The sequence below is a fragment of the Protopterus annectens genome, chromosome 1.part1 (genome assembly GCF_019279795.1).
Source record: "Protopterus annectens isolate FY-2018-M chromosome 1.part1, PAN1.0, whole genome shotgun sequence".
In the NCBI taxonomy this organism is placed as follows: Eukaryota; Metazoa; Chordata; order Ceratodontiformes; family Protopteridae; genus Protopterus; species Protopterus annectens.
The window spans coordinates 878,379,201-878,523,379 of record NC_056726.1 but is presented as its reverse complement, the minus strand read 5'-3'; positions in this window follow the sequence as shown (position 1 = coordinate 878,523,379).

Here is a 144,179-nt window from a genome sequence, read left to right as displayed (position 1 = left end):
AACTTCGAAAGTTCACAGAATAATAGTATGTACATTAGCATGAAATGTTGTGAAGGATGTGGGGTAGTCCCCAAGTATTACAGAGGTCCGTACATTTTTACTGTAACAAACCTTCACATATGTTTACTGTACTACTGCATACCTGTAGTTAATTCATAGTTAATTCATGTGCAAAATAATAATCCTCGTATGAATGAATACAGGAAATAGTCAAATGTGAATGGGAACACCACTCACCATGGATTATGTATTGTAACCACCCCCACTCATATTATGTATTGCCAACATTATAAGTTGCTGACAGGTGCCCAAACACCTGTGTCTGTAAACACAGGTAAACAATGTAAATGGGAACACCACTCACCGTGGATTATGTATTGTAACCACCCCCACCCATATTATGTATTGCCAACAGTATAAGCTGCTGACAGGTGCTCAAACACCTGTGTCTGTAAACACAGATAAAATGTTTAAAAATGGACAAACTCTGTCCATGTGCTTTGTCTGACATTTGAACATGGTCAGGGCAGTTCCATTCACCAGGCGGACAAGCCTAAATCCAGATCACCACATGAACACCCTGACAATTAAAGACTTGTATGTGTCAGGACTATAAGCCTTGGGGTTCTGAATATCCCTGTAGTGATTAAATATGCAGCTTGGGTCCAGAGCAGTAGGGAATAGGGAATGTGTGATATGTAGTACCGCATTTTTCCCAGCAGGAGAATGGATGCCTGTGTCGTAAGTGAAGCGGTGAGGCATATGTTAATGTAGCTATGTACTATGGGTATGCATATAAATGAGTCAGAACACCAAAAGTATAGTGGTTACAGCATCCGGCCAATGTGAATGCAGTCCCGGTTCAACTATGACTACAGCACATATAATGTTAAAGTGTAATGAATGCGTCTGTGCTGTACAGACATTTAAATATGTAAAGGTGAACGTGTGTTTCACATATGTCCGTTAACCGGATTACAGATAATTTACTGGTACTGTCACAAGTAATAAAGCCCACGTGAGCACAAAGACGTAGTAAACATATATAACCCACAATAAGGATATGCATGTGCGCCTGCGCGTAACCCACAATAAGGAAATGCAAGTGCGCCTGTGCGTGTGTGATCCGCTCACAGCATAGTAAATGAATGCTGTTTCCCCCACATTAGATATACATGGCTCAAACCTGTTAACCCTGTAAAGTATGAAACCGGACAAAGGCATGCAAACTACCAGTACAAATAGGGACAAACCCCAGATATGTGCCAGAACAAACATAGAAAGTGGATAGAATAACGGGTGTGTCAGTAGCATGGATTCTCTGTAGGGTATGCAGTCATAACCTGAACTGCTTGCCAGTATTTCCCACCGTAAGTCTTAAATGAAATGCCACTACATTGCCAGATAGACACAAGTTTATGTAAAACACACCGAAAATAAAGAGGCAACTAGCTGTACACTCTGCGACAATCTGTACAGTGGAAAGGTATGGTATGGATATAGATATATGTGTATACACATAATCCACAGACGTAAACCAAATCAAATTATGAAATGAGGATTGTACATGTATATATGTATATACAACAAACATATGTCCCATAGATATGACATATGTACATAAATAGGCCACGTTATAGCTAATATGGGTAGACAAACAGACATGCACGAAAGGTGAATAAACCGCTGCCTTCCAAACCATTGGCCAGAAAGTGACAGTCCAGCAAGTTCTACACTTTAAACATGCATATAGGTGTCCATTGCAGGACCCCAAAAATTGATCCATACGTAGTGTCAACCGACATTGATGCAAAATAAGTGACCTCAGCAAATACGATATAGCTGTACATGCAACAGTAGCAGGTGCAAGGGTAATGACACATGTGTCGATAGAATGTATGATGCACGAACTGATATCCGGAGAGTGGGGAGTGCATATATGTGTCTCCACACTTCAGTACCGCTCACATTAAACATGTGTAATGGGTACTGTGGAGGGTTGTCAGGTATGGGAATCATGGGTATGCAGAAATGGGCCTATGTGTTGTTTGGCAGAGATTTCATAGGCCCGCCCCGTGGGAGTGATGTGCGTATAGCACACGCCTATATTCTCAATAATGGGGCAAACCATCCACTGGATATTGCGTAAACCATTTTGGGAATATGTAGGGCCCTACATCAGTTTCATGTAGGCGATTATCATGGATGGACATGCGTACGACCAAGATGGTAACCATAACTGGCAAACTGTCAGAATAAGACAGCTGCACTAAGGCATAGTACATGAAATACAAATAGGAACTATATTAGATTTACCCCAGACAAAGTCAGAACACTGATAGAATACCGGCGTAGCCAGGAATATGAATGTTATGAGTGTTACTAATCATGTAATAGAAATGTCAGTCACTATTATCTAACCGCACAGTTCGTAATGCCTTGCCAGCAATTTACCAGAAAGGCACATTACTATGACAAATGTAACAAGGGCAAAGGTCAAACGTCAGGGCGTTTACCCATAATGTGTACAGGTTAGGGGTATGAAGGTAGCCTGTCCAAAATACTTGTACAGAACTAGTGATACTAGGTGGACAGGTGAGAAGAAAGACATCAGGACAAATGACAAAACATGTACAAGTCATACGCATGTACTCCGACAAATGTGAATGACAACGCATGCCCTGTGAATGTTAATGTGGAAGGTTAATAGACTCAAAAGAAATGTGTCCCTCAGGGTGTCATGCAGTGTCACCGTAACAATGTCCAGTCCCCCATACTCGTACGTGAGCTCTGCCACTGACGGAAAGCGCAAATACCGGCATACACATATGGTACATGATAGACTAATTAGTGTGGATAAGCAGCTGTTGGCCTGTGTGAGGAATACAACCCTCTGGGTGGGTGTGTCCTGCAATATAAATGTAATGGCATGTGGCCTGTGATGCCGCCATACAGTGTGTGTATTGGTGTCAGAAAGTTGATATCTTGCATCAGACACATACTCCGCAACTGTACAGATTTACGCAGAATGTGCAGAGTTCAGCCTCATATGTTTGGTGTGTTCCACGTAACATCAGTACCAGTCTGGCACATTCCTGATAAATAAAGTCATGAAATAATAACAAGCGTGTGTTTAAGACACCAAATCCGTCAGAAAATTCATATTAATGCAAAACCTATTAGTGTGTCAACTATCTACGTTTGTAAGAGCAACATGTCAATACTGCCCCTATGTGTCCCACTATCAGATAAGGCTTTGTCCAGATGTTTTCTCTAGGAGGTGGAGTGGTATGATCAGAAACAGATACATGTGTGAGGAAACAGCATTATCGACTGCAAGATAACGCAGAAGGTATGAAATGCGCTGCAGTAGAACGTTCAGTACTGTCCACAGGTATGTGCTGACATGTCAAATGACACAGCAGTCTACATGAAGTACCTATAGGGCTGTCACCTTTACAAATGATGATAGTGGGACATACCCACAGCCATGCACACAGCACAGATAGACATGCACACAGCAAAACTAGGCCATGATACATGAAGCCTCCGGCGTGTATGAGTACAGTGAGAGTACAGCAAGGATAGATGTCTGCCAAGATATACAGCAAACACCTGTAAGGGCGCGTAACACCGCCCATAACATGGACGTTGCATGGACAATGTTGGGATTTGCAACATACCCCATTGGTATGTGAAAGCTATGCAAATATGCGATACATGAAACAGAAGCTGTCCATGCAAGAGCAGAGTTATGGGCAGAAAATATATATATAAATATATATATATATATATATTTATATATATATATAAATATAATATATATATATATATATATATATATATATATATATATATACATATATATATATATATATATATATATATATATATATATATATAAAGAGAGAGAGAGATACAGACATACACACACACACACACACACACACACACACACACACACACACACACACGTGGCAGGGTTGTGAGCAGAACACGAACGTAACCACTGTACCACACAACAGCATTACGCAGTGACAGAACAGGCAACCATGAGTAGGAGATCACGGAAATCACACAGGCATACGTCTAGCCTGTAGACAGCGGCATCAAAGGCAAAGACGCCGCACAGATGTTATGCTGAGTGAATACTGTAAAAGCAATGTACTGTTGTCATGCAGCTGGAAACACACACACACTTGGCAGAGCTGGTAATCGAACTTACACATAACTACCCTATCACACTACAGCATGACTCATTTACAGAACGCGCTACCAAGATTACTAAACACAGCAGACCCACAGCATTCTACTAGGTGCATGTCAACATCCGCACAGGCACAGACGTCAGCGGGATATATCTGTGGTGCGAAGCGTCTAAAAGCATAACCTGAGTCCCCAGGCAGATGGGATCATGCACTCACAAACACACACACACACACTTGGCAGGCCTGGGAATCGAACTTACACCTAACTACCCTAGCACACTACAGCATGACGCATGTACAGAATGCGCTACCGAGATGACTAAACACAGCAGACACACAGGCATTCTTCTAGGTGCGTGTCTACATCCGCAAAGGCAAAGACGTCAGCAGGATATATCTGTGGTGCGAAGCATCTAAAAGCATAACCTGAGTCCCCAGGCGGAAGGGAGCATGCACACACACACACACACACACACACACACACACTTGGCAGGCCTGGGAATTGAACTTACACTTAACTACCCTATCACACTATAGCATGATGCATGTACAGAATGCGCTACCGAGATTACTAAACACAGCAGACACACAGGCATTCATCTAGGTGCGTGTCAACATCCCCAAAGGCAAAGACGTCAGCAGGATATATCTGTGGTGCGTAGCATCTAAAAGCACAATCTGAGTCCCCAGGCGGACGGGAGCATGCACACACACACACACACACACACACACTTGGCACGCCTGGGAATTGAACTTACACCTAACTACCCTATCACACTACAGCATGATGCATGTACAGAACGCGCTACCAAGATTACTATACACAGCACACACACAGGCATTCTTCTAGGTGCGTGTCAACATCCACAAAGGCAAAGATGTCAGCAGGATATATCTGTGGTGCGAAGCATCTAAAAGCATAACCTGAGTCCCCAGGTGGAAGGGAGCATGCACACACACACACACACACACACACACACACACACACACACACACACACACACACACTTGGCAGGCCTGGGAATTGAACTTACACTTAACTACCCTATCACACTACAGCATGATGCATGTACAGAATGCGCTACCGAGATTACTAAACACAGCAGACACACAGGCATTCATCTAGGTGCGTGTCAACATCCCCAAAGGCAAAGACGTCAGCAGGATATATCTGTGGTGCGAAGCATCTAAAAGCACAATCTGAGTCCCCAGGCAGACGGGAGCATGCACACACACACACACACACACACTTGGCAGGCCTGGGAATTGAACTTACACCTAACTACCCTATCACACTACAGCATGATGCATGTACAGAACGCGCTACCAAGATTACTATACACAGCACACACACAGGCATTCTTCTAGGTGCGTGTCAACATCCACAAAGGCAAAGATGTCAGCAGGATATATCTGTGGTGCGAAGCGTCTAAAAGCATAACCTGAGTCCCCAGTTGGACGGGAGCATGCACACACACAATTGACATGCCTGGGAATCGAACTTACACCTAACTGCCCTATCACACTACAGATGACGCATGTACAGAACGCGCTACTGAGATGACTAAACACAGCAGACACACAGGCATTCTTCTAGGTGCGTGTCAACATCCGCAAAGGCAAAGACGTCAGCAGAATATATCTGTGGTGCGAAGCATCTAAAAGCATAACCTGCGTCCCTAGTCGGACGGGAGCATGCACAAACACACACACACACACACACACACACACACACACACACACACACACACAAACTTGGCAGGCCTGGGAATCGAACTTACACCTAACTACCCTATCACACTACAGCATGACGAATGTACAAAATGCACTACCGAGATTACTAAACACAGCAGACACACAGGCATTCATCTAGGTGCGTGTCAACATCCGCAAAGGCAAAGACATCAGCAAGATATATCTGTGGTGCGAAGCATCTAAAAGCATAACCTGAGTCCCCAGGCGGACGGGAGCATGCACACACACACACTTGGCAGGCCTGGAAATTGAACTTACACCTAACTACCCTATCACACTACAGCATGACACATGTACAGAACGTGCTACCGAGATTACTAAACACAGAAGACACGCAGGCATTCTTCTAGGTGCGTGTCAACATCCACAAAGGCAAAGACGTCAGCAGAATATATCTGTGGTGCGAAGCGTCTAAAAGCATAACCTGAGTCCCCAGGTGGACGGGAGCATGCACACACACACTTGGCAGGGCTGGGAATCGAACTTACACCTCACTACCCTATCACACTACAGCATGATGCATGTATAGAATGCGCTACCGAGATGACTAAACACAGCAGACACACAGGCATTCTTCTAGGTGCGTGCCAACATCCGCAAAGGCAAAGACGTCAGCAGGATATATCTGTGGTGCGAAGCATCTAAAAGCATAACCTGAGTCCCCAGGTGGATGAGAGCATGCACACACACACACTTGGCAGGCCTGGGAATCGAACTTACACTTAACTACCCTAGCACACTACAGCATGACGCATTTACAGAACGTGCTACCGAGATTACTAAACACAGCAGACACACAGGTATTCATCTCGGTGCGTGTCAACATTCGCAAAGGCAAAGACGTCAGCAGGATATATCTGTGGTGCGAAGCATCTAAAAGCATAATCTGAGTCCCCAGGCGGATGGGAGCATGCACACACACACTTGGCAGGCCTGGGAATTGAACTTACACCTAGCTACCCTATTACACTACAGCATGATGCATGTACAGAACGCGCTACTAAGATTACTAAACACAGCACACACACAGGCATTCTTCTAGGTGCGTGTCAACATCCGCAAAGGCAAAGACGTCAACAGGATATATCTGTGGTGCGAAGCATCTAAAAGCATAACCTGAGTCCCCAGGCGGACGGGAGCATGCACACACACACTTGGCGGGCCTGGGAATTGAACTTACACCTAACTACCCTATCACACTACAGCATGACGCATGTACAGAATGCGCTACCGAGATGACTAAACATAGCAGGCACACAGGCATTCTTCTAGGTGCATGTCAACATCCGCAAAGGCAAAGACGTCAGCAGAATATATCTGTGGTGCGAAGCATCTAAAAGCATAACCTGAGTCCCTAGGCGGATGGGAGTATGCACACACACACACACACGCACACACACTTGGCCGGCCTGGGAATCGAACTTACACCTAACTACCCTATCACACTACAGCATGACAAATGTACAAAATGCACTACCGAGATTACTAAACACAGCAGACACACAGGCATTCATCTAGGTGCGTGTCAACATCCGCAAAGAAAAAGACATCAGCAGGATATATCTGTGGTGCGAAGCATCTAAAAGCATAACCTGAGTTCCCAGGTGGACGGGAGCATGCACACACACACACTTGGCAGGCCTGGGAATCGAACTTACACCTAACTACCCTATCGCACTACAGCATGACGCATGTACAGAACGCGCTACTGAGATTACTAAACACAGAAGACACGCAGGCATTCTTCTAGGTGCGTGTCAACATCCACAAAGGCAAAGACGTCAGCAGAATATATCTGTGGTGTGAAGCGTCTAAAAGCATAACCTGAGTCCCCAGGTGGACGGGAGAATGCACACACACACACACACACACACACACACACACACACACACACACACACACACACACACACACACTTGGTAGGCCTGGAAATCGAACTTACACCTAACTACCCTATCACACTACAGCATGACGCATTTACAGAATGCACTACTGAGATTACTGAACACAGCACTCCCAGAGGCATACTTCTAGGTGGGTGACATCATCTGCAAAGTCAAAGACGCCGATAGGGAACGTATGTGTTGTGAGGCATCTAAAAGCATTACTGTGTCCCCAGGCAGCTGGAAACACAAACACACACTTGGCAGGACCAGGAGTTGAACATACACCTAACTACCATATGACACTACAGCATTACGCATTTACAGAACGCGCTACCAAGATTACTGAACACAGCACTCCCAGAGGCATGCCTCTAGGTGGGTGACATCATCCACAAAGGCAAAGACGCCGATAGGGAATGTATGTGTTGTGAGGCATCTAAAAGCATTATTGTGTCCCCAGGCAGCTGGAAACACACACACACACACACACACACACACACACACACACACACACACACACACTTGGCAGGACCGGGAGTTGAACATACACCTAACTACCTTATCACACTACAGCATTACGCATTTACAGAACGCGCTACCAAGATTACTGAACACAGCACTCCCAGAGGCATACTTCTAGGTGGGTGACATCATCCGCAAAGGCGAAGACGCCGATAGGGAATGTATGCGTTGTGAGGCATCTAAAAGCATTACTGTGTCCCCAGACAGCTGGAAACACACACACTTGGCAGGGCCGGGATTTGAACATACACCTAACTACTTTATCACACTACAGCATTATGCATTTACAGAACGTGCTACCGAGATTACTAAACACAGCACTCCCAGAGGCATACTTCTAGGTGGTTGACATCATCCGCAAAGGCAAAGATGCTGATAGGGAATGTTTAGAGAGTGAGCAGTCTGAAAGCATATTACTGTCCCAAGGTAGACGTAGACAAACACGGCAGTGCTGTCATCGGGCCAACTAAATATCTACGGAGCACTACAACAATTAATAGATACGGGATGCACCACAGACAGTACACCCTTCAAGACAGCAACCAGTGTGTTCAATGTAGGCATCCATCGTGACATTGAAAATGGACATCTGTTGCCTGGATGACCACCATGGCTATACAGGATGTCAATGGCCATGCCCACATGCTTAGTATCACACGTCTGTTTGGAATGTACTGTGTGTCCATCTACACAATGGCGTACTGGGCATGCTCACACACTTAGCAGTTGCAAAGGGCCATCTTGCATGCGCACGGATTCTAATCACGGAAGGGCGCAGTTTGGAATGTACTGTGTTTCCATCTACACAATGGCATACTGGGCATGCTCACACACATAGCAGTTGCAAAGGGCCATCTTGCATGCACACAGAGTCTAATCACGGAAGGGCGCAGTGTGGAATGTACTGTGTGTCCATCTACACAATGGCATACTGGGCATGCTCAGTCTAATCACGGAAGGGCATGTGTCCATCTACACAACAGCGTACTGGGCATGCTCACACACTTAGCAGTTGCAAAGGGCCATCTTACATGCACATGGAGCCTAATCACGGAAGGGCGCAGTGTGGAATGTACTGTGTGTCCAGCTACACAACGGCGTACTGGGCATGCTCACAAACTTAGCAGTTGCAAAGGGCCATCTTGCATGCACATGGAGTCTAATCACGGAAGGGCATGTGTCCATCTACACAACGGCGTACTGGGCATGCTCACTCACATAGCAGTTGCAAAGGGCCATCTTGCATGCACACGGAGTCTAATCATGGAAGGGCGCAGTGTGGAATGTATTGTGTGTCCATCTACACAACGGCGTACTGGGCATGCTCACACAGTTAGCAGTTGTAAAGGGCCATCTTGCATGCACACGGAGTCTAATCACGGAAGGGTGCAGTGTGGAATGTACCGTGTGTCCATCTACACAACTGCGTACATGGACTGTACTGTGTGTCCATCTACACAACAGCATACTGGGCATGCTCACACACTTAGCAGTTGTAAAGGGCCATCTTGCATGCACACGGAGTCTAATCACGGAAGGGCGCAGTGTGGAATGTACCGTGTGTCCATCTACACAACTGCATACATGGACTGTACTGTGTGTCCATCTACACAACAGCATACTGGGCATGCTCACACACAGCTGTTGCAAAGGGCCGTTTTGCATGCAGATGGAGTGTAAACACGGAAGGTCTCAGATTGGACTGTACCATGTGTCCATCTACACAACTGTGTACATGGACTGTACTGTGTGTCCATCTACACAACAGCATACTGGGCATGCTCACACACTTAGCTGTTGCAAAGGCCTGTCGTGTATGCAGATGGAGTGTACACACAGAAGGGCACAGTACAGAATGGCACAGTAAGGTATAACTGTCCTCACGCACAGGGCGGTCACACATGCAGTGACCTGTACACACACAGCTGCCATCACAGCTGCCACAGGTGCAGGTCAAACACGTACACACTGCAGTGTACACTGTAGCTGTCAAGTCAGCACCATGTCGTCGGTGCAGCACTACACAGCCTTACAGTACCACAACACCATGTGACCCATGACCACTGGGCTGTACAAAGGTGTACACCAGCTGTGCAGAGTACACATGTACCAACAGGGATCCAACAGGTGTTATGCATTGCAATGATACCAGTATACATGAACAGGTCGGCTGAAGACATACCACGGCCCTTACACAGCCTTGACACCTGACTGTTGCTGTACACCAATGAACACACGTCTGGAAATGTCATACATGTGATTGTGTGGATGTGTGCATGGACTGCACACACAACACATACATACATAGCCTTTGATGTACCTCGTGCATAACAGTGGTCTAATCAATGCTACACATGCAAATGGAAGGTGGGCCCATGTCTGTTGAATGCTCCCACTACAGGGGGGTAGCAATGTTGACCGGGACACATACCCTTGTACTGGTCGCCTGTGACACCCGTGATATCATACCACAGTCCATGTGTTATGTATGTCAACACACATGCCCAACAATAGCAATGCATACAAACATGGCAACAGGAGACACATGTGACACATGTACTGTGCATGCAGCAACCATGCATGTGCAGTGGCCGATGTCCGTAACATAGTTGCACCTACCTACGACATGCAGTCACAATGCAGACCCATCATTGACACCTGTATACGGTGACATACAAACAGCACGTATGGTGGGATGTGTGAACATAATGTGGTGAACCATGTGTGTAGATGTATGTGTGCAGGGGGTGGCTCACAGTTGTGTCACACACCATCCTATCTTGCCATGTGCAAACAGTACGCTATGTCGCTGTTACGTGACGGTGCTGACATAATGCATACACAGCGGTCAGGTGTTACCAACTATATGTTACATGGCACCTGTAACACCTACAACCTCCTGTGTGCATATAGCAGCACATTTGCCAGATATAGCGTTGGTACACATAATGCAATCAATACCACTGCATGTCTATCAAACGTGTCATCATATGGCAGGTGTATCATTCCCAGCACTGCCATGTGTGTCCAAATGTGTGACCAGAGATGCCACATATCGCAGGGAATATGTCCCAGTTGGTAAACATCCCTGTACACCGTTGTAGAGATCTGTACATACGTCAGTGTGGGAAGCATGACGTCGGCCAGTGTGGTGCATCACACACGTCGGCTGTCCATATACACATGTGTGGTCACCACAGTGTGTGTGTGTCTGTATGTATGTCTGGTGCTTGGTGTGAGGGTGTATGCTAATATACGGTGAGAAATGATCACTAACCCCACGTGGTGACTAACCCGTAATGGTGATGCATTGCACTACCCTGTTGATGCCATAGGTCCCAGCCATACTGGCTACCTGTGCATGTTCCTTCTCTGTGACACATCATGTGGGTGCATAGTACTGTGAGGGTGATGACCACATAGGCAAGGGTCCCCACCTGCACACTATGGGGTGTGCGTTATAGTGGTGTACACCCCGTGAATGCGGCCATGTCCCCATACTGTTACAGGGTCCTACTGCTGCACAGTGTGGCCTCCAGCTACCAAGTGACACCTCACATCATCATTGGCCAGACCGCTGTGTACAACCCCTGCACCATGTCACCATACCTGTAATGTGTCCTGCTATGGATGTCACATCTCTGTCCAGTGTAGCCTGTGGCACTGACCACATGCGTCAGATGCAGTATATGTGCGGACATCTGTGTCATGTTGGTGTTTCCAACAGTCAGGTTGAGGGTACATGTAGTATGCTGATATTGCCAGACGTGCCTGTGAGTAATCCACAGTTACACGTGGGGGACTGCAAACACTGCTACCTGTAGGCACATGCAAGTACACCATAGGAGGGAACCAGGGTATCACAACCAACATGGTGCTACAGATGTAACCGAGACACATACCGTGAACACATCATAATGCATGCTGCACCTGCACTACATGGTATGACCGGTGCATGTCATCAGTACACAACCTATGTCACATACACATCTCTCAGTATTCACACACAACCACTGCAACATACACATCCCTCACTATGCATACACAGGTAATTTTACCTACACCTCTCACTATGCTGTTCACCCTGTGCATCAGAATATTTGTGCATAACCCTGCACCGATGGTGTGGATGACAGGGATGCGGCACAGGCTTCATCATATGCACAGGGTGATATGTTTGCCAGGGGCATAGGCTGCACCAATGGATAACATCATGTGTGTGTGTAAGGGCCGGTGAGTTGATTGGACATGTCTGTTCAGAATGCATGTGGATGTTGTGGAGCCCTACAGTTGTGTTTGCTGTGTTCGTGTATGTGTGTACACAGTTCTGCCATTTGTGAGGCCTACACGGGGTATAATTGACAGCCCCAGATTGTACAGAGCAGGTTGTACAGCTCACTGTGTCCGTCCACGGCCACATGACGTGTGCCTGCCTGAGGTTGCACGGGCACTACCAGGTGGAGGTACAGAGTGGCTACTGTCCGACGACACATGTCCGCTGGAACCGTGTCCCCACTGAGAATGTCCAGGGCCACATCCACGTGGCCTGCTGTGTCCTGGTGTTGACAGCGCAGCACCAGCTGCACTGCTACTGCTACCGGCACTATGGGAGCGGGCATGTGAGGTGGCATGCTCACGTCGACCTACACTAGGTAGTGTTGCTGGCTTACGTCCACATGGCCTACGCCTCACTCCTACCAGATGTTCCAGCACAAACAGCTCCCGCTCGTGGATTGCCATGCCTTGGTCAAGGATTCCGACCATTTCACCTAATCACCTATCCAGAACATTAGCAATCTGCTGTTGAGCATTTCCCAATGCCTGTATGTTGTCATTTAGGGTTTGGATAGCAGCCCTCTGCAGCCTCTGCCCTTCTCTGTTCTGCCATTCAGCACGTGCCTGTGCCGCCATTACAGTCTGGAACATGTGTCTGGTGATACCAGCTGCTGCACTCTGTCCTGCAGGTGCATGTCTGCCAGAGGTCCTCCAACGAGCCGCACCGGCCTCATGCCTGTGTGGCACATCTGCAGTCATTACACTGACACCATGGTGTGTAGACACACCTTCTGTACCCACCACACATTCCTGTTCCACGCTAACAGATGCTGACTGTCCTTCCTCTTTGGCCACTGGTGATGCGGTATGTGTTGGTAGCAGAACTGTGTGCGGGGAAGAGGGGGACATAGCTGGGATGGTAACCATTGGCACAGATTCAGCCCCTGACAACCCTGCCTGTACCTCATGCATATGTTCATCACCGCTAGTATCTGTGGGGACACTAACATCAGATGGACCGCAGGAGGGTAACGCACCTACATCACCTGTGAATGCAAAGAAATACTGTAAAGTAAAATAGACACAGACACACACACACACACACACACACACACACACACACACACACACAAACACAGACACACACAGACACACACAGACACACACACACACAAACACAGACACACACACACACACACAAACACAGACACACACACACACACACACACACACACACAAACACAGATACACACACACACAAACACAGACACACACACTCAAACACAGACACACACACACACAAACACAGACACACACAGACACACCATGCATGTGACTTGTCAGATGGCATGCAGCATGCCTGCGATACAGCAGAGGGCATGCAGCTCAGACATTAATAGTGTTAGTAAGCATACCTCCCTGGGGTGCACACTATAGCAAGCAGGTGTCATACCAGTAGCCATGCAGTTCACACAATCATGGTAGTATGCATGCATCCCCGTGATACACCATGTGGCCCAGAACAGGATAACAGTACACATAGCTGACGTGACCTTGACATGTAATCTGCTGACATGTGCATAAACATTCATACATCTGACACAATGGTGTCCTGACACATGTACAGCATCGTAATGGGCTTCACATTGCAGTGTTGTGTGTATGCCCTACAGATAGAATGCATGTTTAGCAAATGTGCATGAGCATGGGAGGGTAGTGTGAGCCGTCTACATTGCTATACAGTGTGAAGTACAGACACTGTGCCTCTGCATGGCATCATGAGGCATCTATGTTGCTGTAGAATGCATAATATGTACACATTGCATAGCCATAACTGCAACACAGTCGTGATGTTCAACAGATCGTATATGGTAGACTTCAGTGACACCTCCAGTAGCTGTGCACAGGCATTTAGGTTGTCCAGTGTACCACATCAACTGTATAATCGGTCAACTAAGGCTATAATTGGACCATGTGTGGACAATGTGCAACAGGGTGTATACACATCCCATGTACTGTGTGGCTACATGTCTCTGGCCATCCCCCATGGCCATGTGTGCACATGTGTTGGCCAATTGTGTGTGATGGCCATCTATCTCACATGTCTGTGTTGTCCCATATGACATACACCCATAGATGTCAGATATATCACACTCCACAGGGCTATGCAGACAACGGGTAGTATGTTTGGTATGTGGGATATAGGTCATGTGATAGTGTGACAATATTGCAGACAGAACACTACATGTCTGGGACATGTCAGGTGGCACATCACAATGTGTGCACCCAATGCAGGGGCATATGACACAATGGTGACACCTGTGGGCTGCCCATATCACAGCTCACTGTGTGGTACTCTGTGTGTACCACACATGTTGTTCCAATGCATACTACATATGCCTCCATTGTAGAACACCTCCACCGTTGTATGCACGGTTGACCACACATGTCACAATGACAAGTACTATGGTTTCAAGACGGTGTATCATTACGTTTGTATATATTGCATGGGTGGCCTGTGTGAATGAAGGGTGGTGCGACCTGCATATCATGACTGGAACAAACATCAGGTGTGCAAGTGTTAACTGGCCACATGGCAAATAGATCTACACTGTAACATGCCTGATACTGATGACAGTCTCACCTGCAACAGACTCATGTCTGTGCGGCACGCCAGAGGTACCTGTATAGGGGTGACACACCAGTATGAACATTATCCATGACTGTATGACAGCCACAGGTTGCACTGTGCATGTGAACACATTCACCTGTGCATATAGTATGCACATGTGTGCATACACAATGTAGCATACTGTAGTATGCAGCATGTGTGTCCACATACCTTGCATATGTTGTTACTTTACATAATGTACAGTGACACATGCAACTACATGGGATATAATAGCCATATGTGTAGTACTGACTTACCAGGCAACTCCGGGCTCATTGGTTGGGAGACACCCACCTCCACGATGGCAGCTAGTGTTTCTGGATGCTGTTCCCTGAGTGTCCCCAGACTGGCCAGTAGCTCCTCGGTGTGTGTGAGTGGGGGCTGGGTTGGTGGCCCACCACCTGTTCCACCTTGTTCCCTGGCAATTGCAGTGGCATGCTGTTTTGCATGTCATATCAAGTCCGTGCACTGTCTGCGCACCTGCTGGTAGGTGTGGTTATGGCCACCCACATCGTTCACTCTCCTGCATAGATCCTGCCACAGGTCATCCCGCTGCTGGGCATACTATGGCACATGGCTGAGCAACAAGTCATAGTTGTCATAGAGCTGTGGGATGAGGACATCATCCTCCTGGTGGGTGTATGCTGGGAGGCATGTACAGGGCATTATCTGTAAGACATAATGATGGTGACAGGTCACAGTTTCAGAGATGTACAGAGATACTGCTGCACATACATTTCTATGACATCTACTACATCTGCACAGTTATCTTTGCAAAGCATCATGACACTGACACGACTGACGTGTTTGTGTCACACACATGTCACACCCATTATGCATTGGATATCATCACCATATATGTGAGTCACCTCATTACAGTGTGCATACTCCATGTAAATGCTGTCTTGCTGTGGGCATGTCTATTTGCCTGCACTTGTGTTCTTACCTATCTGCACATGCCTGGATGTGTCCACGGTACTGCTGTTGACCTGGATGCTGTGTATATGTCACATATCAACACAGACACAGCCGTAATGGACTTGAGCAGTGACAATGCACACATACGCATGGACACTTGTACATGCATGTGTTTTGCCATATACATCTACACAGCACTGTACAACTGTTCAACATCCTGCCACGGATCTCCTGTATTGCACATGTGATAGACATGGGACAATGGCTAGTCAGACGACATTCGCAGGGATGGTTATCAACCATAGCATGTGCGGGCATGGTTTCCAAGCTGTAACAGACAGCCATTATGCCACCGCAAGGTGCATCAGTGCCACATTACTGATCCAGTCAGTTGATAGTACATCTACCATGTGTCCATCACACCATGTATGACTGGGATGACATGTGCAGCTTTGATGGACAGGGTTGCATGGTATGGAGGGAGTATGTCACATATATGGCACAGGGATCTGTCCAGCCTGTGGCGATCCTAGTATTAGGACGGTGGCTGTCCATGACATATGTCATATAGATCAGGATATGGACATGTAGCATGTCCATCATCATGGTGTAGCAAATGTCTTTCTGCAAGGTAGACAGCATGCTGCATAGTGGAGGTGAGGATTGTGAAGGCTGGTATCGCACATCCGTGCATAGCCATTACCCCTTAAAGGTGGTATGTGATCCAATATTAGTCACCACAGTGCTGTATATGCATGTCTAGTGATCTCCGTGCTCATGGATGGCACCCTGACATGGGTACCTCATATGACTACCTAAGGGGCCTGGAGATGTCACCATGTCAGGGGGTGCACTGCACAGCACCATTCCTTACACAGTGTCCATAATGTTGACCACAGCCTAGGTAGTAGTTTATGGGTACAGGGATGTTCACCTAGCGGTGACAATGCTGGCATCATCCATCAGAAAGTGCACATATGTCACACACCTCACCCACACAGCCCATTCTGCATGTTGTTCACAACACTGACAAAGCTATACTGATAGGTCATGGCCATTCACAGCCTTACATACACAGATGCCTAACATTTGTCTGTGTGGTATGGGCTACAATGAGGGTGGGGTACAACACATTAACCCTGTTCTACTGTAGCTGGCACTGGTGTGATGTGCACATGTCACTCTTGCACCTTTTGTAGTTGTGAGTCTGTCAACAGGCCACTGGTGGAACACTCCTGTGACATGCAAAGGTATTTGTAATCAAATATCCGTGCTGTCTTGTACATCTGTACTGCTAACATCTACAGTGCTAATGGTTCATGGACATGCACACCATACTCAGCAGGGTTATAGTGCGGTGCCACCCATAATGACTGTCATCACCACTTGTGGGTTGATATTATCCAACACCCTATCTGTATTGTATGGTCATGCTAGGCACTTGTTCAGAACGTGTGAGCATGTCATGAGCTACTGATTACTATAGCACCCATTCCACACCATTTCCCACAGGTACACTGGCTGTCCTACACTTCACAGCTTGCTTATGGTACAACAGCCGTTGTACACATGTAACGCACATATCCTGTGGGACATGGTTGTATATACAGGCATGTCCAACTGTCACATACCAGTGCTACTGCCTGTCTATATGAGGGATATGTCGTACATGTGGCAATAGAGCAATTGTCTCATGTACACATTCAATGCTCACCTCCCAACATACGACACTACAGCCTGTGGGGGATGCACTTCTGCAGCCATGCTGGGGGCATAGATCTCAAGTGTACCTCATTACGAGGAACGTACCTCATTTGGGGTTCTAAAAGGTGCATGTTCCTCAAGGTTCCACATTGAAATGGTCTGTCACACATTCATTGTTGGAAATTGTTTACCTGCTAGCCATGGCTAACTAGACGGGAATCATATTACTTCATTAGAATATCTTTTTTATACGTAAAACCAGTCTATTTTAGCCATCACATGCCCTTCCTAGTTGAAGCTGTTAGTAAGCCAGTTGTAATTGTTCCACGTTTTGCCCATTTGTCACACAGTATGAGGGCTAATGTTCCTCATTATGGGGACAGGAGGTTGACAGCTATGGCTGGGGGTAATGCTGTCACCAACCCTGACTGCACCTGACAGTCATTTGGGGATGTGTAACATTCGCAACACACCCCACCCATCACATAGTCTCACATGATCTAAACCACTGGCCACACCTATGAGGACAACTTGTGCAGTACGTCTCCATACTCACTGTAGGCACCAGAGGTAGCCCCCATCATGGACAACATCACCAGCTTATAGCCCACAGACTCATGTGTGCCCATCACCTACAGCCAATAGGGAGTTATAACATTCACAACACACCAGTCATAGATGACTCTGTAGGGAGTCATACTGCAGTTCCACACAGCAGGCTACACAAGGCGATAGTCGCTTACATCTAGCTGTCGGGTAATTTCTTCTGCAACATAACCTATGCACCCATGCCACACCTCACCAGGTACGATGTGACTGTCATTCTCCATGTTAGTGTGACTGCCCTGTGATGCCACTTCACAGACTACGTGTGCAGGGACATGCAATAGCTCATCAGTCTTATAGCCCTGAGGGTGTGGGCCAAGCCCTGGGGAGCATTTTGCATTCGTCTGGACACAATACCACTGTACAACGACCGACTGTGTCACTTCAACAGTTGCCTATGCTCCTATTGTCATTCCACAGGCATCTGGTATCTGTCCGCTTTGACTTGACCTGGTCAAACACAATGCTGTGGCACAGATGACTTGCTCCTGTCAGCCCTGGGAGTACAGCTCACATGTAAGGCTCTTGCTGCTTCTATACTGCCTGTCTTGCACAGTTTGCAATAACTGTCACCGGCAGGACGGGAACTGGCAGGCACGACATGGGGTCATGTGACACAATGCTTGCATCTTTCTCTGTGACACACGCAGGCAAGGCACACCTTATAATGCACCACTCAAACATCTCTGCAGTGACTGGGACCTGCCTCTAGGCTTTGCAGAGCACACCTGCAATGACAGGTTATAGACAAACCATACCTTTCAGGCACATACCTGGACCGGCACACCCACAGCTGAGGGGTTCCCATATCCCACTATGTTTTGCACACATCCTGGCAAGTTACTTAGCACAATGCATCAGAGGTGCTACACGTGAAACTAACTGTGTCTGACACCGCTATACACATTGTAACAAGCTACAGAGTCAACATCATACCCCACGGTTAACATACCTTCTTTGTTGGTATATTGGACAGTGGGCCTCAGACAGCTACTACTGATGTGTGACTGACATTACCCCACACTTCACTGGGATAGCCACCCATGTACCGACACATCCATGAGTCATAACCTCCGCTCTGCTGGATCAACCCATACACACCACCTTCAAGACCTACATTAACCTTGGCATGAACACTACCGCCATGTGACTGGTGTTACACACCTGGGGTTATCCCCTCATTGGTGGATTCCGAACATATGCTAATCAGCCTTGTTAGCCACATCCCGGCACCACACCCATCACAGCATACACAGTACATGAGCACTACAACACCTACTACAGACGTCTGCTGAGAGCGGTTGTTAACGTCATGACACCTGTGCAGATGGACAATGCACATACAAATGCTGACACATACCCCAGTGCACTTCATTAGCATGTACACAACTGCATGGATCATGCTATTCGACACAGAGCCATGATGGTACACACCAGATAACAGATGCCACTCTGGTGGTCATGTTCCATGGACATATGATGTAAAACAACAGGTGTAGGCTGTTGCACAGTGGTGTACATTCCCATGTGTGGGGTGGCTCACTGGTCAGCCGTGGTGGGGCCACAGGGTGCCTCATCACATACTCCAAGACTAGCTACATAAACATGACTGCCACACATTCCGGGGTGTACCACCAGGCATTATGGTGGTATGTCAGTAGTCGATGGCAACACCCACATCTGCTGTTACATACAACAGTCACTCAGGAACATTACAGACCCAGGTGATGTTGGCAACATGCTGGAGGATGGATTCAATGCTGACATTACACCCTCTCACTCACTACAGGGCCACAATCCATGCATGAACATTGTGGTGTCCCTGTGGTCACACCTACACAGTACTGACCTGCACTCTATATGTCCTGGGACACTGGCCCCATGTCACTTTCCAACATCCCAGGCTGTGATGTCCACCAACCTCTGAATCACATGTCTCCCCACTAGGCCACCATATTCAGTAATAGCCTTGTTTCAGACATTGTAGCCCCTGAATGGCACACAGCAGCATTTATCACACTACACACAGGTGGCACCACAATGCATGAGTGGGACTATAGTCCTACACACCTGACTGGACTGTTCTGCATGGCTATGGGGCGCATCATCAAGGACGTCATTCACAGATACATTGTTGGGCTCCCGTCCTTTGCTGCCGCCCGGGTTGGGCTTGTTAGGGCCAGAGCATGGCCCCTACACATCGTGGACTCCTTTCATACAGTTACCAGGGCAGTTGCTGATGGTACAGGAGTCCACACATCCTACATTGTCCTCTCATTGCCTTTCAGCACCATTCCCCATTCTGGTATTGACAACATACACATCCACCTGCACATCATACCCTGTGTCTCAGGATGTTATGCTATGTGGCTCATGGACAGGACACACAGTGAGGCCAGCATACCATAGTACCTACTACATGTCAGGTACATTTGGCATACCACAGTCCTCAGTCATAGGGCCCCTCATGTTCAGTATATGCTTCCCTGCAGAGCAGGCTAGCACAGGGGACTTTCCCTGCCTAGCTTTCAAACCCCTGCATATAAAGTGCCATGATTGCTTCACCAGCTGATACTGACTCCATCCATACGGGTGTTGCTGTGACAGATACATAATATGACTATCATGGCATCAAGCTGCATGACACAGGGTGCATGCACATCACCTTTGCATTACACCATTCACCCACTGACTATCACATGGATGGTAGTCCCCTACATACATATCACATTGTACATGTTTGCAGTACACACATATGTCGCACCCACTCCTGTGGTTACCGTATTGCCACTGTGGCGTGGATATCCTTCTATGTGGCCACACCTATCTGTACTGGGTGTGTAGCTGGTACATAGGCACCCATTGTACCTCTGAACTCATGACATCCACACACATTCAAGGGTACACCACCCCATTTAGGGTGTACCTTACACAACAGCTACAGCTTTACATGCCACAACATTAACACTCCATGACATTTACTGAGCTCCGACAGTTTAAATATGCGGCTGCACTACGGACACCACATGTGTACACATTTGCATACTACATACTCAGGGGTGACCTCTGCTGATCAGACAGGGCCCATGTCCACAACATTATTAATGGATATACTCCTCATACGCAACATAAGCAGAGGCCACTGTGAGCAACATGCTCATGGATATGTGCACACACGCCACAATGTGTGGGATGTGCTTGTGGGTTACATTCCCAAACCGGACACTCACCATGCTTTGGAACATAGGTCCTATGTACATCACGCAGGGACACTCAGTAGCACTGTTCATGTGATACCTCCCTTGGTGGTTGGGAGACACATGTAGGCCTGGGATCACTGCAGTGGCTGTACTGTGCAGAGGTGCAGGTGACACCTGGCTCTGCTGTTCACAGGACACTACCCTAGAGAGGTGCCACTAGTGTGAACACTGTAATTGTGCTTACACATGGACTTGCCAGACTGCATAGTACCCCACTATGCACCTGTGAAGCTATTACATGTCCTTTGTGCATGGTTACTTGGTAGCCCTTCCATTTAGATTAGCTATCATGCTATTACAATGTCCCATGCCTACAAGCCATATGTATCCTGTTATTGTACATACCAATGGACGATACCTGTGGTATGCATGATATGCCTGTTATGCTGTGTAGAATATCTGTCATATCTACCTATAATGCTATACATTACACATATTTCACATAGTATCCCATAATGCAAAGCATACTTGCACAGCAGGACCACCTTAGATATGTCATTAACGTTATATGCCCATACACATGCGTGCTGTGGCAGTATATCAACATATACTATCCCCTGCTATGGCACGTCCTTGTTGGACATACCCTACCACTGACGGCGGGTTGTATGGAATTGTTCTGTTTAGCACCCTCATGTAGCATCCCTTGTGGAGTCTGTGCTGTGTACCTTGTGTCCCACTGCTGGACGCACAGTTTCTACAAGCGTTAGTATGCTCAGCAAGACATCACTACATAAATACCTTTCCCCACTTTATGCATTGCGGACACGTTTAATTAATGCAAACCAGGCTATACATACAGTACAACTAATTAATACAGATCATGCTTTACATAACCTTACATATTGGGCATTCTACATACCTTGTTGTCGTTACGGCATTTCGATTCTATCTCTCTCACAGTGTTTCAACTGGTATTCGGTATGAGCATACGGTTTGAATGTCTGGCAAGTCATCCTTATATACGTCGATACCTGTAACATGTGGATTCATCCCACCAATTGGTGTTCCTGAGTGACTAATTACTTGCATATCAGCTGTGCAGCTACTCCATTCACCAATTACGTGGCATCAGTGGGGTATAATTGGATTCTCCACTTGGGCGTTGCCTATTTGCCCTACCTTCGGGGAGATGGTCTGTATTGTGTTTTGTTATGTGTACCTGCAACTGCTATGCATGGAGACAAGTATACTTTGGATTCATGTCCCCCGTGAATTGTGTGTGACAGGTAGAGTATTTGGTTCAACATGTGGGTGTACCTGTCATCCCAATGTCTGATAACGGAGTATTGCAAACAAAACCTGTAACATGGCTGTTTGTTCCATTATACAATGCCTGCAATTTTTCATGACGCCTTTAATTGTGTCTCTCACATGGTATGTTGAGGGTTCTGCAGATGTAATTGACTGACTGGATGTTTGTGCTGCTATTACAGTCTGTATTGCTTTAGTTTCTAGTGTGGGGGATGTCGGTGGGTGTACGTAGCATATACAGGTTTGTGGGCTTTGCATTTCTACATAATCCGTATATATGTGTGTGGGCTCCGTCCCTAATTAGAGAGCTAACAGTTAGTAGACTTATGTTACGGGATTGTACGTTGGGCCATTGTTAAGTGGTTTCTATATCGTCTGCAGGTGAGCTTGCTACTTGTATACCTCCGTAATTGCAGCGGTATATCAAGGGATATGTGTAAGTGACAGCTATCCCTTGTATTTCTGTCCCAGATATTTGCAGTCATTGTGGTTGTGTTGGTAAAAGATCCTGTTTGCCATGGGTTCCCACCTTTTCATATGGTCATTGTTGGACACTTGCGGGACACACAGCGTTGTTTACAGGCCTACACGTAGCCACGGTCAGTACACATGTTAGCACATACTTTTATCCTCAATACATACCTATTGTTGTGTGACTTTGGCTACTTATCATATTGCATGTAACATTTACGTTTCTTACACACAGGCATAACTATTAAATACGACTGTTACATTATATATGGGACATATTTATGTCCTACCATCTCGGACATTTGCCCTTTGTACTGTTTTATGTCAGGACACACCTGCCCAGGGTGGGGCTGTCCCTCCTACTGTGGGACAGGTAGTAACTGTATGCCTACGGCTAGCTATACCCACACCTACCGTACTGATCTGCCTTTGACTTGGCACTAACAAACACATGTTGCGGACACACACACATATTACAGTCACACAGAGACGCACACGACACCCTCAACGCACACTTACACAGACTACGGCCCTCACAGACACAGTTGAACACAGTACCTACAAGGACCGCAACACCGGCAGCGTTGACTCACTGTCCCTTCATATCATCATACTATTACTCACGGCTGAACTGTTCCGGTAATGTGTTCTATCGGTCTTTCAGCCTCGTGGTTACGCATGTCGGTATGTTACACATTCCATGGTTGGCAGTATCCTATTTATTTGTACCTCCAAGGTGTTATGGATGTCGTTGAACTATCTATTATATTTGCAGATATCGCTGAATCCATCTATATCACCATATATCACTCTATTGCCCTTTCTATCTGTATTATATATATGCATATGTGTACACATATATATATATATATATATATATATATATATATATATATATATGTATATAGATATATATATATATATATATATATATATATATATATATATATATATATATATATATATATATATATATATATATATATATATATATATATATATATATATATATATATATATATATATATATATATATATATATATATATATATATATATATATATATATATACATATATATATATATATATATATATAAATATATATATATCTGGCGGGGAACGTGACAGGCACACAGCACCACCATATGCTGTAAGGCTCATGTACTGTTCAGGTGTTGGCATTCCGTGTTCCACTGGCTGTTGTGTTTACAATGTTTGAGGGCTGCCTATGTAGGAGTTGCACATTGGGCCACCTATACATTACAATTTACAGGTGGTCATGTTTGTGTGGCATCCATTTTACTGTGTGTTCAGGTGGAGAGGTGTCAGTCCGTAGGTGCCTACACTGTCAGAGTATGTGCTATATGTTCCCTCTTTGCCAAGGCGTAGGCATATTGGGCACGCCTCTGTCTGCCTACTGGGGCTGGCACAGTGTGTTCATGTTCTGAATCACTCTGTGCCTGTAATGGCCTTGGCAATTGCGGTGGGCTAAGAGGGCCTTCACCATTTTGTCCCTGCTGCAGCTGCTTCCGCAGGATCATATTATGTAGCATGGCACATACTATGACGATGTGGGCACACGTGCTTGGAAAGTACTGCAAGGCTCCACCAGATGTATCCAAGCACCAGAACCGTGATTTCAGCATCCTGAACACACGCTCTATGATGATTCTGGTTTGTGCGTGTGCCTCATTATGGCGTTCTTGCATGGGTGTGTGTGCATTTCTGATGGCAGTCATCATCCATGGCTCCAGTGCATAGCCAGCATCCCCCACAAGATGGCCATGTGGGATATCCCCCCTGACAAATACCTGATACAGCTGTGAGGCATGCCAGATATGGGAGTCATGGTAGCTTCCAGGGCTGCCAGCACACACATCCATGATAATGCCCTGGGCATTGCACATGACCTGGCAGTTGATGGAGTGGAATCCCTTGTGGTTTATGTAGCGCCTACCATGCTCAGTGGGTGGTGACTTGATTTGTATGTGCGTGCAGTCTATCACACCCAGTACCTCCGGGTAGTGTGCCACATGGTGGAAGTGGAGCATATTGCTGGCCAACTCCTCCTGAGTTCTGGGGAAGTATATCTGCTCATTGGCATGTGGTAACATGGCATCCAGGAACTGGTGTAGTACTCTGGATGCTGATGCCTGTGAGATACCCATTATATCTCCAGTTGGCCTTTGAAAGGTACCTGTGGCCAGTATTCGCAGGCTTACACATACCTTCCTGTCCACTGGGATGGGTTCCCCTCTGTTGTTTCTGGTTCTCAGGCGTGGCCGGCACAGCTCCACTATTTGCTGTAAGATGTCCCTGTCCACCCTGTAATGCTCTACTATCTCCAGGTCATGTAGCCCCTGGTAGGTTACCCCTGGTCTGAACACTCTCCTTCTCCTCCGAGGCCTGGGTTGGTTGTCGGCATCATCCTCCACAACACCGTCAGTCTCTAACACATGCTGATGAATCACAGCTATGGCAGCTCCCAACATGTACATTTTAAAAGTTCCCCGTGTGTTTACACCTATGGTGCAGTGTTTGGGAATACACAGGTGTGTGTCAGGTGCTTTCACACTTTATACTATTGTGTTGTGAACACCGATGATGTCATAGAGTGTGTATGTACGATCGTAGCTACAGGGTATCTTATGTGTTTTACTGCCGGAACTACTTTTGCGGTGCCTTTGGTGTTGAATTATATTTGCCTGCCGTGGATTACCTCTTGACCTTCCCTTTACATTTCTGCACGTTGCACCTACCATTTTCTGGTGTGCATCCTGCAGCCTACTTTCATTTGTACTTTCCTGGACCTGGCGTATCTTGCGTTATGTGTGCTACTGCCGGTCTGCTGTCGGTTTGCTTTGCTCTGCTGTGTCAGGTCTCCTATCTTTGCAGTCCAATACCTCCCCTCCTTTCTTTGCATTCCAATGCCTCCCCTATCCTTTTTTGCTTGTTTCTACAAGCAGACTTGTCAGCTGCCGTCGACTGGCCTTCGTGGGTTGATTGGTGTTGATTGCTCATTAGTACTCCAATTACCCTACTTCCGCATTTCCTTCTTTTCTTCCCCTGACCTTCCTGTTTTTGCTATTGTTTGTGGCGCGTGTGTACGATTACTGGGTTTCGGGCATGTTTTCATCCCCATACACATGCGCTTTTGGGCACCATGTGTGCTCTCAGCTAAATGATTCTATACCTTCCTCCCCACCCCTGTCCTGCAGCTTTGCTTAGAAACGGACAGGCCAGATTTGCATTGCTCCAATGTGCTTACTGCTACGGTGGCACACCCCTCTGCTGATGTCATGTATCTCCTCTGAGCCACTCCTCAGTGTTATACCGCTGCACCGTATGGTACAACCTTCATCCGGCGGGACATTTGTGATTCAGTATTATCTGCCTCATTTGCATGGCATTGACTACTAATTCATAGTTACCGCTCCAAACACTATCGCAGGCCCTTAGCAGCCCTTGCACCTTGGTTGTGGTGTTCCATGCCTACCATTGTGTATTATGCTGTAAACCTGGTTTCTATTACGTTGCGATTTTATGACATTTTTATATTATTTCCTTATGTTACAGCTTCTGCACACATGCCCTGCAGTTGTGCTGTGCATTACTGTGGACATGACATTAAATGTTGTTATTTACGTGTTGTGCATCTTTTCTTATGCCATTGGCTGTGTATTTCGCCATTGGCATATGTTAACGTTGTGATACCTGGGTCTGGCCCTCTTCCATAGCTCCGATGTTCTGTTTGGGAAAATGTAAACCGTGTTTTTTGGTTTACATTCCTGTGGGCTTATGCTACGCCTGCACCACTTCATGAATCGCTATATGCCTTCATTTGCATGGTGTGACACTGCACATGGGGTGATTAGCATACCTAAGCCAGGGGCTGCGCAGTTCTGGCATACGCCGGTAGTGCACATGGAATTGGATCGTACCTGAATCGCTCGACGGCCATATTTGGCGTTATACCGCCTACGCTATGCCTGCGCCTGGCGCAAGCTTCATGAATCCCGGGGTAAGTTTTATATTTCATTTGATAAGTGTGAAGCATTTTTCTTGTTTTCCTGTCCAACTGATCAAGTACCTTTTGGGTCTGGTTAATTACCCCAAACTGTGAGTTAGAACAGAAAGAGAAAACCAGTTTATAGCTTGGACTTTGTTCCTAGATGTTGTGACTGTTTTCAATATTAATTTTAGTCTTCTAAAATATTCCTTAGTGAGTTTTGTTCACATTTGTTCATGTTTTTTATTGATCCTTCTTCAATACCCAAATATTTATACACTCCTTCCCGCTCATATTTCTTTATATGACATTCCTGTCCGAGACTGATATTTTCTTGGTGCTACAGCTTTCCTGGTTTAAATGTTGCTTTGGCACATTTATTAAGGCCAAATGGCATTCTTTTGTCATCTGAGAATGTTCTGATCACTTCCAGTTGTGCTTTCAGCTCCTTATCTGATGAACTATACAGTTTTAAATCATCCAAAAAAAGAAGATAAGTATTTCCACTTTGTTGTTGTCTGAGAGCCAAATTGTAGCCATGACCTAAACTGTTAAGTAGACAACTTAGTGGGTTAAGGTAAGACAAAAGAGCAGCAGTGACAAGCAGTCACCCTGGAATATCCCCCTTTGATTTTTTATCCCTGGGATAATAATTTTTCCTTTAGCATGGCTTAACTGCAAAGTGGTTTGTCACTGCCTCATAGTCACTGTAATCTAATTGATAAATGTAAGGTGTATCATATATCTGTTAGCACTTCTTTATCCATGAATACGGAATGCTATCAAATTATTTTTTTGTAATCTGCCCATGCCATACATAGATTCTTCCCATTTTACAATTCTCCATTATAATTATATTTAACAACAAATGATTCTTTGTTCCATATGACTTTAATTACCCTTTATTCTATTGCCATGCTTGAGGTTTCTTCTAAATGAGTATAAACTCTGTCATCATCAGTTGCAGTATATAGCTTATACATAGCTGGAAACCAAGTTATTGGTCTATGGTTTACTCATAAGGAGGAGTGTCATTTTTCCTATTTTTATCAAGTTGGTGTCTGTTTGGGGGTATGCATATAAGTAGCTCTTACTCAGGGCTAAATCTTTATGTAAGGAAATTAGCCAGGGATTACGTACTGCATCTGGGCCTGTGGTTTTCCATTTAGGAACTTTTCATAATTTTATTTCAGTTTCTCTGGTTGTTACTTCATCCCACTTCATATCCTGTACATTTGAACTTATTACTCTTTATTTTACTTCTTTTTGTTATGTTCCACAGGGTCTTTAAAGATATTACTCCAAAATGTGTCTATTTCTTCTTGTTTTGTTGATGTTTCTATTCGTTTTACTTTCTTTCTCAGTTCTCTATAAAACTTATTTGGGCCATCAATGAATGGCTTATTTTGTACTTTTCCTTTGTATTTATCTGCAAATCTGCTAAGTTGTATTCTGCCTGTACTGATATCCATTGTTTATTATTTGCAATAGTGTATGATAGATCCTGGTCTGTTCTAGTACTGTGTATTGCTTTTATCACATCTATCTCAGTAATTTCGATGATCTATTCTCTCTTCTGTACTCTTATATCAGTGACTCTTCTTGTCTTAATTTTGTTATGGTTTTCTCTATTTGATACTTCCATGATGGCATTTGATTTCTTCCCTTCCTTATACTTACTGCCCTGTGTTTTTGTGGTAAGGCTTCATCTGTTATTAATTCAGCTACAAAGTAATATACCTTATTAACTTTTGTTATATCATATGAGTTTCATTTAATAGTCTTGATTATCGTGTTCATTTGTCTTATCAGACTTCTAACATGGATCTTATTGTCTTTTTGTACACTGTTTCTTTCAATGAGCTTAATATGTCTGTCTGTCTCTATTAAATCAAGCAACTCTTCCTTTAGATATTTTCCTACAAAACTGGGGGAACATTTTTTATTTTCCATTTCCTGTGAGCATTCTACAGAAAGTTCCAGAACATCTTATTATGACATATTATCTTAGCTGCATCTTGCGTCATCCATTGCTCTTTCATATTGGAATTGGCCTATCACTCAACAGCATTGACTACGTCAGTGTTGCCACCATTTCCTGTTCCTTCCCTTGCTGTGCAACTCCAGCTGACCTTTTGAACTGTTTTCCTACTGGAGGCTCCACAGTATCTTCATGTGGCAAGTGATCAGATGCTTCTTCGTCCACCTGTTTCTCATTAATTTGGAGACTCATTGATCTATCATGCTATGACGTTAGCAGAGTTGCATTTTCTACACTAAATCCTTCACTTTGCAGTTAATCCAAAACTTCAGTTTCTATTTCTTTAACTTTTCCATTGCTAATCCTCTTTTCTACTTCCCACTTTTTTTTTTTGTAAATTTTCCATATTGGGATGTCTGTATTTCTCTTCAAATATCTTTGATGCTGTTTTTGTTTTTTTTTTTTTTTGTATTGATTGTTTTTGCTTTCTCATTTGCATAACTATTGCAACATATTAAATCTCTTTCTTTTCCATCTCCATATTTCTTCTTCAGATGTCTCCTGCTCCACCTGTTTCTCCTTTCTTTTGGAACTCATTGTTCCATCATGCTGTGACAATAAATCCTTCATTTTGCAGGTATTCCATAACATCATCTTTTATCTGTTTAACTTCTATTTTACTAATCTTCTGTTTTATGTTCCCCCTTTGTGATCTTATTTTTTTATTGTGAAATGTTCATTATCTGGGTGTCTTTGCCTGTATTCTTCTTCAAATATCTTTGGAGCTGCTTTTTTGTATTAATTAGTTTGTCTTTCTCCTTTCTATAAATATTGCACCATATCAGATCTCTCTTTGTTTCTCATGTCCACGATTCTTTTTCATAATTTTCAAAAAATCTCACGGTTTTGCTCTTTATATTTCTTACACTTCCTCAGTTGCTTCTTTTTCTAAATGTCCCAAAGTTTCTTGCTCTGTATAATGTTATGGGCAGTTAAGGCAAAATGGCATTAGGGAGAGTTAAAGATGTTTCTGATGCACTGCTTCATTAATCTATCTACAGCATTACATCAGTTTTAGCACAATAAAAAATGAGGTCACCAGAGTTCCTTTTACGAAAAGTAGCACAGGAATTGCAATAGAAAAGAGGAAAATGGTTTATATTGCTAGAAAATTAATTTTATTTATGTATTTTTTTTGTTTATTTATTTATTTATTTATATTTCTTTACCAGGGTAGTGTACTGATAAAACACGTGCAACACATAGCTCACAAAGCCAGTGTGCCGAACAGTCACAGCCCTTAAGGCTAAACAACACACCTGATACACTTGTAATAGGTGACTCTATCATCAGGCACACTGATGTCCCGCTCACCAGGCTGAACACGGAGAAGGTCACGGTGAGCTGCCTGTTGGGAGCTAGGATCTGCCACATAATACATGCACTCAGGTCACTCCAAGGCAAGTAGAAATATGACTTAGTTATTGTCCATGCTGGTGTGAATGACCTGAGACGTACCTCCCTGGATTACATGAAAAGAGACATAGAGGAGCTCTCTGAACATGTAGCCCAGGCCGGTATGACCCTGACCTTGAGTAGCATCTTCCCCTCACCAAGAATGATGCCACAATATGAAGACAAGATGATCAATTTCAACAATTGGCTTAAGTATTGGTGTCATTCAAAGGGGATCCAATGCCTGTCAGCCTGGGATGACATGCTCGACAAGCCACGATGCTTCGCTAGGGACGGCTTGCACCTGTCACCCTTGGGCTTTCGGATATTGCCAAAGGCTCTTGCTAACCCCATAGTGCCTTTTTTAGGCAAGGCTCAAAAGACAAACCCACCTCCATAGGTATCACAAGGGATAAGAAACTAAGAGTAATGCTACTCAATGCCAGAAGTCTAAACCTCAAGATGCATGCACTTGAAACTCTCCTTAGCATGGAGAACATCGATATCTGTGCAGTAACAAAAACCTGGTTCAAGGCTCCCAAGAGCACCCCAGCACTACCAGGTTATACCTCATACCATGCTTTTCGGCCCCAAAACTTGGACCGAACCACAAAAGGAGGGGGAGTATCAATATTCGTCAAAGATACCCACACCTCCAGGTTGCTGGCACAGCACGAAGCATCAGAGACTATCCATGTGCAACTAACAGTAGGTAAAACTGCCTTCCAGTTTATAGCCTGCTACAGACCACCCTCCCAAACCCAGGAACCCCACTCGGCCTTCCTGAGAACACTGGAAAATATGAAGGTCTCTCCAAACACCATTATATTGGGCGACTTCAATTACCCAAACATAGACTGGGAGCATTACTCCAGCTCCAACACCCTAGCCCAAAGTTTCCTAGAATTTATAAACTCAAGTGCTATGGAGCAACGTGTTACCACTCCCACAAGAGGGGAAAACATACTGGACCTGATCATCACCAACATGGGGACTCTATGCTCCAGACCAGAAGTGTATCCCTCACTGGTAAGATCAGACCATAAACTAATCTCACTGGATATTCACATCCCGACCCCACCCCCTGCCCAGAAAACCACAGTGAAAAACTTCTCTAAAGCAAATTTCACACTCCCCTAAACTGAGGTGGAATCCTTCAAAGCCCCCGGGCCTGTGGAAAATACGGCCCAGACCGCAGAATCCTTTATAAACGCATTCTATGAACACCTTCAGGAATGCATGGATCATGCAATCCCAAATAAAACCAAGACCCAATCCTCCAAAGGCAGACGTCCTGTCTGGTGGACCCCAGCCATAAACAAACTATACAATAGAAGGAGGAAGCTACTACATGATAGAGCAAAATCCCAAAAAGGCAAGGCATCTCTGATCAGTATTAGCAAAAAACTACGGGCACTCATAAAGGCCAGCTTCGAGAGAAAAATTGCACAGGACACTAAGGATAATCACAAGGCTTTCTTTAGTTATGTTAGGAACCTGGGTGGGAATTCCCAGATATGCTCAGAATTAGTCCAAAATGACAAAAAATACACCGAACCCACAGACATTGCCAACATCCTAGCTGACAGGTTCAGTGCAAACTTTTCCCCCCCTCCCCACCAAAAGGGCGAATATCTATCCCAGCAGAGTGCTGCCCCCTGACATCTCAGATGCTCAGGTAAGAGCTGCCCTCTCCAAAGCAAAAAACACAGCATCAATGAGACCAGACGGTGTCCCGGGCTGCGTCCTACATGAACTCCAAGAAGAGCTAAACCCAAATATAAAACTACTGTTCAATCTCAGCCTTACTACAGGATATGTGCCCAAAGAGTGGTGTACAGCAACAGTAGTCCCTCTCCACAATGGTGGTGCCTCAACGGATCCTGGAAACTATCACCTCATAAGCCTGACTAGCTTGGTCTGCAAAGTTATGGAAAGGATCATCATGGACCTCATAAATAAAGATATTGGGGACCTACAGACACTGGATCCTACCCAGTTTGGCTTTGTTAAGGGCAGATCCTGCCTCTTAAACCTGGTCGATTTCTTTGAAACAGTCACCAAGGCCATTGATGAGGGGAAGGTGGTCCACACAGCCTAGCTGGACCTCGCAAAAGCCTTCGATACAATACCCCACTCGGGCATTATAGATAAGCTCACCAGCTTAAATATAAACCCCTATATCACTAGATGGGTTGCAAACTGGCTCAAGGACAGAACCCACATGGTTAGAATTGCTGGAGCCATGTCAGACTCCAAACCAGTTACAAGTGGCATCCCACAAGGCTCAGTCCTGGGACCTCTCTTGTTCGGTATATATTTCTCGGAGGTACAGGCAAACACGGAAGGACTCTGGCTGACCAAGTTCGCAGATGACTGCAAACTGGGCACCATAATCGACTCTCCAGCTGACACAAGCATCCTCCAAAAGGGCCTCATAGAAACAGACATCTGGTGCCAGAGCCATGGCGTCAAGCTAAACGCCAAAAAGTGTATAGTCATCCCCTTTGGTAAAAACAAAGTGCCCATAAATTACCACATAGGTGGTAATCCATTAAGTACAGAAGAAGTAATTAGGGACCTGGGGACCCAAGTTGATAGCAGTCTGTCATTTGACAACCACACGTGGCCAAAGTGGTTAGAAAAACATTTTATATAGCCCACCTAATCATGAAGGGATTCACATCTAGATCAGGGGAGGTCATCGTGCCTCTTTACTCATCCCTCATCAGGCCCATAATTGAGTATAATGCCCCTTTTGGAATGTACCTTACCAGACACCTGCAGCAACTGGAAAGACCCCAAAAGTACCTCACCAAGAGGATCAAAAGGCTCAAACAGATGCCATATGCTGCCCGGTTAAAGAAACTCCAGCTCTACTCAGTGGCATACCACCTGCTCAAAGGCGATCTGTGCCTGACGTATAAAGCCATGTCCAACCTGGCATTAATGGACATGCTGCACTTCAGAAAATCCAAATCCCATCGAGCTACGTGCTCGAGAGACTTGAACCTCAGCACTGAAATAAATAGGACATGCTGGAGGGACAGATTCATAACCCAGAGGCTCCCTTCACTCTGGAATAAAATCCCAGTCCAGGTTAGGCAGAGTCCCTCATTGACTCTCTTCAAGAGGAATCTTGATGAGTGGATGAGAGATCGTAGGTTTACCCCGGGTATCACTTCTGTGTCACTGTTAGACAGAAGCACAGTATACTAACCTTGAAAAAGGGCATAGCAAAATTAATTTAAAATGGGTGGCGAAAGCTAAACACACTCTGGCTAGGTTTATAAATGCCCTAGGGCAGATTGCCTAGTATGAACCTATGAACCTATGAACCTAAAACTGATCAATTTCAGACTCAGCCCTCGTGAAATACAAAACATTTCACAAACAAAAAAATATAGAAATGTAAACAATATTTGAGTAGTTCAGACTAATTACACAGAAAAAAAACTGTCTACATTGTAGTGAACAAACATAGTGCAATGTACAATCAAGCAAAGTGTAATGTAAATATATATATACATTAGTTTCTATAGTGGGTCAATCTTCAGTGACTCTTGAGAGAGGAGAAGAGACTCAGAAAGGAGATAGGTTAGATGATATGTCTTGTGTTGAAGCAGGAGCATTTGGCTTGGATGAAGAAGTGCTTTTTGAGTTGCAATCTGAATTTGGAGTAAGTGTTGATTTCCATAATGTCAATGGGAAGAGCTTGAAAAAGAAAAGGAGTCTGAAAGGAGAAAGCATGTTCTAGGGGTAATGAGAGTTAGTGTAGTTTGTGAGTAATTTTTCAGGTTGTTTGAGGAGGTTTTTCATGACGTCTTGGTGCAAGGAGAGTAAATGTGTGGATTTGGAATAGTTTACAGAGTTGGGATCCTAAATATAGGTTAGATCTTTGTTTCATGTATAGCCATATGGCTTTTTCTAGGGTGGGACAGTGATGCTCACAGAGAGGAAAGTTTGTTATTAATCGGCAGATGCTGTTAGAGGTGGTCTGGAATGCAACAATGCTTTTCTTGGAGACAGAAGCAAAAAGTGGGAGCCCATATTCAAGATAAAAAAAGAGAACTCCTTTGCCATTGGCTGCTCTGGCTGTTGGGATAGAAAAGAGGAGCTCATTTTGGCCAAGAAGAGAAGGAAGTTTTCAGGTGCTTGGTGAATTTTTGTGAAGTTCCAAAAAGTATAGTTTTGGTCTTGGTTGATTTGAGAAGTAGTTTATGGTTTATGAGCAATTGGTGGAGCTCATGTAAGTCTAACTGGAGTTGGCATTGCATGTTGGTGAGGGAGTGACCTGATTGATAAATGACCATGTCATCAGCGTAAAGGATAAGTGGGAGATGGAGAAGGTCACGAGAAAGTCTATTAATGAATATAGAGAAGAGCAGGAGGGCAAGAATGGATCCAGTGGTACACCTTTTGTAATAGGTGCAGATTCTGATTGGGAGAATCCTATTTTAACTTTGAAGTGCCTGTCAGTGAGGAAGTTTTTAAACCAAGGAGTGGTGTCTGGGCTGATATCAAATTCAATTAGTTTGTTTTGGAGAAGATAGTTGTCAGTGAGGTCAAATGCCTTTGCCAGGCCGATAAATGGGGCACTTGTAAGGATGCCACTATAAGAGTTTAGCAGGATGTCATCAGGAAGAGACCAAAGTGCTGTCATAGAACTTTGTCTAAGCCAGAATTCATGTTGTTTGGAAGAGAGCAGGTGGAACTGCTGGATATAGAAGGAGATATGGGTGTAGACAATCTTTCAGGAAGTTTGTCCAGAATTGGTAGGATGGGTATTTGACAGAAGAGAGAGGTGCCTTTTTTGAGTTTGTTTTCTTTGTGAGGGGTTTAATTTGAGCAGTTTTCATATATGTGCCATGATGTTTTGTGTAGGATATAAATTATACATGTTGGTGATAGGAAGACATAGCTGCTCTCTGCAGTGATATATGAACTGGGGTTTATGTTATCAGATCCAGGAAGTGTGTCAGTGGAAATAGACTTCTTTGGGGTGTATGCATTTGAAGTGGAAGAGGGGGTGAATAGTGGTGAGGTAGGCAATGCACGATCTGTGGAGCATGTAGAGTTTATTGATGGGAGATTGCTAAATTCTTTAAAACATCTTCTGGAGAATGTTTTTCTTTATTACATTGAATAGTGTTTGTAGCCAGGGTATCATGAGGGTGTTTTCTTTCTGAAAGTAGGTCAACTTCTTTTCAGAAGCATTTAGGAGAATGTTAAGAGGCAAATTTGTTTCTTGTTTTGAGATTTCTTTTATGCCTTCTGATGGATGTCTTGGCTAAGTTATGCAAAACTATAAAGAGGTACAGTTGTTGGTAGTGGGGGGGATTTCCATTTTTGCCATGCTTCATCAGATTCATTAGAGTTAAAAGATGTTTGAGTTCAGTAGATATCCATTTATAAAGCCTGTGGATAAGTGAGAAGAATTTGTCTTGCAACCAGAGTAGAAGTTTTGTTAGGCTTACAGTTGCTGAATTAGGGTAATGTAAGGAGAATATATTGCTCCATTTGTGAGCTCTGAGAAAGGTCCTGAGTTTGTCTATATTTGTGTGACTCTGGCTTCCAAATACTTTAATATTGGTTGTAGTTTTATAGGGTGGTTGACAGCTGTAAAGGTGATTAGACAGTGGTCACATAGTGATGGTGGCAGAATGTTGGCAATGGAACTTGATATGTTTGTAATAATCAGGTCAAGTGTAAAGTGTTTGGAGGACCTGAGGTTAGGTCTTGTAAGTTCTTTTATGAGATGAAGGAGACTTAGGAATGCTAGGAAAATACTCATGTCTGATGAAAGACTGAGATAATTAAGATTGAAGTCAACTAGAATGATTATGTTTTTAATTTTGGGACACTTTTTAATGATATCAGTAATGACTGATTTGAATTTATATAGTCATGCAGGGGGTGGTAGGCTGTAGTGATCAGAAGTGGCTTGTGTTTGTGAGCTGGAAGTTTTAGGAGAATCCAATTAGGACCAGAGTCTGAAGATGAGTTGCCCTAGGCAATGACTTTTGAGTTTAGTTATTCCTGCACAAAATTAGAAAGCCTCCACCTGATCACTTGCCTGGTCTGGCATCATTAAAATAGCTGTAGGAGATTAGGAAAGTGTTGAAAGTTGGGGGATTCTTTTTTGACCTTGGATTCTGTGACTACAGGAATGTATGGGTTGTGCTGGGAAATAAAAGCACTTGTGTCATCTAGCTTGTTTCTGATGCTGTGTGGAAGGCACAGGCCAGAGTAGGAAGTGAGTAGTTCTGATGTTAGGGAAAGGGATTTGTTAGGCCTGGGTTGGGTTCAATGCTACTCTTAATAAGGAGTATAAAGATTACAGAGGATACTTTGAATGAGGTCTTTAGTGTTTTTAGGCAGAGAAAAAAATATCTTAATAATCATACAGAGGTGTGATCATAACAGTCGTGATATGGGGAATAGGTTTAGTCTCATTGCTGGGGGGTTGTGGTAGTGGTTTGTTGGAAGGAAGTTATGGAACTAGAGGTAATACTTAGAGATATGCTGACTGGTTGTGTAAGTGTTTTCTGAAGATATTAGGTATTGGTAGTAGGGGTAAGTTGAGGAAAGAGGAACATTTTACTGATTGGATGTATGTTGTGTTTGTACAGGAAGTTATAAGTGGGAGTTAAGACTTTCAATATTATTGTACTACTGACTATGAGTGTAGTAAGATAAGAGGCTTATGTGGTTTTATGGTGATGTCTTTTTAAGAAGCGAGTCTTCAGGGTATGATGATGGGTGGAGATCAAAACAAATATAATGGGTGATCTAAGGGGTGGCTGGGGAATTGTCGGTCGGTCAAGACCTATGTCTAGCAGTGAGCTCTAAAAGGGTAGCTACAAAGTCATGAGTTTTTCAGAAATGAGAGAAAAGAGACAATGCTAATAATTGTGTAAAAGTAAAGCAGTGTACGTTGTTCCACCACTTTAATGGGGTAGGCTCACCCTAAAGGGAATGTACCTATTAAGATGGAAGTGTTTTGAAAGGAAGAGATAAGCACAGAGCAACCTTAGAGCTACCTCCTGCCTTAACATACTTAAGATTTTATTGTTTAGTTTCTTCACATTTCTTTACCTGGAGTGTCAAACTCGGCCAGAAGCCTGTTTTCAGTGAAGGCCTGGGGAGAAAAGCTCCATTACATAATTGTTATAAAAAGTCACTTATACAAGATCCTTATGCTAACAATAGTTACACAACATGAAAATAGAAAAAAAAATATTGATGTAGTTCCAGTAAATTTGTTAACATGTGTGCTGAGAAAGGTATAAAATGAGATACAGCAATGGTAATTTGATAAGCATAAGTGAAGCCACAAAGCAGACAGTACATAGAACAGAACATCATCATCTTCTTTCGGCTGTTCCCGTTAGGGGTCAACACAGCGAATCATTTATTTCCATTTCTTCCTGTCCTCTGCATCTTGCTCTGTCACACCAACCGCCTGCATGTCCTCTCTCACCACATCCATAAACCTTATCTTAGGCCTTCCTCTTTTCCTGTTACCTGGTAGCTTCATCCTTAGCATCTTTTTCCCAATATACTCAGCATCCCTCATCAGCACATGTCCAAACCAATGTAATCTTTCCTCTCTGGCTTTGTCTCCAAACCTTCCAACCTGGGCTGACCCTCTAATATACTTATTCCTAATCCTGTCCACCCTCGTCATACCCAGTGCAAATCTTAACATCTTTAACTCTGCCACATCCAGCTCTAACTCCTGCCTTTTTGTCAATGCCACTGTCTCCAACCCATATAACACAGCTGGTCTCAATACTCTCTTGTAGACCTTCCCTTTCACCCTTACTGGTACTCGTCTGTCACAAATCACTCCTGACACCCTTCTCCACCCACTCCATCCTGCCTGCACTCTCTTCTTCACCTCTCTTTCACACTCACCATTACTCTGAACTATTGATCCCAAGTATTTAAACTCATCCACCTTCACCACCTCCATTCCTTGCATCCTCACCTTTCCTCTATCCTCCCTCTCATTCACACACATATATTCTGTCTTAGTCCTGCTGACCTTCATTCCTCTTCTCTCTAGAGCATATATTCATCTCTACAGGGTCTCCTCCACCTGTTCCCTACTCTCACTACAGATCACAATGTCATCTGCAAACATCATAGTTCACAGGGACTCCTGTCTGATCTTGTCTGTCAACCTGTCCATCACCATTGCAAATAAGAAAGGGTTCAAAGATGTAATCCCACCTCTCCACCTTAAACGCATCCATCACTCCCAATGCAGACCTCACTGCTGTCACACTACCCTCGTACATATCCTGTAACACTCTTACATACTTCTCTGACACTCCCGACCTCCTCATACAATACCACAACTCCTCTCTAGGCACAAACACAATGCAACTCCTTCTGACCTTCTCTGTGCTTCTCCATCAACACTCTCAGAGTAAACATTGCGTCTGTAGTGCTCTTTCCCGGCATGAAACCATGCTTCTGATCACTAATCATCACGTCCCTTCTTAACCTAGCTTCCACTACTCTTTCCCATAACTTCATCCTGTGACTGATCAATTTAATCCATATGTAGTTACTACAGCTCTACACATCACCCTTATTCTTAAAAATCGGTACCAAAACACTTTTCCTCCATTCCTCAGGCATCCTCTCACTTTCCAAGATTTCATTAAACAATCTACTTAAAAACTCCACTGCCATTTCACCTAAATACCTACATGCTTCCACAGGTATGTCATCTGGACCAACAGCCTTTCCATTCTTCATCCTCTTCATAGCTATCCTTACTTCCTCCTTGCTAATCCATTGAACTTCATGATTCACTATCTGCACATCATCCAACCTTCTCTCCCTCTCATTCTCTTCATTCATAAACCCCTCAAAGTACTTTTTCCATCTGCTCAAAACACTCTCCTCACTTTTGAGAATGGTTCCCTCATTATTCTTTATCACCTTTACCTGCTGCATATCTTTACTAGCTCGGTCCCTCTGTCTAGCCAATCGGTACAGGTCCTTTTCTCCCTCCTTAGTGTCCAACCTTTTATACAACTCGTCATATGCCTTATCCTTAGCCTTCGCCACCTCTCTCTTTACCATGCACCTCATCTCCTTATACTCCTGTCTACTTTCTTCATCTCTCTGACAATCCCACTTCTTCTTTGCCAACCTCTTTCTCTGTATACTCTCCTGTACTTCCTCATTCCAACACTATGTCTCATTGTCGTCCTTCCTCTGTCCATATGTCATACCAAGCTCCTTTCTAGCCGTCTCCCTTACTAGCTCTGCTGTAGTTACCCAGCTATTTGGTAACTCTTTACTGCCACCCAGTGCCTGTCTTAACTCTTCCCTGAACTCCACCTCACAATTAGCCTTTTTCAACAAAACACTTCATCTACATACTACTTTTTTAAATTGAACTGCATTATGTATGGATATATACATATATAAATATATATATATATATATATATATATATATATATATATATATATATATATATATATATATATATAGGAAATGTAGTAAAGACATAAAAGGACTGGATTACAGTGATGGGAAAATGTAGAATCATGGTAGCAGGGTTAGTGTGGTGCTATACACAGTAAAGTAAGATAAGAAACGTGCTTACTTAACACTTTAGTACTTAACATACATAAGAAAATCATACTAACAACAGATAAGAGAGATGATTATAGACTGCAGAATTGCAGAGACCACACAATGGTGAATGGAAGCAGTAGCACTGGATATTAATCAATGGATAGCATGGGTAGCAGAACATTTGAGCTTGTCAATACTATTGTTTTAAAGAGCTCACTCTGTCAGAGTACAGAGCACATGGGCTTATCAAGTTATTGTTGCAATGTTTGGTGGGGCTTACCTTGTTATGGCAAAGAGCGTGTGGGAAGTCAACACTGTAGAGTTTGGGCATGGACCATAACAACAGTTACAAGGGATAAGAGGACTCCTTTACAGCCATCTCTCCACACACTGTCAGTGCATTTTTGTAGGAAGGTGAGTAGTGGTACCATGTCCACTGCTGATGGCAGTATGGCAAAGCTGTGAATGGTAACAGCTAATGGCACAGAGTTTTCTGAGCAGCATGCATAGCCAGGCTTACAATGCTCAGACCACTAGTGTTTGCAAGGACAGCCATGCATGTGCATGCACTGATATATATGTGTAAATCACAGTGTCAAATCCTGCTATAGGACCATAGGAATGACATTTCTGAAAAGATTCAGCTTAGTGGGGACAGAGATTCTATGTCAGGCCCTATTCACACATGGCATACACGTCCTTGACAAGTGTAGAGCAGACAAGATATCCTATGATCATGAGTGACAGGGAGTAGCACAGGACGTCAGTGCTGTGGACATCCATAATAGGACCATAGTACAGGTATATTGCAGGATCACCAATATGATACAGTATGCTAGGGCAAGGCACAGAATATTTCTAGGGACAAGACCATCAGAGGTAGTAGACCATTGACTCAGAAGTGTCTCACAGAGTTGTAGGAGTTCTTGGTGTTCTGGTTCATAACACGTGAAAGATGATTCATACTTGGTGATAACGTAGATGTCTGGAGCTGGTCTTATCATGGCTATACAAGTGTCCATGGGAAGGACACTAGGCTAGTAATGCCATTTTCCAGTTCTGTTCTATAGTAATCCACTAGTATGAGTGCTGTATTCAGCAGCATCTATTAATATTTGTCCTTCAGTTTCATAAGGACTGCAACCAAGACAAACTGCCCAACAATTTTTCTGTCTCTCTCTCTCTATATATATATATATATATATATATATATATATATATATATATATATGTATATGTATATATATATATATATATATATATATATATATATATATATATACACACACACACACACACACACACACACACACACACACACACACGCACACACGCACATATATTTGTGTGTGTGTGTGTGTGTGTGTGTGTGTGTGTGTGTGTGTGTGTATAGGCTAACCATAGTATGGGCATGTAGCAGTATGAACACCATATGTTGGTAGGACTGACACATAAGTTTCAGCATTGCCTCAGGTATGTTATCTTTATGCTTTCACAGGTTTCACTGGTGGATAGTCCAGCTCAACAGATAAGCATGTACATCATATCAAGAAGTCACCTGTGCTGCTGCTGCTGGCACCCTGTATATGGCACAGTCTGATGGCATAGTGGCACTCTCAGCAATGCTAATATTTGAAGACATACCCACATTCTGCAAAGATGATTTGATTAAGAAGGGGCAGGGTGAACCTCTGGCAGTCCCTGTTCTCATTGCTGGCTCTGCAATCAATGTTATTCTCACACAGGCTGCATAGTAGACACCACCGCAAATGGCTGAGCTACATAACTTGTGAGGTGTTCACACTCGCACTATGACATTGGGACATTCTCTGACCTGGGAGCCACCGTTGGCATCAGTCAGCAGATGTGCATATTAGTGATACAGGCACAGAGAGCAACTACATACACAATTTCAGAGCCACAGAGTGTGCTGTCTGGCCAATGTGAGATACTGCAACCATTGCAGGACCTGTATGACACCCTAAAATTCAAGTGGGAGACATGGCATGAAGGACCTTAGAGAAGACATATGGCTATATCGACATCTGATGTTACATCCATTAAGATATTAGCAGATGTCTTCTATGGCTAGGCAAGGGACCACACATATGATGCGCAGTCACAAGACAAAGATAATTAGATGGCATACCCTGAAACAAGACTGAATTACTGTCACATTTGTATGTGTCTGTGTCCACCCCCAGATGGTAGTGGCAGATGCTCATGTGACTGCCCTGTGTGGACACCATACCAGGCCAGCTGCAATGTCTCCTGCCATTCCACGCCACGCCTATCCTTTGTTGCCTACTCAGTACCATACCTCTCAAACGTACAGATATTTGCAGAATATTCATATTTTTGCCTTATATGTTTGGTCTGTTTCTCAAAAAGTTATGGTTTTCTGGCAAATCATTGACAAATCATTGAGGGTCGAAGTTACAAAATAATGGCATACATTTGAGTTTCAGACTTCATACCCTTCAGAAAATTCACACTCATGCAAGACCTGTTATTCTATCAACTTTCTATTTTTGTAAGAACAATATTTAAAAAAGCGTCCCTATCTTTGTGCCTTTATAGCCCATTATTTATGGTGTTTTCCAGCTTTCTTGCTCTAAAAGGTTGAGAAGTATGTTCAGTATCCATAGCCATTTGTGGGATTCTGGATGCTGAAAATCTACCACCTCTTCAGAAAGGGGTCACCAGGGTTTCTGCACATATAACCGAATGCTAAACTATCATACAGATAGGATAACTTGAGTCCACATACTGCAGGACCACACAGTACACCTACCAGCATTTCCAATGTGATAGCTATCCCCCCAATCTGTAGAATGTAATCCCTAACTCACCACAGTTCTTGAAATACTACCCTCCACATTACATTAACAATGCTCACCCTTGTCATGTTACTGAACCCCACCTGAGCAGATGATGATGATGCCTGTGCCTTGCCCACCCCTCTGGCCTGTGTGGGTATGGTAATGTTTGATCCACGGTATAGCCAGATGAGGAGCAGTGGTCTGATCATGACTGTACAAGTGTCCATGGGAAACACACCAGGCTAGTAATGCTGTTTTACAGTTCTGCTCTACTGTAATGCATACTTTGGATATGCTAATGCATGCATCAGTTTTATTTTGTGTTCTCCATGTCATGGCTCAAATTTGCAGGCTAAGCAATGTCAGTATGTATTGTGTATACCTTTGCTATACATGGGGTAGAGTCACATCTGAATTCTCCAATGACTCCTCACTCAGCTCCTCCTTTGTTACTGCCTAAGCTCTGTCTGGCAATACTACAATATTCCTATTCTGTAACCATTTTTATAACACTATGTTGGCTAGCATTGATGTAACTGCAGTGGACTGAAGGGTGCAGCCAAACTGAGCACAATGTTTTAGGGAGCATGATCAGCAGATGATGACTGGGCAGTGCTGTAACTCATTTCTGTACCAGCATTTCAGAATGTTGCTATGGAAATGAAAGCTGATACCATTTTTGCAGTTTTACCACTTGTTACTAATAACAAGTTGTTTGCCACAGTTTTTAAAAGTAGAAAGACTATATATTTTTTCTTTGTTGTCTTGAATGATATGACCTTTTTTTTTGTTTTGATCATCAACTTAGATGATTCACACCACAAAAATGATTGTGATACTTGTGTTTCTGAACTTTCCCATCATTACATGTTACCACTGACTGTATGCTAATTGTTTCTAAACATAACCTGTATTGACTATATTCTGCTCTATCATATCTGCATGTAATACTGTGTGCTAATTGTTTGTAAATACCACCTATATTCACTATTTTCTATTCTATTTATCATGTCAGCACCATGCAAGTTTACAGAATACTGGTTCCAACACAAGACAGTCTAACACAAAAAAATCTTTGCTTAATGCATCAGCCTTTCCAAGGGTCAGTGATTCGTGTACTTTAAATCCAGTAAAGCCAGTCCTAAAGCCTCAATTTCTTAAACATTCCTTGGGATTCAATAAAGCTTACATGGAGTGTAAGAATAGTGCAGCCGCTCCTGCACGGAATATGGCCGCCGAGCGATCCAGTAAACAAGCGTGGGGATGTGCATGAACCTGACAGCACTTTTCCCACAAGGACACCACTGAATAATGCAAATTACCTCATTTGCTGGTGAAAGCCATGCAAATGAGGTGAATTAGCAATTCAGTAAGCAGACAGGCATCCATGCAGGAATAGTGTGAGGTGCAGAAATGTATTCTGCGACTAGCCGAATACATTTATGCAAAAATCAAAATGGAGGCATAACAGCTCAAAGTAGACTATGTATTATACCCCTTAGGCATGCCAATGGCCAAATATGTATCCATCGACATGGAAAAGTGTTGCAAAATTATAAAAAACAAAGTTTATTTTGTTGGCCAGTCTTCGCCGTTTAAGGATAGGGCAGCGGCACGCAAACAGGATTGTGCTGAAAATAAAAAAAAATTCTGAAAAGGCAATTTTAAGTGAAATCTACATTTTTCATTATAGTCTGTGGCATGCACTATCAAAACAATAACAGGTAACACTGGTTGCTAAGGAGGAAGGCTGTGGTGTAGTAGTGTAACCAGGGACTAAGGCAGTGGGATATGCAAATGAGCAAATTTTACTGAATGTTTGAAGGGGAGACCATTCTCTGGCTGCACCTAACCATGTAGGAGCTATAAGGCAGTGGTGTAAGAGGGATAGCAGCTGACATGAAAAAGGGGTGTGTCATGCTTGGTGTAAGCACATTGAAGCTCCACGGGTCACATTTGAGCTTAGCTAAGCACAGCTAAGCAAGGGGGTGTGTCTGAGGCTGTATTGACTTATTCCATGAAATGAAGAGTGTGTTTATGTCCAGGGGAGGGCCATTTCTCATTGATTACCTTAGCTAAATGGGTTTTCACTGTGTGCACCGGATCTTAAAATTACCCCCCACCCCGGAAATAGTAGGACTGTTTACATTTGGGCACCAGGTTTGCATGGCATGCCTTGGGACTTAAAAGGAGTGGAAATGAGAAGGGAAAAAAGAAAAAAAAAAGTCAACTAGCAGAATAAAAGCAATCAAGTGCGAATAAAATAGCAAGCAGGTGAAATATATCATAGCCACCCAATCATACAGGCAGCATCTGCAACACAACAGTATAAACTATCCAAACACCTTTCAGTCTGGTTTTTCCACAAACCTTGCACAATTGGTTTACACAATCTGGGGTATTTTAACCAAAAAAATGTTAGTGGCTGCTGTTGCTTTGATCTGTCAGTATGTGCTAGAGGCTGAGGGTGGTGAGGAGGATAATGCTCACAACTGCCCCATACTGAGGAGGAGGAGAAGAGTGTTCAGACCCATGGTAACCTACCAGGGGCTACATGATCTGGAGATAGTAGAGTGCTGCAGGGTGGACAGAGACATACTTCAGCAAATCATCGAGCTGTGCCAGCTTCAACTCAGACCCAGAGCCAACAGAGGGGAACCCATCCCAGTGGATACCAAGGTATGTGTAGCCTTAAGAATACTAGCTACAGGCACTTTCCAAAGACCTGCTGGGGACATGATGGGGGTCTCACAGGCATCTGCATCCAGGGTACTCCACCATTTCCTGGATGTCATGCTACTACATGCTGGTGAGCACATTTACTTCCCCAACACCTGTGAGGAGAGGACCAACAATATGCATTTCTTCCAACATGTAGAAGAGTACCTGGATTTACTGGGTGTGATTGACTGCATGCACATCCACATCAAAGCACCACCTGGTGAACAGGGTAGGGTCTACATAAACTGCAAGGCTTCTCCTCCATCAACTGCCAGGTCATGTGCAATGCCCAGGGCATTATCATGAATGTCTGTGCTGGCAGCCCTGAAAGCTATCATGACTCCCACATCTGGCATTCATAACAGCTGTACCAGGCATTTGCTAGTGGGGACATCCCATATGGCCATCTGGTGGGGGATGCTGTCTATGCACTGGAGTCGTGGATGATGACACTCATCAGAAATGCACCCACACCCAATCAAGAATGACATAATGAGGCACACCCACAAACCAGGATCATTATAGAGCATGTGTTTGGGATACTCAAGTCACAGTTCCACTGCATTGACATATCTGGTGGAACCTTGCAGGACTCTCCATCCACATGTGCACACATGTTCAAAGTATTTGCCATGCTACACAGTATGATACTGCATAAACAGCTGCAGGAGAAACAGCATGGGAAAGGGCCACACAGTCCCCCTCCATTGCCAAGGTCCCCACAGACACAAAGGGACTCAGAGGAGGAAGCCCCTAAGCCTGGTCCTGTAAGCAGACAAGACATGCCCATTATGGCCAGGCCTTGGCAAAGATGCAATGCATAGCACCCACACTGACACTGTAGGGACCCAGGGACTGATACCTCTCTCTGACTCACACACACAGTAAAATGGATGCCACACACATCACATTACCTGTAACTTACTATGTATAGACAGTCTACTGTGTGCATCCAACATAGGCAGCCCTCAAGCACCATCCTCACAACATGCCACAGGCACAAGGTAAGCCAGTCTTCTAAACAATAAATGGATGGAGTAGCATGTTCTGGTAGCATATCTATGGTATTGCCGGATGCATGCAAGGGAATGGGGTGGCCTACTCGGGTAGCAACAGACAACTGACAGCTATGTGTGACATCAGGAAATGTTTGCCCAGTATTGGCTTCCCCACACTATGCAGTATTATCCAAGGTGACAAATCCCACTGCAGTATATATGGGGAGCCAACTAAGGGGGGGTCATAGGTTATATGCATGGATGTCAATGTGGAAATCCTATACTCACCCCCATCAATTCAGCCATAGAAAATCATAAAGGAATGTCTGGCAAAGGCCCACAAATGGCATCAATGATGGAATACCCCCCTACAGACTTACACAGTGATATAACAGGCCTTGCAGTTGCAGTAAGGCTCTAAAGGGTAAGAAGTCTGAAACTCAGTTGTATGCCATTACAATCTAACCTGTGGTATCTAGTGATATGCCTCTATTCTCCAAGACAGGTCACAATACTATGCTAAATGAAGCCAAAACATAAAGCCAATATCCGCACAGTATGTGCAAATGTGTACCATTGGCAGGTGTGCCCCCCCACGCCCATATCCTCAGAGTAACCTACACGGTGCCTACCATACCTCCCAACTGTACAGTTCTTTTGCAGAATGTACAGAGGTTTGCATCATATTGGTGTATTTATCATGAAATAGTGGTTGTGTGACAAATCACTGGCAAACCACAAAAGTCTAAATTCAGAAAACAATGATGGATTGTAGTGTCTCAGACTTCATACCCTATAGAAAATGCATGCTAATGCAAATTCTGTTATTTGTTCACCCTTCTAGGTTTGTAAGGCCAATAATTAAAATGGTCTCTATATATAGGCCTTTGTCACTTAATTACTTATGTCTTTGTCCTGATGTCTGGCTGTCATACGTAGACAAGTATGGTCAGTGTACTTTCAGGTCAGAAAAGGCTGCCACCTTACTTTCTCAGCTCTGGCAACATGTCACTGGCCAACAGCCATACTCCTGGAATGGCAGGTTGTCACAGAAGAAACAGAAGTATGCCTTGTATATCTGTTCTGCTTGTCCTAACATTGCATTTGCCTGCAAAGTATTTGCAAAACAAGAAAAGGTCATGTCAAAACATCAATGACAGACAGTAGAGAAGAAGATGTCACACCCATAATAGAAAGCAAACAAGTAAACTGGTCCCCCAACTGTCTGTGTATGGCAGAACACAGTATAAACACCCTGTCCCCATGTGTGGGCCATCATCTGACTGTCATATGTGGGCCTGTCCAGATGTCAGTGTCACTGACAGTTTGACAGCTAGGCCAACATGTAGCCGCATAATAACATAGTAATACAAACTGTCTGAGAACCCCAGCAGATGTAGTGGTGCAATGATGGACAACCTTCCAAATGGCATACATTTATTTAGCTGATGGATAACTTACCAATGTATACCATGTTGAAAGCAGTGCAGCAAAATCCCAAAAAAGCAATCTCAAGAGTTGCGAATCGCAAAATATCGCCCCCTTTTTGACCCATGATAGCACTCGCTTAGGTGGTTGAGCAGTCGGAAATGTCAAATTCAGTATTGTTTACGACATTCCAACTGTTCAGCATTTGGAAATTTGAGGTTTAAAGTCAGTGTTGAACATGATCGAGCAATGTACACTCGATCAAATGAATGTATTCCCCTGCCAAATAGGTATACTCAGAGGTGTGTAGTCCACAACCTTGCATGTGATATTATGGCATTTACCATGCTTACGCCAGAATTACAAATAGATAACAGCACCCACTGTGGACAAAGCCTGTGACCAGATTACAGAAGGATAAAGAGACACACAGAAGGGGGGGGGGCACTGGCCAGACAAATGGAGAATGTGCACACCAGAGCACATTTTGTAGCAACATAGGTTGCCCTGCAGTGTATGGAGTCAGTAAGCATCACCTGCAAATACACAACACACACCTACATAAGTGTAGGTCCACAACAAATCAAACCCCAAGTAAAGAACACCTCAGTGGCAAAAACACATGAGAACTTCCCAAACCTACACACCACAGACCACTCATACTCCACACACCAGGGATCTACAAACACTAAGGCCTTACCATACACACAACTCACTACGCAGAAGACTCCACTGTGAAACACACAGATGTGCCACACACCAGGCAGTATAAGGAGAAAGTCACAATTTTTTGTTTGGCAGGTGCCATAATCTGCCATATCACACATGCACTGAAGTCACCCCACAACAGGTATCACACTAGCCTGGTCCATAGCGATGTGAATGATGTCAGAAGTACCTCAGGGACTATAGAAAGACAGACATGATGCAGCATGCTGAATATGTGTCCCATGCAGGTATGACCCTAGCTGTAAGGAGCATCCTGTCACCCAGAGTAATAGATCAATACGAACAGAAAGTGATCATCAGTAACACCTGACTCACTTACCATTGTAACCCCAGGGGATCCACTGCCTGGCAGCCAGAGAATATATGAGTGACAGAAAATATTGCCTTGCTACAAATGGTCTGCAGCAGTCTCACATGGCCTACAGGTCTCTGGCAAAGGCCCCTGCCTCACCCATAGTGCCATTGTAGGGAATGTCATGTGGTCCATACTACCAACATAACACAGTCAACAAAATGCAAATGAAAGGCCATGCCACTGAATGCTAGTAGCATACCTCACACACACACACACGCACACACACACACACACACACACACACACACACACACACACACACACACACACACACACACACACACACACACAATATATAACATATAACACACGCCAATTCCAACACTAACTATTCAGAATGAGACCAAATATGCTTCTTTCAGCACTACTCCTTGCCCTCTACCTCCTCAATATCTATGAATGTCAACCATACCTTGGCTTTTTCCACCCTTGAAACCAAACTAATACAGTTCCTACTCTAAACATAGCTGACCAACCCTTAACTTACCTCAAACCTGTCCTTTCCCTCTGTAACATACACCACCTACCTAGACCATGGTCTGTCTCCCCCAAACCCAGGTATTATTACAAAATACTTAGTAAAGCCTTGAAAATCGCCATAACTGTCCAACTCTGTCTGATGAGGGATGGTGACATTCACCCTAATCCAGGACCCACCATTCCCACAAGCACTCCACCCAATACTATCAGCAACTTCTGTCCAAATACTAGGTCCAAAAACTCACTCCTGACATGTCATCTAAACATCAGGAGTATTAACAACAATGTCCATAACCTTCATGCCCTCTTGGCAGTCTACTCACCTGATATACTTTGTCTCTCAGAAACCTGGTTGAAACCAGGAACTAAAGACAGTGAAGTCATTCCACCAGTGTATAATATACTCCGACTAGACAGTGCCACTAAGAAAAGAGGAGGCGAAGCAATCATGTTTAAAAACACACTAGATATCATACTTGTTCCACAACAGCCCCCTCAGTTCAGTAATGCTGAGGTGCTCCTCTGCAAACTGCAGCTTAACAAACTCAAATCCCTATACATCGCCTGCATATACATCCCTCCAGGCGACAACACTAATACCTTAGAAGACTTTCTACAATGGCTTTCATTTAACTACCCCCATGAATCCATAGTGTTAGGAGATGTTAACATAGACTGGAACAACTGTTCCACTGAATCTCCTACCACCCACATAAATCTTTGCGGTTATACCCAACTCATCTCAACACCCACTAGGTTAAACAAGCCCAGCAACAAAGGCAGCATGCTAGACTGGATACTTGTCAACAACCACCTAGACCTGTATAATGTAGGCTCCCTCCCAGATGACCTAAGTAACCATTTACTCACTTACATCATCATACATAAAGTTAATAATAACCACCAAATTCTCTATAAAACTATCAGATCCCACAAGAATTTTAACCTTTTAATTTTAGGTTTTTAGTCCTTGCAAATGAGTCCCTAATATTTTTTCTTGTATAGAGCTTACCTACGTTAGATGAATGTAAAGTTTATATACATAGGTTTTCCTTGTAGATATGTATATTAGTACTGATTGACATGACATGAGTCGTATTAGTACTATATAATGAAATGGTAGACCTGGTGTATAAAAAGTTGCTCATTTTATAGTTAGGACAATGAGTGTCAGAAATCCATTGTCGGTTATAATTACATATTTATAGATTTTTATTATTTTTTATTGATGTTATGTTTTAATGAATGTAACTAGTTTAGATATGTAACTTTGTGGATCTTTCTTGTGTCAAAAGGTGTTTAGAGGAAAGTGTAAATGTTCAAATTTCGTCACTTCCTACAATCAGAGTTTATGCTTGTTAAAAGGCTTTTCCATTCATTATGTTAACTGTTTGCATTTACCTCTGATGAAGCTACGGGTCAGTAGCGAAAACGCTCTTGTCTGTTTTAAAGAATAAAAATTGCGTTAAGGACTACTGGACTGCTGGTGCTGTTGGTGGTTGTTCGGAAGTTTCCCTTTGCCTGGTTGTTTCATCAGTTTGCTTTGTTTTTTCGTTGGTTATTGGGTTCGTTCTAATGGCATCGGGTTCTCCGTCTTCGCCGGACACACCAAATATTTTTGCAACTACTGCAGATAGCAACAACACTGAAAATGTGGATATCGCTAATCTCCTAGCCAACTTGTCAAGAAAGATCGATCTTTTAAATGTCCGAATGGACCTGTTACAGCATGATAAATCGAACGCAGGGTTCAACTTACCAGCATTTAACACGACATTGAGACCTGTTCCAGGAAGTGGTACGTTGACCATTCCTGCGGGCCAACCTCATCGTGTACCTGAACTAAACGGCCCGAATACAGGTGTTGACACTGGTTTGAATTTGGGAAGGGTATTTCCTGACTCAGTAAGGGGTACGTCGACTATTCCAGGGGGCCAACCGTTTCGCCTACCAGAATCGAATGCCCCGAACACAGGCGTTGATACTAGCCTGAGTTTTGAAAGGGCTCTCTCTCTACAAATAGGACAGCGTACCCAAATAGGTGGAAATGATCTTAATATAGACATTCACGGGCCCACAGGAACGGCGCATACTTCGGGGCACTCCAATACAGGTAATCCCACATTAAATACTATGTTCTCTCTTTCTGAATGGATGGGGAATGTAGGTGCCTTTACGTTTGAAAACAATAATAACGTTTATCCAGGAAAGTCTAATATTGATAATCCAGGACTTCCCAGTGTTGATTTAACAGACAATCTTAGATTGTTGGACAAAAAAGTCTTAAAGCTGAGAAAACTACAGCTTGAATCTGCTTATTTTCAACAATGTATAGCGGAAAATCTTGTTCCAAAGGGGCTTAGGAACAATTTTTCTCCATCAGGACTTCTAGTTAATGATGCTTTTTATAATGATTTGAGAACCCTTTTCCAGGAACAAGGTGTGCAGCTACTAAACACCACTGTCAAACACTATTCCTTACATATTAAAACTTTGATTGATGAAATCAACATCTTGGACAATGTCATAAAAATTAACACCGCCTTCTTGCAATTTAAATATGATTATGACCGCATTTTTGTGAGCATAGATGCACTACTGTCTAAGCTTAAGAGCAACAAAAATAAAAAAACTGTTCAGAGACAGACAAGCCTACCAACAAGGTAAAGCTTATCCACATTTGGTTGTTTCAGATGCCAACACTAATACTACGACTGTTAGAGAGGAAGACAATTCATGTCTTGACATTGACGAAACAAATCATGGGACAGATACAACCCATGATGAACAAAGTGATGAGAACCATCAAGGACCTAGACGTAGTAATAGACTGAAAACCAACCAAAAAAATTCTACTGGTTACAAATATAATAATAAGGGCGGTTTTTTAGGACAACGCAATCGCAGGAAACCATCCTTCAACAGCAGGAACAGATGACAGTAGGCTCTTTTGTTGACTGTGACACTTTCCAAGAAGATGTGTTACCTAGGATTGTGAAGAACAAAAATGGTGACTTTAATGTATATAATTTTTCTAGTGTTAATATTGACAAAGAAATGGTTGAACTATTGGCACTAGGTTACACTTTTATACCTAGTACCTCAGGGAATATCGCTAAAACTATTATTGACTTGAAATGTTTTACACGTAAGCTAAATTTGAAACTGTTATATGGCGATGTGGGTAGTGAAGTTACTAGAGATTTAAAGATGCCTAGTGTATTTAACCCCCCTGTTCACAATGGTTTACATTTATTTGAAACCATTTGTGAAATGGATCTAAGACATTCTCTTTCAGAGTCTAAGAAGAACAAAAATACTTCTAAATTTAATATCACAAAGGAACAACAAATGGGACTGCGCTACCTCACTGACCTTCCTGTCAGGTTTATAAAACCAGACAAAGGTGGTGGTGTAGTAGTATTTGATGAGTTCCAATATAAAGATAAAATGAAGACTACTCTTGAGAGTCCTGCATACAAATCGGTATCCTTAAGTGAGGTCAATACCTCACAAAGGCGTACTAGGACATATTTTAGGGATCTCTTTTTGGAAGGAAAAATTGATTTAAACACCTTCAATTATATTGATATAGTTCCATCAAAAGTGCCAGTAATGTTTGGGATCCCTAAAATACATAAAAATGTGCAGGACCCTCCTATGAGGGCCTTGATAGATGCACGGTCTTCCATCACCTACCATTGCTCACGGCTGATTGATAGCATACTGGCAAAATACATCAGGGGTGTTCCAGGTATTTGTAAAGATTCCTGGACTTTTCTCAATAATATCAATGACATTCCCTTTGATGCTTCTAACAACTTTTTGACTATTGACGTCATTGATCTGTACACTTCCATTCCACATTTAGAAGCGGTGGAATGGATAGGATTGCTGTTGGAGGAATTAGGTGCACCTAGATCTGAAATGGATTTAGTTACAGAAATGCTTGATATAGTGTTGACTTCTAACTTTTTTATGTTTGATAAGGAGTTTCTTTTGCAGGAACAAGGTGTAGCAATGGGCTCCCCTTGTGGGGCCAGCATTGCGAACCTTTTCGTAGCATACTGGGAAAAACATTTTTTGTTCAACAATAATGACTTGATGAAGAACATTACTTTCTATACTAGGTTTCTTGACGATATTTTTATACTTGTACGTGAAGATGACTGTTGGGCAAGTCATTTTGTGGATACAATTAATGAAACAACACAATTTTTAAATTTTACATATAAATTTTCCACAAAAGAAATTGACTACTTAGACGTCAAATTAGAAAAAGACCTAGAGAAGAAAGTATTAACATCAACAGTCTTTAGAAAACCTACGTATGTTAACTCCTTTTTACACTTTTCAAGCTTACATCCATTCAGACAAAAACGGTCAATAGTCAAAAGCCAACTAGTCAGAGCTGGTAGGATGTGCAGTACTCTTGTTGACTTCACAAAAGAATGTACCTTTCTTAAACAACTATTTGTGAATCGGGGCTACCCAGTTAAGTTGGTTGACGACCTAATACAGGAAGTTAGTCAAAAAAGATTAGATGGTTTCTATAAGCCTCTTCTTAATCAAAGTTCTTACATTTTCAGTCAAACTGAAAATTTGTTAAATTTAAGTGTAGAAAAAATAGAGGTATTGAATGTAGAGGAACATACTGAACCATCTTTTAACTTAAGTTTTGTTACAACTTTCAATATTGACTCAGACGTGATTAGGTCGATAATATTTAAAAACTGGCAAATCATTTCTGATTCACCTTTGCTTTTGGAAAAATTAGGTTCTCGCCCTAACATAATTTATAGGAGAGCAAGTAATCTAAAAGAGATTCTACAAAGGAAAGCTAGAAGTGACTTATTTTGTAGACAAAAAGGAACATTCAAATGTGAAGCTTGCAATTATTGTAAATACATAAAAGTAGGCAATTCATTTAACATTAGAAATAAAAAATACAAAATTCATCATAAAATCAATTGTCAGACTACTTCAGTGGTATATATTGCTTTCTGCGAATGTTGCACAGCGTTTTATGTAGGTAAAACGGACCGAAAAGTCCGTGAAAGAATATATGAACACACCTACGCAATAAGAAAAAATAAAGAAGAAAATGCACTAGCAAAACATACTGGCGCACATCCTGGACATACTTTCTTGTTTATGGGAATTGACCATATCCCAGTTGACATCAGGGGTGGTCCAACATCTCTCATTTTAGAAAACCGGGAGCTTGAATGGCAACTTACTTTGGATGCGTTCAAGTCTCCCGGTTTAAATGAGAATTGCAATATTACACCAGTACTAAAATTACGTAGTTATTTACGGTAGTGATATTAATCTGATATGCATATAGCTGTCCTCAAAAACAGCATATACGTGTTATTCAAATGTATTTATGGATTGAACTAATTTTATATACATATTCACTTCTTAAAATAAGGACGTTTTAAAATATGGAGGTTTTTAGTCCTTGCAAATGAGTCCATATTATTTTTTCTTGTATAGAGCTTACCTTCGTTAGATGAATGTAAAGTTTATATACATAGGTTTTCCTTGTAGATATGTATATTAGTACTGATTGACATGACATGAGTCGTATTAGTACTATATAATGAAATGGTAGACCTGGTGTATAAAAAGTTGCTCATTTTATAGTTAGGACAATGAGTGTCAGAAATCCATTGTCGGTTATAATTACATATTTATAGATTTTTATTATTTTTTATTGATGTTATGTTTTAATGAATGTAACTAGTTTAGATATGTAACTTTGTGGATCTTTCTTGTGTCAAAAGGTGTTTAGAGGAAAGTGTAAATGTTCAAATTTCGTCACTTCCTACAATCAGAGTTTATGCTTGTTAAAAGGCTTTTCCATTCATTATGTTAACTGTTTGCATTTACCTCTGATGAAGCTACGGGTCAGTAGCGAAAACGCTCTTGTCTGTTTTAAAGAATAAAAATTGCGTTAAGGACTACTGGACTGCTGGTGCTGTTGGTGGTTGTTCGGAAGTTTCCCTTTGCCTGGTTGTTTCAAGAATTTTAACCTCACCACCTTTCAGAATGAACTCAAAGCACATAATTGGGCCATCCTAAAAAACCTTCCACTGGATGATGCTGTAGCCTATTTTAACTCCAAATTCCTCACTATCCTAGACTCCCATGCTCCTATCCGCACCCTCCAAGCCAAAATCAAGACAGCCCCCTGGCTCATGAAGGCTACTAGAACCAAAATCTTGGCAAGAAACAAAGCATGGGATAATTGGCATACCTCTAAAGACCCACTCGACCATATTAAATTCAAACAGTTAAGGAATGATGCCAAGAAAGCCACACTGTTGGACAAAAAAAACTATTACCAACACCTCCAGCACAAACATCAGAATAAACATCAAAAATTCTGGGCAGGTATTAACAAACTGCTCCACCCTGGCCAAACTACCACTCCCAACCCATCAGATTCCAGTCTAAAACTCCAGAGGAAACTGCTAATATCTTTAACAACTTCTTTACCAAGACCATCCTGTCACTAGCTAGCCAGCTACCCCCCATCGACCGCTCACAGAATTCCTCATCTATCTCCACCCAACGACCCTTTAACTTCCAGCCTGTATCCAGTTCTACCATTAAATCACTACTCACCAAGCTAAAGCCCACACCCCTAGCAGCTGATCTCCTTCCACCAGAATACCTACAGAAAAGTGTAGAGGCCATTGCGTACACCATTTCAATTATCATAAACCGCTCACTATCTGAAACCTATTGCCCCTCTCTCTGGAAGGTCTCCCATGTCATACCCCTTCATAAGGGAGGTAACTCAGTAGACCTCTGTAACTACAGGCCAATAGCCATTCTATCACCACTGGCCAAAATACTGGAGAAATGCATCCATAACCAATTAACCCATTACCTCACCCAAAATCAACTCCTGGCCAACTCCCAGCATGGCTTTAGGCCTCATCATAGCACCACCTCTGCCCTCCTATCTTTCTCTAATACTATCAACATAAACAGAAACAATAACAAACTAACCTCAACTCTCTTCCTAGATCTCTCTAAGGCCTTTGACATGGTCAGTCACCAGCTACATATCCTTGCCCTGAAGCACCTGTCACTTAACTATGACCCCATTAAATGGTTCCAATCATATCTGACTGAGAGAAAACAAGCAGTATTATGGAAAAGTACTCTATCCACCCAACTACATATTACTCTGAGAGTCCCCCAAGGGTCTATACTAGGTCCCCTACTCTTCTCTATCTTCATCAACGACCTACCTACTATTACCCCCAAGGCCACTTGCATTCAATATGCAGATGACTCTACACTAATCTGCACAGCGTCCTCCTTAAGTGAACTCATGACCCTAACCCAGAATACCTTCACTGAGTTAGAAAAATGGTTTGCTGACTGTCAGCTTCTCTTAAACCCTCAAAAAGCCAAACTCCTAATATTTTCCCCCAATAGTAAAATCACCTCACCATTTTTTACTTTAACATCCAACAATGGCACTACTATCTCCCCAGATACTCACACTAAACTCTTCGGGTTCACAGTGGACAATACACTAAAATACGACTGCCATGTTAATCAAACAATCAAATCTGTCAACAAAAAGCTGGGCTCCTTCTATAAGATCAAATCTTTTCTCACCCCATTAGCAAGAACTACCATTGCCCGATCCCACTTACTATCCACCCTACTCTACGCTTCCCCTCTTTACACTAACCTAAATAAAGCTTCTCTCACCAAACTTGCTAGATGCTATCACCAAGTTGCCAGGTTCACCACAGGTACACCGTATAGGACCCACCATTGTCTAAACCTAACTCAACTCGGATGGCTAGAATGACCTAGCCTGGTCCAATATAACCAACTCATTATAGCCCACAAGGTTCTATACCAACCTGAAAGCACCCCTGCATTAAACGATATCATTAAACCATATAGCAACCTGAGGTCCCTGCGCTCTGCTGACAAGCTGCTGGTGCAAATGTCCAAGAGCAAAAATGTGGCAGGGGACTCACTATTTGCCAACTCAGTAGGTAAAACCTGGAACTCACTACCTGCCACACTCACTCTCTCCAACCCTCCCTAACCCTGTTCAAAAAAAGCCTCAAACACCACCTCCAAACACAATGGCAATGTCCCTGTTTAAACCCAGACTAACTACTACCTGCAGTTTGTGGATACTCTGTCTACTCTTATTCCAACTGAGCCTGAACTATTAAAGGACCTAATTCCCAATATGAAATTTTCAATATTTGTTACCTTAAGCGAAGTCAAACCTGTTGTCTGTATGTTAGCACCTTACATATGAATGCATTTATTCAAATGTGTGCTTGTATCCTACTGATCTATGTATATTTACATGTACTTGCAATCTTTCTCTCTATTGTCTTTATGTAACTGTACTTTTTCTGGAGCTTTTCTCCCTGGGCCTCTGCTGAAAATGGACATATATCCAGTCAGACTTTCCCGGTAAACAAATGTAAAATAAATACAATAAATAAATAAATAAAAATATATATGGACAACATATTACAATATGTCAAGCATACACACACATAGACATGGGGAAGAGAGAGACGGACAGTGACAGAGTGAGACACACAGGTAGACACACACAGAGGGAGTCATACACAGGGATACCCTGAATGTCATAGAGTGATGTCCTGCTGCAGACCGTTGCATACCAGATGCAACCACTGGCATATGCCAGCATAAAGATGAAAATCATTGTCTGATGGTACTGAGCTGTGGGTTGTAATATCACATCACCTACCTTGTGTGTGTGTGTGTGTGTGTGTGTGTGTGTGTGTGTGTGTGTGTATGTGTAGGAATATATATTTTAGTTATTTCCCACCAAGTACACTTCCATTTGCCCTACTTTAGCAGTCATGCTGATGTCAGTCACCTTAGAAGTACCTTTGGGCAGCCCTCAGCTCTGTAAACTCTGTGATGCATGTGATAACTGCATAATTGTGTAGTACAAATAACTAGTTAGATAGGGGTTATAAACTCAGTCGTAGCAAATGTAAGCATATGTGTGTTTGTTGGTTAAAGATTTTGAGCCCATTCATACCCAGTACACTTCCCATTGCCCTGTTTTAGCAGTCCTGCTGATGTTAGTCAGCTTAGAAGTACCTTTGGGAAAACTTCAGCCTTATACGCTCTGTAGCACATGTGATAACTATATCACACTATAGTACAAATAACTAGTTAGGTAGGAGTTCTACTCTCAGTCCTGGCAAATGTGTGTGTGAGTGTGTTTGTGAGTGTATATATATGTCAGTTAAAGTATTTTGTGGCCTTTCTCATCAAGTACATCTCCCATTGTCATACTTTACAAGGGCTGGTGATGTTTCTCACTTTAGAAGTACCTTGGGATACATTTACCCTATAAGCTCTATGGCATGTGCAATAAATGCATAACACTGTAATAGCAATAACTAGATAGGTAGGGGTTCTATTCTCAGTCCTGGTAAATGTGTGTTTGGATAGGAACCATATCCATTGGGGGTTGGATTTGCAATTTTGTGTTGTGGTCCACTCATTACACATCCCAGTGTTTACTTTACACGGCCCACTGTTGTCATCCACTGTAGAGGTAACTGTAGACACTCTGCAGCCCTATAAGCTCTGTGTCACATGGAATAAGTATGTAACAGTATGAAATAAATAACAGGATAGACAGGGCTTCTAATCCTTTGATACCATTCCTCACTCAGGAATCATAGACAAACATACTCAACTAAGCATCAACCCCTATATCAATAGGTGAGTTGCAAACAGGCTCACAGATAGAACCCACAGTATGAAAGCAGCAAACTCCATGTCAGACTGCTAACCAGTCACAAATGGAGTACCAGAGGTTTTGGTCCTGGGTCCCCTCATGTTTAGTATCTATGCCTCTGAAGTCCAGCCCAACACAAAGAGACTCTGGCTGACAATATTTGCAGATGACTGCAATGTGGGTGCTGTTATTACCTCCACATGTGATGTTGACTTCCTGCAGAAAAGCCTCACTGAGACCTACAACTGGTGTCAGAAACCTGGACTTAGGCTTAATGCCAGAAAATGTGTCTTCATCCCCTTTGGGAAAAACTTGGTTCCCATGAATCACCACATCGATGGTAGTCCACTGAACACAAAAGTTGTTATAAGAGAACTAGGATCATAGGTTAACAGTGACCTCTCTGTTGACCACCACAGTGCCACTCTGGTCAGAAAGTCCTTTTATGTGGCACATCTCATTACTAAGGTTGTTGCATCCAGGAAGAAAGATGTCATTGTCTCCCTCAACTCTTCCCACATTAGGCCAATCATTGAGTACAATGACCCATTTTGCATGTACCTCACTAGACACCTGCAACATCTAGAGAGGCTGCAAAAGTACCTAACAAAGAGGATCCTAGGCCTTAAGCATTTGTCGTATATGGATAGACTTCAATAACTCCAACTATTCTCGGTCTTATATTGGCTACTTACAAGCGACCTCTGCTTGACTTACAAACCCATGTGTGACCCAGCTCTGTTAGGCATGCTACATCTAAAGAAACCCAATCCATCCACACCACATGCCCCGGAGGCCTCAACCCCATTTCCGCAATCAGCAGAACATGCTGGAGGGACAGGTTCATAACCCAGAGACTGGCCATGCTATGGAATAGACTTTACATACATGTCAAGCAGAACACCTCACTGGCCTCTGCAAGAGAAATCTTAATGAGTGGATGGTTAATAGAAATCTCAGCCTGGCGATCACTCCAGTGGCTATACTCAACAGACACACTGGAGAGTAATGTCAAGTGGCACAATGCCAGGCTAATCCCTATGGGCTAGGCTTGTAAAGGCTCCATGGCCATTCACCTAGTACACACCTATGAACCTATGAATCTCAGTACTGGCATACTTGTGTGTGTGCATTAAGGTGTATAAAGTGTTTGTGAGTGTAGAAACATGTAAATGAAAGTAGTTTGAGGCCCTTCTCACCCAGTACACCTCCCATTGATATACATTACAAGGGCTGGTGATTTATTCCCTTTACAGGTACCTTGGGACACTCTTCACCCTACAAGCCCTATGGTGTGTGCGGTACCTGCATAACAATATAGTACCAATAACTAGATAGGTAGGGGTTTTTATCTGAGTCCTGGCAAATGTGAGAATGTGTGTGTGTGTGTGTGTGTGTGTGTGTGTGTGTGTGTGTGTGTGTGTGTGTGTGTGTGTGTGTGTGTGTGTGTGTGTGTGTGTGTGTGTGTGTGTGTGTGTGTGTGTGTGTGTGTGTGTGTGTGTGTGTGTGTGTGTGTGTGTGTGTGAGTGTTTGTAAGTGTGTATATTTGTAGGATACAGCATTTTGAGGCCTCACTCTCACAGTATACTGCCCATTGCCATACTTTACAAGGGCTGGTGATGTTGTTCACCTTAGAAGAACCGTGGGACACTTCGTACCCTATAAGCTGCATGGCATGTGCAGTAAATGTATAATACTGTAGTAACAATGACTAGGTAGGTAAGGGTTCTAATCTCAGTCCTGACAAATGTGAGTGTGTATGTGAGAACTGCATCCTGTGTATGTGTTTGAGTGAGAACTATATCCATTGGGGGGGTGAGTTTTACATTTTTAGGTCATGGTACTCCCAGTACATGTCCCAAGGTCCACTTTACAAGGCCTGTTGTCTTCATCAACTCTAGAGGCATCTGTTGACACTTTGCAGCCCAATACGCCCCATGCAGGAACTATGTAACAATATGGACTAACTAACAAGATGGACAGGACTGCTAATCTCAGTCCTGGAAAATGTGTGTATGAGTGTATTTGTGTTTGTGTGTATAATTGTAGGTTAAAGTATTTTGAGTCTATTCTCACCCAGTACATCTCCCATTGCCATAATTTATAAGGCCTGGTGATGTTGTTCACCTTAGAATTACCTTCTGACTCTCATCACCTTGTAAGCTTCATGGCACATGCAATAAATGCAAAACACTGTTGTAGCAATAACTAAATAGGTAGGGGTTCTAATCTCAGTACTAGCAAATGTGTGTGTGTGTGTGTGTGTGTGTGTGTGTGTGTGTGTGTGTGTGTGTGTGTGTACGTGTGTGTTTGAGTGAGAACTGTATCCATTGGGTGGCTGTTGTTTACAATTTTAGGCCATAGTACTCCCAGTATACTTCCCAAGCCCCTTTACAAAACCTGCTGTTTACATTGACCATAGAGGTATCTGTAGACACTCTGCAGCCCTATAAGCTCTGTGCTGTGTGCAACAGTTATGTAACAGTATGGAATGAATAACATGATGGGCATGGCTGCTAATGTCAGTACTGGCAAATGTGTGCATGTGCATTGGTGTGTATAGCAGTGTTTGTGATTGTGTAGACTCATAAGTGACAGTATTATGAGTTCTTTCCCACCCAATGCACCACCCATTGCCATATCTCACAAGGGCACATGATGTTATTCACTTTACAGTTACCTTGGAACACTCTTCACACTATTAGTTCCGTGCCACCTGCGATAACTGCATAACACTGTGCTACCACTAACTAGATGGGTAGGAGTTCCAAACCCAACACTGGCAACTGTGATCCTGAGTGTATGTGTGTGTGTGTGTGTGTGTGTGTGTGTGTGTGTGTCTGTGTGTGTCTGTGTGTGTGTGTGTCTGTGTGTCTGTGTGTGTGTGGGAGCAGTATTCTCTGTGTGTGTTTGATCAACACAATATCCTCTGGGGGTGTGAGTTTTACCAATCTGAGGTGTGTTCCACCCACTACACTTACCATCATCCACTTTACAGGAGCTGCTGATGTCAACCACCATAGACTTACCTGTATACACCCCTCAGCCCTATAAACTCTGTGGCACATGTCATAACTGTTACACAGACCTGGTAAATGTGTACATATACAGTTGTACCTTGGCTATGACATGGTTGATGTGTTGCCTCTCTGCCATACCCCTCATTGGCAATGTCTGCAGGGTCACATCCTGCTTACACACAGACACCTAGAACACAAACAGACTGCAGCAAGTGAGACTACAGTCAGTCAGCCTGACTAACACCAATAATGCATCATAGCTGAAAAGGTGCATACACTTTGAAGTGTACCCATTATAAATGCCAGCTAATGGCACCTTACACAGAATTACCTAGCTAAACTGTACTTAATTCACCCTGTGCATCCAAACTATTATAGCATGTCCCTGCAGTGGTGGTATGGATGACTGGGATGCGACAGTTTTCATCATATGTACAGGGTGTTGTGTGGCTTTGCCAGAGGCCTAGGCTGGGACATATGGTTGACATAATGTGTGTGTGTTTGGATGGGTGTTCTATGAATGGGCCATGCTGAGGTGGTGTGTGTGTGTCTGGAGGTGACCTGGCTGTGATGGTGATGTGTGTGTGTTTGTATGAACACAATCACGCCATGTGGCTCCCCTACACAGGGGTATGTTGGACAGCTGTGGACTGCACATGGTAGGATGTACAGTTCATCTTCTGTGGTCACGGACACGTGAACTGGTCCTTCCAGGGTTTTTACTGGCACCACCAGGCCCAAGGCCAGATGCATTATTACTCCCTGATGATGACTGCTGCCTGCTGGATCCATGTCCTTGACAGGACCAGCCAGGACCACTTGCCTATGGCCTGCTGCTGTGTGGTGTGGACAGCACCGTCCCCTTCAGTAGTGCTGGTGGTACTGCGAGGGACCTTGTCTGTACTCTGGCTATAGCAAGTGTCTATACTCACACTTGCCATAGTCACCACATTAGCCTGTTCCATGCCACCACCCACCAACTGTCCATTATCTCTGGCCACTGGGGACTGGGTATGTGCTGGCATCATGGCTGTGTGCGAGGATGTTGTGGACAACAGTGGGATGCCAACAGATACCACAGATTCAGCCCCTAACAACACCACCTGTGCCTAACTATGACTAACATCATTGTCAGAGTCCACCTTGAGATACTAACAGGTTCCGTGCAGGAGGGACTACGACCCTCATTGCCACCTGTGAGGGGAAGACAATATATATAAATTAATACCTGCACTATAAGGTTGACTGGTACACACTCGCGCAGACACACACAGACACACACACACAGACAGACACACACACACACACACACACACACACACACACACACACACACACACACACACACACGCACCCACGCACACACACACACACACACACTCATGGTATGGTCTGGCACAGGTGTGACACCTATGGGCCCTTCAGGCAGACCTTGCAGTAGTGCTGCCTGCTACAAACAATCTCTATCAATGCTACTGTCCGGCCCACAACAAAGGGTGACAAATCCTACTGTGTGATGGGCCTAGTAGCAGATTGGAAATTGTGGGCTAGACCAAGACTATTGGAGTGAGCTATACAGTGTCACCAAGTGCATATGCACGTACTGTAAGAGCTGACTTACTGCTATACAGACCACACACATTGACAAGGTGTAACAATATGTGATGATAACTGATGAGGGAACAAGACTATACTCTATCACTGCAGTGCATACACAGTTCAGACTCACAGGGATTGATTTCACACAACATTGCAGGACAGTCTGCAATACATACAGGACACATATAAAATACTAGGTGCATAACCTCATAAGTTGATACCAGGCTATTTGCCCTGATACCCTCATACGTCTGGACCAGACTTTCACCCATGCCCCTTCCAAGCCAGCACCTGTTTCCCCTGTCCCTCTGGGACATACACAGAATCCCAACGGTGTCGCATCCATTTCCCATGCAGTTGTCCAGCTTCTTCTTCCAGAGAGCTATACACGTAGTCTGCTAGACATGGGGAGGGAGTGTATTTTACAGACAGTCCATTGCAGTGGTGGCTGGTGACTTCAAAGGGGGGCTGCAGGAGACAGTTGAATGAGTGGGGCCAATGGGAAGGGGTGTGACCAAATAGAAAGGGGTGGAGCTATGCTCAAAACCACAAAAACTGGGACTTTAAATACGCTGCCCTCAGTGCCAAACCATCATTATGAGAGTCCAATCAAGACAAAATAATGTATAGAAAAAAATGTTTCACAGTGTCAGTTCCAATAAAGGCTGTCCTTCCTGTAAATCCCCTGTTCAGAGGACCATTAGGTTCAATCACCTTTGCAAATAACACACGTCCGAACTGACGTGAAGCTATTTATTCAAATTTCAACATAAAAACAAAAAAGTGAACAATAAAAAGTCTGGATTAAGCGCTTTCATTTCCCCTCAGGAGACTTCATCAGAATCAATTAGCAAAAAGTTGTACCCGTTATATATATTCCACACTCTTGTTCCATTGGTCAACACATTAACTAATTACTGAGACTTTTAAAGTGCATAGTGCTTAAAAACAATGCGCATAAAAACAGTGATGCTTGGAACAATGCAGTAGTTCCCATTCATGGTAACTAAGAAGTCCACACTTCATAATAACTAATTAAAATAGTATAACGGAAGTATATATGTTGTGTATATGTATATAATATAAATTAATATACTATAAATACTAAATATAAGAATTCTTTAAAACCATGTTAAAAAATGCATAAAAATTGCTCAAATCCATAAAATGCTAAAATACATAATAAACAAGTTTTTATATACCCATCTAAACACGTAATATTCCACACTTGTTATGACTATATTAAAATAATATAATATTTGGGTGAATGTAGGTGTAAATATTCAATAGTTTTTCTATAATTGTGTAGTTGTGTAAATTATGTACAGTATATACAAAGCGTATATATGCAAAAATTCTCTATACATACTATGTATCCACTCTTTTCGGGTTGGAAGCCCATAGTTTGAGGGCTGGGGTGATGGAAATATGGTCGTTTAACCCTTGGTTACTACAAGCATCTAATCTCAGTTGCCATGCCATCTCACGAAATTCTAATCTAGTCTCCCAAGCCTCTCCTCTATCACTCAACATTACTTCTTCCAACACCCAAAACTTGTAGTCAGCCTTTTTGCAATTTAAAATGTGTCTGTATAAGGCATTATTCTAATTTTTCCTGTTAATATCATAGGTATGTTCATATATCCGTTACCTTAAATAATGCTCAGTCTTCCCTGTGTAGTATGTCCAGCACACAGTACAGTAAGCAATGTACACCACCCCATTGGTGTAACAACTAGCATAGGTACTCCCTTTAATCTTGTGAGGGATGCTGGGTATACTCAACTCTTTTATTCCTGCTATAAAGGGAAATTGGGAACATCTACCACATTTGAAAGTACCAAGTTTAGAACTCGCACCTTCTCTAATGTCTCCTTTTTTTCTTTTCTAACATATCCTTTAAATTACAATTTCTCTTGTAGCTATATCTAAGGTTTTTTTGACAATATTCCACCTTGGTAGGCATCCTCTTAAACATATCCCATGTACTATTGATACATCTTTTAACCCACCCAATATTGCCGTGGTGTGTTAATATCCAATGTGGCAGTGTTTTTTAATTTATTCAGTACCACCTAACTTCTTTTTACCACCAGCCACTTCACCACTAGTCTTCTTCTTCTTTCAGCTGCTCCCGTTAGGGGTTGCCACAGCAGATCAACTGTTTCCATTTCTTCCTGTTCTCTGCATCTTGCTCTTTCACACCAACCACCTGCATGTCCTCTCTCACCACATCCATAAACCTTATCTTAGGCCTTCCTCTTTTCCTGTTACCTGGCAGCTTCATCCTTAGCATCTTTTTCCCAATATACTCTGCATCCCTCCTCAGCACATGTCCAAACCAACGTAAATTTTGCCTCTCTGGCTTTGTCCCAAACCTTCCAACCTGGGCTGACCCTCTAATATACTTATTCCTAATCCTGTCCATCCTCGTCACACCCAGTGCAAATCTTAATGTCTTCAACTCTGCCACGTCAAGTTCTGACTCCTACCTTTTTGTCAATGCCACTGTCTCCAACCCATATAACATAGCTGGTCTCACTACCCTCTTGTAGACCTTCCCTTTCACTCTTACTGGTACTCGTCTGTCACAAATCACTCCTGACTCTCTTCTCCACCCACTCCATCCTGCCTGTACTCTCTTCTTCACCTCTCTTCCACACTCACCATTACTCTGAACTGTTGATCCCAAGTACTTAAACTCATTCACCTTCGCCACCTCTACTCCCTGCATCCTCACCATTCCTCTATCCTCCCTCTCATTCACACACATATATTCTGTCTTAGTCCTGCTGACCTTCATTCCTCTTCTCTCTAGAGCATATCTCCACCTCTTCAGGGTCTCCTCCACCTGTTCCCTACTCTCACTACAGATCACAATGTCATCTGCAAACATCTTAGTCCACGGGGACTCCTGTCTGATCTCATCTATCAACCTGTCCATCACCATTGCAAATAAGAAAGGGCTCAGAGCTGATCCTTGATGTAATCCCACCTCCACCTTAAACGCATCTGTCACCCCCCCTGCAGACCTCACCACTGTCACACTACCCTCGTACATATCCTGTACCACTCTTACATACTTCTCTGACATTCCCGACTTCCTCATACAATACCACAACTCCTCTCTAGGCACCCTGTCATATGCTTTCTCTAAATCCACAAAGACACAATGCAACTCCTTCTGACCTTCTCTGTACTTCTCCATCAACACTCTCAGAGCAAACATTGCATCTGTAGTGCTCTTTCCTTCACCACTAGTGAGAAGGGTTAAGTAGGTACTCCCCCATTCTTGTATAACAGCACTTTTAATACGGTTAACCAAAGTGTCCAGGTATCCCCTTTCCCCAGTGCATGTGCGTGGTTTATTTCATTCAAAAAATCTGTTCTGTTAAATGTCATCCTGGCTATTCTAACCATTTGACTTTTTACAATATTACATGTGAGAAAATATGGGTGGTCACTATTGAATTGCAAATAGAAATTAGAAAAGCACTCTTTTCTATATACTCCTGATTTATATGCATTGTTGGAATAATCTTTAGATAGCTTAACATCTAGATAGTGTATCTCGTCGCATCCTATTTCATGGGTCAATTGTAAAAAATATGTTGTATGATTCAAATAATCCATAAACACTGCTAATTCCCTGCTTCCTTGCCATAAAATAAATATATCATCCAGGAAGTGATAATAACCCACAATGTGTACATGGTAATGGGACATGAACACAAATTGTTTTTCTAAATATAACATAATAATATTGGTGTAGATAGGGCACAGGAAGACCCCATGGCAACCCCATCCACTTGGTGATACAATTCACCTTCAAAATAGATGTAATTGTATTTTAATACCATCTCCATGTTCTCCATTGCTAGTCTAAAGTCATCTGTGGTTAGAAACCCAAATTCGACTAATATCTTCTCAAATCACTCCATTCCTGTCTTGTGAGGTGTCATGGAAAACAAATCTTTAACATCAATGGTTAAAAATATCAGATTTTCAATGTATTCCGTGGTTCCTATTTTATTCAAAAAGTCCCATGAATCAATAAGAATGTGTGGGTATTTTGAATACATTTTTTTTAGATTTGTATCAACAAAAATGGCCAGTGGTTGTGTTTTAGACCCCTGGGATGTGACAATAGCTCTCAAGGGGGGATTATCAACCCCCTTGTGTATTTTTGGTATCCCAAAAATTGCTGGTATAATAGGTTTTTGTACCCTTAAAAACTGATACAACTGTATGTCGATAACACCCTGCATTAAGTTATCTTCTAGTATTAAATCAATTTTCCTATAAGATTTGTAGCAATCTAAAACAACTAGGATGGCTAGAGTTACAAAATCAGCTTCTATTTCATCAGTTTGCTATTACCCATAAGAACCTGTATCACCTCACCAATACACCTACACTCTGTACTCTCATTACCCCCTACAACAATCTTAAGAATCTACGCTCCTTAAATAAACTACTTATTAGTACTAGCAGATCGAACAACTTAGCAGGAGACTCTTTGTTCTCTAATTCTGTAGGAAAACACTGGAACCTACTTCCCACTGAACTCCTATCTCTGTCCTCAATAACACTTTTTAAACAGAAACTAAAATTATTTCTTAGTACACATTGGTTATGCCCTTGTACTAACCCTGACTAAGTTTTTTTTACTTTATACCTATGTATACTTTTCACCTAATACTATACTATACTAACTTCTCCTTAATGATCCATATAAACCATAATATTGCAATTTAATTCTATGTATATAGTAAACAACTTTTTTGTATATTACCTTTACTATTGTATTATGCTCACCATTAGTATTGTACTTTTTTTTTTTTGATAACAGCTGCATCAAGCTTGTACTGTTGCAACATTTATTAGTATATTGTGTGTATGTGTTGGACCTTTTCTTCCCAGGCCTCTACTGAAAATGGACATGTATCCAGTTAGACTAGCCCAGTCAACAAATGTAAAATAATTAAGTATTGAGTTTGTTTCTAGATACTAGTACATATTGGTTGTCAGCATTCTTTAGGGGATGTATGTGGTTTAACTTTTGATGTTACCACTGAATGCTATACTGGGGGATTTTAATGTTGAAAACATAAACACAGCTGTTTACACACAGAATAATTTTAACATATATAACTACACAGATTTATTAATTGTTAATAGTTACTTTTCACTGTTTTTAAAGGGATTTACTTTTGTGCCAGTTAAAAAAAAACAAGACTGGAGGATATACTATTGGACATAAAACTCTTTACAAGGAAACTAAGAACACCTATTCAAAACAGGTCCCACTAGTACCAAGGGTACTAAGTTGACAAAAAGAAGTACCTTTAACCCACCACTACAACAAGACATACAAAATTTTGAGATGTGTGTAACTAGTCCCATTAAGGGTGATTATGGGAACAATGTGGATGACTATTATAACCTTTCTTTAAAAGAAAAGAAACTGTTAAAGGAGCTGAGTGACAATGAAAAAATTTGAGTTATGAAAACAGATAAAGTGGGAGGGGTGGTGTTTATCGAACTGTGAGACTACATGGCCAAAATGCTGGATATCCTTAATTCTGACAACCAATATGTACTAGTATCTGGAAACAAACTCAGTATATCTTATAGGAAAATTGATTTAATACTAGAAGATAACTTGATGCAGGGTATTATGGACATACAGTTGTATCAGTATTAAGGGTAAAAAACCTATTATACCGGCAATGTTTGGGATACCAAAAATACACAAGGGGGTTGATAATCCTCCCTTGCGACCCATTGTCACGTCCCAGGGGTCTAAAACACAACCACTAGCAATTTTTGTTGATACAAAACTAAGAAATTTTTATTCAAAATACCCACACATTCTTATTGATTCATGGGACTTTTTGAATAAAATAGGAACCACGGACAGAATACAATGAAAATCTGATATTTTTAACCATTGATGTTAAAGATTTGTTTTCCGTGATATCTCACAAGACAGGAATGGAGTGGTTTGAGAAGATGTTAGTCGAATTTGGTTCCTAACAACAGATGACTTTAGACTAGTAATGGAGAACATGGAGATGGTATTAAAATATAATGACATCTATTTTCAAGGCGAATTGTATCACCAAGTAGATAGGGTTGCCATGGGGTCTTCCTGTGCCCCGACCTACACCAATATTATTATGTTATATTGGGAGAAACTATTTGTGTTCACATCCCATTACCATGTACACATTGTGGGTTATTATCACTTCCTGGATGATATATTTATTTTATGGCAAGGAAGCAGGGAATTAATACCTGAGTATATGGATTATTTTAATCATACTACAGATTTTTTTACAATTCACCCATGAAATAGGATGGGATGAGACACACTATCTAGATGTTAAGCTATGTAAAGATTATGCCAACAATGCGTATAGATCAGGAATATGTAGGAAAGAGTGCTTTTCTAATTCTTATTTGCACTTTGATAGTGACCACACATATTTTCTCAAATGTAATATTGTAAAAGGTCAAATGGTTAAAATAGCCAGGATGACATCTAACAGAACAGATTTTTTGAATGAAATAAACCACGTACATACGCTGTTTGGGGAAAGGGGATACCCGGACAGTTTGGTTAACCCTATTAAAAGTGCTCACACAAAAAAGAGAGATGTAGGCAAAATGAAGAAAACTGGTAACCACTAATGAATTTTGCCTGAGACACCACGAGGGAAACTCGCAATCCACTAGAACTCCGTTTATTGTAAAAACAGTAAAACAGTAACGCTGGAAATCCAAAATACGTTTTCGATCCACAATCTTCATCAGAAAAGACTTAAAACACTCAATTAAACATCACTTCTAGTTATATACCCTACCCTGTTAACTACCCAACACCAATAATTGCTAATTAGTGTAAATAGCATCAATTAGTTAAAAATACCAGTTTGTAAAAAATAATTTAACTTGGCAAACTGTGTTTTTACAAACAGCCTTGAAAATGAATAAATAAATGTTTATATAACTTAAACTGGATAAAATAAACACACTCTGTTTAAAGAACATATTTGGTTGTATTAATTGCCACATTAAAACCACTTAATTTTAATTTCTATTAAAAGTGCTGTTATACAGGTATGGGGGATTACCTACTTACCCCTTCTCACTAGTGGTGAAGTGGTTGGTGGTAAAAAAAAGTTAGGAAGTACTGAACAAATTATAAAACCACTGCCGTATTTCATATTAACACACCACGGCAATATTGGGTGGGTTAAAAGATGTATCAGTAGTACATGGGATATGTTTAAGAGGATGCCTACCAAGGTAGAATGTTTTCAAACCCCCCTTAAATATAGCTACAAGAGAAATTGTAACTTAAAGTATATATTAGAAAAGAAAAAAGGAGACATTAGAGAAGGGGTGAGTTCTAAACTTGGTACTTTCAAATGTGGTAGGTGTTCCCAATGTCCCGTTATAGCAGAAATAAAAGAGTTGAGTATACCCAGCATCACTCACAAGCCAAAAGGGAGGACCTATGTTAGTTGTTACACCAAAGGGGTTATGTACATTGCTTACTGTACTGCGTGCTGGGCATACTACACAGGGAAGACCAAGCGTTATTTAAGGCAACAGATATATGAACATACCTATGATATCAACAGGAAAATGAGAATAATGCCTTATACAGACACATTCTAAATTGCAAAAAGGCTGAATTCAAGTTTTGGGTGTTGAAAGACGTAAAGTTGAGTGATAGAGGAGGGGGATTGGGAGACTAGATTAGAATTTCGTTAGATGGTATGGCAACTGAGGCTAGATGCTTGTAGTAACCCAGGATTAAATGACCATATATCCATCACCCTAGCCCTCAAACTACAGGCTTCCAACCCCAAAAGAGTGGATACATAGCATATATATATATATATATATATATATATATATATATATATATATATATATATATATATATAAAGAGAGTGAGAGAATTTTTGCATATATACACTTTGTATATACTGTAAATAATTGTATACAACTACACAATTATTGAACAATATTGAATGTTTATACCTCAATTCACCCAAATATTATATTATTTTAATATAGTCATATCAAGTGTGGGATATTATGTGTTTAGATGGGTATATAAAAAACTTGTTTATTATGTATTTTAGCATTTTTATTGATCTGAGCATTTTTATGCATTTTTAACATGTTTTTTAAAGAATTCTTATATTTGGTAGTTATAGCATACTGATTTATATTATATACATATACACAGCATATATACTTTTGTTTCTACTATTTTAATTAGTTTTGATGAAGTGTGTGCTTCTTAGTCACCATGAATGAGAAATACTGCATTGTTCCAAGCATCATTGTTTTTAAGCACATTGTTTTTAAGCACTATGCACTTTAAAGGTCTCAATAATTAAGTTAATGGGTTGACCAATGGAAAAAGAGTGTGGAGTATTTATAATGAATACAACTTTTTGTTAATTGATTCTGATGAATTCTCCTGAGAAGAGATGAAAGCACTTAAGCCAGACTTTTTATTTTTCATGTTTTTTTGTTTTTTATGTTGAAAATTGAATAAATAGTTTCACGTCAGTTCGAACGTGTGTTATTTGCAAAGGTGATTGAAGGTAATGGTCCTCTGAACAGGGGATTTACAGGAGGGACAGCCTGTATTAGAACAGACGCTGTGGAACTATTCTTTTTGTGCTTGCGTGTGAGGTTCTTGGTTATTAGAAGAAAAAAGTATTTCAATGCATTGGCTACATGGCAGCTTACTTAATATCTAGATGGGAAAACAAAGGTTATGAGGCATGAAAAAATAAATTACTTTTTAAATACATTACTGGAATGTCAGTCAAAATCAAGTATAAAAAAACAAGCAGCACTCAACTCAAGACACTTCTCCTTGCCCTGCAGTTATAATTATAATTTATATTTAGCTTTATAAAAGTACCAAGTAACATGCTGACAGTAGCAATCTCTGTGATACCCCACTTGTAAAATGTTTCTTATCCAAAAAAGACCTGCTGCCTGACAACAACTATCTACTTGTTTCATGAGGAAAACATGATCAAAGTAAAAAATAAACAGCAAACAAGAAACAAGTTCAAGATAAATTGCTTAAAGGATTACTGTACAGGTTATGGACCACACGTGATAGAATGGCATTCTATTTAGTTTAGTGGTAAAGCCTGCAAAGATGCAGTCTCCAACAAATGTAGTGAGCTTCTGAAAATACTGTAATCATGTCCTTTATTACAAATACTGTCATATGCATGTCAATACCATAGGCTTATACATGATCTAGTGATGTAAATATTCTCTGCATGGCAACAACAAAAAGGCTTTCAATGTTGGTAATTCTTAACAGTATGCTTATTAAAGCTTACTTGCCTCTTACAATCTTAGACAAGCTTAACAAATGGTCATTAAAACATTGCTACTTAAACACAGAGCAACAGGCAGTGCAACAACATGCATTTTCTGAATAATAAGAAGCATAAATCAACAGTATAAAAATATGACAGAAAACCAGAACATTCAGCAAAATCAAGGACAGAAGAAAGGCCACTGTAGTACTTGTGTCTACCTTGGATGGGGGGATACTCTGCACACTTACGCTGCATAACTGCTCCTTGCCTTGCTTGGACACATCCAGAGTCAATACGTGGGGGAGTGGCTTGCAACAAGCATGTCACAATGTGAAATGTCTCTGGCTGACAGTGATGGTCCTGACACATCTGTCATACCTCTTAAACTCAGAGCAAGAAATCTGGACAAAACCATAAACAGAAGTGGGACAAAGGCCCAAAAATAAGGATAATTTTTAAATATTGCTCTTATAAACTTGGAAAGATAATAGAATAGTAGAGCTTGCATTAGTATGAATTTTCTGAAAGGTATGAAATCTGAAACTCAAATGTCTGTCATTATTTTCTAACTTCACTCTTTAATGATTTGCCACTAATTTGCCAGAAAAACATAATTTTATGAAAAACGGACCAAACATGTGATGCAAAAATATAAAATGGCCACACAATACAGCTGGGAACTTGTCAAAGAAGGGACACTTTTTAATATTAGTACTGTTATGTTGAGCAGCTGACAAAATAAGAAAATCTACATGCATTTCTAATCATTACAATTATTTCTTAATTGTAAACCGTCCACATTTTCTTTCAAAATTGCCATTTTGCGGAGGGATTATTAGGGGGACAGCAATATTTTGAGCCAAAGTCAGGGACAGTTGAGAGGTTTGGATATACCTAATTCTATAAAGCAATTTATTTGTGCTTACCTTTCAACCTCTTAATGCAGGAAATCCGAACAAGGCCAACTATATTGGGGGAACATATGGACAGTACTAAAAATTGCTGTTGTATAAACTTAGACAGTTGATAGAATAACAGGTCTTGCTTTAGCATGCATTTTTCTGAAGGGTATGAAGTCTGAAACTCAATGTCTGTCATTATTTAGTGACTTCATTCCTAAATGATTTGCCAGAAAAAACGCAATTTTTATTAGGGACAAACCAAAAATAAGAAGCAAAAATCTACTCATTCTGTGAAATTCTGGACAGTTGAGAGGTATAGTTCAGCCGGGGCTGACTTTGAGTTTGCCACTCTTCCCCTTCCAAAATCATGGTTGAATGGGGCATCCCCCTGTAGTCATTCCAATGTCCCATTACTTGGCAATTTCACCCCATTTACCATAAACACTGTAATGTGCATACTGCTTTACTTCTACGCTAGTTTGGATTTCATTTAAAAGTTTTATTTTACATTTTATAGCACACACACATAGACATCTTCTAAACAAAGCAATGCAGTCTCACAATGAAAATAGACTTAGCATTAAAACTTCTCTGGCCTTAAAACTCACATTCATTGAAACAGCATTGAAACCCACATTCAAAGAAAATATATCTGTCCAGTGGTAGATAAAGATTAACTTTGGGCTGTTTTCAAATCATAGGCCCCTTGCACATGAAACATACATGTGTTATTTGATACACCTTCCTGTTTGTATTAAATTATATTCCTTGAATAACACAGTGCAGTTGTTAGATGGCATTTTAAATGTATTGTTTTGAACATTTTTCCAGTAAACAATGAAACAAAATGCATGCATCAATAATGAGAAAACTGCCCAATTCAGAACATTTCCATCATAAAAGTCTACTCAAACTTCTACAATTCACAAGTATCAGTAAATATGCGCAATCTCTGCAGAAGTAAGTCATCTAAATAATTTCAAATTAAAGAGCTCTGTAACTAATGAAGAGGTTGCTGCTAGCGAACAACTTTATATTTCGTTGTTTCATCTACAAATAAAGTGCCTGTTGCCCTTGAGGAATAAATTGCCCATGTTACATTAAAAAATGATAAGCTAGTAATATTGCAATAGGGAATGGATGGCAAATGGATAACAGGTTGATAGTTACTAGGCATCTCCGGCAAAGAGGACATTCTCAAGACTGCAGCATCCACCCCCTTTAAAAGTACAACACACTACAGTATCAGCAATACATCTATATACTATGGGAGTAGAACCCAAAGCCTTCTGCGTCGAAAGCAATTACACTACCTGTTATGCTATTAACATTGCAAGCAACCTCACCATAAGCAGCACTAAACGTCTCTTTCCCTGAAGCTCTTAGCTCCTTGTAAAATCCACTGCACATTCAACTGTCTCTCTCAACTTTGCAGCACGTGAGCACAAGAAATCTGGAAAAATCCAAAATTTATTGGGGGGGGGGCATAAGCCCAAAAACCAGGGACACATTTTTAAACATTGCTTGTATAACCTAGAGAGTTGCTAGAATAAAATGTTGTGCTACCGTCACGCATTTCACTGCCAAGACTTGAACCCAGGACCCTGTGTACTACAGTCTGAGCAGCATACTTTTATGCCAAATCAACTATTTCTTGAAAGACAGGACAACTGAAACTTAAATGGCTATCATTTAGTGAATTCAGTTCTCACCATAACTCTCAACCTCTTAGCACAAAACACCTGGACAAAGCCAATAATGGAGGAATACAGCCCCCAAACATATTCAGTGAATTCAGTTTTCACCATAGCTCTCAATCTCTTAGCACAAAAATACTCACACAAAGCCAATAATAGGGGAATAGAGCCCCAAAAATAGGGACAAATTTCAAATATTGATCTTATAAACTTAGAAAATTGCTAGAATAAATTATTTTGTGTTACCATGTACTTTCTGAAGAATAAAGTCTTTCGGCTTTTACCAGTTGGGGGTCGCCACAGCAGAACTCCGGTCTGCTCATGATTGGCAGTGAATTTTTACAGTGTCAAGTTGCCAGCCTGGCACCTGACCTTCAAAGAAGGCACACACACACACACACACACACACACACACACACACACACACACACACACACACACACTAACACACACACACACACACACACACACACACACACACACACACACACACACACACACACACACACACACACACACACACACACCTACCTGGATGTCTTTAAAGTTCACATCAACCACAGGGGAGGAGATGCAGACTCCACACAGAAAGCGCTCCTGCAGAAAATTGAACCAGAAAACCTCTTGTTATGAGGCAACAATGCTAACCACTGCACTACCACAGCTGTAGTCTGAAATTCAAATGTGTGAAAATCCAGAAAACCACAGATTTTATGAGGAACAGAACAGAACAAAAATATGAGGCAAAAATCTGAATGCTTTTCATAAGTGGTGTTGGGTAGGGAATTCAGGTTCTTGCTACATGTACCAAGGTTGAGGGTTTGAACCTGAATTACTCTCTCTAGCCACCACACACACATACACACACACATACACACACACACACACACACACACACACACACACACACACACACACACACACACACACACACACACACACTAGTACCTGAAAGTGTGCTCTGACCCTCCTCCATAAGCCAGTATTCTGATGCAGAGTCCCATTTCCATGTGTGCTCTGATCCTCCTCCACAAGCCAGTATTCCGATGCAGAGTCCCATTTCCCCATTCAAAGCAAGTAGCTCCTGACCACGTCCATTCGTAGCAGATAATTCCCAAAGGTCCTCAGTTCCCCATTAAGCAGCTATGCCAGCCAGTTGTAATTCCCTGGTCAGTTCCCTGTTAAGCAGTCTGTTCTCAGTGCTGGAATACCAACTGAGTATGCATGCATGTGCTGCCTGCCTCTATGCATTCTGATGCACAGACTGCAGACCTTGCAGTTCAATCCCCTTCCAGTCTGTGCAGTTCTGGGGCATTTGTAGACTGCTGCCTTCTTCTGAATCCGGACTGGTTATACAGCAGCCCAGATTTGAATTTCCATGAGTGAGTTCCGAGATTTTTTTATTTTGGCATGTGTGAGTTCTGGGATTTTTTATTTTTATTTTTCAGCTGCGGAGCTGCATGCCTGCAGTCCAATAGCACAAGCTGCCACTGGTGCATTATGTGGGACACCACACTATCTCGCCATGTAGTGTACATGTCACAGACCATGTGAGATCCTTGTGTGTGTGATGTATGAGTGCAATATGTCTTACTGATATGCAGAAATGCCATCAAGGTTGGTTTGGACGTGGTCTTGTATGCCAGACACAGGTCACCTGTGATCAGTCTGTATTTAACTGAGTACAGGGACAGTGTTTCAGCCTACCTGTATAGGGTAGGTGTTGCAGACCCTGGAATTGCCTGGTCAGGAACCTCTGTAGTCTCTGCAATTGCTGCATTTGCTTGGCAAGGTACATGCCAAAGGAGCCATTGTACTTGGTAGTGCGACTGGTAAGGGTGGAGTACAGGGATGTTGTGGCCTCCCAGTTCCTGGATGACATACCCATATTTGTGAGGTGGGTCATGCAGACAGCCTTCCATACAATGGTGCCCACATGGTGGGAAACCATCAGTTTGCTACCAACCTCAGTGCACAAGTCACCTCACACCTGATTGCATGCTCATTACATTATTACTGTCATACTTAGTGTGGATGACATCTGCCACAGCAGGGGGAATGATGCATCTCCTGCCATTCAGTTTGCAGTAATGCTTCTTGCACCAGTCAGTAATTGGGTGAGTGTCTGTTGGAGGATGCTCACATCAGTAGGGGAATGTAAGACAGTGGACAGCTTGCAAGCATCTGCACTCCTGGTCAGCCACAGACCACTGCGTGTATCATGGACCTCAGATACGTATATCACAAACAATAGAGGCCCTCAGACAAATCCTTGGGATACACCATTGTGGAAGAATCTACTACTAGAAGTGGGTTCTGCTACTTTGACTGAGTGGTACTATCATTGGACCAGTTAGCTACCCATCTGGTAATATGTTGGTGCCTAGCTTTGTAGACATATGTATCCTGGCCACCTCGGGATTAGTGTGAGGATTGGGCTAGGTGAAGATAGGCATTGTTCACCATCTTCCCCTCATCCTTGTGTTTTTTGACCACTTCAGAGAGGTTGACCAGGTTTAACAGGCCTGATCTCCCATTGACAATACCATGGTGTGTGGGCTCAGGCATTTCGATGTTGCCGATGTCCCTGTTCATAATGTCCTTGATATTGCCTTCCATGCCCTTGCAGAGCAGGCTAGTTAGGCAGATGTGCATACTATTGGCTGGGTCAGTGGATTGCTCTGCCTTTGTGTATAGGGATGACACTGGCTGTCCTCTATGTAGATGGGATGACACTGGTGTTCAGGCTTTGGTTGACTACATTGTGGAATGGATCTGAGAGCCCATGCCTGTGTTCATGTGTGATGCATCCAAGGATGGTATCAGATCTATGGAGACCTCTGTATGTTGCCTTTGAGAGAGCATTACAGACCTGCTTCCTGATAATGAGTGGAAGGGGGCAGGTGCTGTACATGCACATGTGTACCAATGGGAGGACAGTGGGGTGATGTTTACATTTCACCTGTCTGCAGCCGGTTGCCTATGTCTATATCATATGTGTGTGCTGTATTATTGACCACCACTACAGAGCAGATTTGTGTGTTGCCTCTGGAATTGCAGACACATGTATGGAAGGCCTAGTGCTTGGCCTTGGTGGATGTGTGTAATTTGCACTCAAAGACAACCTTAGGGTACATCAACTGTGACCTTATTTGCTTGTGTGATATTGCTTCCAATGAGGCACCTGTTCCTTCTTGGCCCATCCAACAATTGTTTCCATCTAATATGGTATTTGTGTATTGCTGTTGTCCATCACAGGCATTTACCCTACCTTGAGGAAGATGATATTGTCCTGTCAGGTATTGCTGAGTCCATACATATAAGTAGGTGCCAACATAGTATTGAGGTGTGGGCCTGGACACTGCTGCTAGTTCCAACAAATGGGATGTTGGCTGTACATCTACTTCTACCTGCTCTGAGGGGATTTATAGCCATTTGTGTACAGTTCATTCTGTTTGACACTGTAAAGGGGGGCAGGGGAGATGGTGACCTGAACAATGATGGCTATGTGGTCAGATATTGCCAAGGAGGATGGCACTGTAGGAGTTCTACAGTGGCTACTCATGTTTGTTAGGAACAGGTACAGGATATTTCCACCTGTCATAGGAGTGTTGACCGGCTGATCCACTGCATTGCCATTGACAAAGCCGAGGAGTCTATGTGCGTTCATGTTCAGGTGGCATAGGTCATGCACACTATGGTTGGGTATTTGAAGTCAGCCAGGAGCAGGGTGGTCGACTGAATCCTAACAGATTCCAGCAGGTACCAATAGGTGTGGTGGGTTTCCATAGTCATTGCTGGAGGCCTGTAGCTAGGTATGATTTGAGTAGGTGTTTTGTCAACTAACTGCACTCTGGATGTCACCTGTGCATCATACTGTTTGGCCAGCCTGGAGGTGTGTATGTGTATGCTAATGTTAAACACTCCACCTCATGTGGCTTTGCAGGCCTCCATTTGGGGTCTAAACGTATGATGGGATGAGTGACCTGGCAAGGTTGGTGTGCTCTGCACAGCTACAAAGCAGGTGTTAGTGACTGCACAAATGTCGGCATCCTACAGGCCAAGGTACGCTTGCACTGACATGAGTTTCATGTTAAGACACCTATCTCCTGTCAGAGCAAGACATCTGCACAAAGGCACACATCAGTGGTGATGTGGTGAACAAAGGCCAGTAAATAGTGTCACTTTATGAGTCTAGCTGAAACACACTTAGTTGCCAGCAAAGACAGTGTCACATTCACAGGTCTACTCTGCAGGATCTGATATCTGGCAATGAAATGTATACTAATATGTTATAACTTCAGTCTTTAATGGGTTGCCAGTGATGTGCAAGACAATGCACAACTGTCTGAGTCATTGACTACAACTATGAGGCAGACATGGTCAGTCTCCAAAATGCTGGACAGTTGTCAGGCATGGGCTCAGTATATCACATAGAGTTCAAGACACACATCTGCACCTGTTGTGTAGTGTGCACATGCCCTATATACGTCTCTTACATTTGTAAGACAAGCATATGTATCCGAGTAGCATTCACAGGTGACATATGAATAATTACACCATCCCAGGTAGCTGACCTAGCAGTGACACACTCAGTATTGGACAGCAGACAAATCAGTAGTAGTGATACATGAGCTGACCTTTGCTGGGGTAACTTTCGGGCCAGGGATGTGCTCCATGTCAATGTAGACAAGGTAAGCAGGAATGGCCATAGGTACCAGACAGCAGCATGTGAGTCCAGCAGCTTTTGTTGCGGCCTAGTGTTTAATGTCCCATTTGACATTATTGCATTCCCCCTTTCTGTATTCCATTACAAGTTTACATGATTGACATACCTGTTATCGTGCTGAAGAGCTTCCTCACAACAATGCAAATGGTTATGTTTGTGTAGTCGCAGTCTGTCTTTTTGTGTAGATGGGTTGAGACCTATGTTGCATAGGCAGCAGCTTCCCTTTTGTAAGCACTGCTTATGAGCAGATGATGGCTTGTGCACCAATCAGTGTCTCCCACTTGCTACTCGCATCCAAAGCAGCTGTGCTGTCTTTCCATTTGCCAAGGCCTTAGAAACACAGTGCTATAATTACGTCCTTCATGTGGGCCTTGCCCCTTTTCCTTGACTGTGTGGAGGACATTATGGAGGTGTGGGGGCTATCAGCTTCACAGACAGTAGGTGGGAATACCTGTCAGGACAGGACATGTGGTGACAGCCCAACAACATGGGGGACAAAGCTCCAGAATTGGGTACGGATTGTAAGTCAGTAGTGCTGTTATACACATAGAGGGTTGCTAGATTAACAGGGTTCATTTGTACATGCATTTTCTGGGTGACTTTTTGTCTGACATTGATATGTCACTGACATACCTCTCAACTGTCCTGATGTCCACAGACTGCCCAGAGGTTTGCCTGTTATGTTTGGTCTGTTCCTCAGACAACATCTGTTTTTGTAGAATCAGTAGGATAATGTGAGGATTGTAGTCCGTAACTGTTGACATCCATTGGTGTTTCAGACATCATATCCTTCAGGAATGTTATGTTACAACAATGCCTGTGACACCAGCAACTGCTTCAGTTTGTAACACCATTATGTGAGATACAGTATGTCCCTCTTTCTGGCCCCCTCTCCCCCAAGTATGTCATGCTTTGTCCAGATGACTTGTAGTAAGAGGTTCAGAGATATGATATATCATTATTTAGTGACTCCATGTGTCATCCCATTGACTTAGCAGACTCCTCGAAGTGGAATGCGGCAGTTACCATGAATATGGCTTCACACCTTGGACATTCTGTGAAAATCTATACATATGAGAGTTATGTATGTTTAGCCATTGTGAACAAACTGTCAAGATTGTGTAGCAGTGTTGTGTGTAGATGTTTGTTGGGCTAAGTAGGGGGAGTAGCAGATGTGAGTGATATAGATATTTTTTCTATCTGACTGTGCGTGTTGCTATCGTTGCTGGTGGTCTCTCAGGTGTGTATGTTTGTATGGGCAGACTGAGAAATATTTTGTGAGGGGCAATCAGGATAAGTTTATTCAGTCATTCTACTCTAAAGGTCATTTGGGGTACTCGTATGTGCTGTGACTGTGGTGCAAATGGTAGTGGGTGGACATTTTTGCACCACTATTTGCTTTTCCCTACAGTTCCATCACTGTAGTGCATGATATATTTGGATATACATGGGTAGTGTTGTGTTGGTCTTACTGTGGTTCAGAAGGTGATGGGTGATATGGTTGGCAGCTGTCATGGGTTTTTCCATTCTGTTACATGACTATGGTCATACCACTCCAGATGTCTAGACACTGTCCAGAAGCGTGGATCATATGTTTGGTCCGTTGCCCATAAAGCTGTGGGTTTCTGAGAAATCACTGGGATGATGTGAGCATTGACATCAGCAAATAATGGCATTCATTTGTGTTTCATACCTGGGAATCTATATGGAATTGTACGTTAAAGCAAACCATGCCACTCTAGCAGACTTCTATGCATTTGACAGCCATATTTCAAAGATGTCACTATTGTTTGCCCTTCATTCCCCCACTTTGTCAGGCTTTCTGCAGATGTTTTGCAGTAAGAGGTTGCTTATCTATCTATCTATACATATATATATATATATATATATATATATATATATATATATATATATACATACATACACACACTCACATGCACACACACACACACACACACACACACACACACACACACACACACACACACACACACACACATGCTAAACAAGGAGAAAGTTACTATCAGCTGCCTGTCAGGTGCCAGGATCCGCAACATAACACATGCACTCAGGTCACTCCACAACAAGTACAAATATGACTCTGTCATTGTCCATGTTGGTGTGAATGACCTGAGGCGTATCTCCCTGGACTACATGAAAAGAGACATGGAGAAGCTCTCCGATCTTGTAACCCAGGCAGATATGACCCTAGCTCTGAGTAGCATCCTGCCATCACCCAGAATGATACCACAGTACAAGGACAAAATGAATGACTTCAACAATTGGCTAAGCTTCTGGTGTCATTCTAAGGGGATCCAATATCTTTTTGCCTGGGATGACATGATCCGCAAAATTACTGTGACACAAAACAAACTAAGTAAAAAAAAACCACACACAGCTCGATAAAGAACCTGAATTTAATCCAGAATTCATTTGTCCTCATGACAAACTTCTTCAGAAGTACATACAACAACAGAAGTGCCAACTTTGTTTAAATGTCCAAACGTAGTTGCATGACTAATTGTCACACATTGACATGCCCCACAACGTACAAATAAAATTAACATTCAGGTTAAAAATATATGTGTGTTAAAGTATCACCTTTAACCAAATGTATTATAAATTATTGATATTACGTATAAACACATATAAAAATGTTTATAAATACTTTCACTCCCATGTCCAAATAGTAACTAAAATATATATATACATTCAAGACTTTTTGGTTACTATGTAATCCTAAAAGGTTGCATTATTTAAGAAACCGTTGTTTTAAACAACATATAATAAACCGTAAGTCAATTATACCTAAAGGTTAACACCAATAACTGTACCAAGATCTAATTTTTGGTACTAGGTATATTTACAGTTATTGGTGTTAACCTTTAGATATAATTGACTTACAGTTTATTATATGTGATACTTTAACACAAATATATTTTTAACCTGAATGTTAATTTTATTTGTACGTTGTGGGGCATGTCGATGCGTGACAATTAGTTATGCAACTACGTGTGAGCATTTAAACAAAGTTGGCACGTCTGTTTTTGTATGTACTTCTGAAAAAGTTTGTCATGAGGACAAAGAAAAAGCGCTTTACGTTATTGTGGATTAAATTCAGGTTCTATATCGAGCTGTGTGTGTTTTTTTACTTGAGATGACATGCTCGACAGACCACGATACTTTGCCAGAGATGGCCTGCACCTGTCGCCCTTGGGATTCCGGATACTGGCTAAAGTTCTTGCCACCCTTATAGTGCCTTTTTTAGGCAAGGTTCAAATGACAAATTCACCACCATAACAGGTACAAGCAAGCAAAATCTGAGGGTAATGCTACTCAGTGCTAGAAGTCTAAACCTCAAAATGCATTCACTCGAGGCACTCCATAAAATGGAGAACATCGACATCTGTGCAGTGACAGAGACCTGATTCAAGGCTCCAGAGAGCACCCCTGCATTACCAGGCTATAATTTATACCTCACCTTTCGGCCACCTAACCTAGACAGAAACACTAAAGGTGGAGGCGTATCTATTTTCATTAAGGATATCCACACCTCCAGGCTAATTGCTCAGCATAATGCAACTGAGATTATCCAAGTGCAACTAACTCTGGGCAAGACCTCAATCCAAATTTTAACTTGCTACAGATCCCTCACCATGCCCCAGGATTCCCACTCCTCATTTCATGATACACTGGAAAATATAAGGGTACAACCCAACACCCTAATAATGGGCGATTTCAACTACCCCACCATTAACTGGAAAATGTACTCATGTACCAACTCTTTTGCTCAACATTTTCTGGAATTCATAAATTCCAATGCCTTGGATCAACATATCAACACCCTCACCAGGGGCAGCAGTATCCTAGACCTGGTCATTACCAACATGGGCAACCGGTGTTCCACACCAGAGGTCAATTCCTTGTTGGTCAAATCCAACCACAAGCTAATCGGCCTAGACATCCACATTCCACCCCACCCCCATGAGGGAAACCACCATAAAAAATTGCTCCAAAGCCAACTTCACACTTCTTAAGACAGAAGTGGTAAACTTCACGACACCCATGCAGATGGACAATAGAGGTATGACTGCTGAAGCCTACACAAATGCACTTTATAAGCACTTACACGAGTGCATGGATCATGCTATCCCTAACAGAACCAAGATGCTATCCTCCAAAAAAAGGAAGCCAGTCTGGTGGTCCCCTGCCATAAACAAACTCTACAACAGAAGAAAGAAACTGTTGTAAAAAAAGAGTAAAATCCCATGATTGGAGGAACTTCCTGGTCAGCCTCATGAAGAAACTGAGATCCCTCATAAAATTCTCCAAAGCTAGTTATGAAAACAAAATCACCACTGATTCTAAAGACAACCACAAAGCATTCTATAGCTATGTCAAGAATCTCGATGGCAACAGTCAGATCTGCTCTGAGTTACAGCACAATGGTACTAAATATACAGAACCAACTGATATTGCCAACATCCTGGAAGATGGGTTCAGTGCTAGCTTTACCCCCATGTCACCCCTAAAGGGCCTATCTATATACTGGAAGAATACAAAGTTCCTGTAATCACGGCTGCACAGGTAAAAACCACATTCTCCAAAGCCAAGAAAACAGCATCCGTGGGACCTGACAACATCCTAGGCTGCATTCTACACGAACTACAGAATGAACTGGCACCCCACCTAAGCACCATGTTCAATCATAGCCTCACCTCAGGCTTTATGCCCACTGAATGGTGCACAGTGACGGTTATCCCACTCCACAAAGGGGGGGCCACCACATACCCTGGGAACTACTGCCCCATTAGCCTAATGAGCCTGGTCTGCAAGGCCATGGAATGTATCATCATGGAACTTATAAACAAAGACATTGGTAATCTCCAAACTCTGGACCCCACCCAGTTCGGGTTTGTAAAAGGCAGATCATGTCTCCTAAACCTGATAGACTTCTTTGAAGCAGTCACCAAAGCCGTAGATAAGGGTAAGGTGGTTCACACAGCATATCTAGATTCCTGCCAAGGCTTTTGATACCATCCCCAACTCTGGAATTATAGATAAATTCACTAAATTAGGTATAAATCCCTATGTCACAAGGTGGGTTGCCAACTGGTTCACTGACAGAACCCACCCTGTAAAAGTAGCAGACTCCAAATCCAACTTCAGACCAGTGACAAGTGGAGTACCACAGGGTTCAGTCCTTTGTCCTCTCCTTTTTTATATCTACTTTTCTGAAGTATAGGCTAACACAGAAGGTCTTTGGCTAACGAAGTTCGCAGATGACTGCAAACTAGGAGCCATAATCAAAACTCCTAACAATGTGGACATCCTACAAAAGGGCCTTATTGAGACAGATGCCTGGTGTCAAAGCCATGGCCTTAAGCTCAATGCCAAAAAGTGCATTGTCATCCCCTTTGGTAAAAACTCTGTACCCATGAGCTACCACATAGGTGGTAGTCTGCTTAACACTGAAAGTGTGATAAGATACCTTGGGACACAGGTGGACAGTAGTCTCTTCTTTGATAATCACATCACCACAGTAGTCAGGAAATCCTTCTGTGTGGCATATCTCATCACAAAAGGTTTCTCATCCAGGAAAAAAGAGGTCATTGTTCCCCTCTACTCGACACTTATTAGACCCATTATAGAGTATGATGCCCCTTTAGGTATGTACCTCACAAGACATTGACAACAACTTGAAAGTCTGCAGAAATACCTCGCAAAGAGGATTACCGGCTTCAAACAGATGCCCTATGCAGACCATCTCAAAAATTTCCAGCTTTACTCCATTGCATATCGCCTACTCAGAGGCAATCTCTGCCTAACATACAAAGTTGTGTCAAACCCAGAGCTGATGTACATGCTCCACTTAAAGAAATCCCATCCCTCTGAGCTACATGTTCTAGGGACCTAAACCTTGTCACTGCAATAAACAGAACATGCTGGAGGGATAGATTGCTGTCCCAGAGACTTCCCATACTCTGTAACAAACTAACTATCTATATCAAATAAAGCTGCTCATTAGCCCTCATCAAGAAAATTTTTGATGATTGGATTGGAAATGGGAAATTCACCCCGGGGATCACCTCTGTGGCTCTGCTTGACAGGGGTACAGGAAAATTATTTTCTTGGGTGGGAAAAGCCAGGGTATCTTTTTGGCTAGGCTTATATAAGCCCTAGGGCCAATAGCCTAGTACCTACCTATGAACACGTACACACATGTATGTATATATATATATATATATATATATATATATATATATATATATATATATATATAGATATATATTGGTATCTATATATATATATATAAATAAGAGTACTACGGATATATAATTTCCCCTTATGTTAAATGACTGTTGTGCATGAAATGTTTGTAAAAACATAGCAACTTCATACCCCTCAGATGGTGTATAGGTATGTTGCTGTTATTGTAGTGCCCAGTATCCTGGGTTTCAGACTTGAAAGTGATGACTTTTTTAATTTATGTTAAATAACCAGAATGCATGATTCCCCGCCCCCCCCCCCCGGGATCACATCAGTCACCCTGCTAGACAGGGGTCCAGGGAAGTAAATAGTGTGGGAAGAAATAGCCAGAGAATTGTTATGGCTAGGCTTGTATAGGCCCTAGGGCCAATAGCCTAGTACCAACCTATGAACCTTTGAAAAGCATGGCAGATTTACATAGCTCAGATGGTGTAGTGGTATGTTACTGTGATTGTAGTGCACAGCATGCAAGGTTTGAGACTTGGCAGCACTGCTTATTTTGTTGCTGAGCAGAACAAGGGCTGATGGAGACAGAGTGATTAAGGCACTTTTAAGCAGTTGTAAGTGGGTTTGCATGGTTTTGCCGGAGCTAAGCGATGCTGACAGATGGTTAAGCCCAGTTAGCTTTGCTTACTCCCACTTATACCTGTGCTAATTTTCATTAAAGAAAAGAAAAAAGGTGATAGGAAAGTGATAAAATGGGGGCAGCAGGGGCTAAAACATTAGGAAAAGCAGCTAGGGATGTGCAGTACGGGTGTAGGGAAGGAGCATAGCTCTACATTTCTACGGCAGCAACAGCTGTAAATAATGTGTAGAATTTGGAATTTACATCCTCACACCCCACAGGGATGGGTGTTGGTGACAGACATTTGCAGAATAATTTGTGGGATGATTGATTAGTTTCATTGTACATGGGGGTGAAATGTAGAACCCTTTTTTTTTAAGGTGAGTGTGGGATGTTGCGAAAGGGCTGTAAGTATGTTTGGGGAGGTAGGTTGAGTAGGATAGGTTGCATTTGAAGACAGACAAGGTAGACAAGACACCAGACAGGAACAGTATATGACACATGGGGGGTAAACAACTTTGACAGGTAGGGTGGTTGGGAATCCAAAGTCCATGAGCACGCAAATTGATACACTGGAACTGAGGTCCCCACCAATGGGCAGTCACCATTGCACCATCACAGCCCCAAGTGCTGTGCTGGTGGCTGGACAGGATGGGCAGCCTGGCCTTTGAGGTGCACCAGGCAGCCCTCAATCTGGCACAGCTGCCCATCCAACTCAGCTCGGATGGCACTGCACACCAAACCCCAGAAATGACTGTGGGTGACAGGCTCCTCTCTGTGTCTGCACCCAGGGGGGGGGGTGAACCCCATCCCCTGAGGTGGTTCCACCCAAAGGTGGAGCAGGACCAGTGGATGAGGAAGTCTCATGTTGGGTCCCAGACATGCTGGGGCCTGGTGCCACAGCCAAATGTGGCAGGACAGGCGGATCCACTGGAATCTGCCTTCCCTAACATGTTATGTTGTTGAGGTTTTACAAAATATGTTGGTTAGTCATGTGCAGCACATTTCAAGATTAGTTATAACAGCATGTGTGGGTGTTCCAATTAACCACATAAAACAGATTTGAAATAGTTGGATAGCAAGCAGAACACATGCATAAATGGAACAACAGTAAGCATCATAACAGCATGTCAGTAACATTGATGGCAACAGGCCACCAGCAATGATATTTAAACAAGATATGTTAACATGGAACCAATCAAATATATTAAAAATAATAGAACAGAAGTCCCAACATTAGGTTTGAGGAACAACATATCTGTAGTATATGAATAATACTTATTGATGCAGATGAGGGATGGAGGGAGAGACAAAAATTCCATTAACAACTATTTGTGCTTTTATTTTTCACAACAGTACTGCTCAATACTCTATGGATCTCCCCTCACTTTACATTTACCTATGGCCCATAGCTTCTGTAGCACAAACATATTTATTAAACTGTCAGTCTGAAATGGTATGGAGAAAACTGTGACCACTCTGGATATATGACTAGATGAGACTCATACATGTCAGGTTACATATCTGGCACAGGAGGGGTACCCTGAGCAGCTGCGATGAGAGTGCACTACTGGCATACTTCAACTGGTTTCCTATCTGTGTCCAGGGCTATTGTCAGCAGTGACCATTAGCTGTGACAGCGTGACACTTGAGAGACAAGTATCAGGAAGTGTGCATGTTGTATGGACCTATCCAGCTGTCATTTGCAGGCATGTGGTGGAACAGTTGAACAGTTCTACACAGTTTGTTAGTATACCCTTCTTACAGCTACTACCAACATTTCCTTACCTGTAAAACCTATGGAGAAAATGTCTGTTAACAGTACCTGCCTGTTTTTACATATAGTCCTGATTCCTTGTGTGTAGATATGCACACATCTTAGTACCACTCCCTGGATTCAAACCATGTTTGGGTGTGCAAAATAGCAACAAAGCTATTTCACATCACACTGAGCTACTGGGGAACTGCAGTTTCTGATTTTACTGGTTTCTGCCTATTAGTCTCTTGGTTAGACAGTCTGAACATGTAATCCTGTGATGCATGCATGAGAGATAGATAGTGTACTGTGCATTAATCCTTTGAATTACTACAATCTGGAAAGCAAAGGTTAACACAGGGCATTTATATCTTGTTTTACAGCTCCATTCTAAATCTTCAACAATATACCAGAGTAAACACAACGGTTTGTGTTATAGATGTTTATTTCAGATCAATATTAGTCAGACAAAATTTATTTATTCAGTTAACACAGTAACAGTATACCTACTAGCACTACACAATGTACTCTTTCTTAGTTATTTTCACAATATACTGCAAAATGGATTTTTACTCACCAGCCAATCAGCGCAGCCTCAGCAGTCTGTCCACATGGGTTTTGATGTTACTATCCCTCTCTGCTGCAGCTATAGGGGAGAAAAACAAACATTATGCATACCTGTCTATCACATCCTCAGGCTAGAATTTGGTACACCTATATCTGTGATACTTAGAAATGAAACTGCTGGAGCACGGTTGTCCCTGGCATCTTAAATCCACTGGTCCAAGAGCTCTCCCTTCCTCTGCATTAGGTCGGCATAGTGGTGCCAGACTTGCTCACCAGTGTGGAGGATGCCAGTAGCACTGGTGAAATCATAGGCAAGACAGTTCCAGGCCTCTGCTTTATATTGTGAGTCCTGGTACTGGCCCTGCAACAGTCTCTCATCAGGGTTACTTATGAGGAATCCAGCCATGAACCTGGACTCCACAATGCCCCAGCGCTGCACCCTAAAGTGCGAACCCTCACCTATGCCAGCCATGGTTCCTGCACAGGTTGAACTATAACAGGTACTGGCTGTGTTCCCACCTGTGCAGTTTAAATAAGGCCATATTCCCACACTTTGCCATCATTGGTGGATTTTGGAAATGTGCACAGCTTAGCAGTGCACAAACCCGCTAAGCCAATTTTTAGCAATGCTTAAAGGGGAAATTGTTGAGCACTGCTTAACAGTGTGCAAATCCGCTTAGCATTCACGTCTAAGCATTGCTTAAACCTGCTAAGCATAGCTGACTACTGCTAATAATGGATCACTTTTAATTTTTAGATATATTAGAATAATGACTTAATTTAGTAAGTGAATATGATTTACTTTACATGACGTCCCTTTATGTGCTTTCTTTACATTACCAAGGCATGTGACTATACTGTATGGGACACTTGTGTATACATGAGTGGTTTCACATGTTATATGCACTCACACTTCCATTTTAGACCAGCTACAATACCCTGGTTGACAAATATCACTTACTACATAATTTACAAAAAAATAATTTAAACACCACTTTCCTATGTAAAAATAAAATGCCTGTTTTGGTACTTGAACAATGAATGCCTGTATATAAAGCCGGGACTCTAACCACTACATTCCGCTGGCATTAGGAGTTTAGCTGTATAATTTTATTTATTTCCTCTGGGGTGTTTAAGCAATGCTGAGCAGAGGGCCATAATGTGCATACGCACTCAGCAATGCTTAAACAAACCTTAGTATTGAAAAAAATACTTTTATTTATGGCCTTGTACAAATTTGTTACTCTAGGAGGTTGACGTATGTGAGGTAGACATCTGGGCATTCTGCAGACACCTGTACAGTTGAGGGGTATGGCCTTACACCACTCTCAGATACCAGATATTTGTGTTTCAGTCTTCATACCCTTCAGGAGGTCTGTGCTAATGTTAACCTTTTATTCTATTAGATTTCAGGTTTGTCAGTGCAGTGTTTAAAATCCCTATTTTTGTGGCTTTGTCACCACATTATTTATGGCTTTGTACTGCTTTATTGCTCTGCGAGGGTGAGATGTATGCGTGGCAGGCATCTGGTAATTCTGCAGAAACCTGTACAGTTAATAGCTATGGTTATACAGTGCTTTCACATGGCAGACACTTGTGTTTCAGTCTTCATACCCTGCAGGAAATCCATGCTACTGCAAACCTTTTATTCTATCAGTTTTCAGGTTTGTCAGTGCAATATTTAAAATGTGTCCCTATTTTTGTGGCTTTGTCCCCCCATCGTTTATGGCTTTGTCTTCTTTATTGCTCTGGGATGATGAGATGTATGTGAGGCAGGCATCTAGGCATGCTGCAGAAACCTGTGCAGTTAACAGCTATGGCCATATGGCACTTTTACAATGCAGGGGTGTGTGACAGAACCTGTCTCATACCCCCTGCATTGTTTCTTGCTCCCCTAGCTCTTTCAGTGTCCACGGACACCAAACTGCTCATTTTAATTTAATTTCAGTGTCCACGTACACTGAAATATGGTTTGAAAGTGCCGTATGGCACTTTCTGAGTGCAGGGGGAGTTAAATGTCCGTGCACTACTTAAACATGACCCTTGCATTCATTCACTGTTCATGTCTGTTTAGCCTTAACAGCAGCACACCTTCATGGATATGAAAGGTGCGCTGCTGTTAAAGCTATGACTAAATGGACACAAATCACTCCGTGCAGAAATGTAACTATTCCTGCACTGAGTTTATTGTATCCCAGGGACTGATTTCATTTTTGTGATTCTGTACTTTTCAGAAGGTTTATCCAGAGTGATCTGTGTCACCTGAAAATGTCTTTATTTTCAACATCAGTAAGCCAATGCTGAAATGGTAAGCAGGGATATTGCTCACATCCCTTTGTTTCTGTCATTATAAGAATTATGACATTTCATAGATGCATTAATGCAGTTTTGCAATAAATATTCATACTGTTACAAAAATATCACAGTGTTTGCACAGTAATGCCAAGGTTCTGAGGGAAAGTGTACAGTTATGCTTCACATATAACAATCCCTGGGATTCAGGAACATTTCATGCAAGAATAAGGTTATTCCTGCACGGAGTGTTCCATGTCCATGTAGAACAGCAGTGCGCCTTGTATATTCATGAAGGGATGCTGCTGTATTCTCTACATGGACATGATCCATGTATGAGCACAGTGGGCATGTCCAAGCAGTGCATGGACACTAAACATGTCCCCTGCATTCAAGAAGTGCCGTACAGCACTTTCTAAGCCATACTGGCATAATATTAGAGCTGTGCAGTAATATTATGCCAGTATTTCAGGGTCCACAGACACTGAAATGTAAAATTGATCATTTCAGTGTCCGTGGACACTGACATTAAAATGAAAGAGCAAAACAATACAGGATGTGTGTCACATCTTCTGTGACACACCCCCTGATTGCTAAAGTGCTGTATGGCACTTCTGCATCCTTCAGAATGGGAAATGTGTACAAATTCACACATAACAGGGGGTAAATCCTCCAAAAGTTAAAAAGCACAAGCACAGCCCCACAAACACACAAAGTTGATAGAGAACATGTCATGCATCAGCATGAAACATACATAGAAGCCTCAAAACCCAATCAATGCCAGTATTTCATGAATGCATTCCCAAGTAGTTGTCAGAACACCACAATACACACCCATATAACCTAAACATATAATAATAATATAGACCTATTTGTAATACCCTAATGAATATTTGTGTGTAGCTAAGTGGGTGTGTCCATTATGACTCTCCCCTCAGCATAGTTTAAACATCCCATAGGATCTAAATTAAAATGAGCTTTCCAAGCTAAGATAGTGTGGTGGTTAGAGTTGCAGCTTTACATGGAGGCATTCATGGTTTGAGACTCAACACAGGAAACTTATTTTGCCATGTGAAAGTAGTGTTAAAATTATTTTAGTAAACTTAAATTATGGAATAACTATTTTTTTGCCAACCAGGGTAGTGTAGAAGTTCCAAAAGTGAGATGTCAGTGTAGAAAAGATGTGAAACCCCCATATAAATACACATGCCCCATACAGTATAGTCACACAAGAATATAATGTAATGAAAGCACATAGGGGGATGTCATGGAAGTAAACATAAAATTATAATGTGTATGTAAATATAATTTTATATTATACAATAACTGGCCATTAACATACAAAAACGAGTACGCTAATTGGCCAGTCCAACCAGTGTGCCCGGTGTAAATCCGAGAGTATACTAATGGAAAAAGATCCAGTTTCCCAGACTTTTTTCATTTGTATATCTCCTGTTCTTTGTTTGCTTGTTTTTTTTCTGCAGAGACAATAACAGAGAAACGAAGATCTCTGTTGTATTTTTTAACATATCTCGCTATGTTTTACGAGTTGAAGAACTCGTATAACATACCAAAATATCATAAAAAAATGCAACTGACATCTTACTTCCAACAGAGAAAGGAAGATCTCCATTGCTTTTTTAATGTATCTCACTATGTTATATGAGTTCTTCAGCTCTTATAACATACCGAGATATGTTAAAAAAAAGCAATGGAAATCTTCCTATCTCTGTTGCTACCTCTGCACAGCACTGATGTACTGCGTAAGCATGGGAACACATCCCTAGTGCATGCACAGTACATCAGAAATGGCCCAGGATACTGGAAAAATGTAGAATGGCAGAATGGAGTCATTATACAATGACACTATTTAATAAAGGTAAGTACTGTTTTTTTAAGTAATGTCATTGTATAATAGCAATAACCCATGGCTGGGTGTGAGCAATGTTGGATTTACCCACCGTTGGCTTTGTTTGGTCACTCAGGCTTTACCCTTGTGACCAAACCACACCAACTGTGGGTAAATCAAGCATTACTCACACCCACCTGTGGATTATTGCTTAAATATAACATTCTAAGTATAAAAAAGTTTCAGCTTTTCCCAGTTAGGGGTCGCCACAGATGAACTCCGGTCTGGTAATGATTGGTAGTAGATTTTTACAGTGCAGACTTGCCAGCCTGATGCACAACCTTCAAGGAAGCCATGCCCATTCATGCTCGCACCTAACTGCATGTCTTTAACGTCACTCGACCACGGGGAGGACATGCAGACTCCACACAGAAGGCACTCCAGTCGAGAATTGAACGGGAGAACCTCTTGCTGTGAGGTGACAACGCTAACCGCTACACCGCCATGACATCCAAATATAACATTATAAGTATAATATGCTTAAATGTGCCATAATCAGTCTGCATCCATCAGACCTTGTTCTGCCCAGCAACAAAATAGTCAGCCCTGCCATGTCTCAAACCCACGATGCTGTCCTCTACAATCACAGCAAAATTACACTACACCAGGTGAGCTGTGAGGTTTTGTAGTGCTTTAACATACATATCCTGCATTCAGGTCATTTAACATTAATAAAAAAACAACACTTCTAATTGTTGAACACATGCCTGTTACAATACAGTCAGAAGAACATACCACTACACAATCTAAGCTGTAAGAATTAATGTTGCTTTTTCCAACAAATCATGCAATAGACGCATACAGTATTAGGGAGAAAGCTTTGTGGAACCTTTTGTGTGTTGTATATAGACATATACACACACACACACACACACACACACACACACACACACACACACACAAACACACAGACACACTCACACACACACACATAGATAGATTTTATATATATATGTGTGTGTGTATATATATATATATATATATATATATATATATATATATATATATATATATATATATATATATATATATATATATATATATTTACACACACACACACACACACACATATATATATATATATATATATATATATATAGATTCTATATATATATATATATATATATATATATATATATATATATATATATATAGCTGATGAAACATATGAAAATGTAGAGTCATAATATAGATACACATATATACAAATATAAAGGAAGGAAAAAACAAATATATATATAGCATGCAATGCAGTTATACCTCAGAACCATATGCAACAAGTCCACAAACTGTACAACAAAATGAGACCACAGCAAGGAAGAACCTGCAAATTATAAAATTCAACTGTTTAATCCACGTTAAGCACTTTCTTTCCCCTATACAAGGTACTTCATCAGAACAAATTCATGCAATCCAACCCAGCCATATATAATTACATAATCAATTAAAATTACTATTAGTCACTAATTATTTAATAAATTAAACTAAAATAATTAAATCAAATGATTGACCATTAAATTCATGCCTAGAACAATGTTCTTAACAAACCCCAACCCATTCAATATTTTATATTCACATGAATGTATTTTAAAGTTTAAAACCTCTTATTTATTCTTAAAGTTATTTTATTATTATTGTTGGAACCAATAGATATAATATCTGTTACTGAGATGGCATCAAAATAATTATAACTATCCTAAAATATTTTTTAATTTTAAAATACATAAAATGCTGATGGCTTCATTAATTCCTGGATATTCTGTTGCTTTACATCGCAACGGCCATCTCAATTCACAAACATCTAAGTGTGTGTCTATGCATTTCCCTTGTGGATCTTTTTCTAGATGTGTCACAATCAAAAACTTAAAAACGTGATCCTCACACTCATTAATGTGCCTAGTAAGTGCATTTGTCATTCTACCATGCTTGATATCTAACAGGTGCTCCCCTATTCTTTTCTTAAAATATCTACTAGTTTTTTCAATATAAAATATAGGACAGTTTTGGCACATTGCCATGTAAACTACATTTTGGGTATTACAATTGTAATGCCCATTTATCACTATAGGTTTACCATTCAGGAAAAAACTTTTCACCTGTTTCTAGTATATGCGGACAAAATATACACCTATTGCACTTAAAATTCCCTTTAATTCTGTTAGTACCAGTCCCCCTTTAATGTTTGGTCTTTTCTAATATATTTTTAAATGGCCTATCCTTTTTATAAATTATTTTGGGTGACTTTCCTATCTATTGCCCCAAATTGTAATCAAAATGTAGTATGTCCCAATTATTTTGAATTATTTCACTGACCTCATTGGCATCCTGATTAAAAGTGGTTATGAACCTAGTACTATAATTTTCTCTCTTCTTCTCAATACCCCAAATGTGTAATACATCATTACCATCATTGTTGTTCCTTAATATGGGCTTATATACCCCTTTACTACATTTATGTATAACCTCTCCACTGATTTTATCCAAAAAATCTTGTGAGTACCCTCTAGTCTTAAACATATGTAGGATGAAATCAATCTTTTCCAAGAATTTTTTATCAGAGCTCATCACCTAGCTGCCCGTATCAACTGGCCCTTTACAATTTACTTTTTTCAAAAATGTATATGTCCACTAGAAAATTGTAAATATGAATTAGAAAATGTTGGTTTAGTAAATTCCTGATTCTAATTCATTATTTTCACTATTTTTTGTTAGATTCACATCCAAATATGAAATATTTGTTGCACTATGTGCATGAGTAAATTGCAAAAAAATCCACTGTATGGTTAATATATTCATAAAATTGACACAACTCAGTTTCAGTACCCTTCCAAATTATGAAAAGGTCATCCAAAAAATTAGTGTAATACGCTATCTTTGAGTAAAAGGCCCTTTCCATTATGTACTGTTGTTCCCAGTAAGACATGACATAATTTGCAAACACGGGGGCACATGCTGTCCCCATTGCTACACCTGTGCATTGCTTATAGTATTGTCCTTCAAAATAGATGTAATTATTTTGTAATACTATTTCCATTAATGTCATCTATACATTAATCTGATCTTGATCATATATACCTGTTTTTGCAACTGGGCCTCCAACCACTCTAACCCTTCACCATGTGCTATCACCGTGAAGAGGCTACACACATCTATGGTAACTAGTAACATATCTTTTTCAGTCTGAATGCTCCCCATCTTTTCCAACAATTGCCATGAGTCCTTAACAATGTAAGGAAAGGCTGTCAGACCAACCTGTAATATGACATCCAGATATTTGCTAATAAAACATGTTTTTGACCGTTTGCCATCTACAATAGGTCGAAATTTTGGGTCCCTTATGTATGTATATAGCATGCAGTACAGTTATATCTCGGAACCATCTCTCTCAACCTGTTAGTGCAAGGAGCCTGTACGAAGGGTGTAAAAGGGGGGAAATGGGCCACATATATGGACATATTTCAAAAATCGCTGTTACAAATGAAGACGTGTTACATCAACAGTGTGTGTTTCAGCAGACAATTACTGAAGGATATGAGGATGGAAACTGAAATGTCATGTCATTTATTTACTGACATAAATCCTTGGATCATCACCATGATTTACCAGACAAATAGAAATACATTGTGGAACTGAACAAAAGTATTGTTCAAACATCTGGATATTCTGTGAAAAATCTGGCAGTGAAGAGGTATGCCCAAAACTCCTTAGTGCAATTAATCTGGACCAAGCCTGACAAAGTGGGTGGACTAAGGCCTGAAAATAGGGACATGTCCAAAATACGCCAGTAGATAAGCTGAGAAAGTTCATGTATTAACAGTGTCCTAACATATATCGACTGAAATATCACAATTCCAGGACTCACTTGCTTCTCATTAGTTATTGACCTTAATTTCCACATCATCTCATTGATGTGTCATGCACACATAACAGTCATGGGGACCAGACCAAAGATATCACTCAGACAACTGGACATCCTACGAATATATGGCTATAACACATTAGGGAAACTAAACTGAGCTACTGAGCAATGTCCAAACTACAATCAGACTGACATAACACTGCTCAGGTCCAGCTCTGGGGCTGTACACATGCATTAGCAAATATAACAGGCACTATAGGGATGTAACACTAGAGGAAAACAGACACTGGTGTGCAAGTGCATACCCCAAAACAAGTTCACCACAGTCACAGCAACATACCAGTAAGCAAACTGAGCACGACAGTATAATACTGTCTGAGCATCCACATACCGTTTGCCACTCACACATTACCCCTGCATATACTGCCTCAATTCACAGTGTACTGGGAATCCTGAGGGGTTACAGGACATGTCACAGTCAGCCCCTACAAGCATACAGACCTGATAGACCACCAGCAGCTGTAGCAGCATGCAGAGTCAGATAGGTAAAGGATGTATGGTGCTCTCATCTGCTACTCTCCTACCCAGCCCAACAAACATATACACACAACACTGCTACACAATCTTGGCAGTCTGTTCACAATGGCCAGACATACATAACTGTCATATGTGAAAATCTGCACAGAATTACCAGGGTGTGGACCCATAACCCTGGCCACCACTGCATACCATGGCCAGGAGTCTGCCAGGCCATTGGCATGATATAGAGACTACATAATAATGAGTCACAGCTTAAGGCAGCATTAGGTAAGCTTAAAGAAGAGTTTTTAGAGAGAGGGTATCCTGGTGATATGTATGATAAATATGCAGTTGAAATGAAGAGAGAAAGAAACACCAGAGGTAGACCCTTTTTTTCTGAGGAAGCCAATAATACACCACAGGTGAATGGCAGTAATGATGGTAAACTTAGGTTCCCCCTTACTTTTAGCAGTGACATTAGTATTTTTTGTGAAGTATTTAAAAGAAATTGGAACATCTTGAAAACTATTAGAGACCTGGATAGTTTTATAGAAGATGCACCTAGTTTTGCTTTTAAAAATAAGAGGACCCTTAAACGTCAACTGTGCTATGGCAACAAGAGTAATAGAGTGAACAATTTATCTGAAAGAAAAGGCACTTATATGTGCAGGAACTGTTCAGCATGCAAGTATATTTATTCATGTACCACATATATCCACCCTGATTTGCACTTTGAATTACAAGCTAGGCAGTATGCTGACTGCAGAACAAAAATATAGTGTATTTTTCTTTCTGCATAATATGCAGTGCTTACTATATAAGAAAGACTAATCGTATGCTAAAGGAACGCATGCAGGAGCACTACAGAGATGTTTCCAATAAAAAGGAAACAAATGCTCTTTTTAAGCATGTAGACACTAAGGGCAGACAGCATTCCTTTAAATTTATTGTTCTACAGATTCTGCAGGAAAGAATGAGGGGTGTGGACATAAAAACCAGGTCTGAGATTGCAGATCAAAGATGGATACTCAGATTGAATGCACATACCTCTCCAGGGATTAATGAGGCAGTGTCCCTGAAACCCTTTTTAAAAGCTAGGACACTTAAGCATTAATGAGTTATTATTAGACAAATGTATTTTTTGCTATACTTTTTACTATTTTTTAAATGAAGTCTTTAATATGAAGTTTTAACATGCATAATTGAATAATTGATATTCTTAATTAATGTTTTAATTGATTACTGAGTGTATAAAAGTAGGTGTATGAAAGGATTTTATTTGAGTCTGATGAAGCGGTCGAGAGGAACATGAAAGCGCTTACTTTTTGTCTCTACAATTAAAGTGGATTTATATCAGCCGTGGTGACTGGCTCAGCCTGTTTTTCTCTATATCTGATTGTTTTGTGTGAGCCAGTTCTTTATCAGGTAGCTGGTGCTATTTTCTTTGCTATTCATTGGCATGATAACTGGAGTGCAGTTGGTAATTAATGATATACCATACCTCTGCACCTCGTGGTACAGGACATCTGGACAACGCATGGCATAGTTGTGCGACAGGGGTGTGGAAAGAGGGACATATCACACATAATGGTGTTACAAACTGAAACAGTAGCTGGTGTTACACTTGTTTTTGTAACATAACATCCCTGAAGGATATGAAGTCTGGAACACCAATGGATGCCAACACTTATCCTATCAACCCCACAAAAACAGATGTTGTTCGAAGAACAGACCAAGCATAATAGGCAAACATCCGGCCAGTCGGTGGAAAACATGACAGTTGAGAGTTATGTCAGAGGCATATCACTGTCAGATGTCAAGTCACCCAGTAAATGCATGTCCAGACAAACCCTGTCAATGTAGCAACCCTCCATGTGTATAACAGCACTAATGAAATACAATCTGTACCAAAATCTGGGGCTTTGTCCCCCATGTTGTTGGGCTGTCTCCACATGTCCTATCCTGTGAGGTATTTCCACCTACTGTCTGTGAAGCTGTAGCTCCCACACCTCCATAATGTCCACCACACAGACAAGGGAAATGGGCAAGGCCCAAATGAAGAGCATCCCATATGTTGGAACTAGAACCTGTGTCCAGGCCCACAACACAATACTATATGGGCACCTACATAGCTTTCTGGCCTCAGCAATACCCGACAGGACAACATCAACCTCCTCAAGGTAGGCTGAACGCCTGTGGTGGACAGCAGCAATGCACAAACCACAGACTTGGTCCCTATATTGGCTGTACAGGGCAAATCAGGAGCACACACCAACTTGGCATCAACTCATCCTTTGTCTAATCAAGCATATAAGGTCATAGGTGGAGTACTGTAAGGTTAACTATGAGTACAAATTGGACACATCCACCAAGACCAATCACAAGCCCATCTTCACATATGTCTGCAATCTCTGAGGCAACAAACCAACCCACCCTGTAATGGTGGCCAATCAGACCACATACACACACACACACACACACACACACACACACACACACACACACACACACACACACACCTAGCTATAGCCAACCTGCTGCAAATAGGTTTATGGCAAACATCGCCCCCTGGCTCAGCATCACTATAGATGGATATGCACAGCACTCACACCCCTCTCCTCATCACCATTGAGCAGATACATATTGCCTACTGAAAGGCAACAAACGTAAGTATCCATGGGACCTGATAACATCCCTGTTGGCATCCTACATGAACTCAGGCATGTTCTCCCAGTTCCATTACACACTGCAGTCACACAAAGCCTTGGCACCATCCACACCCGATCTGCATGGACGATGGCCAATGTCATCCCTCTACACAAACATGAATGAGGAGTACAGGATTATGAAATTAACTAGCCCTTATTGGGGGGATATGACAGTTCAGGACCAGCATTGCAATGCAAGCAGATACAGTGCTGATATATTACAGGGGTATGGTGTGGTTCTGAGTGGTGGCTACTGGTATTCAATGTAGCTGTGCAGGTTATGTACATACTGTTGCCAAATGTATGAGGTCTTGTGATGTGTCTCCCTTTTTATGTCTTCCAGGTGCAATGTTACATCAGCAAAAGTCAACTTACTCAACGGCTGAGACAAATATCATCATAGAAGCCATACTACAGAACCATGCCATAATGTTTGGCTGGAGCCAGCAACATCTACAGGAGAGGACCGACCTGTGGGACAACCTTGTCCACAGGGTAAACAATGTCGGCCTGCACACATGAACATACAAGCAGGTCTGGCATCGTGAAAGTGACCTCATACCCCATGCCTGGCAAAGGGCTACTCCAGTGGCCAGGGACCGCACAGCCACAAGTGTGGGCCTGGCCATGCAGCCCCACTGAAACCCACCAAGGAGCTCCTTGGGTACCTTGGAGCACCCGAGGAGCTCCCCAGTGGGTGTCAGTGGGGAGCTTCTTGGGTACCTTGGGGTACCCATCCCAGTACAACATCAGAGTACAGATCCTCCACATACTGGCATTGGGTGGCATCCAGAGAATGGATCGGGAGTGTGCAGGTAAGGCCCCAGTGTAGATTACTAGACTAGTGTAGCAGACATACTTGTAATTGTAGAGTATCTACGTGCATGTGTGAAGTCAGATAACAGTTGTGGATGGGGTTTTCTAATGCACAGATGTGCACATCTATGGTGAAGGACAGCAAATTGTGTAGCATTGGGGGTTGTACTGTAAATGTGCAGACATGCTGCATCCATCCTGTACCAATGCCACATGTGGATCTACTGACAATGCATTCCTCCCACAACTACCTAGGTCCCTCCAGTCTGCATGTGGGATGGCAGCCTACAGCTGGTGAGTATACAATTATTCTGTTGTGGTTTGCCAGTACCCCAGGCATGTGGAGGCCATGCAATGTACCATGCACACAACTGTCACTCATAGCCATATTGCTTTATGTGCATGTTCACTTGTATTGGGGTTAACTGCATTGTATCACAGTGGTCACCACAGGGGTCTATCTGATGAGAATGTAACATCCCTGTAGCATACCTTATGACCTGTCAGTGCAAGACTTCTGGACAGACACCAACAAAATGGGGGGGACAAACGGCCTAAGGTAAGGACATGTGTGAAACATTACTGTTATATAGTGGATATACACAGTGTACACACCACTGTTAAAATGCCAGGTGTTTGTGATATATATACAAATTGAGGCCACAATATGTCAGTCCACACCTTTTTCAAACTGTAATGTGACCTATGACATGAACAATTCACCTGTAAAACCAATCAATCTGTTGGGCACCAAATATAGAATATACAAACCTGACAATAAGCTGGATGCATATGTGTGCACACTCTTCAAATAATATGTTATTGCAGCAGCTTGTGATTTACTGACAGCATACAGTCTGATTGAGTACACACCTGCCATCAAGTAAAGGCACTCTGAGTAACACCAAATAACAGTCTGTTGTCTAAGTGGGATAATCATGACATTTGCTCAGTTGCCCGCAACAGCCATGGCTTGCAGACAGCTTACAAAGCAGCAAAGGGATCTCATATTTGAAAGGTATCAATCAAGAGTAGAGTACAACAATATTACTATAGCATTGCATACACCATGGAACACAGCGGAAAAACTTGTCAAAAGGTGGATTGAATATGGGACAGCAGTGCTGCTGAAAGGAACCTGACGTCCCTCCAAAAATGATGACAAGACATGTCAAGACCTGGTCAGGGAGGCTGCCAGGGGACATACAGCAACACTGAGAGAGTTGCAGGAATCTCTTGCTAGTACTGGTGTTGTGTACTACCTGTGGGGATACTCTCCCATATTCTGCATATGTCTGGCCTATGGGGTAGGGTCATAAAACATCCAGAGGTGGATACAAATTGCAATACAGCACATCACATCTCCCACAAACATGTAAAAATGTGTTATGGTGTAATGAGACTATGGATCGACCTCACGACCACAATACAAAAAGGTATGTGTGATGCACAAGCAACACCTCTCATAACCTGAAGACCAACAACCCTATGGTGAATCATATTGGTGGCAGTGGCCTGCTGTGGGGAGGCTGTTCCAAAGCCAGAACAGGGCCTGTAGTCACTGTGGTGGGAATTCTGAATATTTCCAAATAACACCCATGTCTGCCTAAAATCCGTCAGGTGTCTGCAAGAATGCTGAGGATGGGGAGGTGTGTCAGCCTTCAACATGACAAAGACCCAAAGCATACATCCATAGGTTCATAGGTTGGTTCATAGGTTGGTACTAGGCTATCAGCCCTAGGGCCTATACAAGCCTAGCCATAAAGCTACCTAAGGATGGCTCCACCTGAATACATTCATGGTTATGGATTGGCCCATCCAGAGACTTACCTACATCAGACAGACAAAATACCAGTGTGACCTGATGAGGGCTGTTCACATGAGCTGCCCTGGCAATCTGACAGAGACGGGTGACCTTTGCTTGGAAGAGCAGCCAAATAATGCCAAGTCAAGATGTGCCATGCTGATAGACACCTTCACAAGAAGAGTGAATGCTATAAGTGACTTACAAGGTGCTTCAACAAAGTATAATTTTAAGGGTGTGCACACTTATACAATCACCATATTGTACATATTGCGGTCATTATATTTTACAAGTAACAAGTGTTTGTTTATCGATTGGGTTCCACAGGTCATATGTCACATGAATAGTGGGTAACATATTTGAATACATTATTGTGGTCTCATCTTGTATATTACAAGAACATGGCATGTTAACAGGGTTGTGTACACTTATATCCACTGTAAGCTTAGAAGGTTGGTGGTGTAACAGGAATTGTGTGACCATACATTCACTGCTAGTTTGGAGGTCTGACACTCAAATGTATGTCATTAATCAGTGATGTCTCTCTTCAGAGCATCCCACTTATATATCAGAGAAACACAGGGGTTATGAGAAATAGAGAAAACATATGAGCCAGACTTCTACACATCCTGCAAGGATCTGTACAGTTGTGAAAAGTATGTTCTGTAGTACTTGCCACTGTGCTATACAGGTGAACAGCAATGATGTGTACAAGGGTACAGTCTATTCCAGGGAACGGCCATCACATACTAACACTAATCACGTATTCCAGAGCTCTATATTGTTAGTTACATGTAGTAAAACTGGCTGCAATGCATGATGTTGAGAGCCGTGTGTCATGCATGTCACCATTTGGGTAATGTGTAGTCTGTGTAACAGATTTGTGCCACCTCACCTGTAAGTGTTTTTGTGTGTGCGTGTGTGTGTGTGTGTGCGTGTGTGTGTGTGTGTGTGTGTGTGTGTGTGTGTGTGTGTGTGTGTGTATATATACCAGCCAATGTCAAAGTGCAGGTATTAATGTACATATGTTGTCTTCCCCTCACAGGTGGCGATGGGGTTTGGGGTCCACCCTATTGGAAGCTGATGTCATTATTTCTGCAGACTCTGCCAATGATGATAGGAGTAGTGAGGTAGAGGTGGGGTTGTCAGGGGCTGAGTCTGTGCCAATTGTTGGCATCCAGGTCATCACCAACAACAGCTGAGAGTCTATGGGGCTATGCACCATCACACTCCCTTAGTGGCACTGACACCAGTACTACCGAAGGGGGGGGGGTTGCTGTCCACATCACACCAGAGCAGACCATGGCCATGTGGCCCTGTCCAGTCATGTCAGGGGCACAGATCCAGCAGAAAGCAGTCACCATCCAGAAGGAGTACTGCATCTAGTCTTGTGCCTGGTGCTGCCAGTGATACCCCTGGCAGGACCAGTTCCCATGTCCGTGGCCAGAGACAGTGACCTGGACACCCTGCCATGTACAGTACACAGCTGTCCAATGTACCACTGTGTAGGGCAGCCACATGGCGTGACTGGGTGCATACATACACACACATCTGTATCACAGGCAGGTCACATCCAGACACACACACAGCACCTCTGCACAGCCCTTCTATTGGGTACCCCTACAAACACACACACACATGATGTCAACCATATGGCCCAGCCTAGACCTCTTTCAAACAAACACCACACCCTATGCATATGATGATACCTGTGGCACATCCCTGTCATCCATACCATCGATGCAGGAACATGCTAATATGGGTCTGATACACAGGGTGAATATAGTACAGTGTAGCTATGTAATTCTATGTAAGGTGCTCTCTACTTGCATTTGTTATGGATACACATACAGGTGTATGTACCTTATAAGCCAGGATGCAATATTACTGTTAGTACAACTGGCTGAATGTAGTCTGACATGCTGTATTCTGTTTGTGTTCCAGGTGTCTGTGTGTCTGCAGGCTGTGGCCCTGCAGACATTCCCAAGAGAAGTATGGCAGACTGGGAATACACCAACCATGTCATAGGCAAGGTACAGCTTTATATGTACATGTACTAGGTGTGTATGCATGTAACAGTGAGTGACAGACACTGTTGTCACACAGTGTGACCTTGCATACATACCCATTGTCACAGACAGGTAGCCTTCAAACATGTCAGCTCAGTGTTGTGTACTAAAACAGGCTCATACATACAGAACTGGTCACTGCAGTACTGTCAGCAGGTCCCCCACAAGCATAGCCATTACATTAACTGCAACAGATTCACCTGTCAGCATCTGTTGACCCTACTATTTTTTACCGTACACTCAGCCATGATGCATTTGATGAGGGCATGCATGATACTGTGCATGACAGGTTTGTGGTATGTATTCCTGAGTCCACTGGGTAGAACTTGGAGGTAAAATGGTATATCCCTTGCATACACACAGTAAGGACTGACACACAGGATGTACACACAGAAACATAAACATAGTTGGCAATACACAGATTAGTAAACCTACACTTCCACCATTATGTACTGTACTACTACATACACATGACATGCCCCACATAGATTATGCACATGGGACATAACACATTACTTCTTACAACACGTAATGTTCTGAATGCCTCCATGGATGGTGAGATAACCCACACCTACCAGACATAGGATGTGGAGTCATGTATTGCTCCCTCATGCCTGGATAATTTATAGTGTAGCAGACGTATCAGCATGATATTTCAGTCAGGTATGATGCATGATGCTGACATGTGTGTCACTACACTCATTGTGGCCAATTTGGCAACACTATCACATACATGAGCATTGTTAAGAGACACACACCACATATAGTTTGCCAAAAAAAAGTCTTAGCTTGTTTCCTGCCTTTCCTGCAACTAGTCTAGTATAGATACACCTTTGATGTATCCAAGACTGTTTGTAAGCTTCTGAGTGGTGTCAAACAGTCTGCTCTTCAATTCTTCCCTTAGATCTGCTAGTTCTCTCCTCTCCTGCACTTTTACTACCTTCTCAGTCTACCACTTTACTAGACTTCTTGTCGCAATTATTGTAGCACACAAAAGTGCTACCAGCACTAAACGTTCTGCAAGGAAACAACTCCAGTACTTATTATTAATGCTGCTCAATGCTAGAAGGGTAAATCTCAAAATGCACTGACTTGAAGCCCCCCTTAAAATGGAGAACATCGATATTTGTGCTGTAACAGAGACCTGGTTCAAAGCAGCAGAAAGCACCCCTGCACTACTAGGCTATAATTCATTCCACACCTTTCGGCCCAAGAACTTGAACTGAAGTTCCAAATGCAGTGGTGTTTCCATATTCATAAAGGATGCGCACACACCTCCAGACTGGTAGCCAACATAATACATCAGAGATACTTCAGGTGCAGCTAACATTGAGTAAGACAGTGGTTCAAGTCATAGCCTGCTATAGGTCCCCAACCATGTCCCAAGACTCACAATTCACATTCCTAAACACCCTGGAGAATATTAGGGTCCAACCTAACACTCTCATACTGGGCGACTTCAACTACCCCTCCATTAACTGGGAAAACTACTCATGTAGCAATACACTTGCCCAATGTTTCCTGGAAATCATTAACTGCAATGCCATGGACCAGCTAATTTGTACCCCAACTATATGTAGCAACATCCTTGACCTGGTCATTACTAACATGGTGGACCATTATTCTACACCAATAGTCAACTCCTCTCTGGTTAGATCCAACCACAACTACTCACCTTGGAAATCCACATGCCTCCTACCCACCTGCAAAGGTAACCACCATGACAAACTTCTCCAAAGATAACCTTGATCTACTAAAAACAGAGGTGGCTAGCTTCATGGCACCCATGCAAATGGAGAATAGTTGCATGACTGCCAAATTATACACTAATGCACTGTACAAACACGTACACAAATGCATGGATCTCAACATACCCTGTAGAAACAAGATGCTTTCCTCCAAAGAAAAAGGAAGTCAATCTGGTGGTCCCCTGCTTTAAACAAACTCTACAACAGAAAAAAAGAAATTGATGCAGAATAAGGTGAAGTCCCAAGACAGGAAAAACTCCCTTATCAGCTTCAACAAAAGGTTGACATCCCTCATCAAATCCTCTAAAGCTAGCTATGAAAACAGAATTTCAGCAAATAGTAAAGACAATCACAAGGCCTTCTATAGTTATGTAAAGAATCTCTATGGCGATACCCAGATTTGCTCTGAGCTACTGCACAATGGTACCTCCTATATCGAGCCAACAGATATTGCCAGTATACTGGCCTACAGATCCAGTGCCAACTTTACCCCTCCCCCCCAAAGGACCAGTCACAATACCAGTAGATTGCCAGGCACCCAGTATTACTGCTGCACAGATTAAAACAGTACTGTCCAAGGCCAAGAATACAGCTTCTATGGGACCTGACAATATCCCTAGCTGTGTTCTACATGAAGTACATAGTGAACTGGCAGCACACCTGTGTGCCCTGTTCAATCACAGCCTCACCTCTGGATTTGTCCCTACCAAATGGCACACTGCTACAGTCATCCCTCAACACAAAGGAGGAGTGACTACAGACCCTAGCCTGACAAGTCTGGTATGCAAACTATAGAACACATCATCATGGACATAATAAACAAGGATATAGGAAATCTCCAAACTCTGGATCCCACAGAGTTTGGTTTTGTGAAGGGTAGATCATGCCTGCTCAACCTGGTCAACTTCTTTGAGTCAGTCACCAGAGCTGTGGATGAAGGCAAGGTGGTTTATACAACCTACCTTGACCTGGCCAAGGACTTTGATCCCATTTCCCACGCAGGAATCATAGAAAAACTCACTAAGCTAGGCATCAACCACTATATCTCTAGGTGGGTTGCAAACTGGCTCACAGATAAAACCCACATTGTGAAAGTAGTTGAATCCAAGTCAGACTGCCAACCAGTCATGAGTGCAGTCCCACAGGGTTCTGTCCTGGGTCCTCTCCTGTATGGTGTCTACATCTCTGAAGTCCAGGCCAACACAAAAGGACTCTGGTTGACAAAGTTCACAGACGATTGCAAGTTGGGAGCTATTATTAACTCCCCAAGAGATGTTGACATCCTGCAGAAAGGCCTCACTGAGACCAACAACTGTTGTAAAAACCATGGCCTTAAGCTCAATGCCAAAAAATGTGTCGACATCTCCTTTGGGAAAAACTCAGTTCCCATAAATTACTGCATTGATGCTAGTCCACAGAAGACAGAAGGTGTTATAAGAGATCTGGGAACATAGGTTGACAGCAACCTCTCTTTTGACCACCACATTGCCACTGTGGTCAGAAAATCCTTCTATGTGGCACATCTCATTACTAAGGGTTTTGCATCAAGGAAGAAAGGGGTCATTGTCTCCCTCTACTCTTCCCTCATTAGGCCAGTCATTGAGTACAATGCCCCATTTGGCATGTACTTCACTAGACACCTGCAACAACTAGAGAGGCCACAAAAGTACCTCAAAAAGATGATCCTAGGGCTTAAACAGTTGTCATATATGGACAGACTCAAAAACTCCAAATATCCTCTGTCTCATATCGCCTACTTAGAGGCGATCTCTGCTTGACTTACAAAGCCATGTCTGACCCAGCTCTGTTAGAAATGCTACAGCTAAAGAAATCCCAATCCCTTCACACCGCACACTCGAGAGACCTCATCCTCATTATCACAATCAGCAGAACATGCTGGAGGGACAGGTTCATAACCCAGAGACTCCCCATGCTCTGGAATAGACTTCCCATACATGTCAAACAGAGTACCTCACTGGCCCTCTTCAAGAAAAATCTTGATGAATGGATGGGAAATAGAAAACTCAACATCAGGAGCACTCCAGTGGCTCTACTCAACAAAGGCACTGGGAACTAATGTCATGTGGCACGATACCAGGGTAATCCTATGGGCTAGGCTTGCAAAGGCTCCAGGGCAATTATCCTAGTACACACCTATGAACGTATGAACCTAAGCATCTGGATATTCCATAGACATCTGTAGAGAGGACTGGTGTGGCCTTGCACAATGGTTTAATATGCTGCATGTGAGACAGGTAAATGGGTGTGGATGGTACGCCAATTGAAATGGTATCAGCCAAACAGGATATGATCTTCACACGCACAGACACACACACACACACACACACACACACACACACACACACACACACACACACACACACATACATTTGCCAGTAGTGAGATTAGAACCCCTACCTATCTAATTATTTCTACTATAATATTACACAGTTATCAGATGCGCCATGGAGTGTACATGATTTCTCTTGTCCCACGGTACTTCTAAGGTGAATGACATCAGCAGGCCTAGTAAAATAGAGTGATGGGACATTTACAGGGTGGTACACAAATCAAACACACACGCACACACACACACACACACACACACACACACACACACACACACACACACACACACAGTGAATGACATCAGCAGGCCTAGTAAAGTAGGGTGATGGGACGTTTACAGGGTGGTGCACAAATCAAAGACATACACACACACACAGTGAATGACATCAGCAGGCCTAGTAATGTAGGGTGATGGGACATTTACAAGGAGGCACACACACACACACACACACACACACACACACACACACACACACACACACACACACACACACACACACACACACACAGTTGCCAGTATTGAAATTAGAACTCCTACCTGTCTTATTATTTCTACTACAGTGTTACACAGTTATCAAACATGCCATGGAGTTTATATGATTTCTCCTACTCTCAAGATACTTCTAAGGTGAATGACATCAGCAGGCCTAGTAAAGTAGGATGGTGGGACGTTTACAGGGTGGTACACAAATCAAAATGGTATAACCCACACAGTATAAGATTCTCCCTCTCACACCCACACACACACACACACACACACACACACACACACACACACACACATACACACGCACGTTGGTACTGAGATTAGAACTTCTGCCTGTTTACTTTTTTGTACTATAGCATTACACAGTTATTGCACAGGCTACAGAGCTTACTAGGTTGACAACTGGCCAAAGGTTGTGATAACTGCACAGCTGAGGTAAACTGTTACAGGTGCCAGAAAGTCTGTCTTCAGTATTTCCCTTTGATCTTGCTAGTTTCTCTTTCCTGCACTCCAAATACCCTAATAGCTTTGCACTTCAACAGGTTTATTTATCAAGTATTCTAGCACACCTGAGAGCCATCAGCAGTAGTCGTACCTCACAGAATTAGCTCCAGTACTTAGTAGTTATGATCACCACTCCTCAAAACGGTGAACATTGACATTTGTCATGTAACAGAGACCAGTTTCACAGCAGCAGACAGCACCCCTGCACAACCAGACTACAACTCATTCTACATCTGTCAGCCCCAAAACATGGACCACGGCTACAAAGGCGGTGGTGTCTCCATATTGATTATGGATATGCACACATCCAGAGTAGTATCCCAGTATAATGCATTTGAGGTACATCAGTACAACTGGCATTGAGTAATAGTGCAGTGCAGGTCATAGCCTGCTATAGGTCCACATCCATGTCCATAGACTCTCAATCCACATTCCTCAACACCCTGGAATCTATCAAGGTCCAACCCAACAATCACATACTAGGAGAATTCAACTACCCCTCCATCAAGTGGGATAAGTAGTCATGCATCAATATACTGGCCCAACACTTCCAGGAATACATCAGGTCCAGTGGCCTGGACCAGCTCATTCTGACACCCAGTAGAGGAAGCAGCATCCTTGGCCTGTGTTGATTACTAACACATGGGACCATTGCTTGACAGCAGTATTCAATCGCTACCTGGTCAGATCCAACACAGAGTAATTACCATGGAAATCCACATCTCACCCACACCCCCTGCAAAGGTAACCACCTTGAAAAGCTTCTCCAAAGCTGACTTTGGACTCCTAAGAACAGAGGTGGCTAACTTCACAGCACCCATGCCAATGGAAAATACATGCATGACTGCCGGATCATACACAAACACACTGTACAAAGATATAGATCAATGCATGGAACTAGCCATACCCAACAGAACCATGACACTCACCTCCAAACACTGGAAGCCAATCTGGTAGTCCCCTTCCATTACTAACCTGTACAACAGAAGGAAGAAACTGTTACAGAAAAAGGTGGAGTCCCAAAAGTGGTAAAACACCCTTATTAGCCTCTCCAACAACTTGAGATCCCTCATGGAATCATCTAAAGCTGCCTATGATGGCAGAATTGCAGCAGACATGGACAGCAATAACAAATCCTTTGTTGGTTATATCAAGAACCTCCACACCAATACCCAGATGTGTTCTGAGGTACTGCACAATGCCCTATACTGTGCCAACTGATATTACCAACATTCTTGCCAACACATTCAGTATCAGCTTTTTCCCACTCACCCATAGGGGGAAGAGTCAGAATGTTAGAGGAATGCCAGGCACCCAGGAGTACTCCACCCAAGTTACACCTGCATTGTTCACAGGCAGGGATACATCATCCATGGGACCCCACATAATCCCAGGCTATGTTCTACATGAACTACATAGAAACCTGGTACCACATCTCTGTGCTCTGTTCAGTCATAACCTCACCTCAGGAATTGTCCTTTGCAAATGGCACACTGCTACAGTCATCCCTCTCCATAAAGGTGTGGCAACTACAGACCATGGGAATTATCAGTACATTAGCCTTATGTGTTTGATATGTACAGCTATGGAGTGCATTAGCAGGGACCTGATAGATAAATATATAGGTAATCTCCTAACTCTGGACCCCACACAGTTTGGCTTTGTGAAAGGGAGATCATGCCTGCTCAACCTGTTTGGCATCTTTGAGTCAGTCACCAGGGCTGTGTATGACAGTAAGGCACTGCATACAGCCTACATCAATCTTGGCAAGGCTCTTGATACCAGACTCAATCAGGAATTAGTGATGAACACAACAAACTAGGCATCAACCCCTATATTACTAGGAAGTTTGCAAATCGGCTCACAAATAGAACACACAGTATGAAAGTAGTGAGCTCCAAGTCAGACTGCCAGCCAGTCACGAGCGGGGTCCCACAGGGATCAGTCCTGGGTATTATCCTGTTCAGCATCTACTTCTCAGGAGTCCAGGCCAACACAAAGGAACTCTGGCTGACCAGGCTCACAGAAAAATGCAAGCTGTTAACCATCACTAACTCCAAAAGAGATGCAGACATCCTACAGAAAGGCCTCACTGAGACCACTGACTGGTGTGGATACCATGGCCTGAAGCTTAACATCACAAAATGCATCATCAGCCCCTTTGGTAAAATCTCAGTTTCCACGAAGTACCACACTCACTGAACACTGTAGGCATTAGAGATCTAGGGACACAGGTTGACAGCAACCTTTCCTTTAACCACATTGCCACTGCGTTCAGGAAATCCTTCTATGTGGCACATGTCATTACCAAGGGTTTTGCATCCAGGAAGAAAGAGGTCATCATCTCTGTGTACTCTTCCCTCATTAGACCAATCATCAAGTATAATGGCCCATTTGGCATGTACCTCAGTAGACACCTGCAACAGCTGAAGTGGCCACAGAAGTAGCTCACAAAAGGATCCTAGGCATTCAACACATGTCCTACACAGACAGATTCAAAAGACTCCAACTATTCTCTGTCACATATCAGCTACTTAGAGGTGATCTCTGCTTGACTTGCAAAGCCATGTCTGACCCAGCTATTTTACAAATGCTATATCTAAACACATCCCAATCTCTCTCCACCACACACTGCAGGGACCTCGACCTCATTACCACAATCAACACAACATGCTGGGGGGACAGGTTCCTCACCCAAAGACTGAAAATGCCCTGGAATAGACTTCCCATACATGTCAAGCAAAGCACCTAGATGACCCTGTTGCAGAGAGATCTTGATGAGTGGATGGGTAATAGAAAGTTAACCCTGGGATCACTCCATTGGCTTTACTTGATGGAGGCACTGGGAACTAATGTCAGGTGGCACAATGGCAGGGCACGTCTATGTATGGGCTAGGCTTGTAATGGCTCCAGAGCCATTAGCCTAGTGCACACCTATGTACCTATAAGGGGAGTGGCATTGGCATGACTGATAAAGTAGGCCAGTGGGTGAGTAACTTATCAAAATACTTCTTCTTACAAACACACATACTTACACACACATGTATAGCCCACACACACATTTACCAGATCTGAGAGTAGAACCCATGCCTATCTAGTTCTTTGTACTATAGTGTTACATAGTTATCACACACCCTACAGAGCTTGCTGGACTGACACCTGGACAAAGGTGCTGATAAGGGGAACTGACACCAGCAGGATTAATAAAGTAGGCCAGTGGATGTGAGACTTATCAAAATACATCTTCTTACAAAGATACACACACACTCATTTGCCAGATCTGATGTTAGAACTGCTGTTTATCAAGTGACTTGTACTATAGTGTTACGCAGTTATCACACACACTACTGAGCTTACTGGTCTGACAACTGTCCAAACGTAACAATAAGGGAATGACATCAACAGGACTGATAAACTGGGGCACTGGGAAGTGTTGTGGGTGGGAGTGGCCTAAAACTGTTTCACCTACAAAAAAGCATACACACTCCCCTTCACTCTCACGTACACAACTGTCACACACACAGTTGTCAGTATTGAGAACCACTACCTATCTAGTTATTTGTACTATAGTGTTACACAGTTATCACACATGCTACAGAGCTTATAGGAGCGATCAGTGCCCAATGGTACTTCTAAGGTGAATGACAGCAGCATATCTTCTGAAATAGGGCAATGTGAAGTGTACTGAGTGGGAAGAGTCTCCTAATACTGGGAGCTAAGGATGGACACACACACACACACACACACACACACACACACACACATGCGCGCGATGTGATATTATAAACTCAACCTCAGAACTGTTACACAATGAGGCTTACATTTTATGCTGGCACATGCAACTGTTTACAGCTGGGATGCCACTGTCCACAGCAGGACATCACTGTATGCCATTCAGAGTATCCATGTGTGTGTGTGACTCACTGTGTCTGTGTCCCCCTGCGTCTCTCTCTCTCTCTCTCTCTCTCTCTCTGTATCACTGTCTGTCTCTCAGTTCCCCACATCTATGTGTGTGTATGCTTGACATATGTTATCTGTTGCCCATATATATGTGTGTATGTATCTGACACAACAGATGCAGATATATCACATATGGGCCACCTACAGCTAGCTGAAGGTAATCCTGTCTGATGTGTGTGTGTGGCAACAGTTGAGGTGTACATAGCTGTCTGTATGCACAGACAAATTTACACAATACAGTTATATATTCTGATGTGGGTTCCAACATGTCCTGTTATTCTCCAAGTGTAGGAGCATGCCCAGTGTGACCTTCTATACTTAGGGTGGGACTCCATTCCAGAGATAGGTGTACTCCAGTCTAGGGTTTTGTGTGCTATAGTCATACCTCTCAGGAGTACACAGGAGTTTCCTCAGGATACTTGTTTTGTTTAGCAGACATTTTCTGACATATGTGTAGTCTGTAACTGCAATGTATTGTGTCATTACCTAGTGCCCAACATCCTCAGATCATCACAGTGCTTTACCAGAGGAATACTAGTTGTATGATGCATAGGCCAATATTATGAGGGCAGCTATGTAAATTCTTGTTGGGCAAGGGTTTACATAGCTGCCCTCATAATGCGGCTACAGGCAGTGTAGGAATGACACACAGCTGTGTAAGCAGTCCAGCAACTTGGTGATATACTGGCTAGGGATCTCCTGCTTGTGTGGTATCTTTCTAAGCTGAGATGTCATATCCTTGTGTGGGCATACCTCTGACTTGTACATTTTTTGGGAGGTTGTCCATGTGTATGGCTAGAACTTTCATTCTTTCTATGTACAAATGTGTTTTTATGACAAGTTAGTTACATATAATTGAATTCTCATGTTTCAAAATAATACAGACATTACTGTTTCAGAATACATAACCTTCAGACCATTCCCGCTACTGCAAACCCCTCACCCTACCAACTTTTTTAGTATGTAAGGGCAATATTTGCAACACATGCCTATAATTGTGCCTTTGTTCCACTTTTCTTTCTGCCCTTGTCCAGGCATCTTACTGTCAGAGGTTGGGAGATATGGATGTGGGTACAGAGTGCATTCAACTGTGCAGGCATGTCCATTATTTGTAAAAAGCAAATATGAGAAAAAAAAGATTATTGAGAATGACCACTGGCAACAGTTCCACACAGCACTTATATTCACAAATGCCTTGTAACCTCTTCTGCACATCCTTCAAGATGTCAGTAATATATGTAGCATATTCCATGTAGCACTGGGACTTCCAGGTATGTCAGTGGCAGAGCAGTGGGTGTCACTGACATGCATAACAGTTGGCACTGCAGTTATCTGCACATGGCCCTGTCAAAGGCAGCAGTGTACCTAAGGCAGTATAAGACAACTGCCAGGAGAACATGTTGGCCATATCCAGACAGTATTAATCACACATACACATAGCTCATTGACCCCTGCATATTGTGGAGAGGCAACATGTTTTCATGTGTATTGGTATGGCCCTACGAGTGTGTGCTATGCTGCTATTTCCTTGCAAACCTATATGTTACTGCATTTGTGTGCATATATGGGGGGGGGGAACCTGTCCACTGTACACATTTGCACAGACTGTGCTGGTATTTGCTTTACATTTTGGCTCCATTTACCATACTATTGTGCCCTGTCTTGGTGACTGGAAGCATATCAGTAAAGAGCCCAAGTCAGATTGTACTGGCATACATTTGAGTTTTTGACTTCTTACTCTTCATAGCCTTACTGCAACTGCAGATCCTGCTGTGCTATCACTGTGTGAGTCTGTAGGGGGTTAAGTCAACATTGCCACCATTTGTGTGCCTTTACCAGACATTTCTCTGTGGTTTTCTACAGCTGACTTGCTGTGTGGGTATGGGGGGGTTATGGGACCCCCACCCTGACATCCATACCTGTGACCTATGACCCGCCACTTAGTTGTCCCCACACCTATACTGTGGTGGGATTTGCCACCTTGGGTACTACTACATAGTGTGTGGAGGCCAGTTTTGGCCAGATATCTCCTGGTGGCCCACATAGCTGTCTGTTTTGTGCTGCTATCCCAGTAGGCCACCCCATTCCCTTGCATGCATGCAGCATTACCATAGATATGCTAGCAGAACATACTATTCAATTAATTTATTGTTAAGAGGATTGACTTACCTTATGCTTGTGTCAATTATGAAGACAGTGCTTGAAGGCCGCACATGTTGGATGCACACAGTACACTGCCTATACATGGTAAGTTACAGGTAATGTGATGTGTGTGTGTCATCCATTTTACTGTGTGTGTGAGTCAGCGAGAGGTGCAAGTCCAAGGGGGCCCTATAGTGTCAGTGTGTGTGCTGTGAGTTGCCTCTTTACCAAGTCCTGAGTATAATTGAACGCCTCCATCTGCCTACAGGAGCAGGCTCACTGGCCTCCTCCTGTGAGTCCCTCTGTGCCTATTGGGACCTTGACAATGGTGGTGGGCTGTGTGGCCCTACCCTATGCTGTTTCTGCTGCAGCTGCTTCTGTAGGATCATATTGTGTAGCACAGCACATACTATGAACATGTATGGACATGTGGCTGGAGAATACTGCAAGACTCCACCAGATATGTCAAGGCAGTGGAACTGTGACTTGAGCATCCAAAACACATGCTCTATAATGATCCTAGTTTGTGCATGTCCCTCATTATGGCATTCTTGTGTGGGCATTTGTTCATTTCTGATGGGTGTCGTCATCCATGGCTCCAGTGCATAGCCAGCATCCCTCACCAGATGGCCATATGGGATGCCCCCACTGACCGATGCCTGTACAACTGTGCTGAATGCCAGATGTGGGAGTTGTGATAGCTTCCAGGGCTGCCAGCAAACACATTCATGATAATGCGCTGGTAATTGCACACAACTTGGCAGTTGATGGAGGGGAAGCCCTTACAGTTTATGTAGACCCGACCCTGTTCACCAGGTGGTGCTTTGATGTGGATGTGCGTGCAGTCTATGCCACCCAGTACCACCAGGTATTCTGCTACATGGTGGAAGAGATGCATATTGCTGGTCCTCTCCTCACAGGTGTTGGGGAAGTAAATGTTCTCACGGGCATGTGGTAGCATGGCATTCAGGAACTGGTGGAGTACCATGGATGTAGATGCCTGTGAGACCCCCATGATGCCCCCAGTAGGTCTTTGGAAAGTACCTGTAGCTAGAATTATTAAGGCTACACATACCTTGGTATCCGCTGGGATGGGTTCCCCTCTATTGATTCTAGCTCTGAGTAGAGGCCAGCACAGCTCAGTGAGTTGCTAAAGTATGTCAGTGTCCACCCTGTAGTGCTCTTCTATCTCCAGCTCATGTAGCCCCTGGTAGGTTACTCTGGGTCTGAACACTCTTCTCGTCCTCCTTGTTCTGTGGCGGTTGTCAGCATTATCCTCCTCTCTGCCCTCAACCTCTAGCACATACTGATGGATCAAAGCAATGGCAGCCCCTAACATTTTTTCAGTTAAAATTCCTCCAAATGTATACACCAGTAGTGCAGAGTTTGTGTGCAAAACCAGACTGTAAGATGTTTCCATACTTTATACTGAGGTGCTGCAGGTGGTGCCTGTATGATTTGCTAACTATGACACATTCCAGCTGCCACCTATATTACTCATGCCTTTGATTTGGCCACTGTGACTGTTAGAGGGATTACTATAGCAATAACCCACGCCTGGGTGTGGGTAATGCTGGATTTACCCACGGTTGGCATGGTTTGGTCACGGTAGCCCAGTGGCCAAACAAAGCCAACCGTGGGTAAATCCAGCATTACCCACACCCAGACGTGGGTTATTGCTATTATACAATGACATTATTTAAGAAAAAAAATAATTACTTTTTATAAATAATGGCATTGTATAATGCCTCCTTGCTGCCCTTCCGCAGCTGTCTGGTATTCTGCGGCAGTTCTGATGTACTGCGCATGCATATGCCTATGCAATACATCAGAGCTGTGGGCAAAAGCAACGGAGAAAGCAAGATCTCTGTTGCTTTTTACAAACTGTTTTGCTATGTTAAATGGGTTTAACATAGTGAGACAGCTTTAAAAAAAGCAACAGAGTCTCCGTTGCTTTTTTTAAAGCTGTCTCGCTATGTTAAACCCATTTAACATAGCGAGACAGCTTTAAAAAAAAGCAACGGAGAATCTCCGTTGCTTTTCTAAAAGCTGTCTCGCTATGTTAAACTCGTTTAACATAGCAAGTCAGTGTGAAGCAGCGGAGATCTTACATTCTCTGTTGCTGTAAAAAAAATAGTAATGGAAAAAGTCTGGGCGACCAGACCTTTTTCCATTACTATAACTCTGATTTACAATGTGCACGCTGACCAATCAGCGTGCACGTTTTTGAATATTAATGGGGCGTCGTTGTATAATGGTAATTTGTGCATGATTGCCTTTACTCTGCTGTTGTCTTTTTAAATTATTTTTTACTTGCATCTCCTCCCACTTTCATTTATGCAGCCACCTGCCAGCTGTATTATTATGTGTTTTGCCTACCTGTTGTAAGTTGCAAGAGTCCCATATTAGTGATTACTACTTCATTTCTCCTTTATTGTGATGTTGCCCTTTAATTTTTTTTACATCTCCTCCCATTCTCAGCTATGCAATCACCTGCCAACTGTATTATTGTGTGCTTTACCTGGCCCATTGTGAGTTGCAAGAGTCCCACATTAGTGATTTCTACTTCATTTCTCCTTTATTGTGCTGTTTCCCTTTATTTTTTTTTACATCTCCTCCCATTTTCAGCTATGCAGCCACCTGCCAACTGTACTAATGGGTGCTCTCAATGGCCCATTGTGTGTTGCAGTATCCCATATTGCTGTTTGTACTGCATTTCTCTTGTTCTTCTATTTCCTTTTTCTTTTCCTATGTCCTTTATATTTAATCCCCAGTGTGTTGCCCAGACCCATTTACCTAGTGTAAACAGCAAGAAATGGCCCTCCCCTGGCCACAAACACACTTCTCAGTTCATGGAATAAGACTATACAGCCTCAGACACACCACCTTGCTTAGCTGTGCTTAGCTAAACACAAACCCGGCCAACAGAGCTCCAATATGTTTACAGCAAGCATGACACACACCCTTTACATGTTACTTGCTCCTCCTGTCTACATGGTGATGTTAGAGCACCCACACAGTTAGGTGCAGTGTGACACTTAGAAGAAATTTGTGATTCAGTATAAATCCTCTCATTAACATACCCCACTGCTTTAATCCCTAGTTACTGCACTACACACGAGCCTTCTGCCTTAGCAACTACTGTTCCCTGACATAGCTTATTTTCTGCATGCCATTGACTATAATGGCAGAATGCAGATTTCCACAATACTTATGTTTTCCCCTTTTTTTATTTTCTGCCTCCTCCCATTTGTGTACCACTTCCCACACATTCAATGGCCGAGAATGTCCAACAAAAATAAAACTTTAATTTTTATTCATAGGGAACAGTTTTGCATACCAATGGCCATATATTTGGCCATTGGCATGTGTAACCACTCTAATACATGCTTTATTGAGAGCTGACATGCCCCCTTTGTGTTTTTTGCAGAAATGTATTTGGTTAGTAACCAAATACATTTCTGCAACTAACACTATTCCTACACGGAGACCTGGCAGGTTGGTGAATCACTAATTCACCTCTTTTGCATGATTTTCACCAGCAAATGAGGTAATTAGCATCCTGCATGGGTTTCCATGAAGAAACACTATTAGAGCGCACATGCGCATCAAAATGGCATCTACCTGGATTGCAAGACAGCCATTTTCCATGCAGGAGTGACTACAGTGTTCCTGCACAGAAAATTTTAGTTTGTGAATTCCAGGGAATGTTTTTTTTTAAAGAACCAGTGTCTGTTTTATTAATGTGATGTGAAGCTTTATTCTTAACACTCTTCCTTATGTTTTAAGAACAAGTGACATTCAGATGCAGTCTGCGACATGCAAAATATACAACAAAAAGTCTCAAACTTCCTGTCTCTCTTTCCCCTATAGTTATTTATTTGCTCACTTTTAATTTGCTGGTTGGGTTGAAATAGCAGGGTGAGTACAGCCACTTTTTAGCAGTGGTTTAGGGAGCAAAGCTCCATTATGCTGCAGAGTATATTACAATATACATTCATACCTGCATACATATGTTACTTATGAAATGAATATAGACTGAGATCCAAAAACAAATAGCTCAATGCATTAGGAAAAATTGTGCAAAGGCTGGCAGCACAAAGGGTGGGACAGATACGGAGACACAGGTAGCACTGGTACACAAGCAGGCAAAACTGCACTCTTGGCATCATATGCCAATTTCAGTAAAATGATATGGAAATGAAAATTATGCTAATTAGCCCTATTGTGAATGTAAATGATTGTAGACAATATGGCAGATTATCTTAAATTCTTATTAAACACCCTTTAATAGTAGTGTTTTAGTACTAACTATTTTTATAAACAGTATATATCTTTTCTATTTTAATATTCACCTTAATAATTATTTTTAAATGTTCAATTCTTATCTTTTATACTATACATTTTACACATACTAGGTTAGTATATTTATTATTGACAACTTATGGTGACTGCTTTCTTCTTAGCATTAAGAATACATTATTACATTAATATAATATAAAAACAAGCAGTTCCATAGTTGGGAATGTTTTAACTAAATACTAAGTAATTCATTGTTAACTTTCAACTTGTAATTTGTCATTTGTAAGTCATTACTTTATGTTTATGATTATCAATTTGGGTAAGCAGTATTAGCTACGTAAGAGTTACAATGGTAACAAGGACTTTGATGGTATGGTCCTTTAAACACTAAATGTACCTTTTACACGTCACATTAATTACCCATTTATAACTGGCGGTTATTTTTAAAAATGTGTTTGATGCTGAAGAAGCTGTGGTGTTACTACGGCGAAAACGCTGTTTTTATTAAAAATAAAAGCGTTATTTTTATATTTCTCTGGACTTGGATTTTACTATTTTGCAGGATTTAACTTCTGCTTCCTTGCTGCTGCCTGTTTGGGAGGTGACGTCCCTTTTTTGTTCTTCAATATGGCAGATCAGTTCATAAATGTATACAAATCACACGTCAAAGTCACCAGCATGTCAATATACCATGATTTTTGGTGAAAAGGGGGAGAAATCATGTTCTCATGCTAGATACAGAAGTGCTCGTACTGGAGAACTCCACAACAAGCATACCATTGCTCTTCACATCACAGAAAGATCTGTTTCTGGCTAACTTGCCATCACCTCCACAGCAAGGACATAGATGACTGCTATTATGGAGACAGTGAAACCATATGGTAGCTAGTAGACATGTGCCATCCTCACAAGTCTCATGGCATGCAAGAAATATTCATCTCTTAGAATGATTAGATATTGATAACTTTGGTCCAGTGACCAACAGAGGGCAAAGTGGGTGCACCACAGGCTGCTGCCTCATAGGTACAACACTGTTTCCATAATGTGATGCTGTTGCATGTAGAGGAGCATATGTGGTTCCCAGGGACTGAAGAAGAAAGAAATAACACAATGCAGGTCCTGTATCAAATAGCTTGTTTTCCTGAAATTTGGGGTTACCATTGACTCCGCCCACATCACTATAAAGAAACTTCCTGATCAACATGTTTAACAGTACATCAACCACGTAGGTTTACACTTGGTCAGCTACCACATGGTGTTCACAGCACTGGGTATCATGTACGATGAGTCTGTGGGCCATACAGATGTTTGCTATGATTCTTTCATCTAGCACATGGTCAGCCTGTACTAGGGATTTTTATGGGATATGTCTTAACATAAGAACCTCTTATTGGCAATGATAGAAATGATGTACAGTCATGGCTCATGACACCAGTATGAAACCAACAGAGCAATGTTGAGAGGCAGCACAACACTGCACTGTCACAGACCTGAAACATTGTTAAATGTTTCTTAGGAGTGATGAAGTCTCACTTCTGCTGCCTAGATTCATCTGTTGTAATGCAGTACATTCCATAGATCAGCAGTATGATATTATCTCCCTAGGATTCAATAAAGTCTTTTTTCTATGCCAGAATAGTGCAGCAGCTTCTGCTCGGAATATGGCTGCTGAGCGATTTAGTAAATAAGGCTGGGGGTTGCATAAGCTTGCCAGCACTATTGTAGCACAGACACCACGAAATAATGTTAATTACTTCATTTGCTGGTGAAAACCATGCAAATGAAGTGAATTAGCGATTCAGTAAGCAGACAGGCATCCATGCCAGAACAGTGTCCATTGCAGAAATGTATTCAGTTAATGATAGTGTACATTTCTGCAAAAATCAAAATGGGGGAATGACAGCTCAAAGTAAAGCATATATTATGATCATTAGGAATGCCAATGGCCAAAAATATGGTCACTGGCATGGAAAAGAGTTGGAAAATTATAAAACAAAATCAAAGTTTATTTTTTTTGGGCGATTTCGGCCATTTAAGCTTAGCGCAGTGGTGGGCAAATGAGATTGTGCAGAAAATAAAAAAATGTGGAAAGACAATTTTAAGTGAAATCTGCATTTTGCCATTATAGTGGATAGGATGCAGAATCAAAACAATAACAGGTAACACTGGTTGCTAAGGAGAAAAGCTCTGGTGTAGTGGTGTAACAAGTGACTAAGGCACTGGGGTATGCAAATGAGCAAAATCTGCTAAATAGTAAAATGGGAGACCATTGTCTAAATGCACCTAACTATGTAGGAGCTATAAGGAAGTAGTGTAAGCAGGAGAAGCAGCTGACATAAAAAGGGTGTGTGTCATGCTTGGTGTAAGCACACTGGAGCTCCATGGCTTCTATTTGATTTTAGTTAAGCACAGCTAAGCAAGGGTGTGTGTCTGAGACTGTATTTACTTATTTCATGAAATGGGGAGCATGCTCACATCCAGAGAAGGGCCATTTCAACTGAAAAGTGTTTACTTTAGCCAAATGGGTTTGTGTGACATGCACCGGCTCTTAAAAGAAAAACTCCGGAAATAGCAAATAGCAGAACTGATTACATTTAGGCAGCGGGTTTGCATGGTGCACCATGGGGCTTAAAAGGGGTGGGAATGGGAAGGGGAAAAAAAACAGGAAATAGAAGAATAAAAGCAATTACGTACAAATAATATAGCCGGCAGGTGGAATGTATCATAGTCAGACAATCATACAGGCAGCATCTGCAGCACAACAGTATAAAATATGCAAACACCTTTCAGTCTGTTTTTTCCCACAAACTCTGCAGCATTGGTGTACACACTCTGGAGAATTTTAACTGACAAAATGTTAGGGGCTGCTTTTGCTTTGATACATCAGTATGTGCTAGAGGCTGAGAGCAGTGAGGAGGATAATGCTGACAACCACCCCAGACTGAGGAGGAGGAGAAGAGTGTTCAGACCCAGGGTAATCTACCCAGAGATACATGATCTGGAGATACTAGAGCACTACAGGGTGTACAGGGACATACTTCAGCAACTCATCGAGCTGTGCCAGCCTCAACTCAGACCCAGAGCCAACAGAGAGGAACCCATCCAAGTGAATACCATGGTATGTATAGCTAAATAATACTAGCTATAGGTACTTTCCAAAGACCACCAGGGGACATCATGGGAGTCTCACAGGAATCTGCATTTGGAGTACTCCACCAGTTCCTGGATGCCATGCTACCACATGGAGGTGAGCACATTTACTTCTCCAGCACCTGTGAGGAAAGGACCAGCAATATGTACCTCTTCCACCATGTAGCAGACTACCTGGAGGTACTGGGTGCCATAGACTGCATGCACATCCACATCAAAGCACTACCCAGTGAACTAGGTAGGGTCTACATAAACCTCAAGGGTTTTCACTCCAACTGCCAGGTTGTGTGCAGTGACCAGGGCATTATCATTAATGTGTGTGCTGGCAGCACTGCAAGCCTTCATGACTCCCACATCTGGAATCTGTAACAGGGATTTGCCAGGGAGCCATCCAGCATGGCCATCTTGTGGGGGATGATGACTATGCACTGGAGCCGTTGATGATGACACCCATCAGAAATGTACACACACACACTCAAAAATGCCATAATGACGCACACATACAAACCAGGATCATTTTAGAGCTTGTGTTTTAGATGCTGAAGTCACGGTTCCGCTGCCTTGATAGCTCTTGTGGAGCCCTGTAGTACTGTCCAGCCACATGTGCACACATGTTCATAGTATGTGCCATACTACACAATATGATTTTGTGGAAACAGCTGTGGCAGGAACAGCACAGGGAAGGACCACACAGCCCCCACCATTGCCAAGGTCTCCACAGGCACAGAAGGATTTGGAGAAGGAACACCCTGAGCCAGTTCCTGTAGGCAGACGGAGGTGTGCCCAGCATGCCCTGGCCTTGACAAAGAGGCAATGCATGTAGGGATCCAGGGACTGACACCTCTCTCCAACTCACACACACAGTAAAATGGATGCCACACACATTACATTACCTGTACTTTATCATGTATAGGCAATGTACTGCATGCATCAGACACAGGTAGCCCTCAAGCACCATCCTCACAACTATTGCAGGCATCCTCACAACTATTGCAGGCACAAAGTAAGTCAGTCTTCTTAACAATAAATGAATGGATTAGTATGTCCTGGTAGCATATCTATGGTATCGCTGCATGCATGCATGCAATGGAATGGGGGGCCTACTGGGATAGCAGCAGACAACTGACAGCTATGTGGGACACCAGGAAATTTTTTCCCAATACTGACTCCCTCACACTATGCAGTAGTACACAAGGTGACAAATCCGACTGCAGTATATGTAGGGGGCCAACTGACTGGGGTGTCATAGGTCACAGGCATGGATGTCAGTGTGGGGGTCCCATACTCACCCCTCAGCCTCACCCATTGAGTCAGCCATAGGAAACCATAAAGAAATGTTTGGCAAAGGCCAACAAATGGCAACAATGATGAAATACCCCCTAGAGACTTACACAGTTATAACACAGCAGGTCTTGCAGTTGCAGTAAGGCTCTGAAGAGTAAGAAGTCTGAAACCCAAATGTATGCCATTATAATCTGACGTGGTCTTTAGTGATATGTCTCTAGTCTCCAAGACAGGGCACAATTCTATGCTAAATGGAACCAAAATGTAAAGCAACTATTAGCACAGTCTATGCAAATGTGTACAGTTGAAAGGTGTGCCCCCCACCCATATTCCCATAGAAATGCAATAGCATGTATATTTATAGGGAAATAGCAGCAGAGGACACATTGCTAGGGCTGTCCCAAACAACATGATAACTTGTTGCATGTCCACAATATGCAGGGGTCAGTGAGCTATGTATATGTGGGCTAAGACTGTCAGGATGTGGCCAGCACTATACTCTCGGCTGTTGTGTCCTATTGGCCTAGGTACAGTACTGTTGTTGATGGCCATGTGCCAAGAACTGCAGTGCCAACTATTCTGCATGTCAGCTACACCTATGGTAGAAGTTGTACACACTGTCCAGATGTCAATATCTGTTAATGCAGGAAAGCTGGACAGGTCATGGACAGGAGGCCACACATATGGACAGTACACAGCTTGGAGTAACCTACACAGTGCCTACCCCACCTCTCAATAGTACAGATTTATTGCAAAATATCGAGAGGTTTGCATCATATTTGTGGTCTGTATATCATGAAATAGTGGTTGTCTGGCAATTCATTAGCAAATCACGTAAGACTAAGATCAGAAAATAATGACAGATTGTAGTGTCAGACTTCATACCCAATAGAAACACATATGCTAATGCAAAACCTGTTACTGAATCACCATTCCAGATTTGTAAAGCCAGTACTTAAAAATGGTCCCTATATTTAGGCCTCTGTCCCCCAATGACTTATGGCTTTGTCCAGATGTCTGGCTATAAGAAGTTGAGAGGTGTGGTGTATAGTAAGACAACAGGTACCTAAAAATCAATATACTGCCAATTTATAAAAGACTGCCACCTTTTTGTGTGAGCACTGGCAACATGTCACTGGCCAACAGCCATACCCCTAGAATGACACAGGTTGTCACAGGAGGAGCACAAGTATGCCTTGTATGTCTATTCTGCTTGTCCTAACATTGCATTTGCTTGCCAACTATTTGCAAAACAAGAAAGGGTCATGTCAAAACAGCAATGGCAGACAGTGGGGAAGCAGACATCATAAACATAAGAGCAAACAAGCAATTACCAAACCGGTCGCCCAACTCTCTATGTTTGGCAGAACATTATTAATATCCTGTCTCCATGTGTGGGCCTCTGTCTGATTGTCATATTTATGCCTGTCCAGATATCAATCTGTGATGGTATGACAGCTAGGCCCACATGTAGCCTCATAAGAGCATATAACAACACAAACCATCTAAGGACCACAGCAAATGGAGTGGTGCAATGATGGACAACCTGATAAATAGGTACACTCAGAGTTGTGAAGTCCACAACCTTTTGTGTGATGTAACGGCATGTACCCTGCTCACGTCAGAATTACAAATACATAACAGCAGCCATTGTGGCCAAAGCCTGTGACTGAACTACAGAAGGACAAAGAGACACACATAAGGGAAAGGGGAACCACTGGGCAAACAGGGTCTATATTATAAGATCAACATTTGAAAACATTGAACAACATATGGTCGACACCATATGGTCGATGTCTTCAAACATCGACCTTATAAAAAGACAAAAAAGAAAAAAAAAAAGTACCCTAAAGGTTTTAAGCAGGGGGGCAACCCCCCCACACACACCCCCCCACTACTAAAATAACTCAGAGACCGCACTACATTGCAATAAATGGAAATCTCCCCTTACAGAGATTTCCGTTTACATGCTCGAGATTCTGAGTGTTCGATATTCTTGTGTTGACAATGTTAGATTCGACATTGTCGAATTTCGAGAATATAATATAGACCCACCAGACAAATGGAGAATGTGCACACCAAACAAATTGTGCAGTAATATAGGTGCCATGCAGTGTATGGAGTCAGTAAATATCACCTGCAAATACACAACACACACCCATTTAAATGGAGGCCTGCAACAAAACATAAACCCAAACAATGGACACCTCAAAGGCAAAAATCACATGAGAACTCCACAAACCTACAGACCATGCAGACTCTACACACCAGGGTCTTGCAAATACTAAGGCCTTACCCCAAACACCTACCCTACACAGATAGGCTAACAGCACTGTCCCTCTACCCCATTCCTTATGTACTCTGCTGATGTGACCTCTTTCTGGCATACAAAGCAATTCAGACTCTGCCTTGATGGGACTGTTGAACATCTGGAACTCAAGGCCCACTCCATTAACCTGTAGGTGCAGCATCACCATGGGCTGTGATATCAGTACGGCTTGTTGGTGTGACAGATACATGTACCACACACTCCCCCATCTGTGGAATACACTCCCTGTCAACAGCAAGCCAAGTGCCTCAATACCCCTAGCAATGTGCTCCCTGTATAAGTACATGGGAAACACAAAATACAGTCCTGTGATTCTACCTGTGCCCCTGCTAGACAGGGGCTCTATGTGCTGACATGTCATAACATGGGCTACACACTAGTCTCTGTGGGTTATAAAGGCTTCAGAGCCAATACCCTACTAACATCATAGCAACCTATCAACCTAAACACAACTGTCTGTCAGTGATTCACCACATTACTCTGTACTGCTCTGCCACTGACTTACCTGGAAGTCACAGTGCTATGTGGAATATACTACACATATAATGGACATTTCTGCACAGTAGAATGCATTCTGTACCCACACCTATACCTCTCAACCTCTGACAGCAAGACATCTGGACAAGGCCATAAATAGCAGTGGAACAAAGGCCCAATGATAGGTGTGTGTTATAAATATTGCCCTTACATACTGAGGAAGTTGGTAAAATAATGGGTTTTGCATTATCAGGAATTATCTGAAGGTTATAAAGTCTGAAAAACTAATGTCTGTCATTATTTTGTAATGTCACTCTTCAATTATATGCAACTAACTTGCCATAAAAACACAAGTGTATGTAGACTGGACGAAACTGCTAAACAAACACCTGGACAATCTGCCAAAAAATGTACAGTTGAGAGGTACAGCCACACCAGTATATGACTTCTCAGATAAGAAGAATACCACACAAGCAGGAGATCCCCAGCCAATATATCACCAAGTTGCTGGACTGTTTACACAGCTTCATCAGTCAACCGGCTGTAGCCACACCTCTCAACTTGCCTTTTTGGGCAAAATGTATATAGTCGGGCTCATAATATTGGTCTGTGCATCATAGATCTTGTATTCCTCTGGTAAAGCAATGTAATGATCTGAGGATGTCTGTCAATAGGTAATGACACAATACAGTCCTGTGTCAGACTTCAGATATGTCAGAAAATGCCTGCTAAAACAAACCCAGTACCTCCAGGAAAGTCCTGTTTACTTTTGAGAGGTATGGCTGTAGCGCACACAAAACCTTGGACCAGAGTACAAGTATCTCTGGAAAGGAGTCCCACCATCACTATAGAAGGTCATACTGGGAATGCTCCTACACTTAGAGAATTACAGGCCATGTTGGAACCCACATCTGACTATATGACTGTATTGTGCATATATGTCTTTGCATACAGACAGCCATGTACACCTTAACTGTCCCTACACACAACCATCAGACAGGACTACCCTCAGCTAGCTGTAGGTGGCCCATATGTGATATATCTGCATCTGTTGTGTGTGATACACAGACATATATATGGACAACATATAACAATTTGCCAAGCATACACACACATAGACGTGGGGAAGAGCGAGACAGACAGTGATAGAGAAAGATACACACAGGGGGACACACAGAGAGTGAGTCATGCACAGAGATACCCTGAATGACATAGAGTAATGTCCTGCTGCGGACAGTGACATACCGGTCATAACCAGTTGCACATGCTAGCATGAAGGCAAGCTCCATTGTGTAATAGTATTGAGGTGGGGCTTATAATATCACATTACTTGTCTGTGTGTGTGTGTGTGTGTGTGTGTGTGTGTGTGTGTGTGTGTGTGTGTGTGTGTGTGTGTGTGTGTGTGTATGAGTGTGTGTGTGTGTTTCTTGGTAGATGAAACAGGTTTAGGCCATTCCCAAACACTACACTTCCTAGCGCCCTACTTTAGCAGTCCTGCTATCATTGCCCTTAGAAGTACCTTTGGAGAGCACTCAGCCCTATAAGCTCCATGGCACATGTAATGACTAAGTAGCAGTATAGTACAGATAACTAGATTGGAAGGGATTATCCACTCAGTTGTGGCAAGTGTGTGTGTGTGTGTGTGTGTGTGTGTGTGTGTGTGTGTGTGTGTGTGTGTGTGTGTGTGTGTGTGTGTGTGTGTGTGTGTGTGTGTGTGTGTGTGTGTGTGTGTGTGTGTGTGTGTGTGTGTGTGTGTGTGTGTGTGTGTGTGAGTGTGTGTGAGTATGTGTGTGAGTGTGTGTGAGTGTAAAGGTGTTTGTAAGTGTATATGTCTTTAGGGTAATGTATTTTGATGCCCTTCCCACCCAGTACATTTCCCATTGCCATACTTTACAAGGTCACTTGATGTAATCACCTTAGACATACCTTACAACACTGTTAAATCCTATAAGCTCCGTGTCATGTGTGATAACTGCATAACACTGTAATACACATAGCTAGATAGGCAGGGGTTCTAAACTCAATACTAGCAACTGTGATACTGTGTGTGTGTGTTTGTGTGTGTTTGGGTGAGAATCATATCCTCTGGCGGTGAGGGTTATACCATTTTGAGGTCTGTACCACCCAGCACATGTTCCAGTGCCCTACTTTACAAGGCCTGCTAATGTCATTCACCGTAGTTGTACCAGTATACACTTGTCAGCCCTCTAAGCTCTGTGGCATGTGCAATAACTGTGTAATACTATACTGCAAATAATTAGATAAGTAGGGATTCTAATCTCAATACTGACAACTCAAGTAATGTGTGTGAAGCATATCCATTGTGGCTGTTGTGTGTGTAGGTTATACCATTTTAAGGCCTGTTGATCCCTTACTGATGACATTACTCTAAAGACCCTGTTAATGGCATCTGCCTCAAATACACCATGTAACACTATACAGCTCATACGAGTCATCTGTACAGATATAGATGGAATATACACATTTGAAACCCATATGTGGTATGTGCCCCTTAACAATGAGCATTCCTGTGATATCATTGCCAAATATGTCACAGTTACTGTAGTGACACACATGTAGCATCAGACATCATACCTGACTGACATATCATGCTGATACAAAGTCTGTCACTCTATCACTTGTGCAGGTTTGTAGGAGCAGTAGACAAGATCAATCACTATGTCTGGTGGGTTATCCTACCATACATGAAGGCATTCGCAAGATTACCTGTTGTAACAGGTTGTGTGTTATGTCCCAAGCATATAATCTATGTGGAGCATCTCATGTGTACACAACACTCTAGTACATACAAGTGGATAAGTAGGGTTTCTAATAAGTGTATTGGCAACTGTGCATGTGTTTCTGTATGCACAGCCCCTGTGGCTGTCTTTAATGTGTGTATGTGATGGCTATATCATTATGTGTGCACTTCCACCCTGTTAACTCCCCCATTGCTATCCTAGTGTCAGCCCATACAGATGTCATCCACCGCACAAGCACAGTTACACAATTTTAACACCAAGGCATTGTGGTGCATGAAATGTTCATATCACTGTGTGTTGCACATTAATAGATGGGTAGGTCATCTACTCTAAGAAGTGTCACCTCCATGTGCATGTGTGTTTCAATGCATGTCCCCATGCAGCAGTGTGTGTGTGTGTGTGTGTGTGTGTGTGTTTGTGTGTGTGTGTGTGTGTGTGTGTGTGTGTGTGTGTGTGTGTGTGTGTCAGATGGCTCTAATATGTTAAGGACCTCTGAACCCACCATTGGCAATCCTAACAGCCCCTGCAATTGTCACCCTCTGCAATAGTACTGGCAAACACTGCCACACTACAGTACCACTGTGCTATTTGTGTTATGTATCTAGCGCTATCGTTTGTAAGACTGTGCAGGTAGGGGCTGTGCTCAGCCTTTAGTCAGCTGCTCCATGTATAGGACTATGACTGTGTGCACTACCAGTAAGAGAGGCCAGACATGCATATGAGAAAGCAGACACATGCTGGTGATTGTCAAGTTAGACTAACACAGGCTGACCTGTGTCAGGAATGCATGCCCCAAATCTGTCATACACAGTACTAGGCATACCCTCATCAACTGCATGACAGTTTAGTGGATGGGACAGAAATGGCAGGGGCAATAGGCGCCAATAGATGAATCTGTTGCATTTAAAGTAATGGCTAAGCTTGTGAGGGACCTAGTCCCAGTACTCAAGTAACCTCCTCTGTATGTGTGAGCCTGTGGTCCTACAGTACACCCAGGTGACATGTATGAAGGCTAGCTGGCTTTGTCAAGGGTATGTCTGCAAGGTCACAATGTCTGCCACAATTTCTCCTCACACACTGTTCCATGTAAACACACCTGGTAAATGTACATATACAGCTGTACCTTGGCTATGAAAAGGTCACCATGTTTCTACTCCACCTTACTCATCATTGCTACTGTCAGCAGGCCCACAGCCTGCAGTCACAGACACCTGGAACACTACCAGAATGCAGTATGTGTCACTACAGTCAGTCAGCAGTACTAACAGCAATAGTGCATCATGGCTAACAAGGTAACTACACCTCAATGTGTACCCATAACTACTGCCAGCAGACAGCACTTTACACAGCATGACATTGCTACACTGTACTATCGTCACCCTGTGCATCAGACCCATATGGGCATGTCCATGCATCGATGGTATGGATAACAGGGGTGTGGCAAAAGTATCATCACATGCACAGGGTGTGGTGTTTGATTGCCAGAGGCCTAGGCTGGACCATATGGCTGACATTGTGTGTGTGTGTGTGTGTGTGTGTGTGTGTGCGCGTGTCTGGAGGGATAGTGTTCCACTGAGGCATGCAAAGGAGCTGTGGGTGTCTGGTGGTGATCGCCCTGTGATAGGGATGTGTGAGCTTTTGTCTGCACATCATCAGGCCATGTGGATGCCCGACACAGGGCTATGTTGGACAGCCGTGGACCATACATGGCAGGATGTACGGTTCACTGTCTCCCGGCAGGGATGTGGGAACTGGTTCTGCCAGGAGTATCACTGACACAACCAGGCCCAAGGACAGATGCAGTACTACACTCAAATGGTGGCAGCTGTCTGCTGGATCTGCATCCCTGACAGGACTGGCCAGGACCACGTGCCTATGGCTTGCCCCAGTGTGGTGTGGACAGCACCCTCCCTTCGGTAGTGCTATTGGTACTGCCACTACAGGACCGTGAATGTGCACAGCCACGTGGGCTATCAGCTTTTCATGTTGCTGGCCTACATCCACCTGGTTGATGCCCTACTCCCACCAAATACTCAAGCACAGAGACTGCACGGTTGAGCAGTGACAATGTCTCACCCCACTGTCTACCCACAACATCAGCAAGATGACGTATGACATCACAAATGCAGTGGAGGTCGTCACGCATGGCAGGAAGCACTGCATTGATGACCCTGAGCATCTGTCTGGTGTTCTGGTCAGTACAGGTCTGTTACTCCATAATGGGCCATAACATGCGTCTAGTGACACCTGCTGTGGCACTTGTGACAGGGGCTTGATTGGCAGCAGTCCTCTGTCGAGCAACCCTGTCCATCTGCCTGTGTGTGACCTCACCTGCTCTCTGGCTATGTCTGGTGTCTATACTCAGTCACCATAGTCAACACACTAGCCTGTTCCATGCCACCACCCTCAACCTGTCCATTATCCATGGCTGCTGGGGACTGGGTATGTGTGGGCATACTGACTGTGTGCAGGGACATGGTGGGTGAAAGTGGGATGCCAAACAACGGCACAGATTCAGGCACCAGCAACCCCACCTATGCCTCACTATGACCACCATCATCATGGGAGTCTGCTAAGGCACTGATATCAGGTTGTGAGGGGGAGAGATACCAACCCCCATGTTCACCTGTGAGGAGAAGACCACATATGTAAATTAATAGCCTGCAATATAATGTTTGCTGATACATAGGTTCATAGGTTCATAGGTTCATACTAGGCTATCTGCCCGAGGGCATTTACAAGCCTAGGCCATAGTTTTGTGGCTTACGCCACCCCTTTAGTATGGGGAACTATACCCATTATTTTGCTGTGCCTCTGTTGAGCAGTGACACTGAGGTAATCACTGGGGTATATCTGCGATCTCCCATCCATTGGTCAAGATTTCTCTTGAACAAGGCCAGCGAGGTGCTCTGCCTCACATATACCGGGATTTTATTCCACAGCATAGGGAGTCTTTGGGTGATGAATCTATCCCTCCAGCACGTCCTATTAATAGCCGTGTCAAGGTTTAAGTCTCCCGCCCTTGTGGCTCTGATGGATCTAGATTTTTGAGGTGAAGCATATTCATCAAATCTGGGTTTGACATGGCCTTGTATGTTAGGCATAGGTCACCTCTGAGCAAGCGGTAGCGACTGAATAGAGCTGGAGTTCTTTCAGTCGGGCAGCATAGGACAGATGTTTGAGACCCTTTATCCTTTTGGTGAGGAACTTTTGTGGCCTCTCCAGCTGCTGCAAGTGTCGGGTCAGATACATTCCAAATGGGGCATTGTACTCAATCATTGGTCTGATGAGTGATGAGTATAGGGAGACTATGACCTCCCTTGATCTAGATGAGAATCCCTTCATGATAAGGTGGGCAATGTAGAAGGTCTTCCTAACTACTTTAGCTACATGGGTGTCGAATGACAGACTACTATCAACCTGGGTCCCCAGGTCCCTGATAACTTCTTCTGTGCTCAGTGGATTGCCACCTATTTGGTAGCTAGGGGTAACCTTGTTTTTCGAAGGGTATGACTATGCATTTTTGGCATTTAACTTTAGGCCATGGCTCTGGCACCAGTTATCCATTTCTGTGAGACCCTTCTGAAGGATATCTGTGTCAGATGTGTTTTCTACTATGGCCCAGTTTGCAGTCATCTGCAAAATTTGTCAGCCATAACCCTCCTGTGTTTGCTTGTACTTGGAAAAGTAGATGCCAAACAAGAGTGGGCCCAGGACTGAGCCCTGTGGTACACCACTTGTGACAGGCTTTGAGTCTGACATGGCGCCAGCAACTCTGACCCTGTGGGTTCTGTCACTCAGCCAGTTTGCAACCCATCTTGTGATGTATGGGTTAACATTTAAGCTGATGAGTTTTTCAATGATACCCGAGTGGGGTATTGTATCGAAGGCCTTCGCCAGATCGAGGTAGGCTGTATGGACTGCCTTTCCCTCATCAATGGCTTTGGTGACTGTTTGAAAAAGTCAACCAAGTTTAGAAGGCATGATCTGCCTTTGACAAAGCCAAACTGGGATGGATCCAAAGTCTGCAAATTCCCTATGTCTTTATTTATGAGGTCCATTATGATCCTCTCCATGGCTTTGCAGATAAGGCTTGTCAAGCTAATGGGCGGTAATTTCCAGGGTCGGTGGAGGCACCGCCTTTGTGAAGTGGGACCACAGTTGCAGTCGCCACTCCTGGGTGCGTATCCAGAGGTAAGACTATGATTAAACAGCTGTCCTAGCTGTGGGTTTAATTCCTCATTGAGTTCGTGGAGCACACAGCCGGGGACACCATCAGGTCCCATGGATGCTGTGTTTTTGCTTTGGAGAGCAGTTCTCACTTGGGCATTGGAGATGTTTGGGGGCTGCAATCGCTTGGTATAGATATCTCTCCTTTTGGGGAGGGAGTTTGCACTGAACCTGCCAGCCAGTATGTTGGCAATGTCTGTAGGATCAGTAATCTTCACATCATTTTGAACTAGTTCTGAGCATATCTGGGAGTTTCCTCCCAGGTTTCTAACATAGCTAAAGAAGGCCTTATGATTGTCTTTTGAGTCTTTAGCTATTTTTCTCTCAAAATTTGCTTTGGATGATTTTATGAGAGCTCTTAGTTTTTACTTATAGTGATCAAGGGTGTCTTACCTTTTAAGGATTTTGCTCTATCTTGTAGTAGCTTCCTCCTTTTGTTGTAGAGTTTGTTTATGGCTGGGGTCCACCAGACTGGACGCTTGCCTTTGGTACAAAGAGTCTTTGTTTTCTTGGGATTGCCTTATCCATGCAGTCCTGCAGGTGCTGGTAGAAGGCATTTGTAAGTGATTCAGCGGCTTGAGTACTGTTTTCCGCCAGCTCGGGGCCTTAAAGGAGACCACACTAGTCTTTAGAAGTGTGAAGTCGGCTTTGAGAAGTTCTTTACTGTGGTCTTTTTATTTCAGGTGGGGTGGGATGAGGACCTTCAGCGAGATTAGTTTGTGATCTGATCTCACCAGTGAGGGGTATACTTCGGTGTTGAACATTGTGCTCCCATGTTCGTGATGATGAGATCAAGTATGTTTTCTCCTCTTGTGGGGATGGTGACTAGTTGTTCCATGGCATTTGAGTTTATGAATTCCAGGAACTTTTGGGCTAGGGTGTTTGGGCTTGAGTAGTGTTCCCAGTCTATATTAGGGTAATTGAAGTCACCTAGTATGATGGTGTTTGGTGATACATTTATCCCCTCTAGTGTTTTCAGGAAGGCCATGTGAGGTTCCTGAGTTTGTGAGGGTGGCCTGTAACATGCTACAATTTGCAGAGCAGTCTTGCCTATGGTTAATTGCACCTGGATGGTCTCCGATGCATCGTGTGTTGCCACCAGTCTTGAGGTGTGGGTGTCTTTGATGAATATGGATACCCCCCCTCCTTTCTTGGTATTGTCCGGAATTTGGGGCTGGAACGCATGATAAGAGGTAAAACCTGATAGCGCTGGGGTGCTCTCAGGAGCCTTGAACCAGGTTTCTGTCACTGCACAGACATTGATGTTCTCCATACTGAGAAGGGCCTTGAGTGCATGCATTTTGAGATTTAGACTTCTGGCATTGAGCAGCATTACCCTTAGTTTTTTTCATTTTTTGTGTTCTAGGGTGGTAGGTTTAGAATTTGAGCCTTGCCTAAAAAAGGCACTATGGGGGTGGCAAGAGCCTTTGCCAATATCCGGAATCCCAGGGGTGACAGGTGCAAGCCGTCCCTTGCGAGAAACAGCGTGGCTTGTCCAGCATGTCATCCCAGGCAGACAGACATTGGATCCCCTTTGAATGACACCAGAGTTTAAGCCAATTGTTAAAGCTGATCATCTTATCTCTGTATTGTGGCATCATTCTTGGTGAAGGTAGGATACTGCTCAATGTCAGGGTCATACCTGCCTGGGATACATAATCAGAGAGCTCCTCAATGTCTCTTTTCATGTAGTCCAAGGAGGTACGTCTCAGGTCGTTTACACCAGCGTGGACAATGACTGAGTCGTATTTGTACCTGCTGTTGAGAGACCTGAGTGCTTGCATTATGTGGCGGATTCTAGCGCCCGACAGGCAGCTTACTGTGACCTTCTCCTTACTTAGTCTGGTGAGCGGGACGTCAGTGTGTCTGACTATGGAGTCACCAATGACTAGTGTGTCTGGCATTGTGTTTGGCCTTAAGGGCTGTGACTGTTTGACACTCTGACTGTGAGGTCTATGTGTTGCAGGTGTTGTGTTCTGAGGTGGTGGTTGTTTGGGTGTCTGCTTTGGTGGCCTCTGCTGTTTTGGTAGATTTTGATCAGAGCCGCGAGTATGTCTTTGTGTGTTTATGTGTATGATTTGAGGTTGTGATGGTACTATGTGAGACTGGGTCTATAGTGTGTGTGGTAACCTTCTCCTCCTGACTGGTCTTGCCAGTCCTATGTTGAGAGAGCTCAGCCTCCAGTTTGGCCGTATAGTTGCATCTCTCGCATGTATTTGTGTTTTGTGGGAGGAAGAGAGGGTTGTCTGTATACATGAGGCAATTGTAACATTGCCTCAATATTCCCAGGTTCACCAGCTGAGCAGGAGAGGACACTAGCAACTGATCCCTCGACATGCTAGAAGGACTAGACAAAAAAACTTTAAAAGAGATTCCGGGGGACGTGGGTGACCGAGAAATGGGGGTTTGCCTTTTTGGGGTGCTATCTATAAGAGTGCCGTATCAAGGTAATAAGTACTGTAGGAGCAAGTGCTAGGTTTAACAGATAGAGAAAAGTCTACTTGGAGTCCACACACACACACACACACACACACACACACACACACCCACACACACACACACACACACACACACACACACACACACACACACACACACACACACACACACACACACACACACACACACACACTTCTGGTATAGTCTAGCACAGCTTTCATATCTATGGGCCCATCAGGGCAGACCTTACAGTAGTTCTGCCTCTCACAAGCCATTTCTTTCATGGCTACTGTAAGGCTCACAGCAAAGAGTGACAAATCCTACTGTGTGATGGGCCCATTAGCAGAATGGTAATTGTGACCAAGACCAAGGCTATTGGAGAGAGCTATACAGTGTCACCAAGTGCATATGCATGTACTATAAGAGCTGACTTACTGCTATACAAACCACACACAATGACAAGCCATAACAATATGTGATGATAACTGATGAAGGAGCAAGACTATAGACTATCACTGCAGTACCTACACAGTTCAGACTGACAGGGATTCATTTCAGACAACATTGCAGGATGGTCTGCAATACATATAGGAAATATGTAAAGTACTAGGTGCATAGTCTCATGAGGGGATACCAGGCTATTGATCCTGATGCCCTCATAAACCTGGCCCAGACTTTTACCCATGTCCCTCCAAAGCCAGCACCTGTTACCCAAGTCCAGCTGGGACACATGTGGGATCCCAAGGGTGTCTCATCTATTTCTCATGCAATCGTACAGCTTCTTCTTCAAGAGGGCTATATACATACTCTGCTAGACATGTGGAGGGAGTGTATTTTACAGACAGTCTATTGTGTGGGACACTAAACTATCCCGCCAACAAGTACTATACATGTCACAGACCAGATGAGGGCCATATGTGCATGCTCTGTGGGTGGGGTTGTCTTACAGATATGCAGAAACACCATCAAGGCTGGTTTGTAAATGGCCTTGTATGACAGACACAAGTCACATATGATCAGCCTGTATGAGACTGAGTACAGGGACAGGGCTTTCAGCCTATCTGTATAGGATAGGTGTTGCAGTCCCTGTATTTGCTTGGTCAGGAACCTCTGTGGTCTTTGCAACTGCTGCATTTGCTTGGCAAGGTACATGCCAAAGGAACCATTATACTTGGTAATGCGTCTGGTAAGGGTGGAGTACAGGGATGTTGTGGCCTCATGGTTCCTGGATGACATACCCATATTTGTGAGGTGGGCCATGTCGACAGCCATCCATACAATGGTGCTCACATGGTTGGAAACTGTCAGCTGGCTACCAACCTTGGTGCACAAATTGCTTCACACCTGATTGCATGCTCAGTACATTATTACTGTCATAATTAGTGTGGATGACATCTGCCACAGCAGGGAGAATGAATCATCTCCTGGCATTCAGTTTGTAGCAATGCTTCTTGCACCAGTCATTAATTTGGGTGAGGGCCTCTTGGAGGATGCTCAGAATCAGTAAGGGAATGTAAGACAGTGGCCAGCTTGCAAGCATCTGTCAATCTAGTCAGCCGCAGACCACTACTTTTGTCTTGTACCTCAGATACATACATCTCAAATAGTAGAGGACCCCAGACAGATCCTTGGGGTACACCGCTCTGGAAGACTTTACTTCTAGAGGTGGTTTCCATTACTTTGACTGAGTGGGTACTATCATTGAGTCAGATAGCTACCCATCTGGTAAAATACAGGTTCATGCCTAGCTGTATAGGCATATGTATCCTGGCCACCTGGGGATTATTGTGGGAGAATTGGGTTAGGTGAAAGTGGGCTTTGTTCACCATCTTCCCCTCATCCTTGTGTTTGTTGACCACTTCTCATAAGTCAACCAGGTTTAACAGGCCTGATCTCCCATTGACAATACCACACTGTGTGGGCTCAAGCATTTTGATGTTGCCGATGTCCCTGTTTGTAGTGTATTTGATATTGCCTTCCATGCCCTTGCAGAGCAAGCTAGTTAGGCTGATATGCATATGATTGGCTGGGTCAGTGGATTGCTCTGCCTTTGTGTATAGGGATGACAGTGGCTGTCCTCTGTGCAAATGGGATGACACTGGTGCTCTGGCTTTGGTTGACTACAGTGTGTAATGGAGCTGAGAGCACATGCCTGAATTCATGTAGGATGCAGCCAGGGATGGTATCAGGCCTATGGAGGCTTTTATGTGTTGCTTTTGATAGGGCATTATGGACTTGCTTCCTGATGATGAAGAGATGGGAGCAGGTGCTGTGCATGTACATGTGTACCAATGGGGGGCAGGTGGTGATGTTTACACTTCACCTGTCTGCAGCAGGTTGGTTATATCTATGTAGTATGTATATGTGACATTACTGACCACTACTACAGAGCAGATTTGTATGTTGCCTCAGGATTGCAGACATATGTGTGGAAGGCCAAGTGATTGGCTTTGGTGGATTTGTCCAATTTGCACTCACAGATAGACTTAGGGTAATTCACTTGTGACCTTATTTGCTTGTTTAGACCAAGGTGACATTGCTTCCAATAAGGCACCAGCTCCTTCTTGGCCCTATTCAGCAATTATTTCCACCTATTATGGTATTTGTGGATTGCTGCTGTCCACCACGGACGTTTACCCTACCTTGAGGGAGATGATGTTGTCCTTTCAGGTATTGCTGAATCCATACAGCTATGTAAGTGCTCACATAGTATTGTGGTGCAGGCTTGGACACTACTACTAGTTCCAACTGATGGGACGGTGGCTGAAAAAGCTATTTCTACCTGCTCTAAGGAGATTTATAGTAATTTGTGTATAGTTTATTTTGTTTGACCCTGACAAGGGGGGGGGCAGGGGAGATGGTGACCTGAACAGTGATGGCTATGTGGTCAGATCTTACCAAGGAGGATGACATTGTATGAGTGCTACAGTGGCTACCTATGTTGGTTAGGACCAGGTATAGGATATGTCTACCTGTTGTAGCAGTGATGACTGGCTGATTTACTGCACTGCCATTGACAAAGCTGAGAAATCTCTGTGCGTTCATGTTCATGTGGCATAGGTCATGCACACTATGGTTGGGTAGGTAAAGTCACACAGGAGGAGGGTAGACGATTGAATCCTGACAGATTCCAACAAGTTCCGATAGGTGTGGTGGGTGTCTAGAGTCATGGTTGGAGGTCTGTAGCTAGCTATGATTTGAGTAGGTGTTTTGTCAACTGTTAACTGCACTCGGAATGTCTCCCATGCGTCATACTGTTTGGCCAGCTTGGAGCTGTGTATGTGTATGATAATGTTTAAAACTCCACCTCCTGAGGCTTTGCAGTCCTCAGTTTGGTGTCTAAATGATGGGATGAGTAACCTGGCAAGGTTAGTGTGCTCTCCACAGCTGCAAGCAGGAGTCAGTGACTGCACAAATGTCAGCATCCTACAGGACAAGATACACTTGCATTGACATGGGTTTCATGCTAAGACACCTAGCTCCTGTTAGAGCAAGACATCTGCACAAAGGCACATATCACTGGTGGGCAATGGTCGAAAAATAGTGACACTTTATGAATCTAGCCAAAACACAAGTAGTTGCCAGCAAAGACGGTTTCACATTCACAGGTCTACTCCACAGCATATGATATCTGACACTCAAATGTATGCTATTAGGTTATGACTTCAGTCTTTAATGGGTTACCAGTGATGTGCCAGACAATACACAAGTGTCTGAGGCATTGACTACAAATATGAGGCAGACATGTGGTCAGTCTGCAAAACACTGGGCAGTTGATAGGTATGGGCTCAGTATATAACATACAGTTCAAAACACACTTCTGCGTCTGTTGTTTACTATGCCCATACCCTATATAAGTCTCTCACATTTGTAAGACAAGCATATGTATCAACGTAGCATTCACAGGTGACATATGAATATTTGCAACATCCCAGGTAGCTGTCCTAGCAATGTCACAGTCAGTATTGGACAGTAGTAGTCATACATGAGCTGACCTTTGCTGGGGTGGCTCAGGAGCCGGAGCTGTGATTCATATCACTGCATACAGAGCAAACAGGAATGTCCATAGGTGCTGGACAGCAGCAAGGTAGGCCAGCAGGTCTTGTTGTGACCTAGTGCTTAACTTCCTATTTCATATTATTGCATCCCCCTTCTCTTTTTCATTACAAGCTTAAGTCATTGACATACCTGTTAAAATGCTGAAGAGTTTCCTCAGAATAATGCAAATGTTTAGGTTTGTGTGGTCGCAGTCTGTCTTTGTGTAGAGGGGTTCAGACCTGTGTTGCATAGGCAGCAGCTTGCCTTTTGTAGGTAATTCTCATGAACAGGTGATGGCCTGTACACCAGTCGGTGTCTCCCACTTGCTACTTGCATCCAGGACAGCTGTGTTGTCTTTCCATTAGCCAATGCCATAGCAACACAGTGCTATAATTAAGTCCTTCATGTGGACCTTGCCCCTTTTCTTTGCCAGTGTGGATGACATTATGGAGGTCTGGGGGCTACAGCTTCACAGACAGTGGTAATACCTATGAGAACATGACATGTGGAGACAGCCCAACAACTTAGGGACAAAGCTCCAGAATTGGGTACAGATTGTAAGTAAGTATTGCTGTTATACACATAGAAGATTGCTAGATTAACAGGGGTGTCTGGACAATCATTTTCTGCGTGACTTGACATCTGACAGTGATATGTCTCTGACATACCTCTCAACTGTCCAGATGTCCACAGACTGCCCAGAGGTTTGCCTATTATGTTTGGTCTGTTCCGCAGAAAATTTATGTTTTTGAGAAATCAGAAGGATAATGTGAGGATGGTAGTCAGTAAATGTTGACATCCATTAGTGTTTCAGACATCATATCCTTCAGGGATGTTATGTTACAACAATCTCTGTAACACCAGGAACTGTTTCAGTTTGTAACACCATTATGTAAGATATGTCCCTCTTTTTGGCCCCCTATCCGCCAAGTATGTCAGGCTTGTCCAGATGCCTTGCAGTAAGAGGTGCAGAGGTATGGTACATCATTATGTCGTGACTGCACTCCTGATATCATCCCACTGACTTAGCAGACTCCTGGAAGTGGTATGCAGCAGTGGCCATAAATATGGTCCCGCACCCTGGATATTATGTGGAAATCTGTACAGTTAAGAGTTATGCACGTCTGGTCATTATTAGCAGACTGCCAAGATTGTGTAGCAGTGTTGTGTGTAAATGTTTGTTGGGCTGCATAGAGAGAGTAGCAGATGCAAGTGTCATAGATCTTTTTCTGTCTGACTGTGCATGCTGCTACAGTTGCTGATGGCCTATCGGGTGTATATGTTTGTAGGGGCAGACTGAGAAATGTCCTGCAACACCTCGGGCTTCCCAGTAGACTGTGAGTTGGGGCAGTATATGTTGGTGTAGTGTGTGACTGGTAATCAGGATATGTTTGTTCAAACAGTTGATATAGGTTCATAGGTTCATAGGTTCATACTAGGCTATCTGCCCGAGGGCATTTACAAGCCTAGCCCATCGTTTTGTGGCTTACGCCACCCCTTTAGTATGGGGAACTATACCCATTATTTTGCTGTGCCTCTGTCGAGCAGTGACACTGAGGTAATCCCTGGGGTATATCTGTGATCTCCCATCCATTGGTCAAGATTTCTCTTGAACAAG